The 144179-nt window shown below is 31.0% G+C and overlaps 4 protein-coding genes across 11 annotated transcripts in view; 2 read left to right on the plus strand and 2 right to left on the minus strand.

The window, feature by feature from the left end:
• The first annotated feature begins 28318 nt into the window (after positions 1–28318).
• Positions 28319–37363, plus strand: LOC111026562 (GATA zinc finger domain-containing protein 14). 4 transcript variants are annotated; one of them, XM_022304657.1, is made up of 10 exons: positions 28319–28429; positions 28554–28834; positions 29166–29244; positions 30614–30803; positions 33147–33312; positions 33406–33670; positions 33889–34007; positions 34087–34218; positions 34590–34724; positions 36162–37039. In XM_022304657.1, exons 2-10 carry the CDS (start codon positions 28616–28618, stop codon positions 36384–36386), a joined length of 1530 nt encoding a protein of 509 aa, XP_022160349.1. In that variant the 5' UTR covers positions 28319–28429; positions 28554–28615; the 3' UTR covers positions 36387–37039. The 4 variants fall into 4 exon arrangements, with proteins under 4 accessions (XP_022160349.1, XP_022160353.1, XP_022160350.1 ...); XM_022304661.1 differs by having other exon boundaries at positions 30659–30803; XM_022304658.1 differs by having other exon boundaries at positions 28328–28429; positions 28531–28834; positions 36162–37363.
• Positions 37364–38941: 1578 nt separating this feature from the next.
• On the minus strand, positions 38942–79601 carry LOC111026559. Its single transcript, XM_022304655.1, has 12 exons — positions 79181–79601; positions 77406–77528; positions 59156–59297; positions 54980–55082; positions 54654–54863; positions 50195–50654; positions 45577–45822; positions 43571–43691; positions 42959–43138; positions 42516–42621; positions 40143–40915; positions 38942–39526 (listed from the first exon to the last, which is right to left on the minus strand). The coding sequence occupies exons 2-12, from the start codon at positions 77476–77478 to the stop codon at positions 39301–39303; spliced, it is 2640 nt and encodes an 879-aa protein (XP_022160347.1). The 5' UTR covers positions 77479–77528; positions 79181–79601; the 3' UTR covers positions 38942–39300.
• Positions 79602–100468: 20867 nt separating this feature from the next.
• Positions 100469–110127, plus strand: LOC111026567 (macrophage migration inhibitory factor-like). Its single transcript, XM_022304669.1, has 3 exons — positions 100469–100735; positions 104865–105052; positions 108870–110127. The coding sequence occupies exons 1-3, from the start codon at positions 100631–100633 to the stop codon at positions 108970–108972; spliced, it is 396 nt and encodes a 131-aa protein (XP_022160361.1). The 5' UTR covers positions 100469–100630; the 3' UTR covers positions 108973–110127.
• Positions 109710–144179, minus strand: part of LOC111026565 (cAMP-specific 3',5'-cyclic phosphodiesterase) — a 242857-nt gene continuing 208387 nt past the window's right edge. For 4 of the 5 annotated variants that reach the window (XM_022304667.1, XM_022304668.1, XM_022304665.1 and 1 more), the window contains 13 exons: positions 140111–140212; positions 135380–135444; positions 117411–117523; positions 114714–114807; positions 114271–114545; positions 113403–113501; positions 113063–113227; positions 112859–112958; positions 112587–112741; positions 112367–112489; positions 112104–112286; positions 111886–112000; positions 109710–111697 (listed from right to left, as the gene is read on the minus strand). In XM_022304667.1, the coding sequence (XP_022160359.1) occupies positions 111543–111697; positions 111886–112000; positions 112104–112286; positions 112367–112489; positions 112587–112741; positions 112859–112958; positions 113063–113227; positions 113403–113501; positions 114271–114545; positions 114714–114807; positions 117411–117523; positions 135380–135444; positions 140111–140212 (1744 nt within the window). In that variant the 3' untranslated portion in view covers positions 109710–111542. The remainder of the gene's footprint in view (positions 111698–111885; positions 112001–112103; positions 112287–112366; positions 112490–112586; positions 112742–112858; positions 112959–113062; positions 113228–113402; positions 113502–114270; positions 114546–114713; positions 114808–117410; positions 117524–135379; positions 135445–140110; positions 140213–144179) is intronic. The other variant, XM_022304666.1, reaches the window with a different exon arrangement.

Genomic DNA, 144179 nt, shown 5'->3' on the forward strand with positions numbered 1-144179 from the left:
CCGAATCTAACGGGCGGTATTTATATTGGTCAATAGTGAAATAGTCCGAGTACTCCGGTATTGCAATGACCATTTATCTGTCACAGTTCATGGGGCGATAGTCGGAGTATTTTGCCATTGTACCGACTGTCATACCATTTAGTAGATTCTATACCCCCCCGTCGTGCTCACTTCTATCAGAGTGAAATACTATAGTATCATATTTTTTTTTTCTTCTTGTGTTGTAAATCAAATAGAGTATTCATTCATTAAACCAAAAACCGTTGAAGTATTTTTTTAACTACAATAATTGCATTACGCTACAGTACGATAAAAAAAAAAAACAAAATTACGAACCTGAAACTGGATAAAAAAAAAAATGTGGTTAATTTTTTATTTTTGGGATATTGTTTTTAATTTGTAACTAAACGTAATATGAAAAAGAAGGACAAATAGAAACCACTCTGCTGTATAGTCACTGGACTCATAGTATTGAGTTCTTAATTGTATCTCTCAATCAATGGTTTGCTGTAATGAATAGTGTTAAATGTGAGGTTGTGAACGGTAACTGTAAGGTTAGGATGACCATAGGATATGATGGTTATCTTGAGTCTGCTAATGTTTCATTTTATGATTTTTCATCGATAGATTTATATTATTAGAGGAACTTCTACAGAACGTCAGTGATATGCAGTTGGTGTGCAAGGTTTATATTGTACAACTGAGGGAGGAATCTTTACGATAAACAAACATCGCCTTTCCCAGCAAAGAAGTTTTATTGTTTTTTCATGGAAGGAATGAAAATGGCAGCCTACTAGGATGGTTAGTTTTTTATACCCAATGCGCGTTCTATATTTTACAGTTCAGTTTGTGCAGTACCGCAGTAGGTGTCTAAAGAGGTCGCTGTAATGAATGTGTTCAATTTGAATTCAATTATATAAAATCTTTCTGAGTGAAAACGGGTTGTCAGCATATAATAATAAATAATACTAAGTATAATAAAATATTCTATAGGACTGTTATAAGAGTAATTTATTTTACTATTAGAGCTGATTGAATTGCATTTGAAAATGTTATTGTTTGTTTATAATGTACTAATATACATTACAGTTTCGATTATCCCTAACATTTTTAAATTACAAAAAAAATATCAATAACGTTGTTCTTCGTTAAAATATTAAATTTTTTTAAAAATTTGAACTTAAATTATCTATTAGAAAACTATATTTATAAATTGTATAGATTAATTTAGTCACAATTTAAACTGATACCTTCTCAAAAAATTTTAATTCGTTAGCTTAATTAAAGCAAATATCTTACAACAAATTCCAAGCATTGCCAATATTGAATCTCAACAAGGACCCATAACGACTGGTTTGAGACAAAGTGATGGTTTATCACCCTTATTATTTAACTAATACAGCGTTAGAATAAAGTCATTAGGGAAAGCAGAATAATTGAAGAAATTAAGTATAATTTGGTGACTGCATAATGGGAGTATGGGTTTTACGAAAACCAGAGAGAAACAAACACGCAATTTATATACGCAATAGTTAAAATTAAAAATTAAAAAATTGACATACTTGAAACGTTATCTAGATTAAAAATATAAATAGGTGTGGTTAATATTTTATTTTTACATTAATTGGCATACAACTTATCAACCATAATATTAAAAATATGCCATGTGGACAAGTAGTCTACGTGTCTAGTGGGGTCTCTAAACCAAAAGTGTTAGATTTGAATACAATGATATAAAACCATTATATAGGTTAGTGATCCCCAAAGTACCAACCAAATTCACTTTTCTACCAAAAAAGGTAAGAATTTAAATCGAAAATCGATACAAATCATAGTAAAATCAATAGACACATGGTATAAAGCGTTTAAAAATAATATACATTTGACTTGTTGTTTACTGCTGTAATATATAAAAATATAGAATACTGATGAAAGTATGAAATATATTAAAACATAATAAACATAACTTACTATTAGCTACATCTATAAAAAGTTAGAAATAATATTTAGTTGACAGTATCATTACTATTTAGAACACACAGCTACAAATATTATTGATAATGATAATTATTCAATGGTTATTACTTATTAACCTGGTAATTATTATCATAATTTACCTATCTAATCACTTACTATGGAAAATTCTAGGTTTTTGAACACAAACATATTTTTTTAAATTCAATATCTTGATTTGGGACAGACTACAAATTTATATTATAGGTATTCAACTATGAAACACTGAGTTAAGAATTTTCGTGCGAAACTTTCTCAAGTTTTTATTACCATTTTGAAATGAAATGTTACTACCATATCATCGCTTGTAACTTATAAGAGAATTTAAAGTTTCAATGTTTGATACCCTAACATTTATAATATACGTAAATGTTTTATGTTTTATTTTAGAAACAAAGTTTATGTTCCAATATTGTGTTTTGCAATCTGAGCTTAGTTTTAATTAAAGTGGCAAATTGCATCAACAGTATTTGCTACTTTGTTCACTCTTCAGCAAAGGTTCCAATAACACATATTATTATCATGCTTTTATGAACTCCCTTAATGGTAAAAATAATTGTAAAAATGTGTTGACATTGTTTTATTGAAACACAATACACAAATGACTCCTAGTGCGTTAAGGCAGTTAGTAACCATATTTCATACTTAACGTATTCTCGGGATTTTATTTTTGTTTAGATATTTATTACAGGTATCAGGGGAAGAATTATGGGAGGGGGTGTGTTTAAGCACCCACCGTTCTACGTACTTTTATTAAAAAAACATTCATAGTTCGCCAGCCTCGATCGACCCCTGGGTCTTTTTTCGTTTAGTCTCCCAATAAAAATTGTTCAGACCTCCAAATGTGATCGAACCGATCATTCTAATCTTTTACTTCTAAAATACACACTAATAATAGGTTCATGAAATATTGTTTAATATTTCTTGGTTTATTCGTCTTATATAATCTCCATTTTCAACTAAAGGGAAATAAATTCGGCGTAGTACTCGTCTTTCAAAGGTGTTCATCTTTTAACCATCTCACTTAGTTACCACCCAGGTTTTACATCCATACTTAAATATTGGCAGTAAATAGCTAATGTATAGATATTCTTTTGATATTCTGTATAGGAGTTGCAAAATGCAATTCTCAATTTAATTTTGCTGTACATATTTTTTTTGTAATCTATGTTGCGGTTTCTAAGTATCTGTAGTCTGTTACTTGTTTGAAGACACATCCATCTATTTACAGATCTACTTAATCGCTCACTTCTCATAATACTACTAAATGTTTTGTCTTTTCTTGATTTACTTTGAGTGCTATCGGTTACTCTCCATTTTATTAGGTCTGCAGTCCTTATTTCTACTTTATTTTGAATATTTAAAAATATAGATTACTGATGAAATTTCACTTACCACCAGGAAAATCTATAAAAAGTTAGAAATAATATTTAGTTGACAACATCAATACTATTTCTAGTTTTATTAAAATTAACATATTTTTTTTAATTCAATATATTGATTTGGGACAGAATACAAAAATATATTATGGCTATTCAACTATATAACACTTAGTTCAGAATTTTCACACGAAACTTTCTTAAGATTTTGTCTCAATTTTTTAACGATAATGTCCTAATAATGGACCAGATCAGGGGTCGGCAACTCTCGGAGTGCGGTCCGAATGCGGACCACGGAAGGCAAAACTCTGGACCCTGACAACATGTATATTATTTCTTCTTATTATTCGTTCAATATGTTGAGTAAGACACTCAAAATTGACAGCGAAAATAGGAAGTTTATGAACGAGTGGACAGAACTATTGTTTTGTATTGCCTGAAAGGGTTTGAGACATTCCAGTTCGTTTAATTTACAATTCAACTGTCGCTAATCTTCAAAGTGGAAATTTGAAACGGCATTATTATTTTTACAAGATATGAAAAAGATTTTTTTCACTGGACCACCTTGATTTATTATTTTAATCTTTAGGACTCCAATAGAAATTACTTGCCGACCCCTGGACTAAGTATTAAGATACTCAATACTCGATACCAGATTCTCAAAATAAAATTAGTCACAGATTTTCAAAAATTACTATTAGGTAGTTATATTCCACAATACAGTTAATTTTTATTCATGCACGTTATCATTTAGATAGTCAATAGTAATACACTACATAGGCAATAAGTCTGTAGGTACCTATAACATCTAATCATCTTATCGTGTTCATTACATACTTTTGTTCAAACACTGACGCGTTTCACGCCACCGTATAGTTTCGGCGTAGTCCCCAAAGCTGCACCTCGTATGCCGAAGCTCACGAGGTGGCTTACCCCCTCCTCGGCCATCCAGCGCCGGGCCGTTCGCTGCCGTAGGCTATGCCGCCGGCGTCCGTTCGTTGTCTTTTTCCAGCTGTCGAGCGAGGGGCAACGTCCCGTCCGCTCGCCGCCGCCACAACCTCGTGTCGTCACGAAATTCGGTGTGTTGAGATATTGCCCGGGCGTTTTACGATAAATTATATTTAGTATTGTCTGTAAAATATACTTATTGCGCATTGCGCCCATTGAAAATGCATATTACATAAATCTGTATTAGGCCTTATATAATATAGCTGGGTAACCTCTTCCCGTCCACAGCATCCCGCTAGTCGTTGCCGCAAACCGTGATTTTTTAAAAGTAGGTGCGGCGCGGCGCAGGCAACTTTATTGTATTGTATATGTATAATAATAACAATTTTTTTTCAGTTATATGCAGGTTTCACTGATTCATTCTCTGCAATACAAACGACAACATCATACCGATAGAGAGCGCTCAAAGTACGCGATTTTGACAGGAAAATGACAGTAACTAATTTTCATTTTATCAAGAGAGCGAGCTCATAGCAGAAGCCGGATCGATTCTCAGGCATTTACAAACAATTGCCATACGCAATATGGAATGAAGTAACGCTCGTGGTAAGCCGGAAACTAGATATAACAGCGAAGAGCAGCACGCCGACCAAAGTTTTCTATCCCTAATATTCAAGTCTTACTTATTGCAAACAGAATTGAATAGAGGAGTCGCTAGATACCGGAAGATTTACTGTTAAGCTAATTGCACTAGGTTGAGTTATCCCAACACTTAACGACCTCATATCCGTAATCTAATGGCATTTATTCGAGATGTTTAAACTCTTACCGACCCATATACCCGGGACTCGCACGGCTCCTACCTTGGTTAGTCCATGTATAGTTCTGTGCCGCTGATGGCACGTAGTTGAGTTGTCCAACACCGACACGTGTGTAACGGTCCTTGATTGAGTTATACTGCAACACTCTGGGGCACGTAAGACTTGTATGACGCATACCAACCACGGATCACTATTACTCCAACCAAACAACTACTCGGGACTTCAACAGAAGCGGATCTTTTATTGAATCATAGCGTGGATCAAAACTACACCCAAGGACTAGTGGACACAGTAGCGGTGGATCTAGATAGCAACGGACTCAGTGACATCTTCGGACAACAGCCAACCATACCTCCCACCCAGCTCAAAATACTTCCGGAGCAATAACCAGATATTTCATACTGGCAAGGTTAATAAATAATTATAAAAGCCCAGACATTCATATTATACATTTTTTTGTTGAAAATAAAGACAACAAAACTTTCTAATAGCAAACTTAAGTTTGCTCAGTCTGCCTCGGATCGGTACCGTTTCAATTCCAAAAACACATCGGAAATATTGAAATCTTTTATAATTATTATCATGCTACTTCATCCAGGACGCTGGATGGGGGTAACACGGGTAGAGGGTTTTAGAGGTTTGAACCTTCAACCCCTACAAAATGGACAATTTTTTTTCTCTGTATATTTTACTAACGCCTTAACCACAAATAACTGTGAAAATTTTTGTTTTTTTACAATGATTTAGTGATAAAATAATAAACACGAACTCACAAATGGCTGATCAAAATTTTTTTGAAAACATGAAACCACATAACAGCGTATGTCTTACTATCCATGGAAAGTTTTGGTGTCAAAAAATAACTTGTAAAAAAAATACTAAATTGATTTATCATAAGATAATTTATAAATATTTTCTGTGTTATGACCAAATACTATCCAAGTATTAGTAAAAGTAAATTAGCTTAGATTTACCGTTAAGATCACAAAATCAATGATTATAATTATGAGTAATTTACTTCAAAAAAATGATGTAATATGTATACAATTTACATATTTGTTAATTAGGTACAATTAACTTACCCGTCATTTCAGACATCTTCTCTAGAATATCTATTAAATTTTAAAATTATCCATGAAATATTGTGTTTAACCATTATTGAGTAACTATAGCTAATATCAAAGAATTGACTTAACTTTTGAAATTGACTGGTTATATTATTATTTTCATTAACTTAACTTTTTAATTGAGTAATAAATATTTTTTAATAAACCTACATTTATGAATTAATTTTTAGATAGTGAATGATAGATAGAATGAAGATAATGAATCAAGGAAAATATGACCACCGAAAAAAATCCCAGAAAAAAAATCAAATATAAATAATGTGAACACATATGTACTTCTATACTCATTTCTCATACTCCTAATTAGTAATTACCGTGTGCGTATGCCTATAACAAAATATTATATTTTAAAATAAAAATAATGTGATAAATTATTATCATGTAATCACGCGTAATTTTTGTATAAATGTAGTGATTAGGTATATACCTAAGATGTTATACTAGGTAATACCCCCGATGTTTTTTGGCTTCTAACTTTAAACTGTTTATTGTGCATAGATGAGTTTGCATTTATATTTAATTTTTTTTTAGGCTTTTTTTCCGTGGACATTTTTTTCGTCTACCAAATTAATTGTTCAAATGATTTAGGTGACAATGATCCAGATGATCAAGGACGCATGGAATTCTAAGATAATTAAATAAATAAATAAATGCATGTTATTTTTTTAATAGTAGGTATTAGGTACAAGCCTAAAAATGTGGACTAATTTATTAATATAAACAATTAAAATCTTTTCTGGCCTCCCCTGCCAAGAGGGTCTAGTACCGCCTATGATTGTGCCTCTTTTTTAATACTCTATTAGTTATTATAAACACACACATGCAAAAATAATCACCGTATAAATTAACCTAACATTAATTAATCAATATAAAAAAATTCTTTTTTGGGTTCTTTTTATTTTTATTTATTTTTAGTTAGGCAACTATTGTTCTTTTTTTTTGAAATACAAAACTTTAATAAAATATAAAGGTACTAAGTATAGTACTATGCAAGTGCTCATGGCCGTTACAAACAACAATTCGTGGGGCATAGATCGATCAATTTGCAGACTCAATATTTTTTTGTTACTGTTACTTGTATATTAGTGTTTAGCTTAAATTTAACATTGGAACCAAAAATGTTCTGAACTTTCACAAGTACATGAAAAGGCATAAATCTTTATTCAAATTCTATTAAAATAAAAAAAAAATTTTTTTAAGAATGTAATAAGTAACTGTAAAATAGTTTTATACTATAAGTTATTGTTGCCAATTTTTTTTAAATTTCCACTAACAACAACTTAGTTTAGTTTCAAGTAGGTGATGTTTCAATGTTATTTAATTTTTAAGTTTTTCAATCGATCAAAAAAATGTTATGGTCAATAATTAAAAAAAAATTATCTGATTACCTAATTCAAAATAAATTAAAAAAGTTAAACAAGTGTAGTCATTGCAATGGATGTGTTAGTGTGACATATTTTGAATTCTGAGAACAGTCAGAGCACCTTCACGCTAGGCAGTCTTTTGATTTTATTATTTGGACTTGGAATAATTTCGATCAGTTTATTATTTGGACTTAGAAAATATTCGACTCAACTCGATATATTTCTGAACACTCTGAATAATACATTGTGACCAGTATTCTAGTGCAGATTATTCTGATCACAGTTTAAATTACATTTGTTTTCTATTCTAAACAATAATAAATACAACTTCATACCTCAAGCGCAGCTAATTAATTAAATACTCTTCATATTCCATTCAACGACACCTGTAGTCTCTATACCACTACAATTCAATGATAAATCGTTGCATATGAAAAACAATTTTGAGCGAAGACGTTATGTCTTCTTGGTATACTTGTATAAATATAAAATAATCATAGTTAATTTTTTTTCTTTTGTTTCGACACTTCACAATGACAGAAATTTTACTGAGTAAATAAAAAAATTTCTGAAATAGTTATTAAGTAATAAAGTAAACTGTAACTCTATAACGTAGAAGTAAGGACTAGGTATAGATTATTAGTTACTATTTGTTTATACAATTATTTATTTATTATCTTACTTTTACAAATTTCTAAAAATAAAATTAAAGATTTGCATTAGTCTATCTTGTCTATTACAATACAATAATGTTCACATAACAATATATTATAACAAAATGTAACCGTCTAACCGTTTGTTTTGTATACTGAGAAACGTTATTCAATTTTTAAACATCTATAGTTGTAATCTATATTCTAAGCATACCTACGTAGAAAAAAATTTAGTTAATGTTATTGTTGATAGTATTAAATAATTTTGATTGACTAATACAGAATAATTTGTCTGCAATATGTCAAACAAATTATAAAAGTTTTAAAAATTGTAATAATATAATATATGAATATAATATATAATCTGTACAACTTGAAATTAATGTATACAAATATAATATAAATACAGAAAATCTTAAAAAAAATTTCAATTCTTAAAAAAATATTGAGATATAAATATTTTATTAACTATATGTTAGATAATAATAATTGGTTTGGGTTTTTAAATTAATTTTAAAAGAATTTACATAACACTGCTGATAATTAGTAACAGCAATAAAAGATAATATTACAAAATATATAATTACAATAATATTATGATTAGTTATATTATATCAATGATTAATTATTTCATACCTTGTATAAACCCAAGATTTGCAGTGATTGGTGTTAATGATACAGTTAAAATTGCAAACGTTATTAAACTATGCTTAATAAAAATCATTTTGATTTATTATAAGAAAATATTAAAAATAATGTGAACACTGAACGTAGAGCAATAACTGAAAAAAAAAAATATTTCCTGATTGCTTTTAAAATCTATAAATTCATAGCTCGTTAATAAAAAATAAAAAATGTCACAATATATATTTTATTTATTTAACCTAACCTCGAACATCTTTTTTCTGTTTTTTAAAAAGCGTGAGTAAATAAAGCGTATTTAACGTTTAATTCAATGCATGTCTCGATAAATTGCTATAGTTAGGAAATTAATGTACGATTAGAAATAACGATTACATCCTTTTCAGTTAGTTATGGTGTACCACAGGAATCCCATTTAGGTCTCCTGTTATTCATAATATGTATTAATGATTTGTCCTCTATTTTTGATACAGCTGATATACTTTTATTTGCTGATATCGCAAAAATATTTTCTGCAACTAATTCTCCACCTGATGTTTTAAATTTATAAGCGAATTCGGATAAATTCATAATAATATGAAGTCTTTAAAATAGTAGATATACAATTAAATAATAACAAATTCTTATATGTTATAATGTTAATTCTATATTACTTTTATGTTTATCGATTGTCCTATTAAATTTGATTGCAAAATTTATAACTGTTCCGTTTAAATAGGCACTTCACTGTGGGAGGGAGGATTAGAGGATTGGCCCACAAAGAAGAATCAGTGGCCCCAGAGTGGTCCCCTCAATTTTATTTCAAAAATGGTGTTTAATTATTCTGCATCCAGGATGTTTATTATATTTACTCCGTATAATACACAATAATAAATTTAATTTGATTTCAAGATTTTCTTTTTATAAATATTCGCCACCCGACAATTTAACATAACATTATTACACGTTTAAAAGTAAACTAAAAATATATATCTCTACATATTTTTTTTTAAAGAAACTTATTCAACAACTTTATCCATCCATTATATTTATATTTGCTTGTGTGTCTTGTTATGTCTTATACACAACGCAAAGGTATTTTATAAACAATAAAAATAAATAATACAATGTTATATATTTAACATTATTAATTATTTTGTATTATGTATATCTTGTAATGTACCCTGTAGTGAAATTTAAGACTCCAAATTGATAGAGAATATAGTCAAGATGAGTATAGAAGGGTATATTTTTATTTGTTGATATCACATATACGAAAAAAGTTCTTATTGTTTCAAGATCCAGTTTTTTTATGTTTTTCAAACTTGAGGTGATAACTTGTTGTTTAATTCTGATATCAAAAAAAAAAAAACGATATATCACAGACAATGTTCTCCTTTTTACATTCTTAGTTATGACCATAGAACAATATAGAAGCGACACTCGATCAGCTGGTTGGGGTCTTGTTTACCTATGATCTGAAGTCTCAACCTCCGAAAAACACGGAAACGTTAACCAATATGATGTTAGACCCAAAGTGGTATTATGTAAACGTTTACTTCCACGTAGGCTGGGTACGCTGCACGGGGTCGACTTGTATACCATTCAGTATTCATTATACAGATTTCGTTTACTTTACCTCTAGATATCATTTTCAAGGCCACAATCGCCCGTTCTGGCCAATTCACGGAGTGTCGTACTCCTGGTTATGACTGTAGACTTCTCAGTTCTTTGAAACGGAAACAAAATTGTTATGTTTTACATATTTTCTAAGACGAAGACAACACTTGCGTGTGTAGCGTCCTCTTATTAAAAAATATAGACGATACATTGTTAATGTAGTACCTATTTTGTTTTATAGGCTTCGCATGATTAGGAGAGGGATGATAGGTTGTAGTGGGGTACAAAAAGCGGGGATGGCCAAAACAATGTAGGAGTCCTCAGTCCTCGTGGAAAAATATCTGGTTACGTGACTGGAAAAGAGTCACTAAAATTAGAGATTTAAGGATTATTATTGATTGCACTTTGTCTTTCACATCTCACATAAATAGTTTGATGACAGACTCAAAAAAAAAAATTAATTAATAAATAAATAAATACAAAATCAATATATTCATCGCTAAGCTCAAATCTAAAGTAAATAAAGTACGATAGGTACTTATATTATTTAATCAATGTTTAAGTATATAGATCTAAACCATTTGTACCCGCTTATCTACAGTTTAAAAACTTAATATCTTATACTCGTTCAAAATTTCATTATGATGTATAAAACTATTTACATCGACAAAAATATTCTATTTCAGAGAATGAAATAAGCAATGTACATAGATTGTATATTCAGTAAAATAAACATGTGGCAGAGGCCATAAGCATTTTAAACAGATGTATAATCGTTAATATACGTGTCCAAATACTCTAGGCTGAATTAATTTTTGCAAAAATATTGCATTTAAAATGTCTTTGCGGGTAAAATTATAATAATATACACTTTTTGAAGAATAAATAAAATACTTAATACATAATAAATAGTTTCAAGTCTAATAGAATAATATTTTTAAATTACAACCAGTTCATGCATCATGACATATTGGGATAATAATAGTAACATATAATTTATAATTTTTTAATATATTATTTTGGTGACAAGGATTTCAGAAACTTTCACCAACATGATATCTGTAACCTTACCAGTGCCCCTCAAAGTAATTCACTCCTTAGCGCATTTATCTAATTTTCCACTTTAATTCGTAAAAATGGTTGCTAACATTTTTTCTTGTAGTTTAAACCACATGTAAAACATTTGTGTGTATAATGTATACCTTTAAAATATATAGGTTAGACTACTATATGAAATTTTTATATTGCTATTAAAGTAACTTATTTTACTAGAGTATATTATGATAGTTTGATTTAATTTTCACATTTTAATTAGTTAAAGAATTTATATATATAATATATATTATTATGATTTAAAATAATACACTCCGAAATAAGTGTATTTTACCACAGCTTATTGGTCTAAAAGAAATTATGAAAAAATATGCGTGCTTCGAATAGCCATCGATCAGAGAATTTATCGAAAAAATTATCATCACTATGAAATATGAATTTTTAAAATTTTTAAACTGCTATTGTAACAATGTGTGAGGAGCCTTGTATAAAATCTTCAAGCTTTTTGACCAAACGACTAAAATTTGATTGACATTTAAAGAAAAAAAAACTAAATACATTGAAAATTTCATACATTTGTAAACACCTCAACATGTTTCAAAATATTTAGAAAGTTGTATCATAGAAAATGATAAAATAAACATTTTATGTAAGTCTTAATCATCGACGGTAATTCGTTTTTGAATTACAACAAAATAAGAAAACTGTTCCATGAGAAATTGAGTGAAATCCAATGTCGTAAAAATTAAAAGTTTAAAAGTTTATAAAAAAAGGTATTTTTTGTGTTGAAGGTAGACGGACTTACGAATATAATAATACTCCATATTATTAGATACTTTATTTATACAAGTGTAACAAACGCAGTTTGCGTTCAAAAATTCGAAATAATGATATTATATTAAACAAACGTTATATGATGAGATGAATTATAATACGTGTATCTAATATCAGGCGTATTTTACACTTAAATAATCATAGGTATTATAGGTCACAGGTGTAAAAAACACAATTTGTTTTATCGGAACTTCAACTACCTATGTGCTTCGGTCGACTCGGATTAGAATTGAAAAATTATAAAATTGAAAAATCGAATTTGATCGAAGCATTACGTTTAGGTGCCGATAAAATAAATAGTGTTTATTTCATCTTTATCCAAATATCATTATTCGATATTCAGTATTGTATACTGTTTCTTACAACACTTGTATTAATAAAGTTTATAATGCATAGGTATGAGGTACATTATTTTTGTCAGTTTAATATAATATCAGGTACCATATTAGAATGTGTTCAAATGGTGACCCCAAGAATCATATACCATAAAGCTTGGATAAAAAAATAAATAAAAATACTAATATAACCTGAGAGGATTGATAAACTTTAGTGTACAACAAAATGATTTAAAATCTGTTTCCATTATTTGTGTTTTGAAGTCACCCAGTCAAAGTTAATGGAATCAATGACTATATTTTCTTTTTATCAATATTGTAAACATGGAAGGGTACTCAATGAGTGTACAAGTGTACTCATTGTTGAAAGTCATTATTGAAGGTTGAAGGTCTAAAAGTAAATTAATGAATATAATTAAATTCTAATATATTTCATAAAATATAATAAAAATACAATAGTATACATGACAAATGAAAAGCCTGTCGACACAAATGTTGAGTAGAACTGCAATTTTCATAGATAACAATATACCTATTACACAGTGGGCAGAAAACATAAAAAAGTTCTATTTTATTAAATAGCAAATTAATCTTGGTCTACAGTTAAATAGTAAAAAAAAACAAGCTCAAAATTCCTTCTTTCTCTGTACTTGCTTCTATTCACTATAAAATATTTCACTCCAACACTTTGTCCGCTCAAATCCATTAATGAAAATCTCTCTTCTTTTACTCTCCCGGATAGTTCTCCTGATTAATTTTTGGATAACTATCCTAAATACTGTACACTGTGGAGTCTACAGGCTACAGCAGAGCAACCAATTAAATATACCTAAGCATGTTCAAAACAATTTTGTTCAAAAACTAAAAAAATAATTTTGTAAATTTATTTTGAGCATTGTACTGTGGATTTACAAGTATAAAATAATATGTTTTTTATTTAATTAACACTTCTAGACAATAGTTTACACAGCTGTTTTTTGAATACACATAATTTTAACTAATTTTTACTTAAGAAATCCATTAAATTCCAGGTTCTTCACAATTGTCAACATTTCATACTAGTGTTCTCATTAGTTCAAGACCATTCTTCTTTTTATTTCACTCCAAAGATGGTTAGACTTAATATGTTACACATTTTTTCAGTACTCGGATTTACTATATGTTTTTTTCAATTATGTAAGATAATAACCATTTATAGAATAAATTTCAACAATATAAATTTTGTGTAATCAAATAAAATATACATTAATAAATAATAACTAATATAATATATATGTATATTATGTGAATGTATTATGTAGGCACTATTATGCCAGATATAAAAATTTTGCTTTTGATAAATAATATACTAATATTACTTATAATTTTTACTTAGTTACTTCAATATTGAATATTATATTAATATATTTATTTTGAATTATGTTTAGAATATAACTTTATTACCTATGTGATAATTACACAATAAGATCTTAATTTACTATTAATTTATTATAGGCAATTGTGCTAGTAAGTGCTACACATATGAATATAAAATATAATATAACTTACATACCTATATTGTTTACCCAATACATTTTTTTTCAGTGACAATAAACATAAATTAAGAATGTATATATTTTTATTTTGTTTTGTAGTTGATTGTAAGCATTTAAAAATTAATATTTATTTTAACTGTTCAATTTTGTATGTCATTTATAATCATTTGTCTGTATTGCTTGTATGATCCTTCAAACCTTTGTTTTTGTTAATACAATTTATTGTATAAGCTTTTCTAAAGATTAGAATCAATATAAGTATTTATTTATTTTTATTTCCTGCAACACTAACAGAATTACATTTTCATGAGTTTTTGAGCTTGAAAAAATATTTTTGAACTTTAAACTTCGAGCCCCTTGCAAATTGTATAATTCAGTGTCCCAACCAAAACCAAATATAATTGAAAACGGCGAGGGCAGTGTATGTACTATTTGATAATATTATTATATGAAGTTGATATAAACAACATTATGTAACATTTCTTTAATAAAACAGTTTTACCTTAATGTGGACGTACATATTATAATGTATTGTTTCTAGTTCCTAATGATACCTTATTAACATGTATAATATAACTACACTATATAATCGTTTATATTTTTATAGCGTTAAAACATGATAGTTGTATGAGTGAGTGTGCTAACTACAGTATTGTAAAATCAAAATACATAGGTATAATCGTAAATGGGACAGGCGTGATAAATATTTTTTGTATACCTCAACTTCCTTCGTTAATCTTTATAATATAACCCGTTGACACCTAAGTTTTTATAAAATATTTAATACTGTAAATAAATGTAAAATGTACACTGCATTACACTTCTTAACAAACAATAAAACAGTTTTAAGTGCTTAATCTAAATATGAAATGTTTGGGCATGCTAGATCAATATTTATTTTGATCAAACCATATCTTGTAACAAAGATTATTCTGTAATCGCTAAGTTTTAAGATCAATAAGGATTTACCAGTATAGTTTTTATTCAATTTTCTGTAAAAATAATAATAATTTAAACAAACTGCATTATTATTTGTTCTTACTATAGGTATTTTAAGTGTCATGTATTTAAAATTTAATACTACTGAGTCAAATGTAAATTGGAAATGCCATGTATAACATATTTTAAATCCTGATGAATTCATGTCTAAATTATTTTTTCAGGCGCTCTAAGCAACGATGGTTTTGATGTTGATTCGGTTGTACTAAGTTAGTAGCTATTTTAATGAATTCCATGAATAATATTCTAGTTTTTAATGTCAACTCCCAGAGACCGTCAATTTATTCACCAGTACTTAATTTTATAAATATCAAATCAATACCAATTATACAAAATATGTATACAGTTATATCCACAGATTGGATTGGGGAGGAATACAAATAACATGGAATAAAAAATAATTTAGGTACCTATTCAGCTAATTAGACCAAATTAATTTTAATATTAATACTTCAAAACAAAATATTCTACCTGTAGATATTATTCTAAAAATTTTGAAAATTACATAGTGCAAAAAATAAAAATAAATTCCAAATGTCATTGAAACAATTGGTGCTTCACACCTATTATTGTTCTAGTTGTTATATCATTATAATACATGCATTGCTTCACTCAGAATCTTAAGCGATCAAGTATAAATCTTTACTATTTTCATATTGTTTATTAAGAGATAATTTGCTTTATGAATTAAAACAACAATTGTAGGTACCCATATACCTACAACATAAGTTTATTTTTCTATTTTTATAACAGTAATAAAGTACAATTCAATAAAATTAAATATTCGACACTTAACAGCTTGTACAAAGCTTGTTTAAAATCTCTCATAATTTAATGAAAATATGTATTGATAAGTACTTCCGAGTACAACAGTTCAACCTAAATACAATTTGTCTATATTAAGCATATATTTAATATTGATTTAATTTTGGAAATGATGGCTGCTTAAGCAACCCAGTTACTGTGACCCAGAGTCTAGACTATGAGAGTTGTTATAGAGTGTTAGAGCACCTTATTATTATTGTGATATTGAAATATTATGTTCATGCCCTTACATTTTACAATCAAAAGCAAATTTAAATTTAATATAATTAACTGTTTTTTTTCGTTTTTAGATTCGTGGAATCTCAAATTAGTTATAAAAAAATTGACTGGTAAGTGATTATAAAAAATAAATAATTAGATGGCAAATAGAGAACCTAAATAGTTCTAGAGCTAACAATTTTTCTATGATCTAAAATATCTAGAAATATTTCTCATATCCATAAATAGCTCAAAAAAAGTCAAAATAGTTCTAAAATTTCACCATGAATGGTAAATGGTAACTAAAGTGAAGATTTTGAATGTCCATTGCCATTCGATTTTGAATTACACGAAAATACCTACTAAAAATCAAAAAAATCAATGGTTGAATTTAAAGCTCATAAAAAAATAAATGTGACTTCTCGGTCTACTTTTTTTGTTTGTTTAAGGTAGCAACATTTTTGAGGAATCTTCTATAAGTTTCTAATATTTTCTGTTTCTAACTGAAAAATGATTTGAACATTTTCGAGATTTTAATGAATTTTGTCAGAATTTAAACATTGAATGCATCACATAAAAAATAATCGCGACTATGTATCTTTAATATAACTTATAAATTATATAATAATAAAACTTATAAGAAACCTTGCATTCAATTTTCAAACTTTTTTGCTTAATGAATACGTTTTATCGAGATTAATTTTTGAAAAATGTAAAACATTCGAACAATTTCTAGGGACTATAACTATAATTAAAAAATGTTACCATATGTACCTATATGAAAAATGTTAACATAAATATTTGGCGGGAATTGAAAGTCTATACCGTTAGATGTTTTAAGTTACTCCAACAAACAAAATCCATTTTTCGAAAATTGGTTTCGCCGAAAAATCACCACTTTTTCAAATGTTGACCTCTGAAAAGTACCAAATAGATTCACTTTTTTATCAGAAATACGCTGATGTAAAATATTGGATAATTTTTACAGCCTACTCCAGATGTTGATGGCAAACAAAAAAAGAGAGAAAAAAACACACATCGTTGTTAATACAATACATCCAAATTAGGATGTATCCACTACTCCTCTCAGAATCTAAGATATGGATCTAATACCAGATTAGATTAATTGTTAAAAATTGTAATTTTTAACTTAAAATCAACGGTTTGATTATATTACCGGTGATATTGATGTATGAATTCATATGATCACTATATTGGGTTTTCGTTTTCAATTTCGTTTTGCTCAATGTGCATGATAGTGCGGGGTGTAATATGGTAAGATTTATTGACGTTCAAATTATTTTATTTTGTCGTCAAGACAGCCTAAACCACAGCTAGATATTTTCAAGCCACACGCAAAGCTGTTGCTATACACAGTTCTGGTCTAGTAGTATAAGGTCTATGATATCATTATCATGAATTCCTTATCAATGCCTCTATATAGTATTTATTATTTACATAGATTAAGAAAGTAAAACAGTTATTCTATGATATTTCCTTTTTAGATTATATTAAACAATGGGTAGAGCAACTTGCGTATTTCTCGTGTACCGAGATGTGTCTAGTATAACCATCCTCACCGCCTCCCATTCAATCGCAGAGATCTACGAGCTATTTTGAATCTATGTCTAGTAAACAATCAATATAAAATAACTAATAAATGCAAGTGTAAGTTGGACAAATCCAATGATTAAAGTAGCTCCATTCATCGTGAATGATCTCAGATTTATTTCAATTAATTATCGTTTATTTCAAATCTGGGGCACATGGGCAGTTATATGTAAATAACTAATTTTGCAAATATGACTGTATATATTTCAGAATCGACAAGCGTGGAAAAAGATACGTTTTCTAGTAAGTTATTTTGTGTCGTTATTTTTTGATAATAAAATAAAATAATTTATTCAAACTATTTTAATCGTATAGACTATAGGTATAACTGTATAAGTGATAACAGTTTATGCTGGAGATAAAAAGATACGATAATTTTTCGTAATTTTAAGTGTTTTGTGAAATAATGAGTGCCTTACGTTAAATAGATCACCTCGTACTCTGTGTTCATATCAGTTCGATTAATTTAAAGATTTCAAACTAGAAGTTCGTTTATTAGATACCAACAGCATAAACAATATGGCCTTTACATTACAAAAAACCATATTTTACTTTGCAAGACATTGTTATTAAAATTTAAACTATTACTTATTAACTACAAAATAATTTGGACATTTTCATTATTTAGACGATGATTTCCAAAATTGAACTTCAAACGCTTATTGAAAAAAAATGTATTTTCGCTATTTTTGAAATGCAATAAGTATTTTTATGTTGGATATTGTATTAGTATTGCTAGGTTTTTAATTGTGCTTAAAAATGTTTATTTATACTTTTCTTAAAGAACACCCATCACCGTAAACACTAACGAAACTTCTATACAACGTAGATACCTATTCCTATGTGATGTGTTAAGTGGTGATTTGATGTTTTAAAGTGAAACCTCCTACGCTCTTCACTTGAATTATGGAGGTAAATACGTGAAAATATCAGCGATACTGGCAAAGTGACTCATGTAAAGCATCCAATCTAATAGTACATTCATTCTAAATAATATATAATATATATGTGTGTGCGAGAACGTTCGTCAGCAGATAGTGGCTCTCAAACCAAGATATAAAAAGGTTATGGTTGCCATGATGTAGAGAAGATAATATATTCTCTACATCGTGATAATTATTGCCCATCGAATATGATAAAATGGCTTATCCGACGGCCATCGTTATAAATCCAGCAAGAGTAACGACGCTATTTTTCTCACATAGAGCTTTGCTATATTAAAAAAAAAAAATGAGATTCACTCAAAGATGATTAAAATGAGGGAAAATTAATTATTCTGTGATAACGATACAAATAATTCAGCTATCAACGAACAGTAAAATGTAAAAATTAAAAATTAGTAAACAACTATTTTTAAAAAACATTAATTATTCTCATTGTTTGGAAAGAACGTCATTCACGAACGCACATTCACACGCTCAAGTTTATATTTAGTGAGCGTTACGCGAAAGTCACTAGGTTTTTTTTCAAATTGAACGTGAATGACGTTTATATTTAAATGAACTTGAACGATTTTTAAGGCATTCAATCTATTTGTCATTTAATAATATTGATTAATTTTATTAAACGAACGATCTTATGAACGCATTAAATGTTTCAATGAACTTGACCTACCCTTTATTTAAAAAAATCACAAACGTAAAAGTGAAGGATTTTATTTTTTTAGTACCTATACATATAAATTATGCTTATTTATCATACAAACATCTACTCGATACAATTAAATATTGGCCACATTTTACCTTTAATAAAAACTAATAATCAACGATTATTAGTAGAAGTTTTTATTTTTGTCTGGTAATTTGTAGTTTTTATTGTTAAATTAACATTAATAATGCATAATAGTCAGTAGAGTTTATTTTTCGGTTCTAGATACAGGATATAGTTATATTGCAGTATTAGACATCGGTAAGAAAATAACAATATATTTTAATAACATTTCCTTGCGTGATGTGTCGAAATTTATGGAAACACTGAATACCAGAGCTTTATCATAGTGTCTCAAGCTTTTTTGCCTAAAATGATGCACACAACTTTTTTTTGATGTTAATTCAAATAATTTATTTGATGTATCCGAGTGTTACAAACTACAGTCCTTTCACTTATGTACAACACAATATTGTAAATTCTGTTTTATTAAATTTATTATTTATGCAATTTGTTTTCTATAAAAAGATTTAGACAAAGTTTATGAAATTTTCGGTAAGTTATCAGCTAATAAGGACAATTTAAATAAAACCAAAAATAATCGATCTGCTTATACCTCAGTTAGTCAATGAACTATGGTAGGGGTAAGTTTGGTACTGTAGGTTGTTTTTTTACGATTGTTTTTGGGTTGTAGCGACTTGCGGTAGGTAGCAAACACGTGTATGTGGGGCAAGGTTTTTAACCACATACTATGAACCCGGGTGGTCACCCATCCGGGAGCTAGTAGCTGTGGCCGTTACTTACTCCCAGTCGCATTCCGCGACTGGTCGCAGCCAACGCGTCACGTCAAGTAACACATTTTTATTTTATTAGGACATTTATTGAATTTTTCAAATTGTATGAAAACAATCATATCTTATAGCCAAACTCAATTATAAAGAGTAACCATGCATTTTATTTCCTGTATTTTAGCCGAAAATTGTAATAGTTTAGCTCATCAAGTACTAAAAGCAATTTAAATGTCTCACTTTTGTTCAATATTTCCAATGTCTTATGACAAAACTCCTGAAAGTTATCTAAATTATAATCGAATTAGTCTGTCACTGAGTTTCATATTTGAATGAATCTGCAGCTTCTCACATATCACTCAAACAATGGCGTCATTTAAGTTTTCAATAGAGGGGGTCAAAAGTTATAACCAGCCCAAATCGGTAATTTAAAATAACAAAAACAGTTCGCTTTGATCGCAACCACATAGCTACTTACATTTTTATCAAATTACAATTCTCGCCTCAAACACTTTATCATTCAATTATTTTTTACCCTGATCGTTAGGTTAGGTTAGGCAACCCATTTTAGGTAACAATTTAAAACATTTGCAACAAATGTATACAATATACAAATTAAAACTCAGTAAACAGAGTAATCTAATAATAATATGTTATTTGTATTGCTTGCTTACTAGTACACGTTTTGTCTTATTTTTGAACGTATTAGAAATTCTCGAGTAACCTTTTGTATTTAACATTTCCATTAAAAAAAATTTACGGAAACATGGCAGAAAAATTGAGTTTTTATATAAGTACTAAACTAAATTTAACTAGAAATTTTTTTCCAAAAATACCATAGAAATACTCACGTTTTGTGGTGATAAAATATAATAAGTGTGTCCAGCACTTTCTTAAGTTTGGGGTTCATTGTTTGGGTGTTGGGTTGATAACATCTGTCACCGGATTCCAAAACAGCTGCGACGTAGATCGCTAAACGAAACGTTAGTTAGTTGTGGTAGAATATGCTTACCGAACGTGTTGTGAGTTAATTCGGAGACAATACCTACCAATTTCGATGTGGATAGACCAGCATTTAAGCTGCGCGCTAGCTGTTTTTTTAATAGCACAAATTCCGCCAGCGATTGTGTGGGCGCTTGTCATGTTGACACTATGTCAGCTGGCAATTTTTAATGAACTCCAGAATTATTGACATTTCTAAAAACACCACCCCAAATTCTCCCTGGGATAGGTCAGGGTAAATAAAAAAAAGAAAGTAGACGGGTCGCTACAGTTCTTGTACTTTGTAATTGCTGAGCTGGTTGTACCGTGTCTGGTGTCTATTGGTTAAAAGACAACAAATAAAAAATAAATATTTTTATAACCACCATTATTTACTTCTTTCACTTGAAACTATGCAAAAAAAAATATTTTCAAACAGCTTTTAAACTTTTTGAAATGATAAGTGTAATAAGTTCAATAAATCGACCATATACTTATCAAGTTTGTATTACGTTATATTAATATTTATTATATAATATTTAAACAGGATATAATATTCCGGACGTCATAAGAGGTACCTATATTTTTGACTCAATATTTTTTGTTAGTCTCACATTGTATACCTTTAGTTTTTTTTTATTTCAAACTTATTTAAATACGAATTAATTTAATAGTTGCCCCACAAGGCGTTATCCTAGCTAAGATTTGTTTTTTTTAATGTATATGTCATTCCTACGGCAGATTCGGTACTTTTTGTGCCGCCGCTATCCGGTACTTTTTTGGTGTGTAAAAAGTGTAAAACAAGTGTATAGCAAGTGTCAAGTAGCAAATAGGCGCAGCCCGACATTTCGTAATTGGGATCCTAAAGTTTAAGTTTCAGGGCCTGTTCACACACACACTAACGCACACCACTGCCCTCTCGTCCTTACATTGTCGAACTATTATTCACTATTCATCAATTGTATAACTATCATATTTATGTGGTTATCGGCGATGGCACTTTTTCGGTTTCTGGTTTCTGTCACAGAACACGACACCGATGACTCACCGGTCAATCGTAGAACACGAGGCTGACCGAAGAAATCGCCGATAACCAGCATATAAAAGGTCGCACAACCGACGCTCCAGCATCACTCTTTTACCTGATCTATAGCAAGACCCACCAGGGCAGACTTGTAAAAAAGTCGGAGTGTTCTGACATTGTACCGACTGCCATACCGTTCGGTAGATTCCATACCCCCCGCCGTGCGCACTTTTATCTGAGTAAATACTATTGATGTAGCAGGTTTCTCGTTCCACTTGTGTTATAAATCAAATAAATCAAGTAAATCGAAAACCTTTAAGTTCATTATTCTTTTTAATATAATGAATTGCATTACTCTATAGGGCCTGTATTTTGATTAATGTAATTATAATAAAATAACATTTTTTCTAAAACATGTGGTGATATCATTGACCTGGAAAAAAAAAATAATAAAAATAAAAATTATTTTTAATTTAACGGAATTGTTTATTATGGTTATAACGGCTAAATTGTATTAACTACAAAAGTACAAATAAAATATATACGTTGCAATCATTTTAGAAATAGATATTAGATATGTAGATCCAAGGAAATATATAACTTGGTACTAGTAACTATCACTGGTGAATATGTACATGTCTTGTTAAGAAAGATCCCAACAATATTGTAGGCACCCTCAAAATGCAACTATACTCCTATACGCATGCCTATACAATACACTTGTGGTGAATTTCTGACACGACGATAAGCTATATGATGAATGGAACTTACCACCTACCTAGGCAATCTATGACAACTGTGCTCATTAAATACTAGTAATCTTAGCAATTATGAATAGAATATTGGTAAGCAAAGAAAGGTAAGTAATGAAAAGCTTTATATACATTACCCAAATCAGGAATCACTGAGTTAAATATTAAATGATTTTCTAGCAATTTCCAACACTTTCTAGGGCATAAGAGGAAGTGTTATTATAAATTTCAAAATCATACGTTTTGTCGTTGAGTGAAAAAGTAAACAAACTGGAATTGTATATTATCTTACTGGAAAGTTGGAGAACTGTTATCTAGCCTTATAGATTGTAAACAAGTTTTTAAATCAAAAAACATCACAATGGTAACTATTTTTTTAATTTGTTTTTTTTTTTTATAGTTGACCAGTTAGGCGAAATATCCAGTAAGTTTTTTTGTAAAAATTTTTTTGTAGGTAATAACATAAATTATAAACATATACAATTGAATACTACACTAATTTAAAACAAATAAAAATATTTATAGGAAACAAATGTATTCCAAGTCCAAATAAGTATTGCTTTAATATATCCTACACTATGGATCCTTAGTAAACATTAACATGATTCAGATGCATTTCACCAATACGATGACCTTGAATAAACGATGTTAAATTACATAGCAGAAATATAATTTATATTTAAAAATAAATAAATATTTTATAAATCACATTGCTCAATTAAAGACCGCATTTTTTTTTCCACTTTCATAGATTTAAAGTAATGTTGTAATTTACAAATGTAATGTAATGGCATAAGTAATCAAAGTAGATATTTATAATTTCAAGAAAAATAAAAAAAAATTGTATTATTTTAAATTAAAATATTATTATATTATAGGTACCTAAACATAAAACCTCTTTTGTTTATAATTTATTTTGAATTTTGATCGAAGAGTGAAATATTGAATTTACAGTGATGTGATATTTAATTTTTTGACATTATTCGTTACAGTAATCTTGATTGTCATTCCGTTAGAAAATACGGCTTCTGAGCTTTCCATTGCTACACATCGACCAGCCAAACATATTTTGCGGTCCTAATACGCCGGTAACTCAGTATTTCGTAATTGAAGTTGCCGACTGTGCCCATTACCCTTGTCCAAGGTTAGAGGTTAGGTTAGGTTAGGTTAGGATAGGTTTTTGTTTCCTTTCGCGGAAGAAATGCGCAAGTAGTCCCCGCGGCGCCGTCGGTTCAAAACTGGAAAAAAAAGGTTTTTTTTCCCCTAAATTAGCCGGATTTTGCCCAATGTTAGTGCGGCGAAACTTGGTAAGCAAACCCTCATGGCAAAAATGGTCCACTCGCTACTTCTGTATCATATGTTATACATTTCTTCCATAGTTTTTCAAAATGTTTGTATTTAACCTAACGTTTTCTGCTCGCTATACTTTTTCGGCGCTGTTCACGCTCCTAAAACGTTCCGCATACCCTTTTGAGGTCGTTGGAGTCGGGTTTTCTATCGTTCGCCGACCGTGGGGCCCGAGACTTAACCATTTAATTAAATAAATAAAATTAAACAATACCTACTTAAAACTCAGAAATTATGTCCCCCAAAAAAGGTCATAGTCGTATACTTTTAAATTGCGGCCTGTGTACTTTTAAAACAGGTATCTAAATACTTTTAAATTTTAAATAACGATAAACGCAAAAATTGTATAACGTTTTAATTATGAATAACGATAAACGCAAAAATTGTATAACGTTTTAATTATGAATAACGATAAACCCAAAAATTGTATAACGTTTTAATTCTGAATAACGATAAACACAAAAGTTGAATAACGTTTAAATTTTGAATAACGATAAACTCAAAATTTGTATAACGTTTTGATTGTAAATAGCGTAAAACAAAATTTATTTTTCAAATGCAAGCTCTGGCATATATACATATTTCTTTTTTTTGCATTATATTACTTTGAGTTTTTAGTTTTGTACTCGGTAGTCACAAGGTTATCCTATAATAGTATAATATAGTTCCTCGGTCTCACCATAGGTTGCTCATGTTGCAGGTAGTCTGATATGCAATTATAGAATAGAAGTGAAGTTAAACGTTTGTCGACGTCGTTCCAATCAGTCTGTATTTACATCCACAGATAATATACTACCAAAGTAATCACCCAATTACATGTTCATGTATATAAGGGCAAATAAGATGAGTAGGTCAGTCAATGTTGTTAACTCATAATAAAATAGTATATTGATGTTGTATATTAAACACAATATAAATGTAGTAGGTATATTATAATCAGTTAAGCGCACAAAATGTGAAATCAGAATTAAAAAGTATCGTTTAGTTGACACCTAGCTTAGAAGGTCTTACGTTGTGGATCCAGGGTTGTTTTGAATTTTAAATGTAATAAAAAAAAATTTTTTAAAAAAAAGAATTATTTGAAAGACAAATTTAATATTTTGAAAAAAAAAACAAAACAAAATTATTTTGAAAACAAGAAAAAAAAATTTTTTTTCAAATTATTGTTTTTTTTTCTTCAAATAATTTCAAATAATTTTTGTTCATTATTTTATTTATTTGTTCATAATTTCTTTATATTTTTTTTATTTCATTTGTTTTTCAAATTGTTATGAACGCACTTAGGTGTTTAGTCACAAATAAATATAATCACAACACAAATTGAAAAGAACTAGATTAACTTTATTGGATGTCATTAATAACAGCCTGCAGATGCTTCTAAATTAGTATATCATTTTGCCGAAAGGGTTTGCTTCAGGGGTTCTTAACATTCACAACAAAATAATTTCAAATAATTTTTATTTTTTTTCAAACTTATTTTTTTTTTCCTTTTTTCAAATTATTGTTTATTTTCATAAAGGAAAAATATATATAATAGAAAAATACTATATAGAATGTAATAAAATTGTAATACAAATATAAAAAGATTATAAATGTCAAAAAAAAAATCTTCACTTAGTCAAAAGGCTTGAAAACAAAATTCCTTGTAACTTGTAAGATGTTCTTATAGCTATTTCAAAATATTAAAGTTGACAATTTTAGATTAAATTAGATAGTTAGACAAAAATGACAATTTAGATATTTTATCTTAATATTTAAAAATATTATTTATGGGTAATTTTAAGAAACTTTTAAGTACCGTTATAACTTATAAATAAGATTATATTTTACACACACTTTAAAAATGTTGAAAAAATTAAAAAAATATTTCATCATTCTACTTATACAGCCTTTTAGAGTTTCTAAATTGCTGATTTTGACGACCAATAAAATTAACTATTTCAAAAACGTAATTTATAACATGGGTATTATCGAGTATTTGATTTTTTTGGTTATTGATATCAAAGTCAATCGATTTATCATTAGATGATTGAATAATGGATTCTACTGAGTTTCTGTGGGTTGACCCTTGTTCGTTTATTTTAACAACTTCATGAATATGTTTGAAACTATTACAACTATTAGAAAATATAATAACAGATGAACCCAATGCATTACAAAATGGACAGTTTAAAGCTTTGAGCTCATTTATAACATAGATAACTCTTTTCGTGCAATTTTTTTGTTATCTAGTGTCTTTCTAAAATAAAGAAATCTTGTATATAATATGTATAGTTGTATGTATACAACACATTTGCACGTGAATGCAGGATAATAATATACAGTTATTGCTACACTAAATAACAAGCCTCACTCGGTCCTGATTGTTCCAAGCTCCAGGGGGAGTTCAGCCCAAGTCACCGGCGCTAGTCATCATCTCAAGTTTAGCTCTCCACAGCGGTATTCCCTGCCCCTGTACAACCCATGTGGCAATCCTCCGTGTAATTGATGTGAATTGCATCCTTTGTGTATAATCTTGAGTCTTATGTTTGTTAGTGAGTTCAACGTTGTGTGCCTAGCGGTTAAGCTGTGAGTGTGCGGGATCACTTCTAACCAACCTAACCTTTGTACTGTATTATTATATTTAACTACAGATTCCGGCCCTCCAGTTCGCTATGACTTAGGCTGTGCACATCAACAAGTATAAAGACGAAGTGGTCCCAGGCTTTATATTAAATTATCAATTATTTATATGATAGGTACTATGATACCTACTTGTGACAATATATTTTCAAAGCAACTATAAATTATAAATGTATAATATACAATAAATTATAATATGGTTCTGAGAGCAGATCGGTTAAAGCCACAATCGCTGGCATTTCATCAAAAATGTCCGCTTGTCGGTAGATACCTACTTATTATATATAAAAGATTTTCTGTGCGCAATTCCAGTTAAACTATATTCGTCCTATAAAACTTTGTTCACGGATCAAAATCAAGACTTGTCCACTTCCAATGACTGTATTCACATTAGATTCCTCAAAAATCAGTACATTAATTATTATTTATTATTTAAGTTTTGTATGGCCCTCAAACATTGTTTTCAAATTATCTGGAAATTAATTGCCGATCACTGCCCTAACCTGTCGTTAATCTTTAGAAATCCGCTGTAGGTATTCGCTACAGAGTTTTCCCTGCGACTATATTCGATAACATTTTCTGTGAAACACGTTCAGACGAGAGCCCGACGAGGCCGGTCCGACGACACAGCCTGTAGCGGCTTCCTTTCCGTTCCTAGTAATGTTATAATAACCATAATAATACTCATTTCAGTCATTTGACTCGTCTTGTTCTCCAACGGTGTGCGTCAGTGTGTAGCGCACGCGCCGAGTCGACTATAGAATAAAATTGTTTCGAATAAAAAACAAAAAAAAAAAGCACACAGAATGAACAGTCGGACGCGCGTGGAGTTATTTATAGACGTGTGCTCTGCACCGGAGTTAAGTGATGTTTTTACGTTTTACTCTTGTTACACACGGCGAGCGTACATCAGCGCTGCCACAACAGAGCGATCAAAATGCACATAACGCTATTGTATGAATACGGCATGGCATTTCGACGTTGCTTCTCATTTGAAATGAATATAAAAAAAAAATATATCGCCAAAATTGAGGATCTAAGGATTTTCAATCGCCACCGAGGATAGTAGGCTCGTATATCATATTATTATGGGTAACACCACCCACCTAATTTTAACAGCGTCGGTCGACAGTGCAGACACTCTGTATGAATATACTTGTACGTAATACATATATACACAGCAATAATAAGTAGGTATACGCTGTATACTGGCACGTATTAATACTATTAGACGACGACGATTTCGACGAGTAGTGTTGTGTAAGCTCAGTTGCTCGGCGCTCGGCTTTTCGCGGTCCGTCCACGTCGTCCGGCGGCTACTTTTTACACACAGTACGTAGTCATAACATATTATTATTATAATAATATTGTGGGTCGATTTTATATTATTTGTACACGGTATATTATGTCAGAATATTCATCGGAATTTTTAGTTTCTAAACATTATGCTGTTCAGGTACGAGAGCCAAACAATCGCATAAAAGTAGTTGTCGGACGAACGCTTTAAGGATAAGAAATATGGATACCAATAACAGTCAGGGTAATAACAATAACAACAGCGGAGTCGATGGCGGTGGAAATAATAATTTCCGAAAGTACAAACGGGTTAAAGCAGGTAACCCGTCGAACCCGAAAACCAAAAAACAATTGGAAAATGAGTTGAACCGCCAAAGAAGCTTTTTCGTCAACTGCGGTCCGCAAAATGTATCCTCTACCCGTTACAGCAACACGCAGGAGGTACCTACATATTGTATTGTTTACTTAAATAATTTACCTTCGTATCATAATAATTATACTGTGTTCAGAGCCAACAACACCGAAAACCTAACTACACTCGAAGACATAATAATACATAACGATATCTATGCATTATTATTCTCGTTAATATCATATCACTTTCGTTTAATCTCGTATGCAATATTATCATATATATTATGTAAAGGTAAAGTGATCCAACACACAGTACAGCATCGTGTAATGACAATATAACAAATCGTATAATATTGTTAATGTCGATGCGATCAATTTATTACTATTATTTTTAATTCTAGTCTTCTCTGTTGGTTAGGGAGGCTATTTGAATAGGAGTAACAGCAGTGTTGTAGGACAAAAGAAACATCCCACGCTTGCGATTTATCGTCCACCGAGTATGTATAGACGTATAGTCTCTATTTAATATTATAATATATAAAATATGTGAACAAAATTGTTTTCGTCGTACTACGCGAACTGCAGTATGAAATACAATATAAACAATTTTAACAATTTTAACAAATTAACAAACGAGTTTTAAAGTTTTAATTTGTGCGCTGTGTGCGCACATTAAATTTGTATTTTGATCTGCCATCATATCATTATTATTATTATTGTTATGACTAACAAATTGATCCGCCCAATTGCAACGGTTTTATTGTCCTGTTTGCTTCAATATGACGTGATGCGTAAAGAACAGTGCTATAACAATTTTGCTCTTTTTAAATCTCACTCGCTACATATATTTTTTATTTTACACATATTATATTCAGTATAGAAGTAGGTAGGTGCCTGTTAATTATTGTATCCACCTACTCCTGTAACCTATATAACAATTGAAATCATGTTATACAGAGTGATTAAAGTTAAATGACCTGTCTTGTACCTACCTACGATACTATGTAGACATATTTAAGTATGTAATTTGGTATTGTTTATAAATTATTCCGAATAATTGATAGGTGGGTACATCGATATAGAAAATTCTATATTAATATTATATTTCACAACTTAGGTAGATATTCAAAGTCATGTATTTTTTTTTTTTTAAATTTCTTAAATAGTAGATAACCAATATTGCTTATATCGATGTATAAAAAATCTGTACAGTAGTATAGTTTGGTAACGAGTTTTGGAAGTTGTTATCTGATTTTTTAAACGATTTTGACTTGTGCACATTAATGCACTTAAATAAGCAATTGACAAGACGGGACGGGTTTCAAACATAAATTACAGGTCTCATTTCACATGAATTAGTGCATACAATTACTATCAAAACAAATTAATGAGATATGGTATTCTTTAAAAGTTCAGGCCGTTGTGAATGTTACTTTCGGTCAATGAAAATAATTAATTTGGCATACGTACTTTATCATAGATTTTAGACTACCATATTCACAGATTTAAGATAAAAAACAACATGTTTATTACAAACACGATTAACCGAAAATGAATTATAGGCAACATATAAAATGTTTACTTTTTATGCTACTTTACATTTGAAAAATTAGTATCGAACTTCGTTTTGTCAATTATTTGAACAAAAAACTTTCATCATTAGATAACCGAAATAAAATTGACTGACTTTTTAGCATTACACGGCCTATCTGTACTAACAAAAATTAGTGTGTTAATGAATCATACTGTAGTAGTATAATTTATATAATTGATATTTAGGACCATTATATCCACTGCTTACCTAGTGTGTTTGGATGTTTAGCATGAAGTCCATTTTATTAACGGCGTGAATTTGGCATGACGTAGGTGTTCGAGGTGACATAAATAATAACAGTGATAATGTATATGTAGCCAACGGTCAGCAGAAATCAAAAAATGTCCAAGATGTAGCAGACATATCTGAAGACAACAGTAAGCTGAACGTGCACGCCAAAGAGTTCTCCTTAGAACGTTCGAATACCGCTCCTCAGTCTATAGCGAATGGTGTAAAACCAGAGTAAGTTTGTTCTTTTTGTATTAATCTTAATCACTAGACAATTAATATAATATGTTCTATAAAGTAGTTATATATAAAATATAATATAGTGAGCGATAGAGAATTAAGTCAAAATATCTAAAGAAAATATTTTAAATACAAATAATACGAATTTTATATTTTCATAAATTGTAAATCACAATTTATTTATTTAAGATGATTTGATCTTCGTTTAAATGTATATGTTTCGAAAAGAGTTGATTTCATAGTTACTTCGCTGTACTTTTTCACATTTATTTTGTCTACGTATTGAAAATATTTACATTTTTTCGAACTATATCAACGAATATAATACTATCGACAATAATTTGGTCATAATAATAATATACATAATATTTCCAAATCATCCACACAATTTATAGTAGGTACATTAAGTACATACACTGTAAAAATAAAGTACTATTCAGCTGTACAGTGCCAAGTGTGTCACTGTAATGGATGTATTGAATTTGAATTAAATGATATTATGAAATCATTGTATACGAAAAAGAAAAATCATTCTAATTGTAGACTGTGTGTCAGCCTAAGATATTTTATATTATATATTATATTAGTATCAGTAATAATAATATTTTTAGGTTGAATTCATGTTGGTTACAGTACAAGCTAGTTATGAGAAACCTTGATTTACATTTTTAACCTTCAGATATAAAAATTGAACATTTTATACTAGTGATGAGCAAACCAATACCAAGACCAGAACTATGGCAGTCTCGGTCTTGATATTGTTCTTGCAGACTCAGTCTTGGTCTTAGTCTTGCAGAACCATTTATAGTCTTCGTCCTGGTCTTGGTCTTGGTCTTGCACTTCAAGTCTTGGTCTTGCAATATTAAAAAAAAAATGTTATCAATATTTATGCTATGAATTTGTAGAATTTAATAATTATTATCTCAAAGGTATAATTATATTAGTACAAATATATATTAGTACATTATATACATATATATTATCTTTATATACATAATTCTACTGTAGTACGCGTGTATGTAACTGAACACTTCCTAAACAGCTGGACCGATTTGAATGCATTTTTTTTGTATGCGTTCGGGTGACGCCCTGGATGGTTTGGATTCACAATTGAACCCGATTGATCCGGGTTAACCTAGTTGCTCAAACAGGGATTTTAAGATTTACGAACGAAATATTTGTTTATATACGGTTGCTATTAGTTATAGGAGAAATATAAATATATTTATTATTTAGTAGAAATCGATATTTTTTTTTTTTTTGTTTATTGATTGCCTGCAGTATTTTATCGAGCAGATCGGATATAAACATGCATACAATTGCATTTTCGCATCTAACATTGGTCCACACTAAATTACGAGTTTCCTGTTAACATTTTTAAAAAAAATTACATGAATATTGCAAGACTGCGAGACTTTTGCAGTGTGGGTCTTGTTTTGGTCTTTGTCTTTCAGACTCAGCCTTGGTATTGGTCTTGCAGCAAGACCAAGACCAAGACTGAAAGAGCGAGATAATTTTGACCATCACTATTTTATAGGTACATTTTAAGCCACAAAATAATTTGTAAATTTTCGTGATTTTTACGAACTTTATGAACAATTCAACTTATAATGCTTATAAAAATAAATCTTGCCTATATGAAGTATCTCCAATATTTTTTAAATGCTATAATAAAAACTTATACCTTTAGAAAAAAGCTAAAAACAGATGAAAATTTAAAATATTTATTATTAGCTGAAAAAGAGTTTTAAATGTTATCATGTATAGATAATAATAAATAAGACAACTAAATCTAGGGTAATTAATTTTTACACCAAAAAAACAAATTCGATTTAGTTGAATACCTAGTAGTTTTGAGTGACGAAAGTTAGGTTAGGTTATTTTATTTAAAAAAAAACTGAATGTTTTACTTTCAACATATCAAAGAACCACCTATAGATTCAATTCTCTACCAAAAACTCTCCCACGACTTGGAAAATTGTGCTGATCCAAAAGGAGATGACAGATAAAGAAACAATCATCATGTCCGCTTAGAATCTTTGATTACCTTAAAACTATTTTCTAACGAATAGTTTTCTTATCTCTATAATTAATTAATGACAAGTTAAAATTAATTAATTTCTGTTAACAACTGTCATCAATGACCTAATAAAATAATTTCTATACTTTTTATAACTTGTATAAACATTAAACACACTTATTCAGTATTTACATATTAAAAATAATGTAATATTTAACGAGAGTGTAATATATATTTCAATATTATTTGTACACAACTACTCAGAAAGTTTAATAATAATTAATTATTTAAAAATAATATTGTGGTAACCATTTCAGAGGAACTCGACACAACGCTGCTACGGTATTGTCAAGATCGAGAACATTCTATACGAACGGTGATATTAAACCTAATAGTCCAAACAAAAGTTACGATTACAAGAATAAATTTTCGTACAACAATAATTTTCAACAGGCGAAATACATACAACCAAAAGATACTCAGGTAATATCCTTCATACATTTTATACTAGTGTGGATATTTTATAAGCAGTAAGAACTTGAACGACGGTCGTAAATAATTTAAGAACAATTTTAGGGTCCTAAAGTGCAATTCAAAGACTCTAAACCAAAATCAAAACCTATAATGAAGGACCAACAAATTAATAAATGCGTGACAGATTCAAAAAATGACTTTGGTCTAAGAAGGTCGAAAACTTATAATGGTCCAGATAGCAAATACTACCATAATACTTCCGATGAAACACGCACGTCGTGGAAAAGTCAACCAAACGAATTTTGTGTCAAAGACTTAAATTGTTTTCCTGAAGACATAAACGATATGGCCAAACGCATAGTAAAAGGTATACATTAGCAGTTAAACACTTATACCTATTTAATCTCTTTACAATGTAAAACGCACTAAGTATAAACTCGATATTTAAATGTTAATCGTATTTTGAAATAATTTAAAATACTAATTTTTACTATTCCTTGAACTGAGGGAGTTTATTTGGTGTATAATACGCAAGTTTAAGCACTGAGAGTGAGCACACATTATAAATTGTATTTCCTATTGTAGATACGAAAAACTCGCCAACAAAAGACTTAATGCTTTTGGCATTGAAAATAATTGAACACGTGGTTAGCAACCAAGATGCTATGAAGGCATCGGTTAATTTATCTCTCTACATAATTGAGGTGATTTTTTTTTTTTGTAACGTCGTCCTGATAATTATTAATGATTTGTATTAATTTTAAGAATTTAATAATGTAATAGAGAGATACAAGAGACACTTACGTGAATATGATCATCAACACTATCCAATTGTGGTTTGTAAAACGAGAGAAACTCTTACAACCACCCAGATTTTTTTCATATGCAACATTCGTACTGAAAATGTACAAAGGAGTGAGTAAAACTTTAAAGTTTAAAAAATATATTGCTAGATAACTAGATAAGCATCGAAAAATGAAAAAAATAACAATTTTTCTCTACTCAATTTTATGTTGCAATCGCGTATTACCTAAATAATAGAATGTGAATGTACCTATATAATATATTATAATATTATGTTGTGTAGACAGTGTATAAATTTAAACCATTATATATGTATAAAGACATGCGGATCAACAAGGTTTTAGAGCTCTAGTAGAAGCTGAAAAGTGCCCGAATGCCCAGCGAAAAGAAATATAAAATAAATTTAAATACATACTGTACTTTGACTTATTGTTTGTTCCCATAAAATAACTAATTTTCTTTATATGTTAATATGTTAACAGATGAAACAGAATAAAGTGTTATCGAACAGAATGGAGAAAGAGGCATACTCTCGAAAACAAGCTCTACTCATGTTATTGTTTAAAATTTGCGAACACTGTTTAACGCCCAGCAAGGAGAAGAACACAATTGAAGAAGTAATAAAAAACTACATGATAAGAATTCCGAAAACGTATATTTACCGAATAATTGTTAACACTATGTTATACGGATAATAATAAGTATTGAAGGATAAAGTAAAAGTGGTATTGTAGATATTTTAAACAGGAAGACAGTAAGAGTGCAGCATTGTAGCCATCGCAGGTACCAGCTAAGTTTTTTAACTTAAAACTTTTTAACTGTGATGAAATAATATTCGAAATTTTGATATTTTTAAATATTCAAGTAATTATTTCACTTGTATATTATTATTGTTTTGATAGGTTATTGATTTTTATCAATTGTTATACTTGTATTGGTTTTCATCTATAAAAATGAACTGAACATATAGGTATAATGAGTGATACAATTGAAGCGTAAGACACCCATTGTTTAAAAAAAACATTAAAGTCTTTGAAAATATTTTTTTATATTTTACATGATAAAAAGTTGTTAAATAAAATGTTCCCTATTTTTATCATTATTTTTTTTTAAAGTTATTACATTTTTAGCGACAACATTCATCTATCCAAATTAAGTACTAGAATAAACCTCAAAATGTTAGTGTCGCTATTTCGCTCATATAAACTGTAAAACTTAGAAGTTATACAGAATAAACTACTTGTCTAATATTATTTTTATAGATCAAAATACTCCGAATAATATTGTGCTTAGTAATAAAAAATTATAAATTGTGTATTGTTGTTAGATGTTGTAGATGTAATTAGATGGGTAATTAGACATTTGTGTCAACGAAATTTGGTATTTATAGGCACAGGCAACAGCCATATTTATATGTTTATATGAGTTTTTAGTGATTTGATATGCAGTGATTGAACAAAATAAATGATTCATTTTAAATGTGGACTGTGGTAAAAGATGACATATTGAATGACCATGATTTTACTTAACTTAAGTATTATTTTTAAAATTAACAGATGAGTTGAGTTAAAAAGTTTGAATGAAAGTAACTTTTAAACTCTACCTAACCTAATCTAACCTAACCTTTAAAACTAGTTGTTGCCCCCCCCCCCCCCACCATCTTTGATACTTGCACGTACAGTGTACTCTCGATTATCCGCGGAACGGGGTGGCAGGACATCCACGGATAAACGAATTCCGCGGATAATCCGCAAAACATTCGAGGGTCAAGTATTAAAGGAACATGACATAATATATAGGTACTACATACATATTATGTATTAATATTAAACAAATTTTACGTCGTCATCGTGTAAGCAGATATCACAGATTACCACCCGATTAAACCGATAGACATTTAAAGTGTAAATATATGTACCTATGCATATATATTTTTTTGTATACATACAGGTGTGTAGATGATTCCGCGGAAGAAGGCGGATAATCGACGGCCCACTGTTTTTCAACAGTATTCTGCAGGTTGGACTAATATAAAAATATGTTGTTCCTTTCAGGTCGAGTGTCTGTTTAACATCGTGGATGGCGTTGGACGAGACCTGGAACAAGATGTGCCGGAAACGCTGAAACAACTGTACGTATCCATCAGGGACGTTATGCTGACACGAGACTGTTCGGCTCTAGTGAAAAAGACTCTCCTGCATCTGATCGAACTGAAAGCGTCGCAATGGGCCCTGCCGCCATCCACGATACATTACTACAACTCAAAAACAAACATTTAGCATCTAATATTTTTGTTTACCGCGCCGAGACCACACTTTGATATTATTTGAAAAATAATATTATGTTTGATTGTGATAACCCTTGGAAAACATTTTGCATATTGTTTTATGTATTTGCAGGTATTTTGGAAAATCACTTGTATATTTTACAAACTGAATTATATAATCGAATTAACAATAGTCTTACGAGTTACGAAAAACAATAATTTTGTTCATGAATCTGTATAATATCAATTATCAACGCTACCTCATGGTAGCTACCTACAGCATGGTAATATTCGATAAAATAATTTGGCAAAGTGAAAAATAGAATAGCCAGAATGGGTATACGTACAGCAAGTATATTATGACAAATTCATAAAAAATATCTTTAGCTTTATTCAAATCTTGATATCCTTATGATTCACGAAGCATCCAATATTATTTCACGTTACTTATTCTATAGCAGGTATTCGAAAAAAAATATGAACGTTAGTTAATATTATATTGACACACATTGTTCTAGAAAACACTCATGTCTTAATAATTTGTACAATATATTTAACGAGTTCTTAGCTATTTTACACAGAATGGTGTTTTTGACCTTCTTTAGGATAAACATTTTGTTTAGTCAATAGAACTATACGTAAGTCATGTGCGTCTATTATTGTAACTTCATTCCTAGTCATATTATAAGATTGCAGTTTTTTTTATACCTTTTTTCTAACAGATTTATTTTTATGAAAACTTCCTGTATACGTTTCAATAAAATGGGTATTCTCATAACAATATTATCCACGTCATTAATATTATGCACGATAAAAAAATATTTTTATACGATATATTTATTTATACATTATTAAGTGAAATGTATTGTAATGTAACATGAATAACTAACAAGTACATTTAACGCCTGTGGAACTGAATACGTTGTAATAATATTCTTATACCTATTGTATTGAAATAATTGAAACCAAATAGATATTTAAATTATTTTTTGGGAATGTTTTTTTTTTTTGTTCGGGATGTATTGGCTATTGAGTATATTTTATAACTTTATAAGTATATCACGCGTTCTGTAATATGACGAATTTCAGAAGAATTATTTTCACTGTATCTTCTATTTTTAGCAGTTTGAAGCGAAACACATTTTTTTAAATTTTCACACTCAAAAATCTATAAACAGAAATTGTTATCATAATATGGACTATTATGAAGTTGATTCATTAATGTGATTTAAAAAATGATGAATAATTTACATACAAATAATGTGTATAATAGTATATTATGTAATCTACCAGTCTATTGATGATTGTGAATTATTCAGATTACTAAATATCGGTCCAAAAGCCAGCTTTATTTGCGCTTTTCAGTCAGTAAATTAAAATGTAGTAGTGCATGACTATTCTTATATTGAAAAACACGAAGTGGCAATTAATGAACTTATATTCGTCTCATTATAACAAGTATATAACTTTTAAAATTTGAAAAAATAAAATAAAATAGGGAGAGCATGCTTGAAAAATACACATGTATAATCGTTCCGCAGTTCCTCTCTGAATCTTAATATTAATTCTGAATTATTCGTTCTCTACAAATAGATCCTAAACCGACCGTACTTGGCATACTAAAAGAGCATTTGACATTTTGACAACTTAATGGAATGTTCAAGATAACTAGAAAATGTCCAAATTTGGTTGATAAATGAACTCTTTTATTGAACTACACGAAGTGATCACTTTGCTCACGTATATTGTACCTAGAATAGATAACTATGGTGTTGATTTATTTCAGTATTGATTTTAAAAAACCTATGAATTGGAAAAATTTGACTACAATATAGAATCATAAATTTGACTCTTTTTACTACATTTTAAAACGATAAGCAATTTATTTACCCACCAAATAACACATTCATTTGTCATATTATATTGTATTTATACTTTTGTACTTACGCTAGTTACTAATTATTTTCCTTATGAAATAATATTATTGAATCATAAAATATGGAATTTCTCTTATCGTTAATAACAATATAACAACCACCTAGTAAGTAACATGTGTCGTGTTTGACAGATATAACAAAAAATAATAAAAACAAAACGCTAGACGGAATATATTATAGTGTATATTGTATTATACTATATAAACATAAATTAAACGTTTAAATAATAAATTTGGACATTTTGCTGTGTTTGGAAAATATTTTACCATACAAAACAATTGCCTACAGTTATTGTAATTTAAATTACTTAAAATATAAATAACTAATTACTAAATAATACAAATAAATATTTGAATACAGTTATCGATTGCGATCCAGCAGTGATGATGCGGACAATCATCGTCCACTATCATCTTCTGGGCGTCAGATATTTTTTAACAACAACGGAGTCGTTTCACGTTAGGTTCATAATACTATATGACTATAAAGTACAAACAATATCGAAACCATTATATCATAATATTTTAGTTGTCGAATGAGTGAGTAGATTCTGCTGAAATATATTGATTCACACGTATTATAGTATTTACAGCATAATAAAAAATATATAAACGGGTACTCAACAATTTAATTTTTTTTTTTTTTTTTAATTTTGAATTCTCAAAAATGTTTAGGAACTAAAATTATACGATTTGTTACGCATTTTTGTTTCATTCCACAATTATATAATTGAGATGTAGACGAATTCGGAATCTCTAAGCCGATATTTACACACATTAAAATAAATAAATACACTTACACGCACACACACACACACACACACACACACATACACGCAATATTATTTTTACGTTTGAGTAAATCAATATTATACGTTTTGGCGTGTACGTCGTCGTAAGACACGTAATCGAACACAATCATTCATACACACACATTACATGTAAAATAATAATAACACTATAAAACTATGGACTAAATTTTAGAGGGATTTTATCTAATGTCTTCTTTGGATAAGTCTAAGTCTTCTTCGATCGGACTGTCGTCGGTCATCGCCGGCACGATTCTCTCCTCGATTAGCGTAGCCCGTCCACCGGACTGTTGTGCTCGCTGTTCCGGACGGTCATCGCCGAACGTCAGCGGTATGTACCTCTTGGGACTCTCGTCCAGTTGAACGTTGACAACTTGTTCGGACGTCCTGTTTTCATTGAACAAAAACCTGGAAACACGTGTCCAATAATGATATTAAAAGGCAGTCGTAGTAATTATCGTAATAATATGACATAATGTTGATCTTATGAAAAATGTCCGGATCAAAAGTTTGATGAGAATGGAAAAAAAGAATGTCAAAAAAATGTTAAAAGTTAGAAAAATCAAGCATATACTGAAAAATCTCTGAGCAAAGTGTTGCTGGTGACCGAACTTTTATTTTATAAATCAACATTACTCAATACAGTAGAGCCTTGATAATCCGGACCCCCGATAATCCGGAGAACGCGGTAATCCGGACGGCAAAATTCCATTTGTTGAAAATTAAAAGTATTGTTCAGAAAAAAATTACCAATTACAATACTTAAGTTCTACATACATATTATTATAGACATTTTTTTTTTTTTGTAATTCATTAATTTAGTTTTAATTTAATTATTATTCTTGTAATTTAAAATGCAATAAATATAAAGATGGTGAAATTAAAGTTAAATCTTAGTCATTTGAGTAGATAATTTTGAAAAACCTCCGGCAATCCGGAAAATCGATAATCCGGACGATGCTCGGTCTGAATTCGTCTGGACTATCGAGGCTATTGGTTTATTATTCATTTTCGGTATACTGACCTCGGGAAGTTTTTGAGAGCGCGTTGCGCACGTTCCTTTGTCGGCCACATGAACGGCGAGAATGCCATACGCGCATACCTCTCGGCCTGTTCAATCATGTTCATCAGTTTTTGCGGTAACAGGTGAACAATAAACGACCGTTCTGCCGTGGTCGCGGACGACGCGTTACCGACATTTTCGTGCGTCGGTGACGGCGAAGACGTTCCGTTACCGGCGCTACTGACGGCGGCGGAGCTTCCGTCCGGCATCCGGTACATCCGGAAACGGCTCTTAGGCCGGAGCACAGGTTCGCGGATCTCACCGGCCGTCCCATTTCCGGTGCCCACTCGGCTGATCGTCGTCTGCGCCACTTCGTCGTACGGGAACTGATCGTCCGATTCTGCTGCGGCTGGACGAACAACCAGCACGCCACCGCCACCCGCAGCAGTCCTGTTGGCGGTCCGGCCCGCTCCGTTGACCGAGAACCCGCGGCCCGACTGTTCACGCCTGTCCGACGACGGGTCCAAGCTATTTCCGGCCGGACCCGCCTCGATGTCCACAAGCGGCATCCACGGCACGTTCATGTACTCCTTGATGCCCACACCTAGTGTGGCGCTCAACCCGGCTGATCCGGCGGCAGCGGTGGCCAGGTCACCAGGAGCAGTCAAGTCCACGTCACCGCCTCCGCCGACCGACAGGTGCGCGGTGGACGTGTCGTTGACGTGCTGCTGACCGTACTCTTCCGGTTGGCCGCCGTGCATTTGCAGGTCCGTCTTGTCACCAATGTCGCCACCCTGCAGCGATTGACAGTATTGTTATGATAATGTTATTCATTCGATATTATATATTATCAAGAAGACGAAAATATAATATTATCACACCGGACTTAATTACAGCGAGTACAATTATTGAAAAAAATGTTCTATTGCACCTCATTTCACCACCTCTCAGCTTGTCGATCGCACAAGAGTCTACATTAACCTATTTGGATGTGTGACAATTTATCGGTATTTTTCAATAAACATGCAAATTTTATAATATTTCCTTTGTTATAGGTATGTTGTAGGTCGTGTTTTAATATTATTAATTAATACACATAGGTACATAATATTATATGGTATATGTACACTATGCGTTTTATTAGAATTATCAAATGATAACAATTATTTTCAAAATGTATGCACATTGCACAATGATAATATTATGTTTGAATGCGTTATTTTAAAACTTACATCATTTATAATTGGTAAGTAAATTAAAAAAATAATAAATGGGGTTAATCGAAAAAACCAATAAAATGTCATAGGCCCGAAACCTTTATAGGCTCAATTCTTAATAGCTAGTTAAATTAGCCACGAATGTGACTACCACGTTTATTGCGTACAAGTTAGGTTTAATTATTTCTTGTCTCGGTGGTATGTTCAGAAAAACAACAGCTAACATAATAATGGTGTATAAATATATACAATGAGCTCATAATATCGACTATGTATGGGGCCATGGCAGTGGTTTTTTCAGAGGGGAAGGGTGGGGATGTTCTGCAGATTTTGCCTTCGTTGAAATGTTTCTCAAAAAATGTGGAGCTTATTATGATGTAGTTATGTACAAGCTAAGGAAAATAATGGAAACAACATTCTTAAAGATACCTATATCACCAAACTCTAATATGATGATCAATGATGTTCTATCAGTTCCCTTATTATCTTATGATATATGAATAAATGTATACAACATGACATGACTGCGTTGCTGTAAGTACGAGCAACAGTAAAAATGTAAATCAGTTTATTTTGTCATATTATGCTGTATACTTGTATAATATGAAATTTTTTAAACATTCGATTCAGTTTAAGTTTTTTAACAAGCGTTTGACAGATGTTTTATTTTTAGAATCTACTGCGTTTTAATTTTTAAACATTTCAAAACAAAGAAGACTTTTTTATATGAATTATATAACAATACATTATTTAAATGTTTTATTTTCAAACTCAACGTCTGGCCACTTAGAAATTAGAATAAATTAATGTAAATTTTAATTTGAAATAAATGTTATTGCATGTAGTTGTGGTTCTTTAAGGACATATTTCATGTAAATATCTTAAACTTGTTTCGGAATAGATTGAAAAAAAACTCCTCCAAACCCTACAGCTGTTAGTACAGGAAACGATACTACGTCGAATACAATACTGTTACTTGGCTATATCAAATATTATAATAATTATAAATTTAATATTAACTGTTCGGTATCATAGGGCCCTTACTAAACGTCATTGTCTCCAACGAACAGTGCCGGAAGGCAAATTATAACGATTGGCAGAACAATTTTAAAACGATACCACAAAACTATAATAATAATAATAGTAGTAATTATAATAATTATCATCGTTCACTTACGTTGATCTGCAGCAGCAATTCAGGCAGGTTGCAGTCACCTGGGTATAGAGGCAACACTACGGGCACTTCTGACTGCATGACTAGGCCTCTCTGGCAAACGGATTGGCTGCACATTATTAAAAACAAAGTAAATAATAAATTAAATTGTAATAAATTTGACAAAAAAAAAAAAAAAAATATTGATTTTGCAAAATGTCTAATAGAGTTAAAACTGACGAATAACCTTAAAACACTTAATGTAGTAAAATAAAGTGGGCAAATCCATCATCCTTAAAATCATTGCATTTTGGTATACGTTGTTCACTACTATTACAATACTTTTTTGTACCTTTTGTGTTATTTTCCCAAAGTATTTTCACGACACTCGTTTTTATCATAAATATTAGTTAATACTTAATAGTATATTTTATGTAGACGGACGTTATTATCCTGCTGTTTTTTACCTATTGCCGTAACTGTCAGTCAATATGAACTTGTCGATGCTCCACTTAGAAAGCCCGTTTGACAGCCATCCTTTGTAAGCTGTGTACGTGATCTGAACCCTGCTGAAGCCCTGCAGCGCGGGATGTGGCACGATGATCTTTTTCATCGTCTCGCCCACTGACAGTGCAGCGTCGTCTTTGCTAAGACAATCACAATGTGTGAAAATGTTATAACTCATAGTCCAAGGTGGGAAAATATCGAAAACATTAAAAGTATATTATGGTCTAATCGAATGACGCTCTTTGTAACATTTTTTTATTATTTTTTTTAATAGGTACTCGTAAAGACGAAAACTGTTACCGTTAAATGGGTCAAAGGTGGAATATGGACGTATCGTAGAGGTATATGACACTCCCTATTATGGATTTTGACACAGATTTCATGCTTGTGGATTGTGAAAATGTCAGGTATAGTAGGTAGATCGGTAAATGGCAAGACTTAAAATGCTACCATAAATCTCATTCCGTTCTACCATGAAGTGTTTATTAATTATTATTAAGTGTAGAGGAGAGGAAACGTAAGTCATTTTAGGTATAATATGCAATCTTTGTTTATCGAGCGTTGGTACTTACTTTGTGATGGTAAACGTTTCGTTTATATCGAGTTGACCAAACAGAACAACTTGTATTTTGCCGTAACTGACCACAGGCAAAGCACTAGGAGAGTTGTGGATTTTGACTATGTATTGGTGCGCTATAATAATTGTGAGCAAATAAAATAAAAGAAGTATTTTGAATAATGTTAAGAATTACAATATCAATAGTTTATTATAGTACGTCGATGTTCTTAAAAAATCAAAAATAATTCAAAGTAAAATTTTCAATATAATTATTTAATATTTATTGTCTTTTATGAGTCGTATTTATCATATTGTTATTTGCACTCAAAAGGGACACGATTCTCGGGAGAATTGAATTAGACGAGATGTGGTAGTATAACTTTGACCGCATTTCAGATAAGCCTTCGAGGACTTGTTTTTAATAATATGTACAATAATGTGTAAGTATATTAAAAATTGTAACAACATTTTTCGTACAACCAACACGGATCGTAATAAATTAACGAAACCAAAATAACTTAAAAAAATTAAATTACAAACATTTAGAAAACGTTTGCTCCGCCATAGAATAATAATAATTAATTCATCGAATAATATTATTATTCAACATATTATTAAAAACTGTTAATACTACATTAGGTAGGTGCCTATAATACACGAATATTATATTATAATACTTCCTATATATTATATAAAACAAAATATAAATTTATTCTAGGTAGCGAAGTATAGACAAGTAATTTGTTTGGTTTACATAACCAAACACGTTATTTTCAATATCGATCGGTTTTGACTGTTTTTATTTTGAAATATGACTGTACAATAAAGTTAAAATAAAAAATACATAATTTTGTATAGGATTGTGAGACATTTTGTACATTTTGAGAATTTTTGGTACTTAATTAAACGAGGACAACTGTTTTACATACGTAGAAACATAAGAAGACCTTCTAACTTTTGTATCAAAACCGAACTGGTTATGTGTAGACACCCGAGTATCTAGAACTTGTCATCATCAAATGGAAATAAACTATAACCAAACACATCAAAATCAAAAAACGGCTAGTTCAAGTTTCTAAAACATTCGTGAAATCTGAAGGTACATAAAATACTTCAAAATTATTCTTAATTAGGTATATTTTCCATTACATGCGTTTTATATTCGTTTTAAGTTATTGGTTATTCGTTATTAGTTTGAAGTCTGTGTGGCCATGTAGGGGAGCCAACTCAAGAACGTATCAGGGAGCTACGTAAAGTTGGCTCCCGACAAAAAAAATGTTGATGGCACCCAAAGTATGGAGCTACAAATTCTGGAAAGTGTGTTACAAATTCTGAGAAGTGTGTTACAAATAGTTGCAAATGAGTTACAAAACAATGGCGTTTGACTGGAATTAATCAGACAATGCCGGGGGCCAATTTCACGCAGGTCTCTAAATTTAAAATTAATATGGAAAAAATATCAACTCAACTCCGTTTAAAAAAAATGTAATCCACTTTTGTTAATTAAAACCTACGTGAAAATGTGGAATGTGGATCGCTAGAGAGTATTTACTATTTTGTGCCTATCAATTGGTTTATAACAGTATAATACTACCATTTTATCAGAAAAAAAAAACAGAAATTATATTACTATTACAATAACTTACTAGTTATTATGGTATTGAATAATTTTTATTTAATACTGTGTTTATTGTTTATAGTAATAATTCGTATGCCAATCATTAAAACCAAATATTTCAGAAATATTTTTAATATTACTCTCGTGCGGGTTATTTTACGCCTCAAAAAATCAGAGTTCCAAATAACAATCAATTAAACTAGCTTAGTTCCTAGTTAAATCAGAAAACTGATTGAGTTAAAAAAGATAATTAACTCTTTTACGAACAACCAAGAGCGTATATATTTATTGCAGTGGCGACGATTGAGAGAGATGACCATCATGCGTCTCTCGATATCCAACTACATAACACACAAATATTTATAGCAATTTTTTTACTACGATATCGTATTAATATTTACCACAAAACGGTTCCTCGTCCCTCGTCAACAGGTACATTTTGCCGCGGCCCGGAGACTTGTCTGAGTGATATCCCATGTTGCCGCACTTGGACTTGTCCTTGCACGGGAAGCATTCGCCTTCCAGAAACTTCTCGTATGACTCGCAAGGCACAGCCGGGAACGCGCAGCTCGGCGACACGCTGTCCGTGAAGAACTTGTACGCCCTCCGGTGATTGCACAGGCTCCTGCCGTACACTTCAGGCGCGGCTGAAATCAAACGCATGTCATATTGACATTATATTTACGGTCCAAAACTCGAAACAACGAAATAATAATATGTTATTCGTAGCAGACGGTGATGAAATTCATTGGGCATTGTCAATGCAGAGACTGGCAGGCGGCGATGTTGAGAAATTTATAAATGTTTAACATTGACGTGCGCCTGTTTACATTGCAGCCTGCTCGGTGTAAGAATCGTACATAAGATCTGTACACTCGTAGATTTATAATAACAACGATTATTTATATGTCTTTAGGCGATGTTTAAGTTAGATTAACAGTGTGACTTTTCACTATACACGGGTAGGAGGTCCCCAATTTTGAATAAAAACTTTTTTTTTTACAATTTAATGTGGAGCGTTTTTTGTCGGTATTTTTTGTGCGTCAATCTAATAGATAATATAACTTATAAGTTTCGGCAGAGCTTATGACATAAAAATAAATCGTATTCAAATAATAAAACCAATCATCTTTTTATAACATGAATTATTAGTATCCACGAAATTACGTAGTTCAGGTAATATTTTTTAGGCCTCACAATTATAACGATTTGTGGTTAACACGTTATTTTATTAATTTTTTTTTTTTAATTATATACACTGTATATAAGAAAACTACGAAGTATGAACTCTAAGGAAAAAGATGAAATAGCTTAGTTATAATATGCAGAAATACACTCAAAATAAAAATTGAATATTAACCATTGGATATGATATAATATGCAGTATTTATTACACTCCATTAGTATGGGTTTGAAGTATTTAATTTGGGTCACTTGAACCACCGATTTTAACTTTAGAAATAGGCGCCAGTGGATTCAAAAACGTAAAGGCGAAATAGTGGTTGGTCTTGAGCAACTGCAGTTGCAATTAAGCGGGTGTGCCAAATTGTATATCTGCACTTACCACTTAAAATTATATAAACTATCTCAAAGTTATACAAAATATTTACTTGCAAAACATACTTTTTTCTACGAGTTTAAAAACACGCAGTGCTATGTATAGTTGTTCGAGTACCACATAAACCTTACAGCATTATGTGTGAAGTTATTGCTTTTTTCGTATATAGGTACATAAATATTGTTTTATTGTTATGTAATATTATAAATCTTAAATTATAATAATTCATATGCAATAAATTGAGAAAAAAAGTCATAAAACCAAATATTTACGTAATTATAATATTTCAAAGAATTCCCTGGGTACCAGAATCCATATAACTTAGATTATCGTTTAATATTTTTGGACTCAAAACAATTTCTTCTGTTCACTATTAAATACTACTATTTTTAATTGACGTTACGTTATTTTTAAGCGATAAGGTGTAATTTATTGTAATTGTATCGCTAGTCGCCTGTAATAAAGGCAATAGTACCTATATTTTGTGATTTCAGGATGGTGTTAAATATGAGTGTTGCTGAAGCTTACCCAAAAAATTATTGCCTGAAATATATATTATTATAATAATACATGTAATTGACTAGGTTTAGATTCAGTAGTCGGTAGACACGCAACTGCAGAATAATGTTGGGCAAGGGGGTCATGTTCTATTATTAGTTATGACAGTTGGCTCACGATTTAGAATAATAATAATTGAAATCAGATACGATATTAAAAAATGAAAGAGTTCGTTGCCGGCCCAGTTGAGTCAGAACGCACCCATTCATCCATCGTCCATTTCGTTATGGGTATATTTAACGAATCTGAGCAATACTATTTTAATACAGTGGTTGTTAAATATCCGACGTAGCGAGATTTCGTCAAATAAACGAAGTTGCACAGTCTGCAGTTTATATATTACTGCATATTTTTGGGTTTAATGTTGAAATTTCGGGTCCACCAATAAATTACAATAACAAGACCACAGAATACGTTGAATTTATAATATCCTATACTGTGATAATACCGCAATAGTATTGTACTAATATAATATAACAATAATATTTCAATGCGCATAATCATTTTACAGGTTCATGACGACTCTACGCGTTGTGCCGAATGCAGGCGACGATGAACCAACTGTGGAGTCGCCTGTGTCAAATCGTAAGAGTTATTAATATTTGGGACGAGTACGAAATATAACGGTTGTAAACTCGTAACTGTGTTTACAAAACAACTCCCATCGAATATTCTATATTTGCATACAATCGGTTTTTGAATTCAACGAAAAAAAATACTTTCACGGCAGATAGGTAGGTGCTATATGTACCTATACACTATACATGTAATAATAGTACGGAGGCGGAACGCTATGATATTGTTCAGTGACCAGAAAGATAGGTACAGTGTTTATAATTTTTACAAAAATTGTGAGGATTTAAAAACAAGCATAAATATAATATAATAATATGATATAACGGTAAACGCGGAAACCCAAGCCACTGTGCATCTATTCAATTGCGTGTAGATAGGTACGTTAAGAATTATTATAATAACCCGTCAAATAAAACACATTAAGTCTACATAAAAAAAAGCGTAAAACGAGGTTTCAGCCGACCAGCTTGTAGTTCTATACCTATCTAACGTATCCCATATTATTATACGGGTCAGTGGGTTTAATGTTGTAGATAAAATTATTTTTATGAATTCTCAGCTGTAGTAGAACGCTTACGATATCATTATAATAAGATATTATATACTCATAGTATGTCTGTATATAATACGATTGTGGAGTTTTTACTAGGTATAATTTTTTTTTACAAATTGCAGATTAATAATAATGACGTTAGAAAAAAACCATTATAATAACATTTATTATCGAGTTAGTCCCGTCGATACCAGTTTGACCTACACTAGCGTAACATATTATCCATGGTTTTGGTAACTATATAATATGAAAACAAGTGAATCTTAGGTCGCCTGATTTGATGTCCGCTCGAATTATATTTGGTTGTATCTATAACTGGTGGTCGGTGCCGATAATATATTTTCAGGTTGATTCAAACAGGGGTCTACCTGCAGCTGTAGTTGTTAAATGTGGTGTAAATGTATTATATTATGTTTTAATAAAATATTAAAGGTTGCTATAACAATATAAGGTGAACCGGTTAAATTCAATCAACCCCAATAACGGACCAAAGTATAATATAATCGTGGTAGTGTTTTTTTTTAAGGTTTTTCGTTTTCTGGAATGCAACCCCTTCAAGTTTATATATCATATTATACACTGCTGCAATTTTAATTCACAATATTATATTACATTGGATTTTAGTATAACAGTATGACAGTGGTTTTTACAAGACGTATAATTATGATTAACCCATGTTGTAAACACAATTAGGTGAGAATTTATATGCATCTACATAAATTCATAAGATTTATTGCACACCATTAATAAACAACCAATTTTTCAACAAATGTCAACAATTTTTATGTCATGTGCCTCTCGTATAAAAGAGTGGTTTTTGTGACACAAACCGTGTGTAATACTATACAGTAAATGTGCACATACCCATATATTATTATTGTAATACAAAATGTTCTATCGTTTTTCAACTATCTAAAAAAAAAACAAATTTTAAAACAAGTGTGATATCTTTGACTTTTACATTATATATAGTTTCTATAAAGACGATGGTACATGCATAATATATAAAGGTGTGTCGTTGGATTGTCTACCTGAAGAAAAATAAGAGTCGAGAAAAACATCGTTACTCAATACCCATAAATACGATGATTCGTCATCGTAATGTAGTTTAGACTAAAATTAAAGAAAAAGAACACATTATCAAGTATAGCATCTAAGAAGGCTACAGAAGTGTTCCCATGTTTGAATTTACCTAAACCAAATTTAAAATATGAAAAAGTATAGGTACCTATATCTGTTCACCAATTTTAATTTTAAGAGATGATCAATTATTCATCACATTTAATATATAAATTATTGAAAGCTGATTGTTCATGATATAATGTCCATTCGTGTAATTAATAAATGTGGTTCACAACCAGTGTGTCACGTAATACCGTAATGCGTATCACCCCAAAAAATTATTCTATACATTTTTTTGGATTTTCATGTTATTTATAAATGTTTAATACTCTTTCTCTCGGTGATTCATATGTGATGCCATTTAATTTAATTGACGTCTGCAATCACATGAGAATTACAAAAATTGAGAATCACTGATTTGGGTAGGAAGGTATAGGTAGGTACATCTCTTCTTCGATTTTACAAAACTACTCGTATATAATATTGAGTAGGTACCTATAATATTTATAATAATAGTAATAACAAAATCGATTTTACTCTAATCCCATCCGACGTCAAGACCCTCGTAATCACTAAATACACTCGAAGATGAATTCGTAGGAGATATATGTCCTGCGAAGATAGCGTTAAAAAATTATATGTAGGTACTCACACCAAATGATGTCGGTGACGGCACCCACGAACAGGTTGGAGCAGCCCTTCTGCATGCGGCCACCGTTTGGGTAGTAGTCCACGTGGCCCATGGGCTGCCAAGCGCCCAGGCCTCCCAGTATGAGGTTCTCGCCATTGGAGTGGATCACATCCACGAACTTGGCGTCCGTCGAGTCCAGCCTGGTCTTGGGGTCCTGGTTCTCAAACAGCGGTCCTGCCGGGTCCAGGCCCGTGATCCTGCTCAGGTTCTTCAACTCGGCACCGGCGTAACCGGCAGCGTGCGCTCCTAAGCTGAAGCCGATCAGGTGCACGTTCTCTATGGGTAGGTTCGCCTTGGCCGCCAGACCGGCGATCAGCATAGCCACCTGTTTACCAACCAGCCGGGTATTGGCAGCGGCCCTCACGTAGTTGGGTATGATCGCCCCAGCCTCCCAGTCTACGCAGATTACGTTGCAATCGACCTGCGACACAGACATGACAGGACGGTCAAAAACCACAGACGAAAATCTTATAATAATGTAGAATCTCAGCCCCCTCAAAGGTCTTTCTATCTTACCCTCAAAATTATTTTAATATTTTTAGATTTGAGAATCTTTTGTTAGTGGAATATGATGGTGAATTGGTGAGTTTCTGGATATTTAAAAATTTTGATGAAAAAAAAAGAAATTATTTATTTTCTATGGGTCGATGAAAATTTGGACTACTTGAATACATTCGGGCAGATTAAAATATTTAAATAAACAGAAGAAGTACATCTTACTGAAAATATGTGTCAGTGTTTTTTAATAATAACTGTATTCTGTAACTAGGAAATAAAAATGGAAGAAATACTTAACGATTATAATTCCATTTCGTCCATCGTAGATTCAAAACAAAATATAGATCTTGGTAGTATTAATATTAGAGTTGATTTTTTCTCGTCAGTACCGATGAAAATGTTAGTGGCCCTAAATATTTTGACACGTTCTCGTTATAGTGTGTTAATCATCGTGTATCAATCTTGTTCTTATATTTTATTTCGTGTTGGTTTCAAAGATTTTTCGCGGGCATGATAATAATTATAATAACTAGTTAGACGTCTGCGGCCTCATATAATATTATAGGTATCTACTGGTTTGTGAGCTAGCACACGCGTATATAATTTAAATTTATGTCGTCCGTTTTTCGATCGTAAAATATTGTGACGCGACCGGCGCGGCGGCGAATAGGAAACACGTGGAAGTGACTTCTTCTGGTGTACAGCCGCCACTGGGTCAACGACGCCAAGTGCAGCGAGTGTTTATACCTAATATTGTTATTATCGTCATTATACAATGTCACGGGGTCGTCACGAGTTTGTAATCGGCACGCAACGAACGGAAAACCACATTCGTCGTTAATGTTTTACTTGAATATTATGGTTTTCGTCTGTGCGGATTATTCGGATACTATAGCGATAAAGGCTGACGACGACGATGATCCATGTCCGTTTTCGACAACCGGGTCAGTGTTATAATACCTAAATACATTATTATTGAACACAATAATTATTATCGTCGTCACGTCATACGAGCGCAGCAATGCAGTAATAGCGATAGAAGCCCTCGTGCCCAAAACGAGATCTATAGTGTCTTGATTCTACACGACGATGATGCCGATGATAGTAATTATTAGTGATGATTCTATGATTTCAAACGGTTTTTTACTTTTACCAATGAGAGATGCGACGGACCATTGAGCGTCGTAAGTATTGTTATCATTGTTATTACTATTTGAGTGCTACATCGAATGGTGAATTTTATTGTGTGAGTATTCACCACCCTCATTAATTCAAAGTCCTTAAAGCATTTCACCAACGTCCGTTGTCGTAGTATAATTTATTTTTTTATTTTTGTCATGTATATTACTTTTTTTTTATTATGTTCAATAAATAAACATACATCATTTACGTCGTTTGATAGTTGTACGAATGAAAAAATAGTTGTAAACGTAATTAGTATTGAAATGTTACATGGCAAACGATAACTTTTTTACGAACAGTATTCTAAACGTAAGTACTTACACCTACTAATATTTTCTCGAACTCTATAATTATTTGGTTTTTGCTTGAATTATTTTGAACGGTGTTTGGGTTTTATCAGTTGCTGAATGTTTTAAATCTTATTATCAAATCTTCATTATTATTATTATTTTTTTTATTTTTTATTTATATAATTTAAATCTGTTACAGAATAGAACAATGAGTAAAAGTGATGAAAGAATAATGGTTTGAGTGAAATACAAATTAAGGAAACCTTTCAGTAAAGGCACTTTGACAGTTACTTATGTACATAAATATCATATCTTTATTATAGTTGAATATAGGTATTTCAAATTTGCTTGGATGAATATTAATTTGGAATTGTAGTTTTGAACTTTATGCAATGCAAGTATTATAGTGTATTAAACTTAAGTTGGTAACCTAACCAAGCCAGCTGACATGGTGCAATTGTCGGTGGAATTAAAAGTATTTTCAAAATTGAAAACAAAGTATTGATAAATACGAACAAGTTATTAACAAAAATAAAAATAATTCTTTCTTAAGTAAAATATCTCATAATTAAACAAATGTTGACCTAGTGTTTTGACACTATACAGTTAAAATTATACTTTTGATCACTAGTAAAATGTATTTATTTTTATTGAATATAATGATTGAAATTCTATAACACAATATTATTACCTAGGTATGTCACACATTGTAATGTTTTTTATTATTTCTAAAGGCTAAACAATTTTTATTGTTAGTTATATTTATATTTTTATTTTTTAGTAAGTACCTATTTTTAATGTCCTTACCAATATATTTGAGCGAAAAACAAAAACCGTGGATAAAAAGTGGAAATTGATCCTAAATGTTATAAAAATATTCGATTGACCAACGATGTACCGTGGCCGTTTTCATTTGGCACACATAGTTTCTTTTAGGAAACGTGCAGCGCTTATACAAGAGGTGGCGTACCTACTGAAAGGAACCACAGCTGTTTTAGATTATATTTTCGTGTCCGCACAGCCACTGACTGCCATCGTAAAAATATTATACTGGCACATCAACATCGTTTGTCCAAGATGCACTTAATGGATCGAGAAAACCTCGCGTGAAAGTAACCATATACCCAGTATTCAGTTTATCAGTCACCGTATAAAATATACTGTATAGTATTTATATATGTTTATAACCTAATAGGCTGTAATGTGGTGGTATAATATTATCGAATCCTGTTGCTAAGACCGGCACGGTGATAGGAACTTCTAAACGATGATCGTAATGATGATTCATTCGACGGTCACGGCTATTTCTTCGTAAATTATTATTCAAAACCATATTATTATTTATTATTTGATCGACATGGCGTACACAGAGAATCGAGGAAAGTTCGCAAATGCACCTAATGTCGTGAGTAAATTTGCATGTGCAACTATATAATATAATATTTTATACGCGTGTGCAGTGTTTGGAAAAAACATGTTCTCGCTCATATTGTGAGGAACGACACGTGAATGTCACTCACTATTAACACATCAAATAGAACGTGAACGAATTCATATTTTAAAGGAACTCGGACGATTTTTAGCTCGTTCAAAATCGTTGAATTTTATTCTATTAAATACGAATAAATAATAATTTATAAAATTGTTTTCCAAACTTTTCCCCCACCGTACACCTTAGAATACATTAAAAATGATTACAGAAAAATGCTAGCCTAACAATAATAAACAATAATAATTCATAGACCTTTTTCGGTGAACATAAGGACCTCTAGGGTTCCGTGGATCACAGTTTGGGAAACTCTGCTTCAAAGGTATGGCATACTAAAAGTGTAATACATTTAATCTGTATTCATAATATAATATCAATCAAAGTTTTTAAAATTAAATTTCATTTCATTTCGTTTAATTAAACTTCTGTATATTATTAATCTGTACACGAAATCAAGTAATAATAATCTCAGATCTAGAAATAATCGAATTTATCCATCGTTTTCTTTCACGTGATTTCATCCCGTCAATTTGCAAATGTATAGATAGGTACTATAATAACTGCTAAGAACACAGGAGGAAACAAAAACGAAAAAAACAACTGGCCAATCCATATCATACCTAGGAGTGTCTCCTAGTGTATGCCGTATATAAAGAAAAAGAAATTTTCCGTTATAAAAACACGTAAGCCAAATAGGTAGTAGAACTGCAAATGTACTATATCTCATCAATACACTCACGCGTGATGTGTACTATAAACTGTTACGCCGATTGTATAGACACACAAGACGATTCTTTCAAAATATACTCTGCTACACGAGATTTCTAAAATAAGTCTCACGACATAACAAATTGAATGGCGAACAAACAGTCTTAGTCGATACAGTGATAAATAATAATAATAATGGGATCCGACGAATTGTCAACTACCGCGGCGGCAGTGTTCTATACCGGGTACTCACCACGTCCATGAGCGCTGATCTCATTTCGTACACCCATACGTTAGAGCAGGAGCTACCAAATCCGTGGACTATGACTTTGGTGGGAGCTGACACGTTGAAGGCTTTGCCGGCCCAGTGCCAGATGGACGTCATATTTGTGAACGCCACGTCCAACAGTGGTGTGTCCCGTCGGCTCCTCCGTGAGCTGTACAATAAAAATCTAGTGTTCACCTGCGAAATACGTAACGATGATATTTTAATAATACGTCAGAATATTATATATCATACAAGTGTCCAAGAACCCGACGGCATTCCGATATAATATTATATCTGCGCACGGTGCTTACCTCATCGGGACGGTTTGGTACCATTCCGATGTAACCGTAAGGGCCGGAAGTGTCGAAGCAACCCACTTCCGGATAGCAGGCGTTCGTTTCTGCCCTTTTTTGCCTGTCGAAAAAAAAAATAAAAATAAAAATACGATTAAAACTATGAAAATTATTTATCCGTGTTAGTTTAATTGACCTAACCGGACACCATAATAAAATAATATTGTATAGTTTTATAATCGATATTCTGTACTAAATAAAGATGTGTATGTATTCAGTATAATATATTAATTTCATTGAAAGCCGTACTTAATATAAATTGTAATTCTATAAATAGACGGTTTTCTATGAATTCTGATAACATATTGTTGTATGCAGGGCCGTCTTTATTGTGGACACTATACACGCCCATGAAATTTCTAAAATATTTTAGGATTTTAGGATACGAGACGGGAAGATGTAAAACACGTGTACTGACCGTAAAGCAAACAAGTGGTTATAAATCTCACAACTAAAAATCTTATTATTATTTTAAAAACAAGTAAGAAATAAAATATGGTTTTGATTTCCTCATTTTTTTTATTTTAAAGCATAAACTGCGTGGTAATTAAGTTATCCGCATTACAGTTAAAATTCATTTACTTTACATTTACATCCAATTACGTATTTATAGTTTAACTATTTATGTTTGCACACTAATTTATTTAATTTTTATTATTAAATTAAAGAAGGAATTCAGATTCATTGATAAATTTTATCTTACGATAATGCAAACAAAGCATGAGGAACGGTAACGTTTTTATTGATGGCGAAGGATAATTTATTTAAAATAATATATTAATTAGCTGTTAGTTTTATTTGGACTAATTGCTTGTTGTACCTATTTGTTAAGTATTTTATTTAAAAAAAACATTTAGAAAGATTATAAGATTTAATTCAAATTAAGCATTGAGCCAAAATCGATTACACGAAGGTTTATTTGGTAATAAGGTATACATTTTTCTATTATAGTATACTTTTGGTGGTTCTTAATTTCTTATAATAATATGCAAGCAATAGAGCATTATAATTGTCAACACTGAATATATACAAATATACCTATAATAGATATGCAACAAAAGTTTGAGAATTAAAGTATTAAACGGTCATCTTCTGGATTAATATTTAAATTTGTTTGTGCGATGTTCTGTACTTAAGTAAACTGTAACGTTGTATTATTATTATATTAAATATATAAAACCTGCGTTACACTAGACAGGAAAAATAAATTGCTTCCTAAATTATAATAGTATAAATATTTTTTAATAGAAAATTTAAGAAATAAATAAAAAGAATACCGTGTTTCATAAATGAAAATGTATCCTCTATAATTGGGCAGTAAACAATTGTCTTAATTCATAAAATAATTAAAGCCCAACGATTTTCATAAGTAAACATTATAAACCATCCCAAACCGGTGGTCCGCAGTACCATACATTTGTTCTTCGATTTCTATTACAATTTTATTTTTTCTAAATAAATTCTTAAAACAATTATTGTTAATGAGCAAAAAAAAATTCTTCCTAGTTTTCGTAAAATTGAGGTGGCCCGCGACCTATAAAAAATGTCGAAGTTAGAAAAGGTTGGGATACACTGTTTTAGATCGAAGGTTTTGATGTTATATATCCGTTTTATGAATCAAACTTGTGAGCAGTTTTTTATGTACGGACTGACATGAGCCACCAAGCCCCGAAATCGGATGTTAAGATACATAAACTATACGTCCATGGAGTGTTAATTATTCTTCAATATAATATGACTTAGACTAACCTAACCCGTTTAAGATGTAAGTACCGTTATATGAGAGAAATGACGCATAATATTAAGCTTCTTTGGAATTCTGAAATCGGGCAGATGTTAATTCGACCCAGAAATTTCAAGTAATAAAAAAATGAGTAGTGAACTCTGCTCGATAATTTGAAAAATGATTCTCATGACCATGATCCTATTGACGATGACGATGATATGCAAGTATACAAATATGAAACCACTGTGGTCAAACGTAAAGCAAAAGAAGATATCTGCACTAGGCCAAATACATGTCTTTGTTGCGTGGTTAATAATATATCTAAACCTAACGTGTAAGATCTTCAAGTAATTTATATCTAATGAATATGTACAAATTTATATAGAAAGAAGTCAATGCCAGCACTACCGAACCCCATCAGTAAAATAAATGAGGTACCTATTAAAGGTAGTAGGTATGCAAATAGTAACATATGAAATAACAATTTTTAGCTGTGATTCAAATTTAAAAATATAGATTTTCTAACTGAAATTTGTGCTAGCTGATTCTAAAAAACATTATAATGTAATAAACTACTAATTATATATGAAAAGATCACGGCATTTTTTTTTTGCCGAGATCAAAATAGACTTTTGAACATTTTTTCATCGGGCGGAATGTACTTAATGTACATTCACTGATTCACACCCCAAAGCGCCATCCAACTTTTGTAATAAATCACATCATAGATTTTTTTCTGCAAGTAAGACCATTTTTATAACCCGTCCAATTCATCTTGGTACATGTTCACATGGCTATAGTTACAAATTTATAAAAAACAATGGTCCAAGCTACATATATTTTTTTTTGCAGTATAACGTCGTTGACAAATACAACTTTCTAAGTGCTAAAACATGACTTTTTTGGACACACAAATAACGTTTAAAAAAAATTGAGTCAAAATGTAATGTTTGTGAAAATGTGTGTATTATTTTCGACCGTGACAGTGCCAAGATGAAATGGACGAGTTAAATATGGAGTTTATTTAATTAAATTCAACAGTTTTAAGAATTTTTTGAAAATAAATTAATATGACACTTGAGCATTTGGGACTTCTTTGACCTTAAGGTTCCGTTTGAAATCTAAGCCTCGTCATAATAAATTTAAAAACACACCCCCGTGAAATATGAAAATGACTGCTCACGCCCATATAATAATATGAAGATGATGATGGATTAATACCAGGCCATAACGGTACAATATTATTTCGAGTGCAGTGATTCTGAGTTTCTGACATCACGACGCGTCGTCGGAATAGAGATGCAGGTGTCTGCCCAACGTTCTTTCATGTTATTATTATTATTATCATATACCATACAGACGCATTCCCAGCCCTAACAGTGAATTATTATTCGGAGGTCAGAATATAATATTTTCAATTAATGTGTTTCGACTGACCTGTGGTGGGCGTTTACGTTCCTTATACCTATATTGATCTTATTCTGATACCTACCCAGTCATAAATTATTATATAAATTATATACCATAATGGAAGTACTGGTGGGTACTATGCGTATTACATAATCGTCGTTAATTAAGATTTAAAATATTTACTCTAGATCGATATTACATGATATGACAATACATGCTAGAATCTAGCACTTGTTGAGTGTTTAGAATTATATTTTTTTTAATTTCGATTTTTTTATCCGACGAATTCCATAAACAATTATTACACACGATTAAATATTGCATTATGGCGTGTTTTGCAAACTATTTTATTTATAATAGAAATAGATTAATTAATGTTCGGAGACCCTATGGCATTCATACCGCACTTTAAAATTAATTGTAGTTGGTTATAGGATATATGATGCTTTAATCTAAACGATAAAAACTCTGTTGTAAACTGTTTACAGCTAAAGGCTGCTATTAGGTTTCAGAATACGGAATTCGCCTTTAAATCGAGTACTTAATGTTTTTCGTTCGGTTCGGCAACCGATTAGAACCATATATACATACACCATGCGGATGGGCACTATACAATGCAATAAAATGATATGAGTAGTGTATAACATAATAATATCATGACCGTTACAACTGTCGCATCTAATAACGTAATATCATAACTGCAGCAGTATTACAATATATATAATATATATAGGTAGGTACTAGGTGAGTAACCACGTTATACCGGGTATACGATAAGCGCACATCGCTTCGTACGCGGATTCTTCTGCTTATTCGTGTATTATTATTATTATTATGCTACGACTTTCTCGATTTTTGAAATCCAGCAAGTGTTATTTTGACCGAGTTTCGGCCATCCGGATATCGTACGCGCATAATATTAATGTAATATAGGCACTCGTGCACTACGCGTGGCATAGCGTGTGTATTAAAAAAAAAAAAAAACATTTTTTTAGCACCTTTTCGATGAGTTCTTTCGCTGTTTCCATTCTTCCATTGACTGCACAACGGATTTGTAGATCTGCAAGTCCGAAGCCTCGTCGGCCGCTTCCAGGTCGGCGTTTGCCCATCTCGTACCAGCGCTCTTCACCTGGTCGTTCACTGTAACACAGTTATAAAAACCAAATTAATCGTCAACATAATATACTCGCCCACGTTCCGAAGACACGTTTTTGTATAATATAATACATTACAATATTATAAACACCGTACACGGCCATTTACAATAATATTATTGTCCTACACACCAGTCGCGATCCACTGGGAATATAATATTATCATATTATAGTCCAAGAAAAAACGCGTCAGCTGTAGGTACCTATTGCGCGCATCGGTGAACTCTGCAGACAGCCGGCATAATAAAAATATAATACATGCCTATAGGTTACCTCTATTACAATACGTATAGTAAATAGTCATTTTAATGAGATGGCTCGTATAATACTACGATTCATTATGTTGCCACGTCCTTTCTTACCCTTCGCCAAGACCTGCAACACCCAAGATCGCCCGAACCGAATAATAACAATACCTAATACAATAGTATAAATAATTATAATTGTTTATTATTATCATTACCTCTGTATGTACGGAGTAGCTGATATAATAATTATGTATCAGTCCGAATTAAGTTTTTACATACGTGATAGAACAAGGCATAATTCACTTCCATCGTCATATTATTGTGCACGGTCTAATGTTTGACCGCGGAATAGGAATTACTTTGAAATTTTTCCTATACGTATACGCTATGCAGTGCATTTTTATAGGTCACCGAAACTTTGACGAGCGATCGTCCTCGCACGAACATCGTGATTCGTATATTATAGTGAGCGTGCAACGTTTGGGTGTATCTACACAAACCTCATAATTTATAAAATACTGTGTACAACGTTTGGTTTTTCCGACAAAAGGAAGATGCCTATCTCAAGATTATATCATTTCGTTTGGTATAGCGGTGTCTTAAACTGTATAATATTATTTTCTTTATGATGAACATAAAAATTAACTGATTTATTCTGCGTTAAGTTTTGAAATTTGTTTTTCGTTCTCAGCGAACATTTGAAGCAAGAAAAATGAATGTAAGTAACCAATTTTTGCTATGAACCAAACATTTATACAGAATATAGGTGGAACCTTTTGTTTGATGATGAATTTAAAAAAAAAGAACAAAGAGTATAAATGCATTTATAGTCAAAATCAAGAATTGACGTGATGTACCTAACATCAAAATCATATGACTATTGCAGATGCTTACAGGTTATCATTAATTTATTATGATATCCAGATTATTACAACCTTTCAGTCTTAGCTCAACAGATGAGAACCGAAAAGTGCTATTTATATCAGTTTTAGTTCAAAAAAAAAATTTGGGAAATTATATACTGATTTAGTGTCTTTCAGTTCTCAATAACTCTTTAAATCGTGGGCCTATGTATACGGTTGTTCACGAGCTTCAATAATTATGGGGTATGGATAAAATCAATCATATTATGACACATACATATAACAATATGATATCATCAATTATAAAAAATGAACTTTCAAAAAAAAAATCTATTTAGCACCTATCGGTTCTAAGTCAGACTATCTTTGCGAGGGTTTTGAAAAAATTACAGTCAGCGTGAATTTTTTTTATGGCAAATCTTGAGATTTTGCCAGACATGCTCGATGATCACGGTCCGCGTATAGCGCCTTATAATACATGAGTATGAATGATGATTGTACACTGATCTGGTGGTTTCTGTCAATTATTTACTAATTAAAATTTAAACCACACCACCACCAATGAAAATATAAGTAAATAATTCTTTACTGGGTTAGGTATATTGAAAAAAAAACCAGAAAGCTTAGCATATAAAAACGTTCTATTTTACACGAAATGTTCCTGTGCATGGATACAAGGTAATTTAAATTATCATTTACAATTTCAAGCCCTATAATTATTACTTTCTGAATATTTATGAAAATTATGAGAAACAACTTAGGCATACATAATAGTGTTGTACTTTTCCCTAATTTGAAGTGTAATTATATAAGAATAATGTAATATAGTATGTTATTATTATACTTTTCCTTATACAATTTAGAAGAAAATTGAATATTTTAAATTTAAAAGTTAACAGTGTTTTCATAGGAGAATTTAAAATTATATTATAATATTATTGTATTAAATTATCAGATAGTTAAGTATAATAATTGGACCAGAAGTTTAGTATAATAATTGGGTATTGAGGGTTTACGTACATCTGCCTTACCTCGTCGTCAGACACTAATTTATCATTATTTTTAATTTTAAACTAATGACGAATAATTTGAAAAATATTTGAAAAAAACTGTTATTAAAACAAACTTGTTTGGTATTAATAATCAGTATCCATTCACTGTACAGCCTTGAAAAGTGTTTTCCAGCGAAGAAAACTACACACATTATTGTGATATATATTATATACTATTCGATCCTTCTATCCATAATCATAAAGCAGATAATCTAAAAGTATGTTTTGATGATTTATTGATTCATGTTAAGGCCACAGTGGAAAGTAAATATTATGAATTATTATGGTAGTTATTTCTAACTACGTTATAGTATTTGATGTGTAATTCCTAATTATTATTATAATAACGACATACATTTCGAATTACTATTTTATTAATTTCATACATAATAATTATACCTATATATTTTTTAAATTATACACATATTATATAATTTCTTCTGATTAAATTATAATTTTAGTATAATTGTAAATATTTTGCAATCGAGATTGGTCCGAATGTCGAAGTTTAATTTAAGATTTAAGATTTAGCAACAATCAAAGCTATTTTAATACACGTTTTTTTGATTTCTGAATATTACCGAAGTTATAAGACATGTATATCGTACATAACGTGTAAATCACCATGATCTGATAATTAATATTGTACGGTTGCGTATAAGATTTAACATTTTTACTAAACCACATATCCCCAGCTTCATAGGTATTTTCAAAATCAGTCCAATACGAACTTCGTGTACCATATTTTTTTGTACTTTTTTCAACTTTACTGTTTTACTTGTACTCTTAATTCTTATAAATTATAAATAAATTTGTCTACGAAGCACGAACTATTCGTATATAATTTTAAATTGATCTCCAGGAGAGTGATAACAATTGGTAACAGGATTATTACTGGAATAATTTATTGTATCTTGCGATGTCTCAATGGCCGCGTTTGTGACACCGCGGGTAACCAATTGAAAGATATTGCGATGTATTTATATCGAAAGCATATTTTTGGGTCTTTGAATTTGTCAAGTGTCATGCTAAAACAAGATCGATCACAATTCGTCGCAAACAGAATGTACAAAGAACGAATTGTTTCATTTTCTAATTTTCCTATCATGCCAACTTTTGATCTCTTTTCTGAATATTGCAAGTAGATATTGCGCAATAGTATAAAAATATGACAATATGGCCACCTCAAACGCCGCTGTCCTTTCAATTATCGAAGAGTAATATTTGAGAACATAAACAATAGATTGCCCATTTTAAGTTACTCTCGTTTTCAATCAATTATTGTGTTGACTCGAAGTGCAGTGATATAAAGGTTATTTTACATTCTCCACTTGCTGATAAAAGTTAGACCAGCCATATAATACCATAGAACATAAGTGTTTAAACATTATGTTCTAAGGCAACAAGTGTGTGGTTTGGTATTAAATTGTATTTACCCAAGACTTGCAATATCGACAACAAAACCATGGTATAGTAATAGTAATTTATCGATGGTTTTGTAAAAACAATGCAATAATACATAGGTATTATAATATTAATATTATTTTTAAGATCATTAAACATAATACGCATAGAATAATCGATCGAAACTATTGATGGATCGTGCAAATGAAAAAAAAAATACATCATTAAATAGGTATGCATTAAGTATAATTTTCACGTTTCAAAGAATGGGCACGAGCTTTCATCAAACCCGATACCTATAATACGTACAACGTACTAAATATGTCAGTTATTATTTTAACATCACTGTACTCGAATTAAAATACATAAATTTAATATGTACTAACGTTTTCGAGATAAACCTGATACCACAATAATCATATGTGCATTTATCCGATTGTGTCGTATTACCTTTTCACTGCTTATATTATTATTAACCTAAAAACAAAATTCCAATGTACATATTAAAATAATGTTGCACATAATTGTATTGTACACATCTGTATACGTTAAATATTATATTAAATGCATGTAAATAAGCTATTGAAAATGCATTATTTACATGTATTAATATGTATTTGTATACTACATCCTTATTAATTGGTACCATGACCTCAAAAAAAAAAAAAAATAATATGCATAAAAAAACTAAATTAGTGAAATTATTTAAAAATCAATATTGCTTAAGTAAAATTAAAAGTTTAAAAGTACAATTTCTGTTACATTTTGAATTGATGTCTATTTTAAATAGTTACCAAAGACAGTCCGTCTTATTTAGTCAGCATTAAAAACCAAATTGTTGAAACGATCAATTAATGTTCGTTTATTTTTACGAAATCTCACATCTTGAGGTTTATAGTATAGTTGAAAATAAACGATTTACAGACGTGGCGATGCAAAACTTAACTTAGGATAATATTTTTTTTCACATTGCTATTTTAAATCTACCGTGTAAATTATGCGATTAAAAATGTATTTGAAATTGTATACTGTGCATTGAATCAACAATATGTATATTATGATACTTATGATAATGTTTACCGTAACAGATTAATCAGGTTTTGTATTGTAATCTATAATTATTATTAATTCTAAATTAACACAACTGATTATCTTAACCAGCTGATATGTATTATATTATTATGAGGTATACTAGAAGATTACATCGTGTATTTAAGAAACTATATATCTATAAAATGCAATTGTTATGCAACTGCGAAAAAAAAATATAATAATAATCGGCGAAAACATTTTATTTTATCAATACACAATACACATCGCACACGTTGATAGATATAAAACCTAAACATAACCTACTTCACAAGTAAGACAGTGTAGCTCTTTAACTGTCATAATATCATCATGCTTACTTTGAATCAGTTTAATAATATAAAAAACATAATATATATATATATATATATATGAAGACAGGGCAACTCTTCACATCGTAAACGACTGGGATTTCTTGGTTTTGTGTTTTGATATAATGATATTGTTACTATCATAATTTTTGTACTATTTATTGAATTTGTATTTTATATAGTAAGGTTTGCGTCAGTGCGATGCAGTTTTTAAAAACTTTAATAGTTACTTGGCAAAGGTTTTGCATTAAATTGTGGTTTTGTGCTAAAATGCATAAACAAATATCTTATGCGATAATTGCATTTTATTACCTTCTGATTCTATTTTTTCCTATTTTGTAAAAAAAAACTGTAAGAATGTAATGATCATCCAGTATTCATATAAATTCAATAAACTACAGACATTACATAACTTTGGCAGATAATTACGATGAGAATATGTCTACATATTTTAACCTCAAATAATTAAAGGGAGGAGAATAATATATAAGGAGAAATATAAAAATATACATCACGATTGAGCAAATTAGAAAGCAATTTGTCACTTCTATACCACTGCATGCTGGATCGACTTTATATTATACTCTTCGTTTGGTAATGCAAATAAATGAAATATTCGGCGAACTCTATTGAATTGTCCTACCGACCTAATTCGACAGCAGGTCCAATTTGTGAATTACGCGAGCCAAGAGTATTGTTGACGATATGCGTTTCTAGGCGTTTCCAATCCGACGTGAAACTCGTTCGTCAGTATCTTGATCATCGGTGACCTTAATAAAATAATATATATAATATATATATATATATATATATATATATACATACATAAACACATATATATTATTAAAGTCAAGCGAAAAAAAAATCGCAAGTGCATAAAAAAAATTCACGGGATATTGATAACAGCGCAACAGTTTATTGCTCTTATCATGACGCGTCATATTACGCCGGTTTCGCAATTTATTAATTGTACTTGTTGATAATTTTTGTTAACGATATAAAACGAGCGGTATTTGGTTAATTTTTAACAATCAAATCGATCTGTAAATGCATAATACAATAATAATAATTGGCGCTGTGGTATTCAAGTAACCATAACGTGTACTCGATATTGGTAGGTATACCAAACGTGACCAGTAATGGTAATGAAGTATTTGAGTAGTGATCAGCAAACGTAATTAGAAAACGAAGGTGATAGAGAGAAATTAATTAAAATTGTACATAATATTTATTGTGCCCAATGACTTTGGTTCTTTTATCTTTTATTATATTTTATTTTATCAAATAATAAAAACCATCATTTGTCGTGTTCAAAATCGAAAATAATAAGCCAGCGATTTAAAATCACGTTTTTCGGGTTACCAGAGTTAAACATTTTTATTTGTCCGTATTTAATACAATTATGCTTTTCTTTTCTTTTTCTATTATATTCATTGTTATAGTAATAAATTACATTTCTAATAGAAACCAATCACGCGCACGTTAGCTGTTCGTATATTTTATTGTTGATGATCGTGTGTGCACAGCTGCAGCTAGAACGCAATCAGTTAAATATTTAAATATCGGCAAACGAAATCGTAAAAATGATTTTACTGTAGAAATAATAAGATTTAAATCTTTTTATTTTCTCTTTCCGTTTTTCTTATACTATTTTCTTATAATATCTCGCGTTGCGATTCCATAAAACGTCGACAGTCAATCATACGCTGTACACATACCTTGTGTAAACAAGGTTAAAACGTTTTTCATAAGAAAAAAAAATGAACTGCAGCAGTGAATAGTTGTTATTGTAGTAGCTACGTAATGCGTTTATATATCGTCTCTGATCGATTCACTGCACGCGCGCGTCGAAGGCAAGTCACAATAAGTATAATATTAAATAATAATAATTATTATTATTATTATTATTATTATTATTATTATTACGATCGTCACACATCGTATCACCGTATAATTTTATCTGCTCGTTAAACTCGCAGAATACTTCACCCGACACATAATAATATGATGACCACCGCTGCTGTATTATAGTAAAGCTAAAGATTTTGTGAGGCAAAGGCCTCGAATACGATTTTATATTACACCAGAAGTCGCCGATTTACAAAACACGTCCCCGTACTCTGAAAATATTGTATAGTTGGCAAGTATAGGCACTACTCATAGTAGTTTATAATATAAAACACACAATGTTGTTTTATCGACGATAATATTAAGGTGACTTTACACTGTGTTTACTCGTTTACCGTATAATGTCGTATACAGACAGTAGTTACAATAATTGTGTAGTAATATATAAGTAGTATAGTATATTATATTGTAGTGCAACGGAAAAATATGTTTTTGAAAAGTAAGTTACCATTTTATGGGTGAAAATCAGTGAAGGAAAATGTGCTGAGAGCAGAAAATATTTTTTTTAATAAAACGGCGAGCGGGGAAGAGTCAGTCCTGTGCCTTAGAATTCGGTAAGAATGTATGTCGGTCGTACACGTACAATACGCGACAATAGTGAAACTGACCAAGTTAATTATTTTATGTTTGTATTAAATTTCAATAAAAGTGTTGCCGACCAAAATGTGTGTTAAACTTTTCTTGTAATCGTTAAAGTTCTATCTTATTAGGTACCTTATTAAAGCTGAAAAGTGTTGGCGTATTTTGATACTTGTGGTCAACGAAGTGTCGTCATCTCGTGACCGAACTGCGCAGAAATATTATTACCTGTGGTCGATAACGACATGATGTCTAAAATTCACTGACACTAAACTACAACCGTTCACCCTTGTACTTCGCATTAATTTAACGAAGCTACCCAAGTTGATTCGACATTGGTCATTGACTCAGAGAGTACAACGGTACAAGACTGTAAAATAAAATTGTAAGTTTAGAAAGTGACACTATATCCGCATACAACTAATCGAACAACGATAAAGCGAGGGTCGAAGGGCTATATCACATTAAATATTTAAATAAACTAAAAAATTGAAAAGTTAGAAGTCGGAAATTGCTTTTGTCATACATACCAATAATGCAAATAATAAATATACATTCCCTCATGAATAGTGTGTGATTTCCATGATCATTTTAACCTTAATCGCTGGCCTATATGACGTAGAAAATAATAGACTTGCCAAAGTACACTCTGCTACTATCCCCCCCCCCCCAACAAAATTGCTTCTGCTGCAGTGGCTCTGCTGGAGTGCATAATTTGCGACCATTCAATTTATAATATGACGTATACGCTTGACTCATGACAGTTGTAGACTTGTAGACAATCCACAAATATTGACATATACCTTTTGCCGGCCGAGACGCGTAACTCATGGGCTCGCGACATCATAATTCTATACATTTAGTGACTGTCGACTGACGAACATACTATAACATACATAATATTATGTGTAGGGCGTTTAGGTATAGGTGCCGTACAGCACTGTCGGCGCTACGTTAAAAAATGTATAATAGGTATAATGAAAATCCGTAAATGGAGTCGATTTTTACCGGCCGATTTTCTGTCAGCCGGTTACTGTTGCATCACACAAATACCTATACAATATACATATATACGTGCCGACAACGTTAGGTTATTCGTGTATTATTACACGAAACTTCCTCAATTCGCTTCCCAAATCGATCGAAAAATATATTATGATGTCGTTATGCAATGGGTTTACGAGCATATCTGGGAACATACGCATGTACAATGTATATCCATACTCGCGTTTATGTAATGCTCACCGATTTGTAATTAAATCACAGCGTTAATGTACATTACATATTATTATAGGTGGGTACCGGCTCCATAATGTATAATATGTATTCTATAATAGATGGACTCTTTGATACCATTACCGAGGTCGAAGTTGGTATAACCTACCCGGAGACATGTTATAACACATCTTATGTCGTGTGCCAACACGATAAAACGCGTACACCTTTGGGTTTGCCTGTAGGTTAGACAGATAATATTTTTTTCAAAATACCGGTTTTAAAGAATCTTTTCATTTGACTACTTTATAGTGTTTCGTATTATCGTGTTTGAATATATTTTTTAAATAACGGTCAGTAGTTTACTGTATATATTTTGGTCAACGATTATAATATGTTGACATTTTACCTAGATACGTTATCATGGCGCGTCAAACACGTGTGTTGTGAGTAGAGACGGTACGGAATTAAAAAATGTAACGTCCAAGCACGGTTTGTGATTGTTAAAAAAGTTTAAAAAAGTATATAGTTAATTAGTTTTAGAAAAATAATGTCACACCCACTGACGGTTTTGGAATTGTCTGTTAGACTATTGTTACCGCTTGATACGAAAAAGGAATGGTATAATAATATAGGTAGAATGTGTTTCTGCAGTTTTAAATCGAATAAATTGGATATGTCCAAAAACACTTTTTTTACGTGGGAAAATCCTGTTTCGCAGAAAAGACATTGTCCTCTGACGTTATATTTTCGATTGATTTGAGTTAAGAGTTATTTATTTTTAGACTTTCGTGAACATTGGATTTGTATAGTTTATTCATTTAATATCTTCTCGAGAGTTAGTTTCTACACATTTCGTAGTATGTGAAATGTCCTGAGAACATTTTTCAATCAGTCAACATCACGATGTGCGTTGTTTGAAATATAGGAACACAAATATAATTTGTTATATGTCATTGCTAGAATTAAATATTGCTTAAAGATAAGATTCATACAGTTGTGCTGTAACCAGAGCTTTTCTGTTAATTAAGGTACAACCTCTTATCAGCGAGCAATAGTACTTATCTAAGTCTTATGATGATGACAAATTCCAATGATAAATAAAAACCATATTAATAGGAACCAACATAAAAAGAAACATTTTCACACATTTTTTTTTAAAACCAAAGAATATAATATTATGAAAAAAAACATACTTGGTGGACATTGTTTAATAGTATACTTTCTTAATTCAGTCTTCAAGTAAATAGGTACATATACATTTCCCCTCTTTTTTCTTTAGATTATTGTAAAACGAATTTTTCAGTTTATAATATTTAAAATTTAAAATAATAATACAGCGTATAGAATACACATTATCGGTACATATAATAATATCGTATTACATTACTATAAATCCATAAATTATAAAACTCTTTTATAGGTCATAACTCATAATATATCAGACATCAGTGTATTACATTACAGTTGCATTATTTCGTAGAGTTACGTTTTTAAAACTGCCATCGCAACGCGTAGCTCCTGTTTTAGACGATATGATATAAAATTAACAAACTATAATAAATTAGTTAGGTCGCCGACGCGTTATTGTACTCACTGCTATAAAAACGTTGCTATGACTAGGTATATATCAATTATCAAATGTGTCGAGAATCACATGCCATCGGACCATTAACACGTTCTGTTATTATAAATTATTGATAATCGTATTTTATTTTGGGCGTGTAAAGACTTATTCATCTTGGTTCTTTGAGTGTATTGTGTTAATCAAATGTTCCGAAATAATAAAAAACGATCTCGTACAAAATATCACATCGACTCCGAAAATCGGATAAATCTTTTTATGTTGTGGTTGATTAATAATAACATACACTATACATAATATATACCAAGTCCCGCGAGTGTTGTGCTATCAATCCGTCAACCCCGCCGCTCAGAAGAGCCGAACGGTAAGTGGAGCACACGTTTGGAGGTGGTGGGTCACAGACCACTGAAATGTATTTCTACAAAATCACCATTCTCTCTACAATATCAGTAAAATGTAATTACAAGAAAACTATGAATTGCGCAATCCCCATCTAAAAAAATTATTTTTGTGGTCATCACTGTTGGCTGTTATCTTCTATTGTTCTGCAGGATACAAACAAATTATATTCAAGCTACATGCAGAGCTAGAATAATATTATATTGCAGCAAATTTTGGAGTACCTATTTCGCATTCATAATAAATAATAACATTCGTATCGTATCCATACGTATCGATTGCGGTTAAAGGTGATAATGAATGATAATAGGAAAAAAAAGGATTTTAATACTCGTTGGAAAAATATAAAAGACTATAAAAATTAAATAGGCACTACAATATAGTATTGTAATTATAATATAGGAAGTCTGTACGTACTGTACAATGATTTTTTTTTTTTGTAGAAAGAAAAATACACGGCTGCATCGAACAACTTTAGGTCGAAAACACGTTAATGCGGTTCAATTACGTGTACGGTTATCGAAATCAGATTCGAAACCATAACGTGTTACCTGGTACAACTACAAACACATTATACAGAGCGATTCACTCAGAATGCTCACTCCATTTTTCCTTAATACAAATCTATTCAAAATCTGAGTTTTGGAACTTTTAAATATACTTAAGGTCCATGTTTTCAAACATATATACCTAATGTGAAAGCAACATTTTTTTTTCCAAATGAGAACCACTCGTTTTGGTCAATCAACATTTGATAATTTATAAATATTAGATTCAATATCTTCTTTATATTTTTGTATAACTATTTTTTAAGATTATTATCCTCAGTATAAACATGAATAACTATTAACTAAAAAACTACTCATATTCAAATTTTGATTTATAGATGAGATCTATAGATCATAGAAACTTTTCAAAAAAAAAATTACTACTTTATGACTTACAGTAAAAAAAGATTGATTCAGAGTTGAAAAATATCTCATTTTAAGTAATTTAAAATATGTTCCTAATTTCTTAAATAGGTGTACCTACCTCAAAATTCCTTGAATCATAATACATTTGAATACGTCCATGAAATGGATTCATAAATCCATCCAAAAATGGGGATGATCATTTTTGGTGAATTAAACTGCATTCATTATTTAGTGATTTTCGTATTAGTCACATCACTATACCGCACTTCCGCAGCTAATTTTTACAGTAAGTATACCTATTTAATTGATCTCTTCTCTAAGCGTATACAGTTCTGGTCCGTTTCCGAACGATAATTATAGAACTCTGCCTTTTCGAGAGACGATTTCTCATATCTAGGTACATGCGCGATGTACGTTGATCATTATATTATTGATTGTATGTCATACAGTCTTTCTCGTTGGTTCCAATTAGTGAGGATAATAATTGACGTGCTACTATGCGGTACCGACAGCTGCTTTGCAGTTTACCACTATTACCTATATAGTCGGACAAGTCAGCGTCGTGTCGTACACTGTTCGGAGTATACATAACCTGACGATACATGGGTAAAAAAAACATGGATATAATAATATATGAACCTATTCAGATTCTAACCTAAGGTGACACAGATTCTCAGTGGCGATCGAGGCGGAAGAGGATCGTCTTAGCCGCACCAACACTCCTCCCCGGCCCGGGACACCGTAACGGTACATGACGATATTATATTATTACACTCTCCGTTGCCGGTTACTGCAGCTCCGGAAGTGCGAAAGACGATAAATAAATCATTGCGACAACGCGGCGAATGCGGTAAAGTACACGAAATGTAATATTACATTATTATGCAGGCGGTAAATATAAACGCATTCGTATTTACAGTTTACACGTCCTATTTGTCACGGTACATCGAACGATGCCTACTATACTAGCTAATACAGATTAAGAGCTTCTTCACAGTCCGCAATGAGTTACCCATGATATTATGTAAGTATTTTAATTTTATATTATGTATGTATAATTGCATAATAATATGTGACACATTTTAATGATCACAAACGGAGTACATAAGTGTTTGTGAATACTAAATTTGTCGACATTCTCATTGTATATATAATTAATATAATATAGCTTCTCTAACATCGAAAATAATTCAACAGACAGTCAGAAATTTTTTCATAATAAACGAGCAAGAGTATGGTACAATTTTTATAACCAGGTATCTCCATTGGTTTTTGACGTTCGTATTCCTTATGTTTTCCGAGTCCGTCGTTGCTCACAATATAATACTTATATATAATCACGGACTAAGGTATAATGAACTGGAGACGACAGGGTGGGCGGATGACAGGAGACATATCAGTTTTACTGGTTACTCGGTAGTGCAATGTTAAATTAGTGAGGAAATCCGCAGGTTTTATTCAATGGGTATTATCTTGTTTCATTAATACTTCGAGTGTCCAATAAACATTATCAGATAGGAGTACAATTTGTTGCGCTTATTGGATATGCTAAAAAGAAAAAATGTATGAGGTCTAATTGAAATTAATGATATTTACTTTTTTTTTATACCTATTACACTGATTGGCAAACTAATATGTATACATATTAAATTGTTTTAACACATAAATTGGAAATTTAACCATCTAGATTTTGTACGCCTCCTGGAAAATTAAAAAATGAACATATACCCGTGATGGTTAGGTTAGCACCGAACCAGAGTTCATCGTCTAATCAAGCTGTACTGTAGCATGATATACCGATGCTGCAGCTGAAATAGTCGGATGGGGTCGCATGATGGTCATGGCAATAATATTGCGATAATTGCTAAATATACGACATCACGAATTACGGAAGACGTGGTTAAAAGAACGTAAACGGTAGCTTCGACTAGATGTCGAATCGGGCCAAGAGTTCATGCGACGTCCAAAACGGTCTACTGCCGTGGCGGCGTGAACTGCTGGAGAACGCTCTCGCCGTCTTCGCACATAAAATATTTACTTGGCCAACACACATGGTCTGAAAATAGCGTGAGTCGAGTTTTTTTTTCATTTCGAATTCTTTGGGTTTTTTTTTAATATAAATTCAAGTAATGGTTCCGTTGTCGTTCTGCGAAGTGTCGTCGGTATGGATCTCCAGGCATTTAAAAAGAAAATTCCGGATGAGAACAACGTTCTACGATATCGTGTGTGTATTGGAAACGTGGAGTATTGAAATTAATAACGTTCCGTTTTAGCGAAAACGATGTCTGCGATTTTTGTTTAAAAACCGGCTGCGGAAATCCTGTGAAAATAATAATTATGAACTCTGCGCACAATATTGCAACCATATTCGTAATTCTTCCAATTATTTAGTATTTAAAATATATCATTATAATCTTATATGATTATAATTCACGAACAATAAAATCGGTCTACTGGTCTACAATATACGTCGTAGCGGGTGGTACGTGTGTGACAATATTGGTATTAATAACCATGCAGACGGGGCCACTGCAGTTTAAAAAATACGCGTTTCACTCAAATTTTATCTTATTTTTGTCGTCTAATGCTTGTAACAATACATACGGTTGTACAGCGCACATACATTTTTAACAATTATCATAAATTTGAGTGATTTGATCATCATTTTGTTTGTATTATTAAAATATCATACTATATAGATAAGTACGTGGTGCATATTACATACATTTGATTATGAAATAAATTTGTTATTATTCTTTGCAGATTGTCCGTATATAATGATAATAATATTATCGCGTTACGTACCGTTGGTTTTTCGCATTGAATATGTCGCAGGTAGTCATGAATTTATGATATATGGTCGACGAAATTGTACCCGGAAAAACGTTATGATACTGAAATCGTTGTTGTATTTTTTTTCTCCATTCAACGAAAGTCAATGTCAGCAAATAGTTATCATTTACACGCCATACCTAATTCGAATGTCCTCGCGTCATTATATATAGTCTTGTTAATAAACATTTATTGCTATTGTTCTCGCAATACCTACTTACCAACGACGAAACGTAAAAAAAAAAAAATATTAATATGTAGGTTCTTCGAATTATAATAAGGGCGTTTACCAGACGGTAATTAAAACTATTCCATTCCGGTGAGAATTAGAAAACACTTCATCATGCAATTTCAACTATTATATTATGATATCGCCTATTGTCACCGGGTAAATCGATCGGTGAATATCGAAATAAGTACATATTTTTTCGAACCGTCGTGTCTGTGATGTGTACTCTCCGTATTAAAGTGTTTTCGCCTGGGACTGCTTCAGCCGAATTTTGAAATTCCGTGAGAAAAAAATAATGTTCCATTTCGGTGGCATATTATACTTCTCTATACATTGCAGTATACAGTGTACCACTGCTGAGAGAATATTATTATTATGCTGTGCGTGCAAACCGCCGCAGCTTGATAACCGCTGAAACGTCTCCTTTTTGTTTTTCTCCTCATTCGTCTGACGAGTGTCGTGACCACGACACTATCGTGACTCTTTGCCGGCGCTCAAACCGCATTAATATAATGTAATTATTATAATTTATTATTATGAATGGCCGTTTGTATTCCAACAATTTTCTAATATATGCGCGAGCGGGAGAATGGACGACGGAACGATGCACCGGACCTTGAACCAGTTTTTCGAGGAGCTATAATACGATATTATATTTTTCTCCGCGATTTCAGTTAGGTACATATTGTATATATATATATGATTACCATTTGCGCTCACGTTCAGCTCGGGGACATAATTATTATTATATTATGATATGATATTATCGTTTACGTGCCGGACTACTACGCCCCGGCGTAACAGAAGAAGCTACTACTAATGTTATAATATGCCTGTGTACATGCTGTATACCATGCCGACTACGATGATTATGGCGATTTCGACGATATTGTTATTAAACATACTTCGGCGATTATTGTAGACTACAACTAACCTCGACTATATTACAGGCGTGTGAGATGAACCGCGATGAGGTTAACTGCGACCCCAATGTGGTGGAACACTTCTTTTTCTTTTCGTTTAAGTAAGTATCCCATTCGTGCATAGGTAGTAGGTATGAGTAAAATATGTTGTCTAACGTCGTCATGTGCACCACGCGCATTGCTGTACGATTGTTGACCATCGCCGTGAATATAAATTACTTATAGCTACCTATTTAATTGAAGGAACATACTGTCATAGTCGCCGTAGTAGAAGGGATATCAGCATAAAATATAATATTATATTAAAGAGTACATTTAATTGAAACTCCTATTGAATTCTAAAAATTATTCGAGTTTTCTCTTGAGCGAACCATCTGAGTGCTTAAATTATTATTATATCATATATAACAGGTACACCGTGATGATATTTGGATCGATTCTATACAATTACTCCGAAATGGATTTTTACAAATTGTATAGTATGATGTACATGTACATTTATACGAATGTTATTATTAGATATTATTTTTATACTTATAGAATGTTTAAACTCAAGAATAACATTTTTTTTTCTGATAGTGTTTTGAATAACACCCAAAAAGTAATAATTATCAAGATACGTCTGTCTTGAATTTAAACTAAGCATATAGCCTTCTTCAGAGGTCGTATTATTAAATCCTGGTTCACAGAAGCTATTTGTTTCCACCTTGGAAACTTATTTGGTAGCAGTTGCAAATTATTAAAATTTAAAACATGGTAAAAAATTGAACAAATGGAAACAATATATTAATAGATTGGTTTATTAATTAATTAATATAATAAATATTAAATTTGTGTACGTATTTACTATTAAATATGTATGGTGTTACGTATTCCTTCGGTTTTTAGATAATATGTTCGTGTTGAAACAAATTACACATTTTAAATTTATAGTAACTATCACTTTATTTTCAAACAGGTACCTACTATTTAACCAATAACCGTTTTAACCTGTATAAACCGAACAATATGAGTTGTGAAAACTTATTTTATTATGTAGTGTGTAAAATCATAATAATTTATAAACAATATCGAATTATGTCATTGAAAGTAGATTATTTATTTTCTAAATTTTTATATTGTTTAGTCAAAAAACGTCCGTCATCATTATTATTACAATTCAGACATTGACAGTGGAGTGAAATAAGCCCGTTCCTTAAGAGTAGATGGTTTTTTTAATTAATTATTGCATTGTTATAAGATTCGTAATTCATGGTTTTTCAAAACGCCCAGCGTGGAGGGCTTTCTTAAAACGCTTGAGGGTTTCGATTCGTTGCGGTAGTGGTTGTGACACCAACGATAACAATATTGCAAGTACTTAATGTTTCTTAAAACAATATGTTCGAGTCCGTCAATCGCAGAGAGGTGTGAAAACCATTTTTCCTCTTATAGGGTATGGTAAAACAAAACGTGGAAGTAATACTTCAGATATAGGTACTAATAATATCTAAGTTTCGATTTACAGAGCATATTATTGGATTGAGCTCATGTGGGATGAAAAAAATAACGTTTTGACTGCTCTGAACGTATAAGAAAAAAATAAAAATTATATTATGGTATATTATAGCGCGCGTATATCAGCTATTGTACGCAATATAATATTATTTAGGTAAATCACTAAAGTATGGACTCTATAATGATATGTGCAGATGATGACTCGACCGACGTGCCGGTATCACTTTGTTTGTTTTGCATTGCACGGGTTAAGTTTCTATAGAAAACTAGGTGCGTGCCGCCTAGCCGTAAAATGTATAGTACCTATATATATTATTATAATATCAATAGATACGTCATTCCACACGCGCTCGCATAAATTATAATGGTATATTTTTTCGACGTGTAAAGTTCAGTCGTGTGGTGTGTGTAATGCGTGTGAATAAAATGAGATTATAACACGACAATGAATTATTTTGCCAGACGACTTTCTTCCACGGCCGTCGATGCTGCACACACAAATCCCACGACAACGCAATTATTATGATATTTTATTAAAAACGGTTGAGCTTAGCGACTAATATCTCAGCCGATAGCCGATGTCAATGGCCATCGGATGTACGTCATTTAAAATATTATGTGTGTAATGTGTACAATGTAGGCGTATAATAGCAGTGCGAACGCGTGCGAAATAAATCAGTGCAAATTGCTGGTGAAATCTCCATCGATCGATTTGTAAATACACGACGACGGTTAACGCACGAGTGTAATATACTTAGTGCCCGCTAATTGACGAATAGGAGGTATTATTAATATAGAGTATAATAATATAATCTATTACCTAAACACAAATTATGTAATACTGTGCAAGTTAACGATTAGAACTGTAATATTGTTATGTACTCGTTCATGATTGTTATCATAATGGCGTTTGGTGCGGACGATATATTTTATTTTGTTGTATATAGTCGATGTCATAATATATATATCACGACAGAACAGACGACAAAATTAAAAAAAGTAAATAACGACGAGTATAATGATAATCATTTATAGTTTGTGTGACTTACCGATCAGCAACACGATAATGTGAAGTAATATAAAACCGGATCTGGTCAATTTTTTCAACACGGCAATGTCCATGTTCGTACACACTATACGCTGCTCGTCGACTCGTTCAAACGCACCGATTTCTAGAAAGGAAAACGTAGTTTTAGACATTTATGACCGTCGCATAAAAACAATGCATTTATTTTATGTTTACAGGTAAGTAGTCTAATAGTGTGGATACATTATACGCTGCATATATATATTATTTAATTATTGTATGTGCATTACAATAACGATTAGATTGCAGGTCTACACGGATTTGTATAATATATACATCATAAGAAGATTGTGAAGTTAGCCCCCACACGTCCCGACGGTAATTAATAATGCGAAGTATGAACTATAATATAATATTTTAACATATCTCCTATCATAATCTCTACCTACTCGTTTTACGACCCCCGTGTGATTTAATCACGACACTGTAGTAACGAGTTTTGGCGTGCTCATAAACGAAAGTTCTGGTTGAAAGTGTTTTTCACGCGACACACTATCTATCCGTCAGAGCATTATTTGTCACCTCAAATCCGAGACCGATTCTATAGGTTTATGAGAGTATCCATACAATTATACATACTCTTGTACAGTTATACCCACACGATCGGTGCATTTAATAACATAGGTTTAGCTTAAGAGTTAACGCTAAATTGCCCTTTGTTGGACTAATGACTGAGCAGGACAGAGCTTTGAAAGGTGCACGCATTCCAGTTTGATAATAGCATGGTTTAGAGGATTTTGGAAAGGACCAAACATCATGTTTCAAAATTACTTGCTGGCCACTTGCAATTAATAAATTTTAATTTGTGTATAATATAATAAAATTGAGCTACAAAAAAAAGTACTTGGTTGGCGTATTTTCCTATTTTGCAGGTTGTTAGGATTCCTTGTAACTAGTTCCATTTTCAATGATAGTAGACAATTATAAGTTATGAAAGTTATAAAAATTGTATTTTTACATATTAAGATTTATTTTATTTTCTCAAGTGTAGATAATGTTGGACTTTAGAACGTAAAATTCAGTCTTAGGTCGCACAAAATTTGTAAAAAGGGGCCCATGCATCCCGAAGTCTGCGTAGGGGAGACCGCTGGTCTACATCGATAATCATGTGGTCTATGGTCATGGTTTATAGCCAAACATTTGGAGTTGTTACTAGTCATCGTGTGATTTTTCATCCGGTCGGTCTCTCCCTTTTTGGTTGCAAAAAAAACCATATCACTCACTCCCTGTTTGATTAGTGGTAAAAACTGTTCTACAAACGGAATCGCTTGGTGGGCAACGATGCTGTGTGGTATAGATGACCCTATCGATATTATAACAAATGAAAATATCCGTCCACGGATCCGTACTTTTCGGTCGCACGCAGAGCTTAAGGGCTGCCGAAGGTCGCAGTGAAAGTGACACTTTCTCCCGGCCCGCCGGCTTGCTATATATTATTATTATATATCCGGATGAACCCCCACACGCGTTTAGTCACACACGTACGTGTTATACTGCATTATTTTCTGTCATGATACACGCATAGCCGTATTATAGGTATGCGATTTCATATATTGCATTGAATTTTATCGCGTTTTACGGATGCGAATTACGCAATATCGATTGCAAGAAACGTTAGTTCCGAAACGACACTATGGCAGACCGTGAACACGGGGTTCGTCGCTCCGTAATATCTACTCCTCGTAACATATAATATTATAATAGCCGGGAAACTTAGACGCCCGCGATCGTATTTACCTGCAGCAGATGAGTACGGTGTTTACTGCCGAAACTCGTCCCATGGCTCGATTGCGGCGATTAGACTATAATATAATATTATTAGAATATTATTTTACAAAAACGGCGAAAACGACTACGACAAATTATATGTTTACATAGGTACACGAAAACACGACACTAACGGCGGTGTTGGCGAAATATACGACGATATCATATAATAAGTAGTATTTATTTCAACGACGAAGTGTGTTAAAACTCGATTTTCGACTGCGAATAAAAAATTGAATTTCCCACAGCGACCACGTAGTGCGATATCGTTATTATTATTTAATATTTTTTTTTCGTTGTGAATACACTGGTGCGTACGCGTTGCGAGTCGTGTCTCGAGTGACGCGCGCCTGACAGCGTCGGTTTGGACACTGGTTGCAGTGTAACACCGCTGGAGAGCAGAAACCCGAGCTCGCGACCGCGGTAATGCCCCCCGGCCTTCGTCCGGGACCGGTACGCGGCGGCGGCGGCAGTTCTCCCACCGCCGTCGTCGCAGTAGTTTCCCCACCGATAACGCTCATCGAATATAATATTGTATAGTGGTCGTCTCGGATACGCGTCTCTTCTTTCACCTACTTTCCTCTGGCGGTCGAATATTATATGTATACAACTATACAAGTAAGTGTATTTGTCGGTATACCCACCAGGTATATACTGCAGCGTAATGGGTATATATCATATATATATATACATCACGAGCGAGTAGTAGAAAGCGTATAGAGCAGACGTACAAACACTCGTCTGGTTCGCAGGTTTTTTATTATTTTTTTTTCCGCCAATAATGATCTTCTTTTTGAAAATGTATTACACCACGTGCGAAACGGTTGTGCTATCCAACGTGAGCACAATAGTACTGCTGCTGCAGGTTTACCTATATATACAATATAACATAATATGATTTCTGAATCACGATCCAAGTATTAGAGGTAATAACTAGACATCCCCGAGGTGCTTATATATGGGTGTATGTTATTTTACCTACGCGTAGCTACTTAATAAAGGTTCCTCTAATACGTCTTCTTTCGAGTGTGTTTTCAATATACGATTTGCACTGCGGTTGCCTGAGTGCGATACATAAGTAGTCAAAATACTGGCGTTTCTTTCCAAAAACCTTCATTCTATTTCTGATACTGCAGAGACAGATGACGTCGAAGAAGAACATTCTGAGATAGTATTTCACCTTTCGGCGATGCAAGCAAAAGCTGCACTAACATCAATGATGAGAAACGTTAAAGGATTCTTTGCCCTAAAAATATAGATAAAGTACGTCGATAAAGGCATACTAAATGAATGTCACTAAAGTACAATTACAAACCATTGATTGTGATAACATATTAATTAATAATAATATAACTGCAATATTTACAATATACATATTTATCTTATAAATTCTACTTATCACATTTATCTAAACAACTTTAAAATGCATAAGTAATAATAGTTGCAATTTGAATTGAAATAATAAACAAAGGCAATAAAGATGAATACTTATTATTATGTACCTACACATTGTTGTTATTAAAAGAACTCTCTAAGTCAAATGTATTTTATAAAACCCTATAGCAGGTAAGTCAAACCCTCTATAAGCCAAAAGAAGTTAAATATTTTCTTCTAAATTTTGACTTATTTAGGTTCTACCGAGACTCTCGAGGACGGAAAAGTAGCATTTTGGTCGAACCACGAGTCTCCGGATGACTGAGTTCGAAGCGATTCGAGGTGCACATCAACCTTGAGAAGTGGTGGACATGTATAATTTTATAAATCGTAAATGCCACGAAGATATATAATTCGGATCGAGTTGAATGATGCCTGATTACGCAATACTCAGATAGTCAGATTAAATAAAACACTATACGTGAGAGTTAGTTTAATTCTTCAGCCAAACCATATTATGTCCGTGTACCACAAACCACGCAGATGCAGTTAACCACTCCGCGGAACAAAAAATAAGCGATGATAAAGTCGTTAGTCAAGCTTGTAGTTTCGGGAAAATGTAATTATAAATGTATTTTAATTTTCGATGAGCTTATGCAATGTGTTTGTTCAACTTTAACTAACACTGCTGAAACGATAGAACTAGCTATTCCTAGGTATCTAAATCAATTGCATAGCATAAACATATAAAATACTAAAATAGTATTAACCATGATATATTTCTTACATATTTGGAAAATTTTAAAAAATAGAATATCCACCTACTATAAAGTAATACAGAATACAATAACACAACTACAGTTAAACCCCTGCTAATCGAATGCCTGCAGTTGACGAAGGACTCCAAGGATAGACCGGTGCTCCCCTACAATCTATGTAAAGCACCCTACTCCCTACCCGGGGATGACATCTTTTCTCCTTCAACTACTCAAAATTAAGAACTTGATCCATAAAATATGACATTTATACATATTATGTTATATCACATGTAGTTAAAATAACTTAAGCCTTTCATGTAAAATACGTAAAGTATTTTGTATAAATCTTTAAATTGTAATGAATTTTAGAAACGCCAACAACCTCAGCAGTTGAGATGTACATGTAAGTACGTATGTAAATAAAAAAATAATAAATGCAATTGACAGTGATTCATATTATTATGTACGTAGAAAGGTACTTAGGTACTATGTAAGTACCGATTAAAGAATAATTAGTTTTAGGTACACACGCCTAACAGCTTACTCGTGCAGCATTCAAATAAATAAAATATGTAACATTCAATTTTCACCCGGAGAATGTGAAGGTGTTCAAAAAAAAAAAAAAAATACTTAAGATAAAACGTTTATAAATTCTTCTTAAAAAACATGATTCAAGTATCTCTCTACATAAAGTTATTATACATATGTCATAATATATTAATAATGTATAACCAAAAAAAAAAAATTATACATTATCTTTAAAATTACACGTAACTCATTGATAACTTAAAATCTAATATCCACGTACGTTTAACTCCATTCAAGTCACCTTTACGAGAAAATAAGAAATTTAAAACTGTCGATTGGGATGAAAGACTATACGAAAAATAATTATAATATGAATCATAATTATAACCATAGAATAATAAAACAATATGCGTTTTTAATAACAATACTTACATAATATAATTATTATTACTATGCAGAGTCAAACGACGGACACAATTTTATTAAATAAATTATAGTATACCTTTTTGAGTGATTACTGTTACTCTTTCTGCTATAGTTCTGCCTAGTACCTACCTATATATGTATAATCTGTACGAACACGGATAATGCGTTGAAGTTAGTGTAGTAATGATAATAATTAATAATTTATGGGTTGCTTTAACACAGACGTTACTCATTATAACATAATTCATAATAAATGTATGTTGTGCATACTACACAGAACTATATTCTATAATCTATAGAAAATAATTTTAATTGAACGGTCGGTTAAATTATATTATTATATTTTATAGAAAATTGTAATAAACATCAAAAAATCGACATCATTAACCACCTTTTACCATAATAATGTTCTAGGTATACGTCGTTATATAGTTATAATTAAAGACCGGATTTTGCATAAAATGCATGTTGCTATTTTCAACATCATAGACATGCAGTAAATGAGTCTCCATAAATCATTATACTTGATTGAATAAATATCAAAATTGTATAGTGCATATTTTTGCATATTTTATCAAAAAACCGTACAAATATACACCTAACGATCAAAAAATGTGTTGAGCAAACGTAAAAAAGAGATTATAGGTAAGTTTATATAATATTAATATGAAATATTTTACATCTCAAAGAATAATCGGGTGCTAAAAATAGGTTAGGTTGTTGTTTTTACAATTAACATACTACATAACATTTTTCGTACTTTTTTCCTATTTATATAACTATATCACCAATGTATCTGTTATTTAATTTTTTTACAATGTATCAATGATAAAAAATTAAATAACAATTTAACTAATTATATTGTTGTATTACATATTTGTTATATTATACATCTTACTTTTTGTTTATGAAAATGTAAATAAAACTAATAACTAATCATTACTGCAAAATTAAAATCAAATATAACATGTAATAAAAACTGAAATTTAATTTTGCATATTTCGCATCTTTTTTTTGCATATTTTGCCTTTTCTTTTGTGCATGTTTGCATGCATATTTTAAAATTTTAAATGCATATAAATCCGGTCTTTAGTTATAATGTATAAATGGGTGCAAGTACCTAGTTATATGTGTTCTGTACTACACACATATGAAATATCAGTAAAATAAACCTTCCCTTTCACGAAACTCTCCTACGTGGTAGGCTTTCTACTCGGGCTACACCTATTTGACGATATTTGTTTAACCGAAACGATAATCCGTCACTGAAGTATCGTTGGTAAGTACATATAGTAGGTACCTATTAATGTGTTTACTATTATTAGTGTAGTGACCTTGCGCGGGACAGCATATACCGGCGAGAGAAAACAACGTTTTTAAGAGAACACTATTATAGGTGGAGTATGTATTTAATATTTAGATAAAGTGAAATTCATGACGCGTTGTCTTATGACCGTCGGAAGAAAAAAATTTATTTATATCCTATGAAAAATATAACAATTATTTATTGAGACGAGGTTTTCGATAACATCTCTGGTTTCACATTATTATTATGTTATACCTGCGCATTCTAAATATGTATACACTGCTATTATACATTTTATAATTGTGCATACGCACCGAAGGACAATATTGTGATTATTGATGTTGAGACTTTCCCGATTTGAAATTTTGACATATGCCACAGTCGTATGTTTTTACACACACACACTCAAGCGCGTTAATGATATTATGCGGTTAATTTCTTCTTTCCGTAATCATTTCTTAATTTTAAAACAACCAGAGAAAAGTAAGTACTATTACCTACAAGTGTCGTAAGAAAAATGTTAATTCACTGCGACTCATACCTCATGCCCACCTAATACGTTGGAACGTGCAACGTTATTGTTTATAGCAAGTATTATAAAATATATTATAATTTCTCATTTGACACATTATTATGAATCCCGTAGAGCGGCAATAGGTCATGTTGGTCGCTTAACAAATATCATCAATACCCGCCGTTATAACTCCTACCATTAAAACGCAAATCGATAGTGATGTCATCGATTAAAGTGTATTATACATGCTAAAACCCTGATCGTTATCACATCGAATTTATAAACAAAAATATTTTTTTCCATATATATATTTCATCACAGGTTAGGTTACTGAAAAATAGTTCTTTTACATTATTACCATTACCAATATTAAGAGTTATTTTTTAATTTTAAGATTTATAAAACGAAGCTTCAGATATAAGATGAAGAGAAGGCATTACAAAAGATCAAAAAAAAAAAAATCAGAGAAAATAATAAACGAAAACGCTACAAGAAATCAATGAAACAAAAATTAGAGAATGAAAAAACAAATGAGCCTCAATATTAAGATATATAGATGATAGAAAAAAGTAAATTAGTTTTAATTCTTTGTCATTAAAAATGGAAATGGGAGGTCTACGAACATTTGCTGTCTCCTAGAAAAATTTAAGCTTCCTTAACATGATGCGCCGAAAGTGAATCCTGCACATAATAATTAAAAGGTTTATTGTACCTAGTGTCTACGGTGATCGTAAAATAAATAAACAATTTAGACAAAATATCAGGGTTTATAATAGTATATTTACACTCTCTTCTTTGAATGCTCAGAAATGGTAGAATAAAGAATAAATTCTGGAAACGATATTATGAGAATTTTCGATGAAGTGAAAATTAAGGTTAATCAAAGCTTAGCATCTGAAAAACGAAAATTTGGTCAAATTGTACAAAGTTACAAGAGTGTTGGATTATTGTGCTAGGTGTAAAGCGACTATATTAAAGAATAAATGCTCGTCAGTAATAGTACGTATTATATAATATGTCGCACTTTCACGGTGTAAAAGTCGTAGGGAATCAGAATGAAGTGGAAAATTTGAAGATAAATATATATCATTACAGTACTTGATGTACCAATGCATTGTTTCTTATTCAAAATTTGAAAAAAATTATTATTATTTATAATGATTGCATTATTATTTATTTCCCATTCAGATTTTTTTATTAGGATTATAAAACACAAATTAGTGAACAAAAAAAGATTGAATATAGTTTGGTGAGCTAGACGAGCAGGGAAGAGAACCCCCAAATACTAAATAGTATATAAAACATTGTAATTTATAAATTATAATATTGCGGTATATTACCGTAAACGCGACGGCATTTCAACGTTTATACCGCATGCACGGTCTGATAATTACTTACGGAAATCTTCATCTTTAATTCATAATAATATTACTGTTTTAAAAGCGATGAAAACGATACACAGCGATGATAAAGTATTTAGCACTAAGACGAACACAATTATCGATAATATTGTCGAAGTGCACATAATATTATAATATTTGTATAGGGTTCAAAACTTATCGAGTTAAAAATATTTCAAGAATATTCATATACGAATATTATAAAATAAAAATTCTCAAAAAAACTAATTATTCTAAAATGATAGAGGTAATAAAGTGAATGAACAGTATGTTTATTAAAATAAATATTCACTTTTATAATAATATGATACCTATAGTTTCAAGAAAAAATACTTAAATTTGTTGAAAATAAGTATGTAGTTAACATTTTTTTGGTAAAATATTACGAAATATGTAAAGTCAAACTTTGTACGTAGGCACATAATATATTGATATCGCCGTTTAAAAATTAAAATTATATAATTATAATATCTTATCTAGGATATTCAACAGCCGATAGAAACAAAAAAAAAAAATAAACATCCAAAGTCTAGAAACCCTGGACTTTAATTTTATATTTTACTAGCCGACATCAGTGATTAATGTATGCGCTATGACAATGATGATATTAACATATTATAATATGTTCATGTTGAGACTGAAAGGAGAGAGGCATGGACATAATCAGTCGATTAACAACGTATACTGTCGCTTGAGTGCTAAGTATTTGTCTCATCCAATGTTGAATCACACACAAGTTGGATACGGTCCACGAGCCCCCAATACGGTCCCATACCCACGTGTACAATATAACTGCGTAACTAATTCCACAGTTAATTATTACGAATAAGTAGGTACATCCAAATACTAGCCATATATGGTATTATCGATTTCGTAGATCGTCATTAGCATGATTAATAATATCATGTATTGTACGCGTTTACACAATATAATATGCACTCGCATATTTTTAGGTTTACGATAATTATTGTGTAGGTAGGTATACAGATAAATATTGGGTCACGGACGGTCAAAAGCATATTATTATTATACGAGAGGGTACTTATTATATTATGCATTTTAATACAGGCACGAAACATTGTTTCACATTATTATTAACAAATAATAATTATGTGAATTTCGTTTTTTTTAGCGTCTGTTTGAAAAATGTTTAGATTTTCAATTGATTTCAGTATAAAACGTTTTAAATTGCCAAATAATAAAATTGTTATAAATTTGAAAGCGTTGATAATTAACATCATAGCGAAAAATATTATAAAAATGTCTTATATTCTATATAAATAAATAATCACTAAACATGGAACTTTTGAAGCTTTCCTCCTGCCACAAATAGTGGTCGTGCTCATAATAAAAAAACCGCATCATCGTAAAATCAATACGTTCCTCGCTTCGGTTATAGAATCTAAAAAGGAAACAAATTAAATTGGTCGATATCACATTTAATTTACGTACACATAATATACATTTTCAGTATACGCACCTATAGTACGATTTCACACATGGTTTTATAACCATCATTTATAAGATCATTGAATTCCATTTTAGATTTCTTTTCTAACCATAATATTATTATCGGACATCGAGTAACCTCCAAAGTCCATTAGAGTGAAGTTGTTCTCGTGACCTATAGTAAAACTCAGCTGAACATACCAATAAATTAAAACAAAGTATCCATCGGTAATGGGTTACTCTCATTAATCAAAACAAATATACATAAATACAATATAATACCAGCTTACAAAAATGGTCGCCTTTCATCGCACTTATTATAACGTATATGTTGTGTAAAAGTCTACAACAACTTTCTGGTGAGTAACATTTGATTAAATAAAACATTCAAATTAAATAAGTCGAATCTGCAGAGTAAATGTAGGTATATTAATTAAATTACTTAAACATACAACGAAATTATCAATATTGAAACGTGCATAAAAAGAAATTTACGTCTTTTAAGGTACTTACATTATAGTCAGCTAACAATCTGACAAATGATTCCTGAGAGTATTATTTATTAACATTTATTATACAAGACAACAATGGCTCAACTTTCTAACTGAATCTTTGTTTTGCTTCGACTTTCAGATACCGCACTTTGGACCAACTGCTAAGACGTATATCGACTTGCAAGTAAACTTTTTAAGTACCAATTAGCCCTTGTGGTTTTTTTAGGTTTCATGGTGCTTATAAACAAAGAAACCGAGCAAAATCATCTCAAATGCCATGTCGTTGATGACCAATGACTTCTTAAACTGCTACTATATTTATCGCCTTGTTAAACTCATAGCTGTTTAAGATAACCGTGCTTTATGTATAATTTAAATGTATGTGTTCGCAAAACAATTTCATTGTATTATGCCTTTAATTGAGGTTTCACACGCACGAGATATAGATCTGGTCGAACCTATTCAGTATAATAAATATAAATTATAACAAATACAATTAGAAACCATGCGATATCAAGAGCTGTTCAAGGTTGTATAGGTACTGAAACTCTTCGAGTTACTACTACAAATCGTGGTGTAACTACTACATTTTTCATATACAAATTATTAGCTGAAAATGTTTTCAAGGAAAAACGTAAATCTAGTTGAACGTCTTGAACCTAACGGGTAGGTAATAATTCTAATAATATAAGCTCGTGATGTCCTATAATGATGCGTTTTATCGAATACATCCACCGGTGTTGTATAAAAATAATGAACTGCAGACTTTACGCTTAATGAATTTACATATTTACAAACGGAACATGAAAATAAAATCGAATAAATAGCTTAACAAATTGACACCTCCCCACACCAAAAATAAACGGACGTCAAAAAACGTTGAAAATCGTATGTCACGTAAAATTATTTCAAATAATCGTTTCATTCAACAGATGGCCGAAAAGATAAAATTATCTGTATGATTATGCATATCGATGCACCGGTGAACAATGCACAAACAATCATAGATAAGTATAAATGTATAACCATCCCCGTCATTGCACACGTACCGCGAAAGTTCGCAGTGTGTGCGTATGAATGTCGTAATTTAATTATAATTTTCAAATTTGACATACAATAAAATAACAGGAGTTTAAAATATAATATAAGATTATTTTATTTTATTCCGGTGCTGACGCGTTCACGTCCTGTATATGTGGTGTGATGATGTCAACGCGACCGCATCGCCGGCACCAGCACACATATTACAGAGTATTACAATTGGTAATAATAACTACGAACACAATATAATAATAATATATAAATATTATTATGCAGCATTGTCGTGGTAGTCCATTGATTGTGTAAAAAACGTCATCCGGTTCGCGAATGAATTTTTAATGTTGTTATTATTATTATCATCATCATTATCATCATCACCGTCGTCGTCGTCGTCGTGGTCGTCGTGAGGGGGAGGGGGATCTAACAGTCGGTATTATGGTGAACAATAATAATATTAATGTTCAAGTGCTTGTACATTGTAATGATTATTAGGTTCAATATTACCATATGATGACGATGGATGACCCGGGTACGCATCGTTTACTGTGAACCATCACCGGTGACTGTGAACAGTTGCGATTGTTTCGAAGGATTTTTTTTTGAATCAAACACAATTTTCAATAAACGTATACCTACGCGAAATGCAATGTATATGCATAAGGTTCTAAGATGTTTTATAGGTAGCTTTAATAATAACAACATTATAGTATAACGTTTTATTTGTCAACGAAACGGCGTGCCCATGTCGTCGTAACGTAATGATATTATATCAGCTGTTCTCTGATCGAGCCGTTTGGCTCCGAGAAATAAATATTATTTCGAGAGTTACCTAACACCGGAAACGTGTATGTTGCACTTGTTTTTCCTACTTGTGATTGCACCGCAGGTAAAACTACATCCGAAGCGTTTTGTAATCGACACACGCGTGTTCCTCGTTTGTATACGTCTTGGGTACCGTACATTTGCTGCGAACGACTAAATCGCCAAATAGAATAATATTAGAAAACAACGATATTTTCAAATATCGTCGGTCATCGAGCTGTTATGAATACATAGGCATGCACAGAACAGACGCATGCCCGTTATTAACTTTACTATTAATACACCAATATTCACCATAACAACAATATTACTTTCAATAGTGTTATAACGACAACGGTGTACGATTGGTTACGTGCCGCCGAGCTAGGTAATGTCCAAAAATTAAATGACGCGTTGCGAATACTAACAATAATAAAAAAAAAAAATTATGATGATTTAAAATAGACTAAAAAGTATTGTTCGTTTACTCATTACACCATTACACCACACAAACGCATCCGTCAATCAGATGTGTATTGATCATTCATATCGATTAATGTTAAAATATATTAATCTAATATTTATGTGAAAATTATTAAACTGCCGGGTGAAAACATAGAATAATTAATATAGTGTAGGTACCCAGGAATTATAATACTAATATGTACATATTTATACAGCTTATGTAAATGGTATATATCAGTCCCTACATGAATAGTCACAGTGATGAAAATGTGTACAGTGCGATTCTCCAGACATATGTTCACCACCAAATTTTCGTCAAATAACGGATTAATTAAAATTCTAATTTTTAGATTTTTTTGCACCATTAGTGGAGGAATTAACTTTGATGATACTAGTTTATAATCTTTCGAATGAGAGTCACCGATTTCCTGTAAATTATAGTTGTTTGATGCGTCGTTGTCTATGCTACATAATTTTACATTTTTCAATCAGCAGTTTCTTTAAGACTCTAAAAAGCTCAATATTTTGCATATAATATGATAACTCAACATAATATTATATTTTTAGAAGGTTATTATTGGAATTTACCACAATATACCTACCCCCGTTTGATGTTGAAATTGTTGTTGAAATGTTATTGTGTATACATTTTAAACCGTTGTAACTTTTCAAACATTTCAATAAAAATATGTAATACTGAAATAGTAAAGTACCTTTTTTTTGCATATTTTGAAGTGAAACTTCTTTACGGAGAAAACATTTTGGTATCAACTATAAACGTAAAAAATAATTTTACTCAAAATGGTCACTCTAAGCGTATTCCGTTTGATTGCAGCTACCTATGGATATTGAATATGTATATCATCTCTATTATTAATAGTACTACTATCTATTTAGATATTTAATAATATTTGTGTGGAATAGTGAGACGGAACGTCGTTTTGATATACACTGTAGTAGGTTAATTCAATTTATATAAATATATGTGTATAAAAGCATTGATATCACTAAAAAATACAAAAGAAGTTTCTTTTCATCACGTTTTTTAAATTTTTTCTTCTTTAACCGTGAGCATACTATTAGGAGGCTCTATGCGAACAATACTACTCCTCTACTGCAAGTACCTAAATAGATAAGTACTTATTAACTATTAACGTAACTGTTCACTGAATCGTAAGATTTTCACTCGAAAACTAAAAAAATAACTCTAATTATGGCAAAAGTCTAAAAATAGTTCGTCTTCTAACAATTTCTGACGTTTTTTTAACTTACGGCATCAATTTTATAATTCGTACACATGTGGATGTACTAAATTTGTGATACGCCTATTAATACGAACTTTGTGGTCGTGTTTGTATCTTAACGATCGAACATAAACATACACTGCAGTATGTATAATAATCGGGTCCATACAATATTATATAGTAAAAAAAAAAACTAGAAATATTATCATTACATCACTAAAATATTATTAATAATAACAAACATTAAAGAAGAAAAAATCAAAATGCTTAATTAAAAACAACCAGTATTTTATAAATTAATTTTTTTAAGAATATATTATAATATTTGATAACGGTATTATTACTAATTAATACGAATAACCTACATTTGGCTAAAAACACGTTGTTTCACCAATTGGGTTTTACGGATACCTACTTGGAAGTTAAAATATTCCACAGTGAGTGTAACAATCAATGTGCGTATCACACCCTAGTCATTTGGCAACAAAAATACATTGATGAAAACATTTACTACGCAAAATTTCAGTTAGTTATATAACTATAATATACTGAAATTGTAGTAATATTATAATTTGTTTCCAATTGTACCATTTAATATAAAAATAATCTTATTTGATGAAAAAACCTAAAAAGTATTATTAAATCAAAAGAATAAAAATATCTATAGGGGATAAAAAATGGTTTCTGGCCCGTCAATGCAATTTGGATTTTGAGGGAAACGAACTTGTAATGTGAACTTAAAAATATAGTTTGCAAATTCATGACTACGGTGTGCCAAATAATAAATATTTAAAAAAAAAAAATGATTTAAAATGCGTTAATTTTCTCTATCGTAGAGGCTGAGCGGCCTGTCGCTCTGCCTTTCTACTTATTGGGGGTATTTAAAATTTTTCTGGGGAAGGAATGTCAAGACAATTTTAAAACTAGGCTTGGTAATTAATGGGAGTGGTAAGATAATATTATTCTCAAAACAGAAATTTGGAAAAAAAAATTATCATGATACGACCTATTATAGTGGTTGTAATTAAACAACGATAAACATAAATAGTAATTTACCTGTACACTTAAAAAAAAAAAAAGAAAGATAATTCATAAATATTTTATATAGTTTCTAGTTTCAACGCGAATAAATGCGTTTAAATATTCAAAAAAAAATTAATCGTTTACAGTTGTCGTTCTGAATACGAGGTAGGTAGTTTAATGCAATATTATAATACAATAATAATATAGTGTTGTGGTAAAGAATTTAATAATACATAATATAAATATCTCGATCGTAACAACAATGATTCGTTTGATTTTCGATTTTCTCACGCGTTCGCATACGGACACAGCGCGCCATACACACACATGCACACACAGACACATACAGATAGTCGTATAATATATATTAATATTATAAGTTATAACAATCTGTATAATAATATGTACCTATACATGCCGTCCGTTGAAAAGTCGCCTAGTGTTTTTCTTCCATTATAGCGATTTTGGACGTTGTACGTGACGCCGCCGCTGCATCGGGCGTTCGTAAAACAAGATTCGTTCCGTATCGTAGGAGAAATGCGTTGATAATATCTAAAACCTATAATATGAAATGCGACGAAAAAAGACGAACACGAAGCTAGCTGATATCGTACTTAGGGGATTGTTGACAGAACAACAACAGGTAGGTATAGGTACTCGCGCAGTATATACATACTGCACACACTCTTCGATCTTCGTCGATAAATCAATTTAAACAAAATTTTACTGACTTGCTTTTAGCTGAGTTAAAACGACATTTTCTCGATTGACTTAAACATCTTAGTGTTGAATTTATTGTTTGTTGAATTACTATTAATTCATATAGTTGAACGTTTTCAGCTTTGACTTGACTTCAACTCCAGTTCATTATTTTGATTTATACCTATGCGGAAAAACTATTTTTGTGTCGTGTTATCTGTCATCGCTTAACTTTTTATCTTATAGGTGTATGCAACGGACATGTGAAATATTACGTTTTATTAACATTGTATCCTATATGTGTAACGATTTGTGTACTTTCATTTAGAAACTAAAAACACGGGCGTGAGCATGCTTGGTAATACACTCATATGGACCATTACACAAGACGATCCAAATACCAGGATATCACAGTGGTGTGTGCCCGTGATTGAAGAATGTAACACAAATGTTTATTATAAAATATTATAATAATCGATGATACCTGCAGTGAGTCATGAAATGTGGTTACATTCGTCGTGTCTTGTGCCTGTGAGCACCTCTAACGGCTGTACAAAATATGCTACATAGATTATCCGCATATAATTTTTTGTACGTGTCTATTACAATAAATTATACTGTTTTTTTGTGTTACGGACGAGTAGACTCGTACAAGTAATAACGGCTATAGCTAGGTTAAAGACATTAGGTGCCAGGCATTCATTATTAGGTACTTATCTAAAAAAAAAACCAACTCACATTTTTGAAAATATATTTTTCTTCGATAACTTACGCATGCAGTTTAATTTCTTATGTTTTAATGTAAAATGAATTTTTGAGTGCTTCAATACCGGATAAAAATCGTATTGGCGAATCTTAAGATTTTTACATGAGTAATTTTACGAGTTATAGGGATTTAAATTTTAGATGGGAAGGATGAGTGGCACAAGAAAACCTCGGAAAATGTTGGTTCACTACTGCCACAACTACGTCCAAAATTTGATTTTTATGTATCTAAATACTCCGAAGAATAATCTGCTTTGGATCGTGAAATTAAAAATATATGTTGTCTTTCTAAAGATTAAAAAAACATATTTTTTCTTGAAATTTTGTTTTGTAACGATTTAAAAGTAACATACTAGTATTTTCAAAAAATTTAATGGCATCTGAAATAAAAATTGTCTTTTACTTTAAATTAAATAGATCGAATAAATATGAAAACTCAATAATAAAATAAATAATAATATGTATATTAACGGAATGATAGACGTGGTTATTTTTGCACTCTTCGGAACTGTTTTCTAGGACAGATTACTGATTTGACCGGTCGTTGCCAGACATGCTATCGTCAACCACACTCAGATCGTTTTACTAAAAAAAGTTTATGCTTTAACCTATAACTTACAAGTTTACTTTTGTAAGGACTAGTACCAAATAATATTACCATATTTGGTGTACACAATTATCAACTTATCGTTTTAAAACGAGATCCGTCCTTTTTTCTATAAATAAATTGTTTGTTACGTGGCATCTTTAATCATTTTTAAGCATAGTTTCAAAGTAATAAGTCAGGATGATTTTAAAATTATAGTAAATGATTTAATAATTTATCAATATATTTGTACGGTTTGTAAAAATTATCTGGGTAATGAACAATAGATTTAATAGCACATATTCACGTGTATCTAATGTTTTTTCAAAATCATTTTAAAGGACTACTATCCTTGAAAGCTAAATACTTACATTTTGATATCTCAGAAGTTGCTAGTTCAAATTTTGTTTGAGATAAATGTACCTAAATCAACATTGTAAAAATCACCTTTTTGATCACAACTTATTTAAATATATTTATTTTTATTTTTATTTATATAACCTAATTTTTCTGCTGATACACTTTTCATGATAATATATATGGTTCCTCCAATAATTGTTTAAACCTGTTTAACAGGTAAAATAGATAAAATTGAAAGTAATATAGCGATTAGGTATTCAAAAACACCGTTTTAAATTTCAACATATAAACTTGTAAGACATGGCACACGACTTGATCAAGGTCAATATAGTGTTTTACAAAACATATATATTATGTTCGGCCCACTGGTTATAATACGTTTCATCTCGTACTACCTATAGAAAGATAAAAATGAAAGTTACTCTAACCTCATGATAAGATAAACAGTGGAAAACGACATTTTCAGTTTAAACGTTCGGTATTTTTTTAGAAAATGCATTTTAATATTGGATTAAGGAGCTCGTCACTGAGTATGCAATTAGGTACAAACTGTATATTCTCATTAGCGTCACATTAACAGCATACGACTGCGCACTTATATTATGTTTAATATGGGTGAAACGCGTGGACAACTGTTAAATATAAAATTATAATTTCAAGTATTTGCAATATTTAATTAAATATAAACAAAAATAAAAACATGTATAGGTCTTGATATGTTATAAAATATAATATATACAATATGTATAAATATAATGCATTCGTTGTATAAATAAATACATATTATAATATAAACATGAAAAAAAATGTTTTAAAATAAGTTGCAATTCACCATTTCGTATAGACCAATGATTTATTTTGTTTGTTCTTTTAATAACACCTATATATAGCATATGTATAGTTACGATAAATGCAATTTTATTTATAAAAAAAATGAAAAAGCATAGGTAAGTAATGATAGGTATATTATTAGAAAATATATTATGTACAATACAATGTATACATTTAAAAAAAAGTCTTCGAATAAAATAGTTACAATTTACAATTTCGTAGAAACTTACGGTTCGTCCATATACATGTGTGCTTACTTCCTATAGACGTCGTATAGTGGATTGTTACAAAACATACGGAAGTAAGGTAGATAGCATTAAAACAATTTTAGGAAGAAATATATGATGTTCATATATTATTATTAGGTATATAATACACTACTCGTGTTTACTTTGGGCTATGATAACATATAGAAAATATGTTTGAAATTATGTCGCTGTAAATAGTTCCATTAGAGCAAATTCGGAATAATTAATTCATATTATGATGGGGTAGCAGGTATAAAAGAAATAAACGCTTTTCTTAAAACTGCTTACATTTATAGATTCGTGTTAATTTTAGGAGGCTTTAATAATGAGGTGGTCCAACCTATTACATGATGATGAATCATTTAAAAAAATCTGCATTCTTACTTTAAAACGTTTTACCGAATGAATAAATTAATCGATTATTCGTGGCAAAATAAAAATAACACGTACAGTACGCCTGCATAAAAAAAGTGTTAGTGGTAATGCAATTTTATTAAGCTTAGAAGGAAAAATAACATTCCCAAAATATTGAATCAAATTAACCTAATTATCAATGTTGTAAAATTATTCAGTATTTTTTCCAACTATAATTTTAGTTGTATCATAACTGGTATATATTATATTACTGTGTGCATTTACAAAATAATGTTCATCAACTCAGTTAAATGTAAAATACATTTTATGTTAACATAATATATTACAATTTTGTATTGCTAGCATATTCGTCAAATTTTTATTCAGACAAAAAACGAGTTCATACTTTATGCTCGGGGTTGGCAATGAGTTATACACTATAATTTATAACTTAGAAAATACCTATCGATTAAACGGTATCACGGTGCAAAAATAGTGTGCATTTTAAATGATGAGTCTGCTGAAATGCTTACTGTGTTCATAACTCAAATTTAAGATCAGTCTTTAATAATTATGAAAAAAAAGTGTTTCTCAAAAAATATAAATTACTTTATCTTAATTGTTTGAGAGATACATACTCTGCGTTTCCATCGTCCCGTTGTACGCACACCGCACTCTCTCTCTCTCCCTCTCTCTACCTTTGCCTTATCTGCGATATATGCGCTCTTTGTGTGCATCTTTTTTATGAGCATGAATTGTACGGCTGCATACTAGTTGCGTCCCAAAGATATCTATGGAAAAAGGATATTTATAATGTCGAATGAAATTTTGAGTGAAAAAAATCGTAGTTTATTATTTGTAATCGATGGGTATAAATTTCGTTTCCGTAAAAATTAAAAAAAAACAATGTTGATCGATATTATTGTACTAAAAAGACGTTTACGTCATAATATATTCATTTAAATAATAAAGTAATTATTAAAAAAGTTTTAAATAATGAAAACTGCGAAAACGATAGTGATGAAACATTAAGCAGGCAGACAGTCCTAAGTCTGTATGCATATTTGACGAAAAACGAAGCTTTTTTAATTTTGTTTTACATATTTCAATTAATTTAATTTGAAATTTTGGCCGCAGATCGCATGTAACCCAAAAAAACTCGGGCCACAATTTTTATAAGACATTTTTATCGCGGAACGCATCTAGTTGCGCCCCCCAATTGTGCGTGTATGTATCGATTCATGTTCCTCGATGTTCAGAATGGAACTGTATTTTTTACCTTCTTACCTATCGTCGCCCTCAGCCTTTTTTACTATTGTTTTGGTTTGTATCATTTATTTAAACCATTTACGCACCGCCAGCACTCTTTCATACCATCGTTGCCACTCTACCACTGTCAATTGCAACTGCCACGTACAACACCACCACTCTGCAGTACCACTGACAACCTGGTTTTTAAATTGGGTACAAAAATAATTTGATCCATTAACAATTTCTCTAGTTTTGTCAAAATATAAAAAAAAACCCATACAGAAATATCGAAGGAAAAGCCGTAGAAAGACCGTATATACATTGGAATTCAAATATCTTATTAAATTAAGCATAAATTAAACAAATTCGAAATTAAACAAGCAATACGTGACTGAATATAGCTGTGATATCAGAATGTCGATATCGATGTCACAGATATCGATGTCGAAGCAGATTAAAATATTACCATTATCTTACCATTACAAGACTGCGAGGTTAGCCATTCAACTAAAAAAACTCATAACATGTGTATGGTTATGCGTTTTATTGGGTACGAATTTTTTTTTATCAATTTTACTATTGATTTCCCGTGAAATAAATAGGACGCTGTCGTGCATTATCGAAATTTCGATTGTAAACTATACAGCTATATGTATATTAAAAATAATATACAAAGTAATATATATATATATATATATACCTTCCCCGTTTAATATTTATAACATTCTAATAAGTGGCTTTATATTTTGTTCCGTTCTATATGTCCATGAAACTGCCTATATACCTACAAATAAATAATAGTATAAAAAATCATCGACAATAACCAATGTTAACCGATGTTAATTTTTTCCACGATTCGTTACAAACCGTTGTAGTGTGGTCGTACAGAAATAAATGTCATCATTATATTATGATATTATTACTAACAAAATATAGACATGCGCCTATAAATATGTGTACACGGAGTGCGATTGCACTTTTATTATATTTCGGAACACCATGGACCAGACACATGTTTAATAACAGTTCATCTGATACCTTTTTGACTGTTGCACGATTTATTGTTTCAATCAAATGTCATCAAATATTTTTTCCTGTGACTAATTAATTACCCATTATAATCCTTTGTTCCCGCTACAGGTCGGACATGCACCAGTAGCGGTCTGTTGTTCTTCCTCGGGAATTATAAAATAATACGTCGTCACCGGTCCTCTATTATATTTTGTCTGCCGCAGTATTATTGACACGTTTCATATTATTGTCTGTGCGTCACCACATTATTGTTTGAAATTTTAAGTGTCGATAATCATATTATCTTGTGTGTTATTTTGTTTAAATCCCTTTCCTGTCTGTAATACAATAACCTGTCATATTATTATTGGGTACACTATATATGCAGTGAGGCGCGTGACCTGGAGGTCGTGAAACCATAGTGGGAGTCGAAAACATTAAGATTAATTATATTTTGTGCTGGAAGATAGAGCAAAATGATGTGGGTCACGCGTAGATTCTGATACTAAGTATGAAGTTTATATTATGATGTGGTAAAAATTGGTTGCATACCGCAACAGGTGTAAGGGCTAGGCTTTTAACCTGCAGTTATTAGATATAAATTACAGTGACTCGGGTAGACCGATGTATGATATACTATTAAGTACGTCAGGGGTGACATCTATGATTTTTTTCCGGATTTTCACCACGATGTAGACAAGACCACGTGGTCACTTTTATAAATCAAAATGACAAATGCCAAGACAAAAACTATTATTATTATTATTCAAGTCATTGATCCAAAAAACTAAGCAGTTAGTTAATCACGACTTACTAGTATATTAAGTTTATGAATAAATAAAAGTATGCATAGGTAGGTGTGACGAGTATTATTTTGTGTAAAACGATTTTTGCTTTTGTGGTCGGTAGGCAACACAAATGTCGTTTGTTTCTCATTTGAAACTTAAATTGCCTATAAGAACGCCTTGGAGATCGTGTTCGATCAGGTACTATTATTAAAGTTATACTACACAGGCTGGCTCGATGCTTGCAGTATAATTGCTATGATTAAACATATTATTTTGCACCCAGGTACTTCATTGCAGTAAGTAATAATTATATAAATAATAATAATTATATTACAAATCGCAGGCCATTTGTATTCGTTGAGTCTGGTAGGACATTTAGAAATTGCAAGTACCGTGAAACATGTTGTACAAAATTGAAAACGCCATAACGTTCCGTACCTGCGGTATATGCTGGATTAGTGTATCCACATCGAGAGGCACTGATGACTTTTGAAAATCCTATGACATAGTTGTATTTAATGTTTAAGCACCCACCTACAAGTATTGATAATGTAATTACTTCAAATAAAAATTGCCTGAAAATGTAATTCATTAAACTTCGCCACCCGCTTGAAAACTGCGAAGTAATACAAACAACAGTTCGCGACATCTACCGTCAGCTACCCAAGTATTTGAATTTAACTCATTTAAAAAATCAAAATTCAAATTAGCTGTTTTGAGTGAACAACATTCAATAAACGCCACAACTGTGTAAAAAGTGGTGTGGTTTCTATGATAGCACGATAATGAATTTGGAAACGTCTTATTTCATAAAAAAAGTGTTATATTAATTATAAAAAATCAAAACAATTATATAGGTCCGCGTCGTATTGATGATTAAAATATTATTGGAATATTAATAATTTATCTTATGACTTATTGCCTGGTGAGTTGTGTGGATATAATATAATATTAATATTACTCGAACACAAATGCCAAATACTATTTAGTAAGTATATATGTAACAGTCGTGTATTCTTGGGGATAATTTATTTCCGAGCAGACATAAACGACTCAATTGTTCAGCTATTTATTTCAACGTTACAAGTTAATATAATATACTTGATACTATGACTCAGTGTAATTATTATTATTTGGTAGAAAAAGATCAGTTTTTTTTTTAAGCTTCAGTTGTGTATTAAAATAATATTATGTTTCAAAAAAAATTTGTAAATGTTATTCATGAGTAGTGAAAAGGGTAGATTGTTTTACACAGGGGTTTTTACTTTTACACGCGCATTTGTCATACTGCATACTTATAACTCATATTATAATACAATAATATGTAAACGACTTCATGTCAAAAGACCGTAGATAAAACTACTTTTACATAATCGTAATACGTAAAGCGTAAAAAAAACTCCGTTTAGACGGCATTTTCGGGGTCAAGACCGAGTGTTGCTGGTCCACGCTCCCTGATTACACAATAATAATTATAACATTCATTATAATATATTATTAAATTATATAATACTTTACCGTCGACTGTTTTGAAAATTGCAGTGATACGTGCGGCATTATAATGTCGTACCACAAAGCAAGATTATACACGTGCACCATAGCTTGTAAATAATTTAATTTTAAATATTTTTAATTATTATTTTTATCCATTATTCTATTTCACGAGTCACTCTACTACGTTTTGGCGTTATATGCAAAAATAATATGAGCTATACCATTGACACGAATTTGGCGGCCGACCAGGTGCCCGGCGGATTCCTTTCCGATACTTCCGACTTCCTGTGCGCGCTGTTTGACAGGCCCAAAAAGGTAAATATTAAAGATAACGCACATATCATTAACCCGAAGGTGGGCCAGTTAATGATGACGATTAATAAGAATTAATATTAAAGTTGAGTCAATATAATATTGTTATTAGTTGGTGTATAGTTATAAAGTTATAAACTATAATATAGGCAGGTATGGTACAAAACAATACATTTCACTTTAAGATTAAAGTTAATATGGAAAAAAAATATTGCATTAACTTAGATTAAAAACTTATCCTATACTTTTTGAATTAGCACGTTGATCACATAAATAATTTTTTTTTCAATCCATACATGATATTATTTTATCAAGAAACATAATATTACGTCGGCCTAAATTGGAGAGGTCGTATCTCCATTTCTTTGGGTTTTGAAATTATTTGTGATTAAATTTAAGAAAAAAACCGCATTGAATTATATAGGCGTGACTGAAATTTTATAATTTTACTCTCCATGAAATTGATAGTTAGAAATCGTCATATTTTAAATGTATATCGTCGATTTTTAAAACGTAGAAAAAGTCGTATCTCCATATAATTATTGAGTATTAAATGATTTAGATACGACCTATGTATGAACTAAGGAACTAAGCCGACAAAATGGTTGAAACGCTTTTTCTTTTCCCACAAAATGTACCATTTTGGACTTCCGGCCTTTGTAATTTAGGCCGATGATAACAGAAGTTATGGTATTATTATATTATAATATTTGATTATTACTATTTTAAACGGTAAATACAATAATTAATATACGTTTATGAAACCATTAATTTTATCCACTACCAGGTTTAATCACTATAATTTTCTGTGAATAATTGTATTCTTTGCGACCAATTTACTGAATACCATTCCATCGTATTTACTCAAATAAAATTTAGACTATAATTGTGGATATATGACAGGACGCAAAATCGGGTTTAGTCGCTTTCAGTTATAATAAAACGATAATATTATTACACATGCGATTTATACACTTTTATTGACGTTATCGATCGCACAATATTATTTTTATTCTCTTCCGCCTTCCATCCCTTCCACCGGCATAGACTTTCACCTGGTACAATAGTTGTTGTCACCAACATCAATAATTATTACTATATTATTATATTGTCAACAAACTTGACTGATTATTAATTTTTTTTTTGGTTTTACGTAATCTACCGATCTGTATTCGAAGCGCCGCGGCCGATCTATAGGTGTAACAATAGTGCACCTAACAATATATTATTATTATTTTTATTATGTACGTAACGCGATTAGGAAACTTTCGAGAAATTTCGTACCGTTTACGTTGTATAATATTATACATTATAATATAATATTATTTTATTATTTAACGTGTACTTGCCTGCATAATTATAAACTATGTATAATATGGGTAGACTGTATAGTAGCTCAATCAATGATATTATGGAAACTATTGATAATTACGAGTTAAAAACTCAAAAACATGATAGGTGGGAAATAGACAAAGCTTATAATTAGAGCAAGGATTTTAATGACCTAGAAAATACACAAAAATGCACTAAAAAAATGCAAAAATGACCTAAAATCTCTAAAGAATGTACTCAGATGAGCGAAAAAAATTTGTTTTAAAAATAAATATTATTATTAATCAATAATTACTAATTATGAACATAATAGACTTGTGAATGTAACCGCGTTCTGATATAATTATTCTAAAAAATCAATAAAAGCATAAAGTAAAATAATTTAATGAAAAATACATCATATTTTATTTTCACCTGTACACATAATATTATTGCATTGTACAATTAGACGATTCTTAAGATTTTCAGACAGGAAGCTGTGACAGCGGTCAGATAAAATGTTTGTATATGAAGAAAAATTTCGTTCGACGTCCATAGAAGTAACAGTGACATATTTGAAATGAACCATATATCATTTAAAGTTAGGTCTTCCGGAATACCATCTCTACTTGTTGTATTTTCACCGTCTAGAATAGCAGATATAGTTTTTAAAACTTTGAACCCATTATTTTTCAGTTTGTTTGATATTGTTTCTCCGTTTACATTAGGAGCAAGGGACAATGTAGTCTCAATTTGTTTTATTTTATTAATAGATTTTCATAATACGATTCCAGAAGCCTCCGGGTTTTTTATTTCTGAAAGAATGAAACTAAAATTAGATTTTATACATAAATTAGATTAGCTTCTAAACTTGATTTAGATATAAGTTCTTTTGCTTATTTTACAGTAGTCGAATCATCAAGCAAAACTTTTTTTACATAAGAAAAATTCTCACAATAGTCATTTACAGCATTTAGCCAGGTTCCCCATCGCGTGATTACGGGTTCGGGTGGCAATAGAATTCCTGGAGCAAGAGTTTTAAACGTTTGTGTACTATATTTTGTTTTTAAAAATATTTTATCTACCCAACATATAAGTTTATTGACATCTTGAAAATTTGATCTTATTTCTTCCGCAACTCTATGAATTGTATGCACCACATAACATGCACCATTTTTGAATACAGAGGGCAAATAGCTCTGCCTGCTTTCACCATAAATGGGGCAGTATCAGATACAAAAATGAGGACATTATCGTGTTTTATTCCTTCAGGGCATAATGCAAACATGGATTTATCGAACGCTTTTGCAATGGTTGAATGATTTGTTTTTTCCAAGACATCAGAATGTAAAAAAATATTTTTTCTGAATTTTCTGCTTCCAGGGTACCAATAACGATATTTACCATAAAACGGCCTTCAACATCTATCGTTTCATCTACACTATACCAAATTTTTTTATCGCCTACATAGTGTCTAATAGTTCGTATTGTATTTAAAATTTAAATAGCATTTTTTACCATAATTTTTAGACTCGTCTGGGATTTCAAATTTTATATTTTTTTCTAAAAAATTTCTAAAATATGTGTTATTTAATTTAGCAAGTGAAATATTAGCTGCTATTAATGTTTCACAAAGCTCTAATTTAAATAACGATTGATCGCTATTATTTGTTAAATTAAATAATGGTACTTACTTGATTATTTTGTTTCATTTCATTCAGTTCTCGTTGAAGTCCAAGAGCATGCTTATCTTGACCGATGTGTTATTAAATTGTAAATTTCTTTTCGGAGACTACTGCACATTACAAACTTTACAAAAAGAAAAAATATCAGCACCAAACTCACTCACAAAACTACGTAAACGGTTTCCTACTGTTGTTTAATTTTTGGCATTTTATACAATTAAGATCGGTAGAACCACACAGGTAAGTGTCGAATTCACTACTAAAGCTACTATCGTATACTTAAATAGTTATGGGTTCGTTCGATATTTAGTCTTATCGGATAAATTGACAATTAATTATGTAACTTTTTCAATATCAATGGACTGGAGTAGGTAATTGCCTAAAGGTACTAATTGGGATTTCCTTAACAACACATATTAAAAAAGCTTAAAATAAACAAAAATTACTTTAAATACACAAGATGAACGTAATATTTCTAATATTACGTAAAAATGACATTAAAAATCGCAAAAAAATGCAAAATAAAAATTACATATTTTAAAATGTTATATTACGAAACCAATTTAGTTTTTGTACAGAATTGTATAACACTTAGAGAAAAAAAATACAAAAGTCACCAAAATCCTGGCTCTATTTATAATATATTATAAAGGTTAGGTTAGGTATTATTATATTATAAACTTCCTTATAAAAAAAAAAAAAAATAAAAAATGAATATTTTGCAGTTTGAAACCAAGTATAAGACAAAACAGAATTGTTTTTTGTAGTTTTATTCAAATATTAATTAATAATATTGAGTATTATATTGAAATTATAACATTTGATAGGAAACACGAAATTAATTGGTCAATAGGAGGCGCCGGTGATGAACAGTAGAAATAAATATTTAAATAGTAAAAATATTTTTTATGTATAGTGATTTATATCAACTTATAAAACACTATATAATCTCATCGCTGATATCAACTTAATATAAAACACTATATTATAATCTCATCGCTGTGAGGTTTTGTGCTTTTAAAAAATAAAACATCTTTATTACTTTAGGTACATCATAATACCTATCGTAATAAAATACTTCCTCATAATACTACACAAATATACTGGTGGTTGTCTTATATTGTCTGGGACTGTAGGTGATCATGGGACAACTGCGATCTGGACAGGAGTTCGACTTTTCCGGTTCCACCGAACCTTGTGTCGTGATGAGCCTAACCAGAGGGTCACTACGACCGGGCACAGCGACGGATGAAGGAGCTATCGAATGCTACGTGGCCGCCATCAGCGAATACCTCCAAAACTCGCTAGTAGTTCCCAAATCCAGGTAACTTTTACGACTTTATGTCCACATTATACGAAACGAAGGCAACAAAAAATATAGCCCATAAGTCCATGATATAATAAGGGGTGCATGTACGAGCTCGTAAGCTCCTCCGCAAATAACTATTTTTAGTGCAAGCTCTGCCAGGAAAAAACACATGTAAGATTGAGTTCATTTAAACTCCATTAGTGAAGCAAATCAAGTAAAATTTTAAAATTCATATAATAATATATTATTATTAAAAAAAAAAACCATAATTGTAATAATCATAAAATATGTAGGTACCTATAATAGGCATGTTATGTCTAAATATTTTGAACTGTAAACTAAAACGATGTGATAAAATTGTAGATATTCTTACTTCTCGTCAAATATAAATCCATTATTGTAATTGTTTATAGCGTTCTTTCACACTTTCATTTTTTCAATTTTTAATTTTTGAGCTAATGAGTGAATATGGTTGATATATTACAATATTAAGTTTTGTATAAGCTAACCTTAATATTGGTGAAGTTTTCCTATACATATTACAGGTAATAAAATAAAACTACGATTCATTATTATCACATTGCAATTTCTTGTATACAAAAACATTTTTGAGTGATCAACATGAGTGTCAACAGACAGTTTTTTTTTTTATTAAAATATAAAACGATTTATACAGTTTTTCATTTAAACAATTATAGATTACAGTATTGAGGCAAAATTATTGCCATACATTAGGGATACTTCCAAACGTTCATTCAAGCAAATTTGCAATTCCACTACTCCTTTAGTTACTTTTGAGCCATAATTATTAATTGTGGCTTTTTGATATTTGAAATAATGTTTTCAATATGATTTATTTTAATTATACAAGTGTTAAGTTTTGTAAACAAATGAGTATAGAGGATTTTAACCTAGGTTAGGTTATGTCGAAAGCAGATCCCGCGGCGTCGTCGGTTATAACGAAAAAAAAAGGTTATGTTAGAAATAAAATCTTGAGGAATTTAAGTCTGGACATTTTTAATTTTCAATTCGTTGTAATAATTTATTACTTTGTGACACGTTAGTTACTACCACACACATAACACCTGGTAGAGTACAAGTAGAGACCTAAGTTTTAAATTGATAAATAGGTCGTCTGTTCGAGAGTTAGGCAGGCCCCCAGATTTGGGTACAACGTGACAAGACCACGACCATTATTTTACAATAATACTTTATCAAACGCTCGTTCAATGTCAAGAAACTAGAGAAAAAGTCGTTAGTCGAACGTGTATTGTTTGTTTTCTAACACCGCAAAAGCTATTTTATCAATTAATCGAGGGGGGGGGAGCATTCTCCCGGGCTAATATTAAGCTTACTTGAAGTCATACATACTCTCCGGGGTCACCGGTATGTTTACCTGGGAATTTTTTATTTTATTGATTAGGAATAAAGGCTTCGGCAAATAAAGTCACTATTCATTAGCCCATACAAAGTCTTACATGGATTTTATGTTATACATATTGTTATTTGTTTCATAAAATAGATTTTTATTATTTACTAACATTCATTAATATAATCGGCTTTATTAAAGTTTGTTTGTACATTTATATTGTTACAAAAATTAAGTAAAAATTTTTAACTTTATTAATATCTACAATATAATTTATTATAGCTCACAGCTAAAGAAATTAATTCATATTTTTTCTTTCTGTCATTGATTATAATTTATGGCAAATAACATACTATAACCAACCTAACCCATTACATTATGCCTAAGTACTTGATCGTCAATGATGCGATTTAATTATAATTTACAAACTAAGTTATCGCGGACTAAGACTCAGCAGAGTTTACTTTATCCTTCAGGACCCAATTGGAAATTAAGCGGTACCACGCCTGTACTGAAGTAGTCCTCAGAGAGTATACGGTTACCAATTAATTGGTGGATTTGGCGAATCGTGGAATGATTGTATTATAATCCGAGCGGCAGTGTTTAGGCTTGAACAGCTTGTATTCAGTTATAATAGATAATATTGTAGGCTGGATCGCTCGAGAAAATTATTTTCAAACCGTTTACCAATGAGGTTGGGCCCGCAGACTAATATGATAAGGTCCGTACTATGAAGTAGCCAAGTTTTTGTACGCTACTTGTGCAAATCAGTCATATTTTATTGCTTTAGACTCGGCTCTTTATAGTTAATAAATAATAAAAATCGGTTCTACAGTAAATAGACGCAGGAAAAAAATTGGACATTTTCAAAAACTGTTCTTAAACCGATAAATTTGAAAACCTTTTTTGAAACTGAAACCATAACCAAACAATTTAAAAACAACCGATCTTAAAACCAAAACCAGAGAATGTAGAAACCCGTTCTCAAGAACTGAAACCGTTATTGGAAACGGTTTCGATCCCTGCTGGCCAGACTACAAAATATATTTGCGCAGGATTATTGCCACCACTAAATTAGCGGATGACACCTGTAAAGACTCTAATTTATAAACGATCCACGGGCGGTACCTATGATAATATTGCGTTTCACAAAACAAGTGGGCTTCGAAATGTATCTCTTTGAAGTAATATCAAATCACCGAGAAATCTACCTATTAAATAAATATTTAACAAGTGTATGATGGTAAATAGTGTATATATACATTTAATCATGAAAATATCGATTAGTGTAACGTCATAAAATATTATCGTTACACCACCACTTTGTAGCGACTATTGAATAATATAATGTCATTACGTAAACGATATAGATATACATTTGCAGTATACGTTTTTTCTTCTTTCGACTTATCGCTGTTTGCACTCGTAATAACTATCACTGAATAGTCCAATATGATGCGTCGGTGTTAATCTATGCGTATTATTAATTTGTGTAGGTACTTGTCAACACTCCGGTCTGCAGTTTTACATACAACAGAAATATTATACACACTATATTATTACCTAGTTTGATAGACACTAATATACTATACGCACTATATTACAGTTCACACCAGCCTTGTTTGTATTCTGCGTTCTAGTACCAAAAATGAAGTTTACTAAATACTACGGTCGTCGGTGGCGAGACGATAATGTCTACTACTGTGATAGGTGTGTAGGTATACTTGAAGGAGGGATTGGTCAAACAATGTCCGAGCACATATAACAATATTATAAAATATCGGTAGACACGCATAAACATTGTCAAATTATAGCGGTTCTCAATATTGTACGGGTGGATTATCGGCGTGCATACGCATTGGCTCACTGAGCTTACCTTTTAGACGATGAATTCCATATTTGCCACCATCACCACCACCACTCCACAATATACTCGAATGTACATTATTACTCGTTACAAAGTTATGATGTACCTACACAAAATGTAGCTGAAAGAGGTCGATCAGTGGCTGGACTTTAAACGTAGACTGCGAGCAATATTAAAATTGGGCCTTTCCACAACCACTGTACCTACGGATTTGAAACCGAGAACCTTATCTATACCAGCTCGTGTGTATTTGATATAAAGTTTTGGTGCAATTGTTCGTTTACATTCACTAAAACAGGTTTGAGGTTACAGAAAATATCGAAGTTATTCATAGTGATGTCGAGTTTTCATACTTATAGCTGCTGCAGAGCAATCACGAAACCATAACAAAACAACTTGTGTATAGCTTATACGTGTTTCTATTGTGTGTATTATAATATTATGTAAATCGCAAGAACTGTTGTAAATGCTACTTGTTGTTGATATTATTATTATTATTATAATAATTCTCAAATAAAAGTTTCATAGGCTAAAAGATATAAGAAACGATCTGATAACACTAATGCTATATTATTTTTATGTTTTCGTGTGCGTAGAATTATGATTTTTTACTACGAACACGACATGGCGCTGATTGGCAACAACGGAAGAACTTTGAAACGTATTTGGTCCGAAATTGGCACGTTTCCTTCGGATTGAAATGCAGACGACCATGGGCATGGAATACAGTTTAATATTAATAATAATAATATATAATATAAAAACCAATATAAATTATCAACACCAATATATTGTACCGAGTTTTTCATATTTTATTCGATCTATTTGGTACAAAATTACAGACCTATAGACATAATAATAATAATAATAATAATAATCATAATAATAATAATAATAATAATAATAATATTTATGTAAATATATTTTTATAAACACATACACATACCGTATGCTGTATGTCCATATAATATATAAATATATACTCGATGTGCATTTAACTTTGAATACAACACTGATAAATAAAATTGTTCTTAAATTCAAATTATTAATTAAGCACCGCTCGTTAGATCCTTTTGAAACAAACAAAGTGGTACACACTAAACAGCCGTAGTGTATTGTTATATATAATAATATATAATCAAAACGTGTGTTATCAACAGATGCAAAAGATGATATTGTAATAATATGACAATAACTAAGGCTCGCGAAAGATATTCTCCGTAGTTTAAATATATATATATACATACATATATTCTACATATATGGCAATATATGTATAATACGTATCTATCATATTATTTTTACACGTAATATAGGAAGAGACGTATATTATTTACACGTTTAGTATTTATTATTAATTATATATCATGTATATATTTTTTTTTCATAAAAAAAAGTAAATAGGAATTTGGACAAAAATCGGGGACCCTGAATTACCAAGCTTATATAAAATAGACAGTCAATAGACAAACGTGGATTTTAGAAAAAAAGAATATTAAATAAACTTAAAAAGGGTGATGGGGGGCCTGGGCAGGGAGGGTAGTAAAATTTGTACAAATATTTGGCGAAAAATTGACTAGTCTTTTAAATTATAAAATGAATACATACTAATAATTATTATATTCAACAAATGTATACATAATATATAAATAATACTATATAATATACACATTTGAAAATACAATGAAAGGTAACATTACATTTGCAAGTATACCTAAATAGTAAATAATAAATAAATTACTACCTATCGGAAGAGAAATGCAAGTGAATTGACAAATGGAATCTGAAAATATAGTAAATATTTCTGAATCTGTAAGAATAGAAAGGAAAATGTATGAACCCAACTGAAAAAAGTAACGTGTACACTTGTGGTAGACGAAAGAAAATCGCAGCCTCAATCGAAAGTCTTCAGAGACTTAGCTGTGTCGTATAATACAGGCAATAAACGAAGGTATTAAAATGTGTAAAAATTTTAACTATGATAAAAAAGTCATATTATGCATTTCTATTTTGTCTTGGCAAAAATTATAATCATCGAATTATTTTACCGTTGATTCATATGGAACATATTTTAAAGCTGGATAAAATCTCATTTTTTAAATTACGATTTTAATATTATTATTTTTTGGTTTCATATTTTTTTAACTACCAATAGTACACCAAACTATGAATTCAAATAAGATTTAAATATACTTGGAAATGGTAAAATTTAAAGGAAAGTCATATATATTTTTTTTTATAAAAACTTGAATTAAAAGTTTAAAAAAAAATATTATATGTAGGTATATAAAAAAAGATCAAAACCAAAATGTCCATGCTTACAGTATGATCAGAAAATCAAACTTTACTTTGTCACACGATATTTTAGTCAGGTTAGGTTCATTTTCAGGGATATACATATCTTGTTTGTTTTATTTAAAATTATATGTCCGAAAGATATAAGATTAATAATATAACTATTAATTATTATGACAATAGTTAGTTGTATATATTCTTATGTGTAACATCATTTCTTTTTATTAAACAGCTATAACATCAATAAATATTAAAATAATGACTAAACAAGAAAGATAATTATTTGAAAAATCAAATGAAGAATAACTACAAAAACGGTATTCAATAATAAAAAAAGAAAAAAAAAACAAACAAACGAGCAAAATTCTCTCTCCGAACAACACAAACTAACATTAATTAATAATTAATAATACGTACCTAAATGTATAACAACAAAATTACATCAAAATATTATTAATAATAAAGTGTTTTTTTTTTTTTTTATCCGTGTTTTATATATTATCATGTATATATAACTATATGTAAATGAGATTAAAGGAATTTGCAGTTAATTATTTTTTTTTCGTTTTTTGTTTATTATTATCATTAATCATTATCTTTTTTTAAACTTGTTTTTAATTTTTTACATAGACAGAAAAAAAAGCGTTTTGGATAGATTCCTTACACGCACACGCACACGCACACGCACACGCACACGCACACGCACACGCACACGCACACGCACACGCACACGCACACGCACACGCATACGCACACGCAAACGCACACGCACACGTATACACACGCACACACACAAATACACGAACACACCATGTAATTCTTGGGGGGAGGGACAAGGGGCGTTGTTGTGGTTTTTTATTTTTTTGCCAAGCGACGGGGACGAGGTGAGTCGCTCGTTGTTTTGCTCATTGTTTGGTCCTCCACCAGGAGTTGACTTTTTCGCCCAGCTTGCGACACCAGCCGACTAGTTTGCGTCACATCGCGGCCACCGAGTCTTCATCGCCTTCCTCAAGCGTCACGTGGAACCTGATGTTTGGGTCCTGGTCACTGGCCGAAGGCTTAGAGTCGTCGTCGTCACCGCTGTCACGGTCTTCAGACTCGTCGTTGGGCGGGCTGGGTGGAATCATACCTGTTGAGCGCAAAACGAAACCGAGGCTTAGTATACTCTGTACATAAACCACTGTACGTAGGTACGTTGACAATTATCGTCACGACAACCATCACCGATACAACTACGATGTGTAATGTCAAAGAGCACATCATAGTCCTTCATATCCGCTTTTATAACGAAACCGTAACATTATATTATATACTCACTCTGGTACCAGTCTCGGTTTTCTTCGAGGGTATCAAGTATTTCCTGGGCGTCGGGATGCACCAAGTCAGCCCACGTCTCCCACAGAGGGTGCACGATGTAATCGATGAATCCGACCTGCGCACAGAAAATACAATGGTAATGGTGGAGTTATGATAATTTTGATAAAGGTTGGTGGTATTGTTATAGAGTTCCCTCGAAGTTCGGTGGTAATCATTACCTGTGATTTTTCGATCGTAGCACTGTGCCTGTCGCACATTGGACTAATGTCCAAGTTTTGTTCTCGCTCTTTGTCGCCCTGCTGGAAGAATTCCTCCATCAACAGGTCGACCCATCGTTTGTATAGTTCCAACGGTTTGGTAGGGTTACTCAAGTCAGCGCAATGTACCAAGTTTTGCAAGACCTGTTTAGATAAACGTACATATAATATATTTTGATGTTTCATGTGTTCAATGTTAGTGTAATTTCAGTGGTCTAATTTACTTGTATTCTGTCGGTGTAGTTGTCTAGCAGCAATACCCCGGAACCGGCCACTTTTTTTGTTTCCACCATGGTCTTGAGGTCAGCTAACAGGCTCATATGTTTGGACATGTCAGTGGAAAGTACCTATATGTAAGTAATATAAAACACGAAAAATAAAGTTAATAATAATAGCAGTATTAAATGCGTACTATAAAATAATAACATCGAAAAATTGTCTTACCATGTCGATAACCATTTTTCTCAGAGTTTGTCTTTGTTTTTTGTTGATGTTCTGGAATATGTCACACCCGTCGTTCTGTAAAAGTTTGAAAGCCACAGCTAAATGATGGTTTTCGAGCACGGACTCGTCGTTGTACATCAGAGCCAATTCAGAACCTGTGAAAAAAAAATGAGGACGAAAAACGTCAAAAAAAATACGAGGCAACCAAAATGTCATCGCAAAGCATTATATATTAATATGGTATAATATTATATAGCTGAAGTGTTATTTACTCGAGTTGATAAGAAACTGATTGGTCAGTCCGGGATGGTCAACGTCGTGTATGGCAGCTGCGAAAAGGGCAGCGGTGATTTCCAGCGGAGTAAAAACGCTCTGAAAAATGATACGCGGATTATATAGTATAATATTATTGTTCCGATTATGATATAATGTAATATGGTTATAGGTGTAGTGGTACGAGGGTTTTGTCCACTCACCTCCAAAGCCGGCGAGTTTAGCAGAACGTTGGTGGACTGGACGACGTCAGCCGCGTGTGTGCTATTGTGGAAAGGATTGTCTTTGGCGTAATGATCCTCTAGGGTCATCATGAACGCAACAAACGTTTTTGCAGGAATCATGAACGTTTTCAATAGCTCTCGGTTCTGAAAACAAGGAAAGTAAAATATAGCGATCATAAGCGATTACTATTTGGTTAACAGCGTGGCAAACGAGCTTTGCGACTACAACTGTTGAGCAGCAATGAGCAGCATTATCCAGCTCTAGTTTACTTCTCGTCGCCTTTACTGTCGTTATTATTGATGTTGTTGTTGTTGTTACCTGGAACACAGTATACGCTATGGCTGTCAGGGGCCGGTTGTTGGTCAGATCGGCTATCCGGAATATATCGATACCCCATTTGTCTATTTCGGCCAAAGTCTGAAAGAGAAACCAAGAGGGGCCAATGTAATAACTATCAATACATTGTATACAGCAGCACTACTGCAACAATATTCGACGAGAATACATACACGAGAATATGCGCACAAGTATAATAGTAGACGTACACGGTACCTACATTATTAGTGGTAAGAGCTTACTAATTGTTTCGCCAAAACGGCCTTTCCGGTCGTGTTTCACGAGGGTTAACCGTGATATTGTCTCAATAGCTCGACAATAATAAAACGTAGAATCGGGTGTATAATAAACAATAATGATTTTAATAGTGTAGGGTGCATCATATTATTTTACTATTTAAAGATCATAAAATTATTTCGTGTTATTTTTAACACTGAACACAACACCAATACAGTGCCCCAAAACACACATTTATTTAACCACTTTAAAAATGTATCTGAGAAATTCGCATAAAACCATCTGAAAACTCATTAGGTTTTCCTCCTAACCTGAATTTTTCCCCGACGGACTCAATGAACATAATATTTTGGGCGTGTAAAACATTTAGGTATATGATAAACTGTTATAAACATTTGGTGAAATCGAAATAACATTTTCTGGATAAAATTATGAAAAATATTTAAGAATAATATTAGGGTAAGTTCCACCACCCCGTGACAAGTCTTTTAGAACCTGTACCTGTATTTACATCACTCACACTCAATTGCGCACATTCGGTCGAGTTCTGTATAACAACATATTACTATGAAATATTATCATTGTTTTAAAATGTATGATAATTTTGACTCACATTTCCCAATTCTTCTTCCTTGGGCGTGTCCACGCCGAATTTTGGCAATCGTTCGCCGGCGAAACTGTTTGTGTGTGACAAGGCCCTCTTTACCCCCGATATATGAGACATCGGCGTCACTTTGGACTTCACGTCTTTTTTCTTGGACTGCGAGCCAGACTGAGAACTGGTCGACGCACCAGAGGACGACGACGCCTTGTTAGAGTTCTGTCGAGCTTCGTCTTGTTGGTTATCGTCGGTGTGCAGTGATGGTATATCCAGCTCTTGTTGTTTGTCTGAAACGGACGTAACAAAGACATTTTTTTATTACCGTATTATACGAGGGTACACTTCTCGAATCTCATTAGGTTTTTTGTAGAAAAAATATCGATTTTTAAGAGAGAGAGACTACTGTTGGCTCGAGATATTATATAGGTACTTTTATTATTCATACAATTACTCACCAAGAAACGTAGAACAAATGTATTCAGATATTTGATTTCCAGATTTACTAGACTCGGAGAAGTGACTAAGCTCTTTGTTAAGCATCCTTTTGAACTGTAACATTATATACAAAATTAAATTGAATTAAACAGCTATACATTTTTAGTTGAATAAAACAGATCTGCAAATATAAATCACTTGGTGTTTGAGAAATTTCAAATGCTCAATGCCAGTTGTTAATAAATAATAAACTGTAATACAATATTATACACTGTAGTAAAATTATTAACATATAAATTATAATGATACGTTATAAGTTTCAATGAATTTCAAGTATGTACATTATTTTGAAAAATAACTAAAATGTAATGCACTTTACATAATATAATATGTTAAATATTATATAAAATAAAATAAAACGTTTCACATAGCTGTACATTATAATTAAAATTCAATAGTTTTATATAACTTTCAAACTGTTGATATTAAAAATGAAATATCTCTACATACTTTGTTCTAAAATTATTAATATTATTAAACAGTAGTTAATACTCATTGGCTCAATTTAATTTAATTTTACTGATCACAACTTAAACATAATATATATCATTTGTAATTAATTTATAAATGTTAAATTACAATAAATATATTACATTGTTAAATATTGTTACCATTAATTTGTTTATCTCGTTTTAGCTCGAATAAACCAAAAACAATACAATATAATGTAATATTAGGATATTAGATTAAAATAAATGATCTTTTTAATATAGTGTATATAATGCAATATTTATGGATGAATTTGTATTGAAGGAGTTGGTTATCAGTTTAGGCAAGATATTAAGGTCACCAAAATATTTCTTTTCATCACGTGCTGTATACTCAGCTTGCATTATAGTAAGCTCCAGTTGATCATTTACTATATTATGCTCTACATCTATACATACTTTATATAAAAAAGCACATCGTTTTTTTTCTGTGTCCTTCCAATTCTTTACTTTATTTTATTTTTTCTTTGTATTCAAATCACTGGATATGTATACGCCTATAGATTATATTATGTGCGCTACCGCCACGGAGTTATGGGAAATTCAATTTGTTTAAAGGGAAAAACCAAAATCGATTTCTCGGATATTTTCCACTTGAAAAATGTCTAGCTATCATCGCGCTATCTAACCGGGAGGTATCTGAAGAGTGTTTGAGTACAAATTGGCCGTATTTATGTCATGGAGGTTAGTACTCTGGAAAATAATAATAATAATATGAAAAAAAAAACAGAATTCTATTTCTTGGGTTTTTTCTTCGGGCAGTTTGTGCATTAATTTCGAGCACTAGTTCACATTTTAATGCAAGCCGTGGTTGTCGAAAACCGTTAGCCACTACGCACTTTTCCAAAACAATTTGCATAAACCAATTTTATAATTTATTTGTTATATTTTCATTTCAATATCCAGGTCGGTTGTTATATGGTTTAATTATCAAGCAACATTCAGTGGCACTATACTCAGCTCGCAAACAAAGATGTTATAAAAAAATATAATATAACTACTTACGAGGCAGAATTAAATATTTTGCACTATTAAACGATTAAGAGAAAAAATATCAGATTTACATGTATCGGAAAAAATATCCTCTCAAATTATAACTTAATATGACGTAAAGGTATATAATAATAATATATAGTGAGACGTGATTGGAATTGTGGTGCTATTATCCTTCCAAGGAAGAAGATCATTAAGAAACCGTTTTCGTTCGTTACGTCACGTTTGTATTCTACAAAGTGTTTTCGATAATCGAATACGCGACGTACAACGGTGGAATTTACACCAAGCTTTTATAAAATGATATATTATGTAGCCGCTGCAGTTTCCGGAAAATTGGTTTAAGCCTCTAACATCGCTTAACGGTAATGTATAATCTGGTATTGTAAGCTCCACGAAGAGAAAAAAATATAATATTCATGATACACATTGTACCTGGTAGATATTAAATTATATGGAAACTGGTTAAAAATATGACAATATGACACGTGATGAACACGAACAAAATACTCTATATAACCAGCATTAGGCCATGATCAAACATTTTTAAATGTATGAAAAATAAACTTTCTTAATATGATCTAAATAACAAAATGTGCACTAAAATATGTTTGACTAATGGATAATGACTCATAACAAAATATGGGATATACTATCAAAAATAGATTAAACAATATGACTTGACGAGTGACAGTCGCTGATTAATGCAATTACAATTATAATATAAAAGAAAAACAAAATTAATAATTCTGTATTTTTAAAATATGATTAATATTGGTACCTAAGCCAAAAATGTACGATGTTTTTCAAGATAATTTTTAATTCTCTAAAGTATTAACTAGAGGCAATTTACTACCTGAAACCACTGTGAAAGTTTAAGATTGAACTCATCATTGTAAAAACAACACATTATTATATCCGATCAAATATGTTAGCGCATATAGTCACTGAGAAAAAAAATTACATGTTGGTTGCCAGATATACGACATAATCAGATTGTGAGAGTACAACGCTAATTCTACTGTATTTATATATATATAAAAAAAAAAACATTTAGGACAATTTTCTAGACCATTTTTAAATGACGATATTGTGATCATTATAAATTTATAAATACATTTAACTATAGTGATATTAGATTTTAAACACAGCGAAGCATGATTTTATTTTACATACTTTCGACGATGCCATGTCTGAAACTGATCTATGTGTTTGGATGGTTTCCAATTGATCCAAACACCAATCCAGTTCCTCGATAGTCTCAATGGACATCTTGAGATATGCATCATCTGGAAAAACAAAAAACGACGTTGTTTTAAAATCATCGGATAAATGGCTTTAAATAAATTACTTTTTACATCGTAATTTAAATATACGTTGAAGAAAATAAATATATTTTGTAAACATTGTACTATAATATATTCCTATTAAAATGTGTCGTTCAAGCGTTTTTAAAAAGCACTAAAAACTTTGTGACAGTATTTTTTTAAAAGTATTTTTGTTTTCATGTTTTTTAGTAATGCTTATTTATTTCAAGTCGTAGAACATGAGTGTTCTCGGGATAAAAACTTTATAGCCATGCAATGTATGTCGATTGCTTCACATAACCATACAAGTGCATTTGGAAATAACCTAAACTTTAGAGTGTACATATGCACCCTTAGAATTTTAGTGTACACTGTACTAACAGGTATGGTTGAAAATTATTATCACAATCTGTCAAACATAAGTAGAGACATTAATACAGCGTAGAAGGATCTTTTTAACTCGGTATCTGGTTAATGCGCTTTAACACCAGAAGCTTAGCACTGCGGGTTTCAAATCATTATTATTACATTTTGGAATATTGAAAGCGAGTGATGTCAGGAGTGTAAGCTACGCCGAATAGTTATGTTTGCACCCACAAAAAACTGTTTCGCACGTCCCACTGTCAAATAATGAGTGTAGCCCCCGCAGTTCAACGGTTCGTATAATATTGTATGAATAATAATAATAATAATACATTATTGGAGAACCCCGTTGAGGCTGTTACGGTGAAAACGTCGCGAACAGTCGTACTGGTCGAATAAAAATTATTATTATTCGTTTCGCTGCAGAGCTATAACTAGGCTGCAAACGTATGCGTAGTGAAAAGGTACCCCTTGCCCCCCTCCCCCCCCATCATTCGTCGTCACGCTGGTACAAAAGTCGATAATTTTAATCACAGCCGGCAGTGCACTGTGACACTGTACACGGCGGCGGCGTTTCTCGGGTCAAGTGTCAGAACTCAAACACATCGAGTGTATCACAGTAGGTAAATATCTCACATTCATACATCGCAGCGTACTATAGGTACTTCTGCGACACGATGACGTATAATATATTTTAAAACTTTAACAATGTGATATTCCGTTGCGGTGAAGTCGTCATTGAGAACCCTGAGGTTTACGTGTTCCTCTAAATTGTATTTTATTCACTCGCCTGTAGATATAATAACAAATAATGATGCAATAATTATAAAATAGAATATAATGTCGTAGTATAATCGTATTATAACAGGTACTACGACACACATCTTGGGAACATGATCATAGGATCGACATCGCGATATGATACGCATGGCGCTATTGTCACGCCCTAAAATTAAAAAAAAAAAAAAGCGATTTAAAAAACAATATTCGGTTACAGACACCCCGAAGTCGACGACGGGTGAGATGATGTCACTCCCAACTATACGGGCATTTCTACTTTTTTTTTTTTTACGATATTAATATTGTATTTACATTTCGAGACCAATACCTAAGTGATTGTGCTTTTTTTATCTCCTTTTCCCCCCGATAAATAATTCATCCATTCAAAAATATTCCACACGACTACTGCTGTGTAATAGTCGCACGCCATGTCAAGCATCCCATTTCTATGAGGCCCCGTAAGAATTTCGAATCAACATATTTATTCAATTACACGAATCCCGACGCAGAGCATTTCAAACATAATCTATTTTTACGATCTTCTATACAAGCGTAATCGGCGTTTTGAAATCTACAATATATCATTGTCAATGCCGGTTCAACGAGCGTAAAACTACAACGTATCCCTATCATTTATAATCGAGACTGATCCTTTTCACATTGTTAAACACCCATAAGTTGTTACTACGAATCGAACGTCAATCGCACCACGATAGTTTTACAAAATACACTCTGGGGCAGAGTTTGGAATTTAAAATTGGACGCATATTTGTAATCTACTGCCATTCACATACTATAATGAACAATGGAAAATGTCGACATGTGTATATATTATAGTATCTATGAATGGTTATATTATAAATATATTATTTTCTTTTTTCATCCAGAGACGAGTGAAGGCGACGGTGTCGTAGTGGACATCTATCGTTTCCTCCAAAAACTACATTTCAGCCGACTATCTTGTCCACAAAAGTAAAATTTTACTAAAAAATTATTGCGAACCACTGTAGACCTCAAAAACAATGACAGACCACTGGCGTACAGGGCGCTCAAAGAAAATGTTTGATGAACATATTATTTTTACACATCACTGCATAATCGGAAGATGAAAGTCTAATGATTATATCGTCATCGCGTCGAGAGTTGGACGAGTATACAATTCACAGAAAATCTCCTACTGTGCTGATGGTAGCTGGAAAATCGTGGCTGCAGAATTATGATACACATAAAAATGCATATTTTGCCAGTTTCTTTCGGAATTTACTCTGATTTGTAGTATTGGGTGCAGCCATAATGAGTACGTAACTTATTCCATCGATTATCGGTCGACCGGAATCTATCGCGAATCAATTTCAAAAATTCAAAGATGTGAACGAGAATACAGCTCACACTTATAATATATTATATTTTACGAAAGAAACCGGTACGAGAATTTGAAATAAATTCTTATGGCTGATGCTGTGGGCTGCAGCAACTTTCCAAACACCGGTGACTGACTGACGGGAATCTATTCGTCGTGCGGGTAATAATAACGAGAGCTCGATTTTTCATTCGGTTCCCTCTCGATCGCAATCGATTCGAACTGTTCAGTTACAATGCACGTGTGTTGTACACGTCATGGTGTGTGGGCAACACACGACGACGGATTCTCTTTCGCTTTTCATTCGTCGTGGCGTTTGCCCACCCACTACACACGCATCTTGTACGCCGCCGCCATCGAAACCATCCGCCCGCTCTCCTATGCGTGTGATAAATTACGAAAAGCACCCGACGACGTGCAGGCGATGAAGTGTTGTGTAATACATTTCGGTGCGATTGGTTGCAAGGCGGCAGTCTACAGCCAGCCTAACGACGATAAATACCTAGCTGGTAGGTATATGTACGATACTACCGATATACAATACAGCTGCACCTAAGCGATACCTGCAGTAAGCGTACGATAATAGGGGCGTAGTACATTTTCACAAAAACTGATCCAAAATATAAGCGAGATGTGAAACATTATCGAAATGCGTTAGTAGTTCGCACCATCACAGTCAGACAAAAACATGAATTGTAATACTTGCATCAGAGTTAAAATCTATATTTCGGTGCAAATTACAGACACCCAATTATAATTGTACATTTCTAAGGTTAACTATTACTAAGTATAGGCGATGCGCATTGAAAATCTAGCGTTGCTATTTACTGAGGTAAAACCTGAATAACAATATTGACTATCAGGTTTTTATAGCAGCCAATATAATAATTTATTATTGCCGCATGAGGTCCACCATAAAATAATAATTATCGTTTTCCACAATATATGTGACCGTTGGGCCCTTTTATACGAACCTTCAGACCAGTGGTGGTAATGGGGGAGGGTCGGAAACAAGGGAAACACATTTTGATGAAAATAAATTAAGTTTGGATTTTCAATCGTACGACTTCGGCTACTGTGCGTGGCAAACACTGTAGGTGTAATAGGTGTATATTTAATGTTGAAACTTCAAAGCAAACTGACCGTACACTAACATGAAATCCGATCGATTCTTCGATTTACATAATATTGTACAGGTATCGAAATGTAACGACTAACGAGAACTATCTGTTTTCATCGCGATAAAGTAAATAATACACGAACGATGACGTATCAATTTAGTGTCATACCAAGCAATATCACCTGTCATCGGGTACATGCGATATAATAAACGGGAAACATTGACGCATTTTAACAATCGTGTTTTTGTAAAATATGATAATATAATTAATAATTTTGAGCGTTTATTGTTGTCATTTAACTTCATGCGCAATGTCTAAAAGGAGTGCCGCACGTCTGTATATATGTATATATATATATATATATATATATATATATTATATATATCTATACAATATTAGATATAATAATATCAAACACACACACACACACACACACACACACACACACACACTGTGTGGTTTATTATTTTAATGATGGATGTTCGAAACGTTTAATTATTATTGTGCTGTACAATAATAATTTGATATTGGAATATTCTGTACAATGAATATGTGTATACTATACACATAATACATCGTTTCATTTGTGTACCGCGTACCTACATATTATCACCTATATATTCCATATTCGGTTTCACAACGGTGAAATCTCCACGGGCAACACGAGAAAACCAATATTGAATTATTGTTTGATCAAACGGACAATAACAATACATATTATACAATTATGAACGACCGCAGCTGCACAACCAACCTCTTGTTGAACGGGGTGGTTCATTAAGCATTCTCACCTCCATTTTTTTTTTTTTTTGTGTGATAATGAATTTATTCGAATTCTGATGTTTATAATTTTTATGTGTATTTAAGAAGCACATTTTCAAGTAAAATTAATAATCCCCCTGTGGCGATACAAACTTATTCTGTTCGAATTACATAAAAACCTTTACTATTAATAATTAATCAGCACTCATTGTAATATTTTAATGTTTGACAAATATTATTTTTGAAAATGTTGATTGATCTCGAGATTTAGTAATAGAGAGAAAATACCGATGAGTACGATGATACAGCTACGGCAGAAAGCGAAAAATTAAAAGAAAAATTAAAACTTTTAACTGGTTTAATTGATGCGCACCTAATAATATTATTTTAAACTATTTATTATAATTTATACATAACAATATACGTGTAGGTAAGTGCACCACACTGTAGTACAGTTTAAAATACGTTTTATCGATTAATCATCGCATTAATTGTTTTTATATACATATATATATTTTTTTTTTTGATAAACGTAATACCAATAACGATTAAAATATACACCTTTGATCTGTACCGCATACTGCGAAAGCAATATACGTTATACGTCAAATACATCTTATATTATATACCACCTGCAGCACATTTATTGGTTTGAACGGAATCTCGCGAGGTGCCGACATCGAACTTAAATCGGCCGCATGTAAAATCAAATTTTGCTTTGTACTACCATGCCGTTCCACTACAATATGACTTAAATAATATTACTATACATTCTTCGTTTATTTTACTTTAACCCCGAAGTCGATCAACATCCGCAAGACAAACAAAAAGAGGCACCTACATGTATTATACTGTTATACATAGACGAAAGACGTTTACATTGAGCCCGGTCACAGTAAAAATAATTGTTTGGCCGAGAATCGTTTATATGAACATAATATCATGTTTGCGCTCCCGTCGGCCGTAATACTGCAATATGTATGTAATAACCTAAAAGATATTTTGATTTTTAAACAGACGTTAAAACAAACGAAACCGACCAATCATTTTTTATTTGTCTGATCAATATTATCTCGTTGATTTTAATACTTGGTATATTATCATTATTATTATTGCCAAATGGTAAGTATAAAACTATATATACTATATACCTGTCGTTTCGATGAATTAAAAAAGTTCATTTCCCCATCTCAAATAGAACGCTTTTTTTTTTTTTTAACCAAAGATGATCTATAATGAAAACAGCTGGTAATTATGACCAGCGTTGGGATTGCTTCACTCTGTTTTTGTATTTTTAGTAATTTTTCAAAACTCGTTTATAATATTATTTATCATAATTCATTGTGATGTTGTAGGAATTTTACGTTTTTTGAATTCTAGACCTTATTCAAGAGTATAATACAGGTATTTTAACGCAGAATATTTTTCACAAAACGTCTACGCGTGTATGTGAACAGAAAAAAAAGGATTATATTATAATTACGTCAGTTTCATGTGAGGTACTATTTTCACGCTCTACTTTACTCTTCTTATCATACCTAAGTTTAATGTCGAATATTTGATACTTAACCGTATATTATCTACATCGAAAACTTTAAGAATGTATTTAGATGGATTTCATGGAGTTTAAAAAATGTAGACTTTTCAAATAAAAACTCCTAAGACAACACGGCGAAAATTGTTCGGATTCACCAAAAAAACAATTCAAAACCTAAGGGAATGCCGTCCCGAATATCGAACCGTGATATTAAATTGAAACTTTTAACAACTTTCACCCACCCACACACACACACACACACACACTCACATATACACACTCTAACAAAAGTTATGCGGAAGCAACTGTAGCAGTCTAACGGCGTAGTCTGCAAGAGCACCAAACATAATAATGTATACCTAGAACCTATATTAATTACCTAGGTATACATATATAGAGTTATTTATAGACAAACGTATTAGATCGGACGTTCTGGCGTACCCACAGAAGCCAAAAGGGTTTATCAATTTAAGGTTTATTGTGCACTTAGCCCGGTGGCACTACATTAAACCTGAGGCTGTTGTGTATGTATATAATAATAATAGGGTATATGGCTAAGCGAATCTACCTATTTAATCACGCGCGCGGACCGCCGAAAATCCTGTCCAAGAGACCATCAGGGCAAACAATAATTGTCACTGTTGCAGAGTGGCGGCGGAGGCGGCAGTCGCCACTGCGGCGGCGGCCGAGTTTACACAGCGGCTTCCGGTTTATTGATCCACCTCAGCTTCCACTTCCGCCGCCACCGTCACCACACCATCATCAGCCATCACCGTCGACGTCACGGTAGGTTAGTCGACGGAACACGGAGGAAAAAACTCGCATTGTCGATTGTCAAATCAGACTACATATGTGCGTAATATGTTAATTAGCTATACAACGAGTAATCTAAACGAATATCATTGTAAAATTACGAAGGTGGCTAATAATAATGTTACACGTACCTATTATATTGGTATAACATAAACTATAAAGTTACTAGTAATGTGTTACAAACACTTTCATACCCACTCTGTATATTTACTTGCTGCACCATTGCCTAACTAGTCGCACTTTTAGGTGTTTACAAACCGCTTAGATAACTCTTAAGAAACGTTCTATCATATTCCAATTCCAAACAATTACTATAATTTTCCCTTTAGGTTTTGTTGGGGATTACAATATTGGTTTAAACATTTTGCTTATGAAAAAAAAAAATGTTGGGTACACAGCTTTAGAAAAAAATGCTTATGTTGCGTAATTAATGATACCCACACTATATTAAAGCCATTTTAAATTCAAATATATTAAAATTCGAAGTGTCTTCTTGCATCGACCTGTTTACTTTCACAGATTGCATGGATCTTTAACAAAACAATATTAATTCGTATTTAGATTTCCTAAATAAGTAACTCGGATTAACGCCAACGATAATATTTTATTCGGCTGATTTTGTTTTTGCCGAAAAAATGAATAAATAGTTACCTATTTACATAAAACAAAATAACAGAACGGTTCGAGTTATTCGTAGTGTGCTTTTTGTCAAGTGCGGTCGCTAAGTCTCGAACGTGTATACAATATTCATACAAACATGCATACATATTATATGTATACAGATAGACAGATAGATATCGACTTACCGTCCTATAACTCATTATATACGATAAAAAAAAAGTAAAATAAATAAAAAGCTTTGAGTATTATACGACGCTCTTGTGCAAGAGTATAAGAACGAATTCGATGTGTTCCATTTGTGCGATCGAAAATATTATTTGACGAAACATACGTTCTCATAAAACTTTGTGCTTGACATATATATATATATATGTTGTACCTATATACTTATAAGTTATATTATGTACACGGTCCTATACGCGTGAAGGTAGAAAATGCGTAGACGGCATTACGTTTTCTGCACGATGAATCAGCTCAAGGGTAAAATAAATCCGGATTACGTCTCTGTCGAGAACTTTGTGTGCGTTCCTTATAATATATTTCTCATGGTACAATGGTATACATACGGGTGTGCCACATTGTATGTATTATGTATGCGCGGGACATTTAAATAATTTCGTTTTCTTGTATCGACGAGACGGAGGAGCGGAAAAAAACACAAACATTGCGTTACATCTCGACCGCGCCGATCCATCTGCCGAAAGTCTTGCACTAGTAGTACATTTTTTTTGAAAATCGTCAGCAAATGACTTGTCCGGAAGTCAGGACGGGTGTAGGATGCGCGTGTCAATTCTGGCAGTTACCATACAACAACAAAAAAAAGGAGGTATAAGTAGGTTACCATATACCACGTATTAAGCCCCTCGGTACTCGCCATAAAGGCAAACCGTTCTATACGAGTACTTCACCTTTGTGTTATGTCAGTAGGAAAAACCGTAATAATGAATATTTTTATCGAACTCGTTTAATAATGATATGATTTTGCTGCAAATGCTATTACACAATATATATATATATACAATATACATACTATTATAGTGTGTGACCTTTATCGAATGCGATTTTTGACTGAGTCCCAAAACTTGACAGACCTTTTGGATTGCTCCGCCGCGTTATTTAATAAATTCACTTTGAAACTTTGGCGGAAACCTCAAGAATAAGTTTTCGGTAATTCAATAATCACGCAATTGTCAACAATTTACGACTGACTGCGAGTCTTTTGGAAATAATGTGACAAGCTTTCCAACTCACCGGCACATAAACTACATAGCAAATGCATTATACGGAGATGTATAGTATTGTGGTATCGGTGTTTGTTGAAACCGCAAGGTGGTTGATTATTCAAATGATTAGTTATTAATATCATTGACCGATGTCGAATGTTAATTTGGGATTTCGTGATAGTGTTCGAACATCAATTTTACGAAATGCATTTGAATATATTTAAAACATTTAGGTGAATTCAAAACAAATCTCTGAAACGAGTTAAAATGTATTCCATTGAAGTTTAATGCGCATAACGATTGATAGATACCGTTTTTTATGCTCCCGCTAGCTCATGTTCATAAATTATAAATTTAAACCGAAGCGTTTCAGTTTTTACATAAGTACCCGTATAATGTATACATGCATATTTGAATTTTCTATTTCTATTTTTTCGTTTCATAGAGTATATAGATTACAGATTAATTATTAACTCGATGCTTTTTGATTCATTCGCAAAACTGTATGTACTTTATTGGTTATCACTTATCAACAATTAATACTCAGTTTTTTTATTAGACTTGATCCTCAAGATTTTGAGGTGTGAAATCGTTACGTATATCAACAATAATATAACATTAATATTGTATACTGTTATATTATAATATTAGGTGTGATGCACATCGATAAATTACAGTAATCAAATCATTTTTATAAATGGAATCTGAGAATATTTTTCTCTTGCACTGTATTTGAAACGAATATGAAAACGTGAAAAGATACTCAAAGAAAATTCACCACCTACATACTTAATGTAAAATTTAAGACATTTGAGTTTTTTGTTCACAAGGCACACTACAAAAAGATACGAATCCCTCCATATATTATATGACGTATACTACTACATAGGTATACATGAATGTGTTATTTTCGTTAGCTGAAGTATAATATAACTGTGAATTCTTCTATTGTTAATATAACTCTCCTAAAATGGAAGGTCTTTTTGTATAAAAATAATTGGCTCCGAGTTTCATATTTTTACCATGGATATTCAGGGATGATAATATAAAATGTTCAGCGAATATTTATATTATACCTCACAAAGGATTTTAATAACTCAAAAAGTAACATCGAACTTGTTGACACGGAAAAAAGAAAAAAACAATATGTCATATACATGTTCAGTTAAACATTGTGTAGTAAAGTTAAGGCCAATACACCCATATTATTTTAGGGATTGTTATAATGAACGTTGGCAGCATTAAAATGAGTTTTGAAGGTTCATTTCAACTATAGAGTCGAGATTTTTGAAACGTTTGTTTTGATTACCCAGAACTCGAAAAGTTCGAACGAAAATGGGCCACGATAATCGAATGTCTATTATATATATATATATATATATTTTTTTTTTTTTTGGTAAACTCTGATATTGAAAAGGTAAATCCTGCGGAGGACATTTTCTGTTTTAATGAGGCTTTGTTGAGTAGTATTATTTTTGCATACACTGTTTCAAATAAATAATGAAAGCAAATTTATATTTTTGAGTTTTATTTGAGTGAAAATAGTATAGGTACATTCAATTTGTAAAAAAATAAATATGAACGCAAATAAATAAAAATACTATACAAAATAATGTCGTTAAAACGTCAGGGTTGGAATAAAATACAGTTCTTCTAAAGTCAATAATCTGTATTTTATTGTAAAAAAAAAAATACGAAAATAAATTAATATACTATTTTATGCCAATGTAGTTAATTATTCCAATTTCCAATGCTACATTATTTGCTAAAATAAATGTAAATAATAAGATATTATTGCATTTATTATTTTCGTACTGCTTTAGACAATACAATATCTACCTACAATATCAAAAATATCGTTGAACACAATTGTTTGTTACATAAATTAGTTAAATATTTATTTTTAATCTATCCTAATAGTATACATAACTTATAGCAGCGTATATAATACACCCTTAATTGAAATGTAGAAATAAACTAGCTATATTTTTTTTATCGAAAGTCGAAAGTCCGATCAGTGTGCAGCTTGATGACGAATACCTGACGTCTTACTGTTCCGTATAAGTTATAACTACATGAAATATATTATAAACAATACTATGGGAAACTGAGATGGAGTTATTTCTTTCAAATTTTTTTGTTTGTTAAGATCTGTTTAGTTACTATAAAGTCAACAAAAAAAGTAAACATTTCAAAAAGTATGGAAGTATGTTCAAAATTTTCAGAAGATAAATGAATGTGCTATGGTGCTGAGTTATGGGATAATAAAATCACCCTGTATATCGTATCTACGACAAATTAGTAGACAGAATTCAATTCACAAGTTTACGAACGCGTAAAAAACAATAACGCACGTCATATGCAATTCCGCGGGCGCCGTGTCAATTAAAATCTATTCGTATGTTTAACGCACACACAAACCAATTCACATATTATTATACCACTCGCGTAAGAATAATTATTTATTAACACTCAAGTCCGAGTGTATTTATACGTAGATTGTACATTGCACGGCACATATGGTACCTAATATTATGTAGCTAGGATTCAGAAATTATGCGGTTCTACAAAATAAGAATTGATAATATACGACAATGTGCACGACTTAATGACGAAAATAGAGTGTTGTTAAAATGTTAGTAAGTCTGTTTCTTTAGGAGAATGGGCAGAGGAGCTAGAAACAAATATGTGATAAGCCTCCTCCTCAAATACTGTAAATTATATCATCAAATTATGTACGTCTATTTATTAAAAATGCGTTTTGTACATAGTGGACTGAATAAATGAAAGTTATTTCAAAATAACAATTTAAAGCTTTCTCCAATAAAAACAAACAATGTATTATACTTCTCATTATTCGTTAATATCCATTAAATGTACTTTATATTTGATTTAGTAACTACTCAGTAATACGTAGTTCAAAGTATCTGCCATTTTCCTTTTTGTGGGAAGAAAACAAATCGATATGGTCTTCTGAATATCCGAATTTTTAACTTTTTCATTAAAAAAAAAATATATGTATATATATTAAAAGTATGAATACTAAATTATCCAATTTAGTTTATTGAAATGGAACTGAATACGTTTTTATTATTAATTTGATGTATTGTCTGAATGTTATAATACAAAGCATTAGAGAGAAATAATAATAATGTTGAAGTTGCATATTATTAAAGCTCTCGGTCTCGGTAATTCATAACACAATACTGTTGATATTTAATTATAAATAAAGTATTAAGCTTATAATTTAAGAGTTATACAAAGAATGATTTATTTCTTAAACAATTTTGAAAATTATAAATTAATTTATCAGATTAGAAAATTAAATGCCATCGAAAAGTAATAATGTAATCAAATTATGAGCTTGCTATTCAAATACAGTAAATATAATATGAAAGAAAATAGGGACTAAATTTACGATGCGTTATTCCAATAATTTTGAGCCTGTGTTCGTTCGAAGAATAGGGATTATAGGATCATATTATATGATTTTTCTTTAATCTAGATAAAATCATTTAATATGTTATGTGGTCGTTCGAAGAAGTAATTTCTCATTGAAGTGCCAAAATATGAGATTGTTCGAGCACTTTTTCTACCAGAAATGTGTACACGTTGACCAAAAAGGTTAATTATTAAACAAGATTTCATCACCCATGTGATAAATTATTATTATGTAAAAAACAAAAATCCATATAAAAAGGAAGCATCGAAAGGCCAAATATTATCAAAGCGATCCGCCATTGATGGCTATACCGTAATCGGTCTTGACTCTCGTTTTTTGATTGATGTATGATGTATTGATGTACATATTTGTATATACATAACTATACACATATCAATGGTGATAATATGAGCACGCACTTATATTATAATGATATCTAAAACACGATCTATAAGTAAAATGCATGGTAATATTATATTGAGTACAATATATAACACATACAATAAGTATACGGGATGATTTGCCAAGCATTCTCACCCCCTTTTTCATCTTCAGCAATGCAGTTATTCAAAATCTGATGTTTGGAGATGTGTAAATAAGTTTGAATATTTCCGAATAACTGAGATTTGTTGCACTACTTAAGGAGTGTCCAGTAGAGGTATAAACTTCTGTTTTTTTTCAAATGAGAGCCCCCTTTTTTTACTGGAAATTATTTAGTGGAAATTTTTTAAGAAAATGATGAAGTACGAGAATACAAATTTCGACTATTAGATTTTGAGTTATTTGACTTTGTGTAATAAGGAAAATATTACATTGACAATGGATTTAGAGGACATAATGGTGATTTGGAAACGTAAGGGATGATACACTTATTATATATTTAATGGATACTAGATCCTATATTATACATATATTGTACTTTCGTAAGACTATAATGTGTATTACAAACATTTTGGTAACCAAGGCCTTTTGAATTTTAAATTAGGTTGTTCAAAACATTTACCCTATAAATTAATTTTGGTGAAAAAGGGAATTATTTATTGAGAAACACAAATGTGTATCACCGTTAGAAGGTTTATTCCTTAAGAAGTACAACAAAAATATTATTTAAAAGTTCAAAAAAATTGAATTTGAATAAATTGATTTTAAAAGGAAAATGGGGGCGAGCATTTTCGATAAATCACATTGTATGTATAATAATATAATGATAGTCGAGAATATAGCTTCTTGATCGCGAGTAATATTAGATAGATATATTTGCGAACGATTTCAATCGCGTTTACCGCTCATTGTGCATATTTTTCGAACGAAATGAATAGCGTGCACCTGTATATATTATTATATATTTGATATTCGATAGAACAAATTATATTTAGGTGCTTCTCTCTCAAAATTTTATTTTATTTTATCTCGAACGCACGTGTAAATACTGAGACGAGTTCTCAAATACAGAGACCATCCATATTCTATCCAATATTGAATTTATTTTATTTTATTCAACTGAACAATGTTCGGTTTATAATGCAATATTATTATGAATTACCATAATAATAATTAACAATTATAAAATATACCATAAATATTAATAACAAATAAATCAACAGAATAGTTTTAAAAAAACAACATAATATTTTATTCATAAGATGTGGCATTGCACGTGGAATTGGTCGTAATAATCCCTAAAAGAACAAGTGGGCTTTATGTTTTTAACAATATAAGTGATATAATACCACTGATGTTTTGTATATATTGATATAATATGTTTTTAAAAATAACTACTTGTAAGGTTAGAATCAGAGTAGTTTTTTTATAATATCTATATTCCTTTCATTACAAATACTGATATTCAGAATTTTAATTTTCATACAAAGATATGAAGTTTATTTTTCGTCAGTGCACTGATATAATACTGTATAATATACAATAATAATATTTATTATAAAATGTAGCTTTAAAGAATTTCCTGCGGGCCATGGCACGTTTTTACGAATTAAATATATAGACAGTACACTGTTGTATTAGGTATGCATTTTTTTAAACATATTGGCTATATTGTTATGTAAATTTGCATGTTTATCATTCAATCCACTTAATTTATTTTTATACATTTTATAACCGTTATTAGTTATTACTTGCAACTGAGAATATTTTCTACGGTCAACAAATAGTCTAATACTCAAAAATCAAAGGGAATAAACATTTATACTCAGCTCAGAATTAAGAATGAGACAAATAAAAAACAATAGTGGTTTTTTTTGTCATATCCATAAAAATTCGTAAGAAAATGATTAATAATAACATTTAGTTTTACTTTTGATAGGTATAGTGTAAATTATTAACCAATAAACTATACTTTATTGCCTATTGGAAGTGTGTGAGATTTTATTCTTACATAATATTTTACTTATTAGACATATTATACATAATATTGCTATAATGACAACAATAACAAAAATTAGATAAGAAGTCGACCTGCACGTCACCTGTTTACCATTCGTAATCGTGAAACGTGAGTGCGACGTCTTAAGGACGTAATCGAATGCGATTCACTATAATGCACATTTATACACACATAATATATTATGCATAGGCAGTATGCATATAAACATGTAAAAAAGACAACAAATCGTTAGTGATCTAGTATTTGCGCAATTGCGCATAGAAAGACATAATTAACATTATAAATGTATAATATTATTAAATCAATAAAATATTGATGTGATTCCTGCAAATAGTATGAATATACTTATATTCACAATATTTTGCGAATTAAAGACAATACACAAAATGCGTACAGGTACAAGTGCATCGGATTTAAACATTGTTTTTGTACAATTTGTACGTATTTCAAGTCAAAAAGATGGTGGATATCGGAAGATCTGCGTCGAAGTTAAAGAACAAGTACTTCATGCACTTTTTTCAAAGTATTATTTTTACAAGGCTTTCAAATTTTTTTTGTGATAAAAATGGTGCAGTTAATCTAACATACCTTACAGCATAATAACTCCCCCCATTTTTGTGAACTGAAATTCAGAAGATTCTACAACTTAATAATATTATATTGTACTGTATGAAAACGAAATTAACGTCAATTAATAAATAATCAACTTATCGTTAGAAACACAGAATATAAAAACTTGTCACGGAAAATTTGAAAGAATATTATACCATTTTGTAATAATATAATATAAAAGTTATTTTATTATAACGAATCAAAATTCTTTAGAAATATATTTATTTTACGACGCATACTGCAGCAATGGCATACGCGTTCGATATAATACAATAATGTAATACTCTATTAAATGTACTACTACATCTAATGTTAAAAATAAAATGTTGTTTTGAGAGCTCTGTACATGTATTATTGGAATTTCAAAACGAAAAATGTACCGATCGAACATGATTTTATCATAGCGCGCTGAAAAAAAAGTGTTCACTTGAATTGGAAACCTGACTATGTACTATTCAACAATTTTAGTGAGGATAACATATATACAAACACATCATAACGAAATATAAAATATATTGTGTACAGAGAAACTTCAAAGGAATTAAAATGAATCCGTTTTATGTTCAGCAGAGTATATAATATCATACTCGACTGTTTGAGTTTTCGATGGAAATAACATAATAATATATATAGGTACCTACTATAGGTTAACGAAATGAAATAAACATATTAAAAGTCCATTGCACACGTCCATCGACAGCCATATATCTTAATTATATCTACAAAATATATAAATATACATATATGCTTTTTTGTTTGCGAGTAGTTTAATATTTAATAACTACCTATGTCACAGTTATTTGAGATTTTTTTTTGTACGCTAGGCACTGCGTTTTATACACTAAAATTACCTTTTATATCCATACAAAAAGGAAGTGATTTTAAAATAAAAAAACGAAATTCATATTCCTTCGGTATTTCTACAGATGAGTTATGTGGAAAAAATACAATTGCCGATGACAATAATAATTTAATTCCATTGCACGTTATTGAATTTTGTATAATATACAATCAATTCATTTAATAATTTTATCAATAAGCTGAAAACATATTAAATAAATTCACGAAGAGACAAAGAAAATTGCTTCGATTAAAAATTGTATCCTTCTCAATATTATAAAATATAGTGGTGTATACTACAGTAGCACCACTTTAACAATATTAATTAACGAGAAAATAATTTATCTCTAAACTATTTTTTAATATTTATTCGTAAAATGAATGGAAAAACATAGCGGCGTAAATACAAGAATATATTATATATACTATATAGATGGGTAGGTATATAAAAAAAAAAAACAAACATATTAAAAACCTGAAAGAAATTTATTATGTTATTACAAAACGAAACCAAGCCAATTCCAATTAAATATTATTTGAAATAAATCGCTCTACCAAAGAAATATAATTCGATATCGATTTGGAGAAATAATAATAAATAATAATACGACATGAAATACTTTTTTTTTCTTTTTATAAAAAACACACAACGCAATTGTTAGCAATGTAGTTGTCATTGTTTTTTTTTTTTTTTTGCTTGGTATACGATTAAATGAAATATAATTTATATCGACCAATGCGTATATTTTGCGTACCTACATATAGATTTCGAATTTTAATTGAATAGTCTAATATTGTATAGCCTGCATAATGTACACGAACTTTAAACTTATTATGCACAGCAGAAGTATCGCATAAGAATACACTCCATTTTGAGGACAATCGTTAGTGATTCACCAAACACAATCGCCCTATTTTCTCTTTGTAACGAAGTACTTAATTCAAAATCTGTTTTATAGAATATTTTAATGAAACTTAAAGACGATTTTTTTACTATGCTTAAGGAGTGTGAGTGTGTATTTGTGGGTATACAAACTTTCAAATGAGAACCCCCTTGTCTGCTATAAACTATTTACCCAATCATATTAGTATAGCCCAAGTACAAAATAAATACTAGATCCAGTATGACATCTATTTTGTATTTTTGTAAGATAATTTTGGAGGCCATGGCCGCACGGAATGGATACGTCCATGGTATAAACATTTTAATAACTGAGAAACTATTGATTAAAATTTGAACTAGCTAGGTAAGGTACATTCAAATTATTGAAATAAATATCGACTAAATAATTTACAGTGAAAAAGGTGGTTCTCATTTTTGAAAAAAAAAATAGAACTTTTAATCACTTATTAAATGGTGTAAAAAAAATTCAAGAATTTGAATAAATTCGTTATTAAACGGCGCTACCATTTGTATGGGGGTGAGCATGCTCAATGAATCACTCTGTACATAATACTGTTATAATATACGTAAAATAATAGCGCCAATTATAATTGTGATAAGTCGTAAACGCGAATACAATATGTAATTACTAATGGATTGTTTGATAATCCTCTTTGGCGTACGCATATTATTATAATAACGTTGTACATAGTCAAACGCTGAACATATACACGAGAAATTCATAATACTAATAACAATTAATAAACATGATGATAACAAAAATAATAATAATAATTTACACGACTGTCGTGTGTTCTCGCTATACATAAATCGATAATAAGCCAAAGGTTAGGTTGACGGCGCAGTACCTTTATAACATAATATATAATATATTATTAACACATTTGGGACGGCTCTTTTTTTAGTTTTAATTTTCGAGCTTGACATTTACGCGTACCTACGTAATACCGGGAGCTTAAAAATTGAAAATTAAAAATTAAAGCGACAAAACGACTTACTCACATTTATTTTATTTTAAAATAGCGTGATATTAATATTAATATACAAAAGTTGTCTTACCTCCGGGATTGACAACACGGCTTTGGGGAGTACTGTTGCCCGTGGCGCCGGATGATCTCCGAGACCTGTCGAAAATAAAAAATCAATTAAATCAATTATATAATATTTTATTAATGATGCTGTTCATCAGCTGATAATCACGATGCACGCCGTATTGCTATTATACGTATAGACCGTTCGCATAACTACTATAAGTAACATAATATTATTGTAATCGTTAAAATTGCCTACAGTTTTGGAGTGGTGAAAACCCCGATGCATCGCATGCGCTCTAAAATTTACTGAATATTAATATACAGGGTGAAAGATACGACAAGACATTTTCAAATCATCCATACACGTCCTCTGTGATGTGATTTACTCGATATAGCATAATAATAATAAATAATAATACTGCATTTCAACACGTGAAACATCAGTGAAGAATCTTTTAATTTCCTTTTGGCAATGCAATGCTATATACATTGTTGTGAGTTACTTGGAACGTTTATATAAATCACTCAGTATTTTGATACTTCTTAGTGTGGTCTAAAATCAAACGTAAAATGTATAAAAAAACGAATAAACATGGGTCAAGAATTGTACTTTCGACCGCGTGTATGTACGAACAATAACTTAATTAGGCGAATTGCGTCGCTCTCCCATCAACTTTCATTCTCTCTCTCTCTCTCTCTCTCTCTCTCTCTCTCTCTCTGTGTGTATTATGTGCAATAATATTCATATCAGTTGGTGGTCTGCTCCACTGAAAATGTGTAGTAGTAAAATAAGCTTGAAGAATATTGACTGCAGAATGATTGAATGTTTCCAATGAAATTTTGTGAAATTACGATAAGAAAAGTTGTTTTTCAAGAAGGCGGTTAAACAATTGTAGCGAGAATAATAACTGTTAATAGGCGTATAAAAAATAAATTAATGTCATTTTTAAATTATTTTGATTTTTAGCTAGGTACATTTTTCAGTAAAACGGGTAAGGCTGAAAAATACTTTTACAATGTAAATTATTAAATAACCCACAGAATTTAATGTTAAAATTATACTAAAATAACCTTAGTGACCACCTATATGCGACACGCGTACCTATCTATACATACTATAACTAACTATACCTGTATACGTGTAGTGGCCATACGATATATTATTATATTATCATTATAATTTATAAATATAAAACTTGGGTTGGTGAGTAACATCGATTTAATTATTACACGTGTATCATAGTTTCACCCGGTAATTACGTACGCAAAAAGCTATAAAGGGATCCAGTTTTCCCCAGCAACGGCCCACGTATAGGTCAACTTACTGGGAGGAGATAAAATAATAGGTATATTTTACAGCATTTTTATATGTTCAGCCGCGGAATAAATTACACTCATTTTGTACACGAAATTAAGCAGAAAAGAGTTTGCTAACTACTATTTTGCGTATTTTAGTGTAAATATAAAGTATTCCGAATAAATAATTAAAATATAATAACGCTGCAGCTATCTATAGTATTACATTACGAATAGAAACGTAAACTGCAGGTATAATATAAGATAATAAAGCGGGGACGATTGTAAAGACAAAGAACTAAATTGTGAACAAAGTTTTTGTTTTCCATGAGTAAATTTTTCATTTTGTATAGTGTATCAAATTAATCTAACATAGACAACAATTATTTTACTTGGAAAATACATTTATTAAAAATTCATGGAAGCAAAGATAAATATTGTGGTTGAGCATATCAGTGAAGATTAAAAATAATAATCATGAATGTAACAAGTAACAACCATAGAATATGGAGTAAAACAATTTGAAATATCATTTAAATAATAGTTTCTACATATCTACTGCAGTTCATATTAACAAGTAATGTAGTCGAGTTCATTATTATATCGGTACTGGAAGTTTGAAATTAAAATCATTATGTAAAATATATAGAGGTACCGGTACGGGTAATATAATTATGCATTTAAAACAAATAAGTTCAAATCATGAGACATTTGTGTTGATTGGAAAATAATTGAATAACGTGGATCATTTTCGTATCAATAACTGCATAATATAATGGGTGACTCGTTGCTCAATGTGTTCAAACGCAAAATAATTAATAGGCTAATGAAATCCAGAACTTTTCAATCACAACCACTCTCTCAATTGTTTTTCCGTACCATGATATATTATAATTTTCACGACAGAAAAAGAACTGCCAAAACTTAGTCCATTTATATATTATACGCAATAACTAATATAGGTAGGTATAGTGAAATAGTTTATGGAATAAAAAAGCGTTTCATGACAGCTCGATGGCTTAGTGTTTAAGTGTTTAGCAAGGTATGATTACTTGGGACGTCCTTTTACATAGTTCATATTTTTACGTCACTTTTCACTTCTAAAACAGAAAAATAATGGGTTCTACATAGAGACATTAAAGGCTTTTTTTTGCGTCTAGGCAATATAGCTAATGACAGTTTATTTAGGGATCGAATTCGTCACGATTTAAGTTGTTTGCAATCGTTTGGGCGACCTAACCTTTTTAATTTACATTGCAACGGTACACGGTCGTACACTATAGAACCGTCCTTTTCAGGACCACCACTCACAGCTCAGCATGACCGCACAAACCGCTGAGACAACTTCGCGCTTACGTTACAGAGCCCCCAAGTTGTCTCACACCCCTAACAACAAGTTAAAATTACGCGTATCAAAGACACCTTAAGTAAAACAATTATTATTATTTGGAGTGTTATTAATATTATATTATGTTATCGAACTGATGGGTATGTAACCGGCGTGTATAATATATGCAGGGCAGCTGTGCGCGTCGGACTATATAGTACTTGCAACAAGACGTGACTTTCGGAACGTATATCATATCAGATCGAGTATATACAGAACGGGCAACGACAAAAATAATAACAACAATATTATATATATATATATATATATATATATAGACATGGCGATATATTTTAACAAAACTTTTTCCGCGTTATTTATTTATGTTTTTATTGGACGGTGAAAACTGAAAATCACCGCGATCCGCTCGCCCGCGGCAAGAGCGAGAGCCGCGGTGCAGTGCGGTCGGGTAAAGATTTCCTTTATAAGTCGTCATTGTGTATTATATGTTATAGAATATAAAGGAAATATGTTTGAAAAAAAATAAAATAAAAACGATGGAACGTCGTTCGATATTATATATAATAAGGACGCGGCAAAAAAATGATGCACATAAGTATTTCTCTCTCTGACTCATCTCTATCCCTCTGATTTTTATAATATAGACGACGATGACGTACATGACGTACATGACGTATATAAAATATATATATTAAACTTTTCCCTACAAATTTTTCATAATGTTTTTTTCGACCTTTTGCTCCCCTTAATATATTTTTTACATCTTATTCGTGGTTGCGCATAATAGTTGCGCCCATATATAAATAGGGACGAAAAAAGTTATAATATGAATCTCGGAGTGGGTTTTCTTGCTTTTTACCTACCAATTCAAGCGACGACTCTATACATATGCGTGCATCACACATATGATATTATCGATGCCTGTATTTTAATTAACGACAGTCTACAATCACATAATATATAGGTACCTAGGTTTATAACATAGATATTATACAATGTTATAATATATTATTAATGTATGTCATATTATTTTATTATATTTGACTAATTTTAATTACAGCAGTTGGCAGTTAAAAATTAACGAATTCCAATATATAAACAAATATAAAATACATTTTTGCTTATGCCATAAAAAATATGAGAAACATTTTAAAATTATTTTAAATAAAAATAAAACACAATTTTTAACTTACGTACCAGTATGAATAATGCTACAAGTTTAAGTAAAAAAACAGGAAGAGAAATTATATTTCATAATGTATAATATATATTTTTATATTTTAATTTTCAATTTGTATATACAGATATCCTAGATTTTAAGCTTACTTGGGATCATCGTAATAATCACCAAAAAAAAAAAAAAAATGCAAATTGTAACAAAATCAAGACAAATGTTTTGGTTTATTTTTCGTCACTGGTCAGTAGTAACTCTAAACTCAAATTAAAAAGTAAAATACTATTATAATATCAAACTATTCACTCTTCATAATTCACTTTGCTCGAAATATGGTATACGATAGACTTATTATGGATATAAACTATATACTTTGTAGCCTTCAAGTCTAGACAACATTTAAGTTACTCAGAATCTATTATTTCAAACTATGACAAACACAAGTTGGCTTTTAAAAATATCTTACTTGGACCTAAAAATTAAATGGATTAATGAAATCAAATGATACTGTATCTGAATCCCACCACGAAGAACAACTATAAGTGGTCATGTTAACACTAAATTCCTACAGCTGCTGAATACAGAATTGATGTCAGTCGCATTAAACATCATTAACCAAACGACTTGGTATTATAAATACATATGTACCTATGTAAATAACAGAATTATGGAATGCTAGAAGTTCTGTACATGTTAAGTTATTTTATTATACCTTTTACTTATTTAAGGTTAGGTTATAATATTATTTTAAAATACAGGAGGAGTATTGTAAACAAAAATACAAAAAATGCGAGCAACTATTTGGGAGAAGTATTTACCTATTGCAATGACTATAGTAACCACTCAACTAATAACTAATGCTCTAGCAGTCTAGCTGTTCATACTTAATTTTATATGAGTTCAATGGTTGAAAAAATAAATTTGTTTTTGATACTCACTTTTGTGATGGTACATTGGTGAGGCTCAAGAAATTGTTGCGGACGCTTCGGAGGCTCGCCAGTATTTGTGCAAACGGTGTAACGATGAGATCTTCGCCATGGCTAGAAAAATATAAAAAAAACACATGATTACTTTGAGTGGATACAAAAGTCCAAACCCCGAGGTAGCTTAATAATATAACTTATTGTTAAAAATAAGATGGAAACTGCAGATAAGCTGAATCAACTAAGCACGGATAAACGATTTTAATTCGTTTTATTAAAATTGAGTATGCATATAATAACATGTAATTGTAAGGCGAAAGCAATAAACATTTTTCCATAGGTTCCTAAACACAATGTAACCACAAACTCCACGTGTATCACATTTCACGAGAATAGTTTTGATCGGCATACAAAGTTCAACACTAACGTTCAAATACATTTTTACAGCTAATATTTATATGAATAATATTGTGTAATATGTACTAATAATTGATAACTGGAAGATTTTTAGACTTGGAGTATTTTTAAATAACGATTTATAAACCTACACAATATAATTGATAAAATACGATCTATAGGTATAGTATTATTTCATAAATTCTATTTATAGTTAGGTATGCAAAAAGATCTTTTGTTTTCTCTGAACCAATGAAAAATAATTCTCACGATTCTATAGAAAACGTAATGTGTTATAAAATTTACACATGGGCGAAGGTATTACACTAAATTATTTGTAGGAACGTTTCTTTAATAGTTATATATTTGTGGCTGAAGTACTCGACATAGTATTCGACAGACTCGACCAATATCAAGTCCCGACATGTTTAGTAGTTATAAACTATATAAACTACATGCACCTGCATACAATTTGGATTTGTACATTAAAATATATTTTATTGTTTGAATCCTCAACGTACAAATACATACAATATAGTATACTATATGCATACAATAATTTAAATATATTATAGGTATTTGTTATGTTGTATAATAATATAATATGTGAAGTATGCCAACGAAATGTAATTATACTACTTATGTGATAGTAAAAACAATAAAACCAATCACTTAATTATTACATTACAAATCATACAGATTTATTATACCAAGTGATAAATAACTCACAAAAGGCAATTTAATGCGGTGTAAACAAATTATATAAAATATCCTTTTTTTCCCCCATAAATATCACACATTTTTTTTTATATAGTTCCATTATCAAACATGCGATAGAAGAAAGTGGGTGGACGAGGAAAAGACGGTTTAAAAGAAAACTGGTGGGAAGTCAGGTTAACTAACTCCCAAGAGTATTAGGAAAGAAAATGCTTTTAGGCTGTGCCTGGTTACAAGAAAATAAAATGAAAGTTTTGAATATTAATACGCGTTATGTAATAATAGTAATAATAAACATAATGATACTTCAAAAAGAAAAAAAAATTAGAATGCGATGTAAATATTATTATATTTTCATCATTTCGCGTAATCTGCAAAATGGTAATCATTACCTAAAGCTTCTTTTCGTTATTAGATTCTGAGTAAAGCGATGAATGTATTGATTTAATAATGATCTATGTTTTTGTTCGTGTTTATAAAGTGTCTGAAGTCACTTTTTTCTAGTAGAAAAAATACTCAAAGTATCAACATTGGTGGAGGTTTCTGGTAGAAAACTGGATCTAGTCGGTACTCTGGTTAGGTCGAAATTAAAAATGCTCAGTATCATTGTTAGTGTTAATATATTTTTCAAACTATCAAGATTAATAAAAAGTCAATCCGCCTTTCCTCAGATAATCATTTGATTGTTTATCTGTAAATGTTCACTAGGTCAAAAAGCTTACAAGTTTAACACGAGGTTTATTATAACTTGTTAACATCTGAATTTAAAAGAAACAGCTGAATGTACCTACCTAAATCACAATATTTTTTTTGTTTGAAGAATTTGTTAAGTAAATATTATACACAATATTGATACACTGGTCGCCGCTTATTATAATCACGGTTAATGTCATCAAACGTTTATTGTTATCGAAAAATATAAGTACGGGCCAGATGTATACTTATATGACGTGTAAATTATGTCGGCTATTGTAATCAATACGCCGCATAATATTATCAGTTTGAGGTCATAAAATCATCATTTTGTAACATACAATCAAAGTTTTCTCCAAATGTCTCATAATATAGATATAAATGTCTATAGTCTATACAGTATACACATTGACATCACATATCTACCTTTCGTTCGTACAGCATTGAGACAGTACCGTCGCTGCCCGTCGACCAGTATCGCGTTTGTATGCATCCGTACATATTATACATATTTATTTATGTTTTATTTTATTTTTTGAAATTATAAATTTCAAATTTATACTTACATATGTAACGCAGGTTTTATTATTTTTTATAACTTTTTTAACTTTCGTTTAGCGTTATCAATCGGATTACGTTATCAGTCATGTCCCGTACCAAAGTGATTACATTAAGCGGCGACCACTGTACTTAAATTTAAAAAATATAATAAATACAATTTTTTCGGCCAATATTTTACCTACCGTAATTATTATACTATTAGTAAAATAAATAATTTTAATAGCAACATCAAAAACACTTCGTATTATGAAATATATTATTTATTATTACAGGCTAACAGACAGAATAAGTTGCGTTTTCGCTCAAAATTGGTTTTCGTATTCAATGATTTATCGTTGAATTCAAATTTAAGTATTTAACACATTACATTTATCTATTCAATGACAAGGAAGAAGGAAAACACGAAGCCTAAAACTGAACGGCAGAACAGTTACACACTTTTCCGCTTTTATAATTATTACATTTTCTACATGTACCACGAAAATCTGCACACTGTACGCATAAAATATACATAAACAATATATATAGAAACAAAGCAACCATGAATTAAAATTAAAAAATGTGTTAAAAATATGTTTATTAGATAATTAGATTTTAATTAAATCTGAATCTTAAAATTCTTTATCTTAGACTTTTTACTCTAATAATTGGCAAGAGGTAAGCGTAGCAGGGTTATAGCCAAATTGAAAAGCCAGTCCCTATAGTTGTAAGATTATATAGCCACTTTTTTAAATTGTACCTACAGCTCAAATATTGATTTTTAGATTGTTACATTCAAATGGTACCGTTATTTCCATATTATTTTACGCAAGAGTTCTAGTAGGCCCCTCATACATTTTGTTTAATGTAATATAATTTTAATAAGCTATAATAGATTATACCTACTATTGAACACAATACATAATATTTCACCATACTTTTTTTTGGTGTTCTTAGTTATTACTCATAAAATATATTTTATAAGATTACAGGTTTCCTAATATTTTATGTAAATGAATAACTTCACAACTAACATATTTATAAAGCACATACGAGTAAGATAGGTACATAGTTTAAACTTTTTAAGAGCACGTTCTAGCCGCAAGTGTTGTCTCCGTCTTACAAGAGCGTAACAAATCAAATTTTTCATTCAGCAGATCACGCTTAGCATTGTTAGTTTAAAAACTAGAGAGAATTGATCTCTTATTAAAATTAAAGGTAAAATTATTACGGAGGGCTTCTCCTGGGCTTTTTATTATATTTTAATTTTAAAGCGAGTTATGAGTATTTAAAAATTGTAAATTGTTTGTATAACTTAAAATACTCATAACTCTCTTTAAAATTCAAACACACACGTCCTCTTAAGGTCCTAACCAGGCGAGCCCTATTCGGCTGGGTCGAGTTTGTAAATTTAGAATATTTATTTATGAGAATTTATTCCGCATGCTATTTTGGTAAAGGTCGAAATAAGAGTAACTTCTAGTTTTTATAACTTAATTTCGTACAGGCTATTTTTAATATCTAGCAATTGATTACAATTTTGAAGCACGTAATAACATAATAAGCACTGTTTATTGAAAAACATGAATAATTATTGTAATGTGGTCGATGAATGAAAAATATAAAAATTCGAAATCATTTAAAAATTAAAAATAATAAACAATTTCTTACAATGTTATAAACTCTACACCAATAGCTGGAAAGGGAAAATCTTAATAGTATATTTGGCTTCCATAAT

This window comes from Myzus persicae, unplaced genomic scaffold (assembly GCF_001856785.1).
Source record: "Myzus persicae strain clone G006 unplaced genomic scaffold, MPER_G0061.0, whole genome shotgun sequence".
Classification (NCBI taxonomy): Eukaryota; Metazoa; Arthropoda; class Insecta; order Hemiptera; family Aphididae; genus Myzus; species Myzus persicae.

Coding starts and splice junctions, on each gene's coding strand:
- LOC111026562 (XM_022304657.1), top strand. CDS start 28,616: ATGGATACCAATAACAGTCAGGGTAATAACAATAACAACAGCGGAGTC. Junction 30,804..33,146: donor GCGAATGGTGTAAAACCAGA/GTAAGTTTGTTC, acceptor TAACCATTTCAG/AGGAACTCGACACAACGCTG. Junction 34,725..36,161: donor AGAAGAACACAATTGAAGAA/GTAATAAAAAAC, acceptor TGTTCCTTTCAG/GTCGAGTGTCTGTTTAACAT.
- LOC111026559 (XM_022304655.1), bottom strand. CDS start 77,478: ATGGACATTGCCGTGTTGAAAAAATTGACCAGATCCGGTTTTATATTA. Junction 59,298..77,405: donor CATTATCGTGTTGCTGATCG/GTAAGTCACACA, acceptor ACTGTGTTACAG/TGAACGACCAGGTGAAGAGC. Junction 55,083..59,155: donor CGAAAGAACTCATCGAAAAG/GTGCTAAAAAAA, acceptor TTTTTTCGACAG/GCAAAAAAGGGCAGAAACGA.
- LOC111026567 (XM_022304669.1), top strand. CDS start 100,631: ATGAGCTATACCATTGACACGAATTTGGCGGCCGACCAGGTGCCCGGC. Junction 100,736..104,864: donor TGTTTGACAGGCCCAAAAAG/GTAAATATTAAA, acceptor CTGGGACTGTAG/GTGATCATGGGACAACTGCG. Junction 105,053..108,869: donor CTAGTAGTTCCCAAATCCAG/GTAACTTTTACG, acceptor TCGTGTGCGTAG/AATTATGATTTTTTACTACG.